The sequence below is a fragment of the Tasmannia lanceolata genome, unplaced genomic scaffold (genome assembly GCF_043159265.1).
Source record: "Tasmannia lanceolata isolate RefF3 unplaced genomic scaffold, GAP_Taslan_0.1 ptg000003l, whole genome shotgun sequence".
NCBI lineage: Eukaryota > Viridiplantae > Streptophyta > Magnoliopsida > Canellales > Winteraceae > Tasmannia > Tasmannia lanceolata.
The window spans coordinates 7,802,046-7,946,224 of NW_027518680.1; the positions used below are offsets into that span (position 1 = coordinate 7,802,046).

Sequence of the window (144,179 nt, forward strand, 5' to 3'; positions counted from 1 at the left end):
TCTATATCTACTCTTTCTTTGTAAAAAGTTTGGAAATCCCCTTTTAAATTTGCACGAGATTCTGACCCACCTTCCCATGATTTCTCGCCACCTAGCTGTTACAGATAGAGCTGGGAGAACAGATTCCCAGAATTAGATTTTTCTTAATGACGAAAACTTTTAATGGGTGTATAAAGGCTTCAAACAGTTGGGGTATTATGGGTATTTGATGGGTGTCATGACTGTAATGGGGCCCACTTAGATGAGATGTCAAATCCCCATGTCACTAGCTGTAGAGAAATTTAATGCACTTTCTTCTCAAAGAAAAAGTTAGAGACAGTTGGCATGCATGATAATACTTTCTTTAATATAAAATAGTTACTTTCTAGTAGAAGTAGAAGTTAAAGGCTGTGGGTTACACTATATTCACTCATGAATTATGAAATACCCTCGTTTCTTTTATACTTTCGGTTCTTCGGTTAAACCGAAATAATTTTGCACGAAAACCGAAACCGAACCCGAAACCAAAATTTTATAAGGAAGGTAACTGAAACCGAACCGCTACACTTGGTAACCGAACCGAATTCAGTTTGATCGGTTATTTCGGTTTTAACCGATTAATGCACACCCCTACCGGTAATAGTGCAATGCAAGTAAAGTGTAAATTAGTCTGCCCCCAAGTGTAAATTCCTGGCTCTGCCCGGTGTGGATCACACAGAAATTATTTGATCCAACAGCAGCTGCTTAGAAAGTGAGCTCCTGCTGAGTACATGTTCACAAGGCCTTTCATCACAAAATTCTCGCGGATCACATACTGCTTTTTTTTCCCTTTTTCCTGTCGCGCGTCATTAGATCCTAGAAAACACTTTTAAAACCGGATCGCGTTTACAAAATAAAGAAGATGGTGAGAGTGACCGATGATTTGGTCAATTTGAAACTGATGTTTGGCTTTTGTGAAGATTCGTCACGCGCTTACTCCATATAAAATCTCTAACTTTAGGTAGTATTTTAGGGTAATTTCAGTATAAAAAACAAGCCATATGCATTTTATCGAATCATTCCCTTTTTTTATTATTATTCTGTCCTTGAGCTCTGGGAAGTCTATAATCACCCTCTTCTATTTCTTATCTAACCCTTACGACCCTATATATGGCGCTCACCCTCACCCTCTTCCATTTTTTTCCATTTTTGGATTCCTATACTGATTCTCCCTTGAACGGAATGAGAAAAAATAAAATAAAAAATTTAAATAGAAAATCTAATATAAAAAAATTCATTTTGACCGGGGCAGAATCAGAATACCACCTCTTGGGATTGGAATCGGTTTCCATTGTCTGATTCCAGCGATCCAAACCCAGAGAAAAATAACAATTAATGATTCGATTTCACAAGGCATAATCCAAGATATCATTAGAAGTGTACTAACATTTATCTTGTTTTATATTAGAAGTGTACTAGCTAGCATTGGAATCCATGCATAATACCAAGTTGTATTGTAAAGAATAACAGAGAAGTATGATTTCCAAGGTTTATGAGTCTTTTCATTTTTAGAAAATCTCTGTAACCAGAGGGCTGGCTACTAACATTTCTCTTGTTACAATATTATTAAAGAAGGATGAATCCCAATTAAGATGATAGTCTCTATCTGCATAGAAATCTCTTAAACCAGTAGGATGACTTCTTTGGGTATCTCTTCAAACCATCTTTATAATCCACATAATTAATTCCAAATCGAACTGTGTAACCATCAGCCCATTCAAAGTTATCCAACAGAGACCAGGCAAAATATCCCTTCACATTCACACCGTCCCTGCCACCATCCCAACATTAATCAATCATATCAGTTTATAAAACAAAGCAACTAAAATCAATAAAGTTTAGTATATATTATAGAAAAATTTTATGGAAAAAAATACAATGAAAATGGGAAAAAAAGTTATTGTAAAATAATTTCTATGGAAAAAATTTTCCAATAAAAAACTTCCATGACAACAAAGCCAATGAGTGAAGTAATACCATCTTATAGATAAGTATTGACCTCTGGTGGGTCGTCTCCTGCTTCTTATCTTCTTGCTCAGGGATATATTTTTTGGTAAAAAAATATATTAATATACTGGTATTTTTGGAACTAAAAAGTTAGTAATGTGTGGTTTGTAGTCGCATAATATAATGGTATTTTTGCAATTAAAAAGTCAAGTAATTTATCTCTAAGATCTAACCAAATGCTTGTTTTTATCAAGAGTTTGCTCTATACTAAGTAGGGTTGCAACTTGACCCGACCCGACCCGAAAATAACATGGGTCGGGTTTAGAAATCATGGGTCTTGGGTAGGGTCGGGTTTTAAATTGGAAAACCAGACTTGATCTTGGGTAGGGCCGGGTTTAAAGGAAAAAACTTGAAATCCGATCCGACTCATATGGGTGCACCATCGCTTCCTTAAATATCTCTTGAATAACATAGAAAATTATTTTCCAATATCTTGATACAATTGTTTTGATTGAGGTGGTCATGTCTCTTATGTGAAAATATAGTGTCTTCTTAAAGTTATACACTTGATGACATAAATTTAGAAATTTTTGGTGTGAAGATTTGTTTTTTTTGTACAATCTTTAAAATTAGTCACCATCCTACGCTAAAAAATGAAAACCCGACCCAACCCGAGAGACTATCTTGGGTAGTGTCGGGTTTAGGAATCTCGGGTTTTCCTGTAAAAAGTTAGACCCGACCCGACCCGAGATAATTCTCGGGTAAGGTAGGGTTTTGGAAAACCCGACCCGCCCGACCCGAGTTGCACCCCTAATGCTAAGGATCACATGGTCACTATTAGACTTAAGGCAATGAATTGGACCAATGGTAGTCCATTAGACTGGGGATTGGCAACTCAGCTTGTATAGTATACCCCATAGTAGCCGGAAACTTCTTGAGTGGGTGGGAAATTCGTTTCCCCTAGACTTCGTTTCTGAAACATGATAATAATAAAAATAAAAAGGAAAACTTTTCCAAAATACATGGGAAACGCAAGGGAAACATATGAGAAACTTATGTGAAACATGCATGAAATGTGTGAGAAACGTATGGAAAACTCGTAGAAAATGTACTAAAACATGTGTGAAATTTACGAAAATTGTTTTGGAAAAAAAACACACCCAAAAAATTGTGGAATAGATACTAAAAAGGAAAACAATAGCATATATTGTAATAAAAATAAAAATATTCAAATAGAAACAGTAAATTAACAAATTTTAAATCTACAAAACCAAGTGTTTCTAATGTGTTTCGTAAAGTGTTTCCCAATGCATTTCTCATAGGATTTTCTACATTTATTCGTTTCTTGTTTCCCTTCTATTTTTTCCCTGTGTTTCCAGTTTCCGTTTCCGTTTCACATTTCACTTCCCAAATTCGTTTCCTACGCTGGTATCTATGGTAAACCTTACTAATTGGGGTTGTTTTCAACCTAAGCAGATGATAGTAAGCCTATCCAAGGATAAAATAAACATGGGCATGCTATCCCAATGTGAACAACACATGCAGATTGCAAAATTAAGTGCATGACCTTAAACACTCACTTGATGGCTCTTTGAACAAACGTAAGATGGCGATGGTAGAAGTCGATTCTCATGTCATCCTGTAGGGCTTGCTCAAGTGTTAAGCTGCTGTTGTTGAGCTCATCTATTCCTGCAAAACTAAGAAAAATTTATCAGGATAGCATCTAATAACAATTCCTAAGGCCCTATTAGTATAAGATTATGACAATTGACAACCAATTGTGTGTCATACAATTATTGGACTCAAATTTAAGGCCATAATCGTTTCAGATTATGACAACCAATTGCCAGCCCTAAACCTATCATTGGACTCAATTTTAAATGTAATTTTGTATCCAATAATAGGTTTTGGACTTGCAATCGGCAGTCAAAATCTGAAATAAGGGTGTCAATTTTGGCTCGGGCTCGGAAGCTCGCTCGAGCTCGGCTCGAATCCTTAGCGAGCCGAGCCGAGCCGGCTCGCCAGGCTCGTTAAGCTTAACGAGCCGAGCCCGATTTAGGCCAGGCTCGGCTTGGCTCGGCTGGTTAAGGTTCGTTAAGAATTTAATATATATATATATATATATATATATATATATATATATATATATTATATATTAATATATACACTAAAAGGGTTGTCCATGGAGTGAAAGGGGGAGGCAAAATATGTCACTTCATTTTTGGAACCCCATTTGTTACTTGGACCACCCCCCATAGTGTAAAAAAAGTAGTCAAATTACACTAGATAGGGCTGTCCAGGGAAGATGAGGGGTGTGAACTTAATATAACCCGAGCTCGGTAAGGCTCGCGAGCCTGGCCGAGCCTAACCGAGCCGAGCCGAGCCCGAGCCTGGTTCGAGCCCGAGCCGAGCTTTTGAGCTTAACGAGCCGAGCCGAGCCTGGCCAAGCTCGGCTCGGCTCGGCTCGGCTCGTTTACAACCCTAATCTGAAATGAACTGACCATAAATGTACATGTTCGTTTAAGATTACGAGAACCGATTGTGAGTCTCAAACTGATTATTGGACTCATTTTGGGTCCAAAAATTGGCATTGGAGCCATAATCGGTTGTCAAAATCTTAAGGCCCTGTTCGTTTAAGATTATGGCAACCAATTGTAAGTGCCAAAGCTATTATTAGTTGGACTCAAAATTACGCATAAATTTGAGTCAAATAATTCGTGTCGCATTGACAAACGGTTTTCATAATCTTAAACGAACAAGGTATAAACAAATGAGGCCTAAGGCCGTGTTTGTTTTAGACTTTTAGAATTGATTCAGAGCCAAAACTGATTAGGACTCAAAATTGAACGCAATAAAAGCTGTTCTTACCGTTCTCAGTAATGTAAATGACAGGGTTATTGTATCTTCTCTTTACATAAAGTAATAAATCTCGTATTCCTCGTGGGTAGACGTGGAGCCAAGTAGAAGCAGCCTACAGTTTAATTTCGAATGCATCACATACATTACCAAAAAAAAAAAAAAAAAAAGCCTAGGCACACATGATTTCAATGTCTCTACATATAATATAGGAGTACCTGAGGCCCAATAGGAATTCCATTTCGCTCACCTGTTACAGATATAAAAAAACCCACTTTAGATGTCTTCCAATTTAAAATTTTTCATCTAAACACTTTAGAAAACAACCCATTATAAACGTGGATATAAAGAGTATAAATTAATTGACAAAAGGGTCTATTTGAATTTACCTGAGAGACTAGTACGGGAATCTGTGAAGTAGCTCATGCTAATTGCATTAGAGTGGGGAACATTAGCTGCGTAATTTGCAGTGTAGTAATTCATTCCAATAAAATCATACGACCCTTTAACCATATCAGATTGCTCTTTCGAGAATTTTGGGAGCCGATTTCCCACGTCAGACCTCATGGATAATGGATATTCACCTCGGATTATAGGGTTCAGAAACCTAAATAAACCATGAACAAGTAGTATTAAGAAACAATTAAGCTAATAATGTGAATTAGAGAACATATTTTCTGATGACTCACCATCCAAGCATGAAGTCGATCGCTCGTCCAGCAGCGTCATCGTTCGATTTCGATCCAGAAAAGGGTACCATCCAGTGACAAACAAGGGTTATCCCAATAATTCCCTTTTGCGATGCCTGCAACGACGACCGTTGGTTAATGAGATCATCTAAAACTGCTAGAGAAATTAAAATGCAGCTTTTAATTTAAAGAAAATGAAGTAATTTCAATATAAGATCCAAAAAGACCTCTCAATTTTGTACATACTGAATGCAGTGGATTGTCTCTATTTGTCAACAGAAATATCCACTAGGGGTGTCAACGGATCCACTTTGGATCAGGATCCATCTCTTGGTCCCAAACCATCCAAATCCTTTATTGGTTGGATTGGATCGGATCAAGAGTGTTCTTCGGATACTACTAGTCAGCCCCGCCCCCTCCCTGTCTTGGTGGTCACAATCCATTTCGAATTGGACTATCCACTGGAGTGTCATAGTAGGTATTACTTACATTGTACGCAGTAAACATTCCCAAAAGATGGTGCGGGTGAGCACAAGCGCAAGCATGGGGTTCTAAAAAATGCATATGGCTTTCTTTTTAACTAAAATAACCCTAAAGTGATTTTAGAGTTCAAAAACAGGAAAAAATCGGATTTAGGACTGTCTCAGGGGTTTTTGTTAGTTGTCTGGATCCGATAGAAAAGAATTTTGAATCCTATGATAGAGATCAAAACTGACTCCATGTAGTGTCTAGATCCTATCCGTTTAAGTTCAGAATTAGATGGTCCATCAGACCATTTGGGTCCGTTCACACCCCTACCTAACACCATCTCTCTGTTGGGACCCAGGTAGAACTCACTGTTAAAAGCTGTTAAAAGCTAGCCATTAAGGGGATCGAGGTTGCGCAACCCCTTATAAGCCCATCCACATCTCTATTGTTGGATTTGTGATATTATCACTTGGATTTAACTTCTTTGTGAATGGCATTCTTGGAATGTGTTTGATATAAAAGACTTTATTCTAAACAGTGTGGAATTAGGACTTTGTAGACAAAAGTCCTAATTCCACACTCTATAGAAGAAAGTCCCGACTAAGGATAAACCCCTCTTTAGTTTAAGGGTTTTCTTCTTCTTCTCTCGGAAGAGCATGGATCAAAGGTGTGATTGGGTTTCTATCATGGTGTTTTCGGGGTTGTGAAGACTCAACTCAACTCAACTTAACAAAGCCTTTGTCCCAAACTAGTTGGGGTGGGCTAAATAAATACTTTAGAAAAATTCAAGAAGAAGGTGAAAGAAATCTACCCGGCTTTAATCCTGGCTTTAGTTGGGTTCTTCTATGTAGATCATTTTCTTCTATTCTATCATATCCAAGGTCATGTTTTCTATTATGTTCCTAGCTATCAAGTCTTTCCTCATTGTTTGTGAAGACACTGTGAAGAAAATATTGGGTTTTTACTTTGGTTGCAAGAAGAGAGTGTTGATGGGGTTTTACCATTATTGGAGAGATAAGGGTAATTTTTTTTAACCCTGTTTGCAATTTCTCATTATTCATAGTGAATTTCTACTTGCCGGATTGCCCGTGGAGCAGGCCAAGTTCCGAACCACGTAAATCTCTTTGTGTCTCTTGTTTACTTATTTTCATCTATATTTCACTATATACTTGAATTGTGGCACACTCGTTTGGGCTAATTCTTGGGGTTAACAGTGGCTATTTGTTATTGTTTGTTGTGAGTGGTTACTGGTAATCGGATTTCTAGCAGCGGGTTCTTGCCGCAACATCTTTACTTTTCCGACGTGGGATTTCTCCTTTAGCCGTGAACCCCCAATACTCTCTTTAGGAAGCCATCTTATGTGAGCTCAAATTGTAATTTGAGAGTCATTTCGGCTTTTCACAAATTGGCATACCAAGGGGGTGGAATAATCATTACTCACCTGGAACTTCTCTTTGTAGTGTTTTACAGCAGCCGCGTGAGCAAGAATCATGTTATGGCCCACAATATAGGGCTCAGTCCCGGAATTTCCTGCTGTGCAATTTCCGGGCATCCACGAGGAACACCGGCCAGGCGCAAAAGTGCCGAGTGCATAACCAGTAACACTGAAACTCCATGGCTCGTTTAAGGTGATCCAGTGCTTCACCCTATCACCAAATTCTCTAAAACAAAGCTCTACGTAATCAGCAAAATCCGCCCTGTGAAACAATAATGATTTCATATAAGCTAAACTACCTTAGGCTTAAACTTTCTTTAGTACAGCTCTTATTTGGTAAAAGGAGGATAGAGAAGGCTAATTATACTAACACGATTTTGGAGCTTAAGAAACCACCGTAGTCATCTTCAAGACCTTGAGGAACATCCCAGTGAAAAAGAGTTACAAAGGGCTGTATACCTGCTCAGAGAGAGAAATGAATTCAATAATTGAGTGGTGGATATGAGATAGAGTGAGAGATTCGTTGAATTCTGACCGTTGGATATGAGGTCATTGATCAGACTATTGTAGTATCTGATGCCTTCCTGATTGACTCCCCCATGTATATTTCCATCTGAGATTTAAAGCAGTTTATGAAATTTAAGATATAAAGAGCCACAGTATAAGAATATAAACAAAATCATTCAAAATAGCAAATATTTGTTTTATTTTCTCTTACATGGTAATATTCTGGACCAAGAGATGGAGAATCTGTATGCATCCAGGCCCATATTTTTCATAATTTTCACATCTTCCTGCAAATTTTCATTATCAAGAAAATGTCCAAGAAATACACAAACCCTAAAAGCTTATAAGTACCCTTTGGTGTGCAACAATCAATTACTCCAAAAGCTAAAGCTCTTTGGTTTTATTTAATCATTTATACTTAAATACTCCCCTCACATGTGGCTAGGGACGGAGCTAGGAATTTACACTTGGGGGGCCGGACTAATTTGCACTTTGACTGCATTGGTCATTGGTCATTGGGGGCCGCTTACTATTACCGGCGTTTGTAAATGTGTTTCCACAAAATCCTTTTTGTTGTAGTATATAAAAGGGATTTTGCAAGTCATCGGCTCGGGGGGGAGGGAGGGGTTGCACCCCCACACTATACGTGGCACCCCCACACTATACGTGGCTTCACCCCTGCGTGTGGCTCCTCTTTCTTAGGTTGGTCTTGCGTGGACTTTAAATATTAAGGGCATGCTCGTTTGAGATTGTGGCAGCCTATGTTGTGATTACTGGATTCAAATTACATTAATTTTGAGTCCAGTAATCACATGCAATAGGCTGCCACAATCTTAAACAAACAGGTCCTAACTGTGATACCAAGTGAAACAATCAGTTACTCCGAAAGCTTAAGTTGTTAGATTTTATACCAAGTTTTGGAGTAATTGATTGTTTCACATTTGGCACTTTGGGTTCGAGAATCCAAGGATGTGATGAAAATGAAATGCCAAAGGCTGACCTTGTAACGATGATATGAATCTACTGCTACATCTCCATTGCTTCTATCCTTTATCTTTCCTGCTCCACGTACCACAAAACAAAAAGATCAATCTAAACCAAATTTCATTGCGTGAAAATCAAAGTATATAATATATATATATATATAGATAAATTATTAATTTATTCAACACAAAGTTTTATCTACTTAAAATATGCCCCCATATGAAGATTTTCTAAAGGGTCACCTCTAACTAATTAAATGGATAAGATAAAATCTGCTAAAAAGTGAGCATCTGTGGCTGTTGTATCCCTGCAAAAATAAGCCCCAAAATGGCTTTCCGCAATTTTTTTTGGTAAATCCCAGTTAATTTTATGGAGAAGTACGTGATAGGGCCTATTGACGTTGCAGCCAAAATGAAAAGTTTAGATTACCCTATGAAGTAGGCTCTACTTTCCGCAAAATATAGGACTATACACGCACACTACATATAAAATCTCGAATTTTACGACCCTTTTGTTAGAGTAATTAGGTCAAGCAAGAGGTTGCTTGAAGCATTACACCCAAGGTATCTAATTTGGAATACCAAGTTTGTTGCCTCCAGCCCCTATATATATTAGATACACTAGGGTTTTAATAGGTTAGTGGGCTCTAGCCCAAATAGGCCCACTACACCGGTCCATTATCTTATTGGACTTATATTAGAACATACATGGGTTATATTATATACCCAACAATCTCCTCATATGTTCTACATATAGCACAATTCAATAGATAGATAGTGTAATGTTCAAAATAAAATATTGAATCATTCACATCACCGTATGGTCTATATCATAAAAGATCTGTAATCCAACTGAAAACACGAATCCTTTTATGACAAACCAAGAGTTTTAGATATACAACAAGCTAAACTCAACCAAAAGGTAGTTTCACATATAAGTGAACCCCACTGATCTTAGAGGAATTCATTCATGGGGTATGATTCTCATCAAGATCCAAAATAAAGTTTCGCAAACAAGTGAACTCTATACATACTAAAATGAAAGCATAGTCTCCATGACTTTAGAAGATTTACTCATCAAGTAAGTCATCTTCATCAAAGTCCAAATTAAGACAAGCTCCTCATTTTTCGCCAATCCCTGTGAATTACTAAATATGGATTGCATGAAAATGAATCCAACCAATAGTGTAAACATGAAAGTATCTAGTTCTACCTAAAGAAGAACTTAGTGCAATTCCATAATTCACGAAAGTATATAGTTCTACCTGAGGAAAAACTTAGTACAATTCCTTAATTCACGAAAGTATCTAGTTCTACCTGAAGAAGAACTTAGTACAATTCCATAATTCACGAAAGTATCTAGTTCTACCTGAAGAAGAACTTAGTAAAATTCCATAATTCACGAAAGTATCTAGTTCTACTTGAAGAAGAACTTAGTACAATTCCAAAATGGCTGAAAAAGTATCAGTATCACTCTCACCATAAGCATCATTGTCAAGTTTCAATAAAGAACAAGACCAAATAGTTTCTTTTGCAAAGAACCATTTCATGCTTCTTTTTAGAATGTTACAGTCATCTTATCCATATTTGAGTTAAGCTGTATCATCAAGTTTGGAATGTACAACCTTTCCCAAAAAAGACATGTCATCAAATGTGGAATGACACACAACAACTGTAAACATCGGCGAAATATATCAAGTGCTTATCTTGGCCAAAAGGGAGATTCGAAGATTCAAAATAACATGGATGTAGGTTAAGTCCTGTCTATATAAACTTTAACCCCATCTCCCCCACAGTTTTGAATATTCGATCTTTGGTCAGCCCCTATATGAGAGCATCAGCCATATTATCCTTCGATTTCGTATCAATCAAAGTGATAATCCCGTGTTCAATGAGATAATTCAGCATGACATGTTTCAGCCTAAGATGTCTCATCTTACTATTAAAGAGTGAGTTCTTCACAAACGTAATTGTAGCTTGATTATCACAGAATACACTTAAGGAACTAATCCTTAACTGGGTCAGTGGAATGTCCATAATCATAATCAAAATATTTATCTCCTCTGCGTTCATTTGCAACTGAAGCTAGAGCATAAAGTTCCAATTCGACTTCCACACGACAGCAGTAGATTTACTGTCCCCTGATTCTGATCCCCATGATTCATCAGAATATTCTTCCACGAGAAGTGGATGGCCACCATAGTTTTGAGCATACTCTTGAGTACACGAAAGGTATCTCATCAGCCTCATAAAGGCATCTCTATGCTCATGGCCAGGATTGCTAGTAAAACGACTCAGCATGCCAACTATAAAGGCTATGTCTGGCCTAGTGCAACACAAACCATACATGAGACTACCAATCAGTTTAGAATAATCTAACTGACTCACTCTGTCTCTTTCTTAGAGAGCAGAGTTAAAATGGTGTCTCAATCGGTTTGCACTCACTGCATCTTCAAAAGGAAAGTAGTTTTTCATATAATGCGCTAGGCCAAGGGTGATTCCTTGCCTTTCAAAAACTTACTTTCATACCAAGAATGATGTTAACAACACCCAGGTCTTTTCATGTCGAATTCTGTATCCAAGGTTAGTTCACATTACTCATCACAAAGAGAGATTGGAAACAAGAATCAACATCGACATAAAAGTAAATAATCATGACCTTATTCGACACAAAACAATAAGAAAGACATTTATCCGAGTAATTTGTCAGAAACCCAAAGCTCTTTACAAATTTGTCAAATTATGATGTCACAATATATGTGCTTGATTAAGACCATAACAAACTTTGTATAATCACATACAAACTTTGGGTTATATTATATACCCAACACCTTTCTACCAGTTTTCATTTTTCAGACATGTCAAAAAACAGTTCCATTTTTCAGACATGTCCACTTGTACCTACTAGAAATGCAAGCTACCCTGTGATCTCTACAAACTTTGGATCATCTAAGGTTCCTCATAAATCTTGCCCCCTGAACGCTTCTGACCATGTGATAGCTGCTGGTCCTCCTGTTCCTGAGATTTCCAACTCTCCTCTGAGTTGTTCTCCTTTCATCCCCCCTCAGAAATACAGCTCTCCCTCATCTAGAGACATCAATGGTGGGCTCCCTGCAACCCATGAAGGAAAACATGCGTTGGGAGAGGCAATTTGGTACCCAGTATATCTCATTCTCATTGTCCATGGAAATCGCTATTTTCCGACTAGGCAACTCCCCCTGTTGACACAAAGCTCAAGCTTATCAATCCATGTGTTGAAGAAAAAGAAAACCTGAAACTTTTCTTCAGAGATGAAGTTATCTTAGAAGCCGAGGACAAATGGGCTAACTACATGGTAGGGTATTTTTTTGGGTAAGAGTCCCTATTTCTTGTCCCTAGCTTGTCTCGTAGATGGAAGCTGAAAGGAGAGTTACAAATGTTCACTTTGGAAAATGGCTTTTTCCTATTCAAATTCACCGGTGCTGAAGATTGTGCCCGTGTGCTAGAAGATACGGGTCATAGCTTCGGAGGAAAACCTCTCATTCTTCAACGATGGAATTCAGAAACCTCATTGATCCGAGAAGCATCGCATTTCTGAAATCCCAATTTGGGTTCGTCTGCCTGGGCTCCATCTAAAGTTTTGGACCCACCACACTGCTGAAGCTTCGAGACTCAACTTGGCCCGGATTTGCATCCAAATCAAGGCTTGTCAAAACCTTCCTGAATCCATTAAACTCAAAACTTCTAAAGGAGAAGAAATGCAGCAAATAGTCTACGAATGGAAGCCGAGAGTTTGCTCCCATTGCAACGATTTTAGTCACCCTCCGGAGAAGTGCATACACCTTACAATTCCAGCGCGCAGCTGACTAGGTTAAGAAAATGTGGAGACTGCCAGACTGGTCAAAAAAATCCTACTATGCTTTATTTGCAAATGGAAGACACTTTCAAAACCGGATTTGGTTTGGAAAATAAGATCGAAGATATAAACAATTCCACGGATGAAATCAATTTGCATGTGTCATACAACGTGGGATTTGTCTTTATCAGCCGAATGAAATCCTGCTTTGTCACTAAAATACCCGTAGTAGATTTTTTTACTCATAAAATACCAAAAATGCCCTTACAAGTGGAAAATCGAAAATGACCTTCTAAAAAGACCAAAATACCGATGACATTCAATGATATGTTTTGAATCAAGGGTGTGGAAGTATCTTTTATATAGATACTAGAATTCTTGGCTCATGCTATACATGGGTGTACAAAAATGGCCCCACCCCATCATGGCGATTGTGAGACCTACCTCATCAAAACATGGCGGGCCCTTCACATATCACTCAATGTCAAAGGCGTAGACATCAAAAATTTCCCTACATTATATTTTCCAAAATTGCCCTTCGACTCTTTTAAGTGGGCCCTACTCCTATAAAAGAGACATAAAATGTAAGTGGTCCCACTTGGGCCCAAATAGGAGGCCCATTAAGAGGCAGCCCAAGGCCCCCCCTTCAAGTACAATACATCACCTCTAAACCTACAAAAATAGTGGGACCCACAACCACTTACACCATTATGTAAAGTGATTGGAGGTAGTTATTGCATGATGGAGTATACAAATGCATCTTCCTCTATTTTATAGGGGATAGCCAAAAAAAAGAGTGAATAAAAATAGAAAGAAGAGAAGAGGTAGAAGAAGAGAAGAGGTAAGAAGAAAAAACAAAAAAAATAGGAAGAAGACAAAGAAGATTGAAAACCGGAAAAGATCGATAGAGGAAGTTAATCAGGAGAAGAAGAAAAGCTCTCCATCCAACAAAAGCAATCGTGTACTTGAAGAACTCTTCCACGAAAAAAGTCACCACACAAAGGCCACTCTTCGAAGGAAATACACACCTCCTCACGGCCAATAAAGCACAAAGCCCGGAGTAAAGTTCATATATCTTCAAATATTGAGGAACGAGAAATACGCCGTCTTCACCGCAGTGATCGTGTCTTCACTACTTGAATGTTAATAAGTGGATTATAAATAGTTATACCACATTTCATTAATTATACGTTTTTTTTTTGTAATTCATCTCCAATTTTTGTGACATTGAATTCCCGAAATTTGTGTCGACAATATTTTGGTCATTTTACAATGTAAGATTTTGCACATTCACATACAAGTACATTCTTGTCCTTTATGAAAAAAGAATCTAAATTGGTTATTTTGGTCAAAAAATGATGGCATAACCTTACTTGCAAAATTCACTCCAATGTGATGACCCTATTTGTAAAATGTCATTTCGCAAATAAAGCAAAGTAGAAGATTTCTTTTGAGAGAGACCTGGGTATTTGTGAGTGAAAGTATCCCATATGCTAGGGCCTCTGCCCCCTTCCTTTGCTGCTCCTTCATACTGAAATTCCCATAGAAAGTATTAATGAAGCAACCCATTTCCTTATTCAACTCAAAATTTCTAAAACAGTTCAAGAACAATTAGAGAGAGAGAGAGAGAGAGAGAGATGAACCTGATAAGCAGCAGAAGCGGTCCCAAAAATGAAACCGGCCGGAAAGCTGGTCCGGTTTATCAGAACCGGGTTGTGAGGGTCCGTCTCAGCTCTACAAAGCGCCAACATACCCAACACAAAGAGCATAGACCAATCAAGAGCCATTGGAACCAATGTATGGGTTCCGATCAACTCCGGTCTTCTATGTCTCCCTATATATAGCCTACAAAATTCGAGAATGTGATTTCAGCATGATCCAATCGCTTCATTTGATGGGACCCATTATAGAGATGATTTGGGATGTTTGATTACCCTACATCACCATAAATTGTTTCAGATCTCAAGGATAATGTTGCTACTTCGACGTAAGAGCATCTTCTAACATTGACCACATGGAAAAATGCAAGGGCATTTTGAAAGATAGGGAGGCCACTTGCGTAGGACCTCGTTTCGTGCGTTTTTCTTGACCAAAATCTTATAAATATTATGACAGTTTGGTCAAAGTAATTAACTTCTAGGATGGGTTACTTGAAAGCTTAATAATATGATAAAAAGGACAAGGTTTATGGATTTTTATTCATAACTTGGATAAGATAAGTGGGTTGGACATGAATGGGCCGGGTACTTATTAAGGAAGGTGTTATATGGTACAATTTGGTTGGTGTTAGAATTTGGCAACTAAATTATATAAGGCAGATTAGGATATTTCCATGTTTATCTCACCCTAAATTGATCATTACCCTTCATGTTTATCCCATGACTTAGTGTTCTATATAAAAACTCATTAGGGTTCTTTGAAAATTATTCAAGATTAGTGAATTCTTATTTTCTTTTGCATTGGCAAATTGCACTGGGGCGTCATTTGTATGGTATTTTTCCAAAATTTTCATAATTTCGACCGAAATTTTGTAATGAATAAAATTAAGTCTCCAAACACCATGGCAGCAAAAATTAAGTCTCCAAGCCTGTGTCCCAGAATCAAAGAAAATGTTGAAGGGATTGTAATGATGAAGTTAGGAACCATTGGCAAGAGGTAAATCTACGAAGGAGCCGGAGAGCTAAGAAGCTGAGTCAGAAGATGATAGATGCCCATGGATATTAAGAGTTCCTGAGATTCTTTGTGCCTCCGTTTTCCACTTCTAAGATTATGTCTTGTGGTTGTTCTCTTGGTTTGTTTCCCTATTCTTGTGATAGGGTTTGTTTTTGTAAGCTGATTGTCTCATCTCTTGTCTTTCAAATAAACCGGTAGGGGTCCATGCCTAACCCCAGCTTACCTATCCAAAAAAAATAAAATTGTAATGAATAAAATATTGTTTTTTACTGTGTACCGGATTTCGGCCGAAATTTTGTGATGTAAATTCATGATACTAGAGAAGGTCAAGCTTAGACTTTCTCGGAATAAGAAATTTTGATGGAGACTTATGGTGACCAGCCACACAATGCATGTGAATGACCTACCAAATATTTTTCTTTCATCTCATTAATTTAGAAATATTAAATAGAAGAATCAAAATAGTCAGAAGTCGGAACACGTTAACAATAGGAAAAGCCTTGTGAAAGTGAAGGGAGTGTGGGGAGCATGAAAAGCTCCTAAAAAACAGGAAAACTTAAATCCAGTTTTAGTTGGTTTTTACTTTTCGAGGAATGCTAAACTGAAGGACGGCCTTGCAAAAACTGGCCTCAAGGGCGCCCCATTGATCTACGTGACCTCATTATAATTATTATTTATAAATGCGATGAGGTGATATGGATCAATGGGAGGAGCCACTGCCACTAGTTTTTAAAAGGGCACCTTCAGTTTAGCATTTCTCCAATTTTTTCTCCCTGCTCCTCACACAATTCGGCCAACTAATATCTCGTAGTTGCCAACATGGCCTCGTTAATTGTTTATATGGTGAACGTGCGTGCAGCTCATTTAGTAGGGCCCAATTAATATTAGGGTTTATGGTCTAATAAGCGAGAGGGAAGGTACAATTAATACTCTTTTGACTTTTATATATTGTTATAAATGCACCTTGTGATGTTACAGCCAATGGGGGGGCGCCCTTAGTTTTGCATTCCGCAATAATCAATAGAGGGTGGTGATAAATAGACACCCTATAATGATAAATCGACCCCTCTTGACGGTGCTTCAACCCTTTACGAGGAATACAAATTTTGTAGTACTGTTTCCCGCATGAGCCGCTGCTATTCGGCACCGGTTCCGGCTTGAGCGGTCCGATCCGGTCCAGGCCTAGGTAACTGTTCGGACCAGTTCAGCCCCATTTTGAATAAATTTTTTAAGGGGCAATGGTGATTCTGTGGGGTTTTACAGCATTCTGAATCCAATGGTGACAATTTCAGAGGTATTTGAGCCTTGGTTGATATTGTTTTAGTGTCTGAGGGCACTTTATACATGCGTATGAACTTTGATTCTTTGTGAAAAGTACTTTAGATTGCTTCTGCAAAGGGCGGTTCTAGGGGTTTTTAACCATTCTAGATCTTATAGTGATGGTTTTAGAGGCATTTAAGCCTAGGTTGATACTGTTTTAGTATCTGGGAGCACTTTCGACATGCATTTGGGTTTTGATTCTTTCTGAAAACCCTTTTGGGATTACTTCCGCAAAGGGCATTTCCAGGGTTTTCCACCATTCTGGATCCAATCGTGATGATTTCAAAGGCAGCCTCAATTTATACAGTTTTAGCATTTAAGGTCACTTTCTACATGCGTTTGGGTTTTGATTCTTTGTTAAAATTCTTTGGGATTGCTTCCGCAAAGGGCAGTTATGGGGGTTTTCCACTACTCCGGATCCAATAGTGATAGGTTCAGAGACATTTTAGCCTCAGTTGATACTATTTAAGTATTTGAGGGCACTTTTTATGTGAGGAAATTGGTCAATAACTTTTGTAATAAACCTATTCTGATCGTCGATGGTAATTACTCGATCATAGATCTAAGGGCTCCTAATAATTCGGTCATTAATCTAAACATCTAACCATTAATATGATGGTTACAAAATGGTTCGATCACAACATAATCTTCTGCTCTTGATTTAATCAATCCGTTAAACCTGATCAAACTACCACAACAAGCTATCTAGCCCTTGATTGAGCTAAGGTGTATTCGAAAATTTCCCATATAGATGACTTCAAGTGGACCCCACATTTATGTTAGGGAAATGATATCACCCCCCCTAAACGGATAAAATCCTCCCCCCCCCCCCCCCCCCCCCCCCCCGCCTCTTAACGGTTTCAGTGAGAATGGTTCACTGCCTTAGGAGATGATACCAAAACCCATATTCCTAACAAAAATTCACATTAGAGAAAAGGAACAAAAGAAAATTAGGGAAACAACAAAAATAACCTTGGACGATAAAAACCAACATAGGATCAGCGAAGAAACCCTAATTGAGTATTAAAAAAAAAACATAAGATGAACGCTTTCCTATTTTTGTAACAAAACTTCACATTAGAGAAAAGGAACAAAAGGAAAACAGGGAAACAACAAAAGAAAATTTTTATGATAAAAACCACATTAGGAAATTGAAAAAGAAAAGAAAACAGAGAAGCCAAAACCAATTTCTCTATTAAAAATTCAAATTAGAGTAAAAAGGAAAAGAAAGGGAGCAAAAAAAAAAACTTTTCAGTCTCTACAATTATAAAAAAAAAAAAGTAACAGATATGGTAAAAAATGGAAAGAGGAAAAGAACTAATACCTTAGTTTGAATGCAAGAGAGAGTGCGAGAGACCGTGCGAGCGCAAGAGTGTGCAGTTTTCAGAGAAGAAAACCTAATTCAGAAAAAAAAACTAATATATTGTTTTATTTTACTGAACTAGAATTCTTCTCTAATCTTATGTTGGTTTTTCTTTAATCATAGAAAGTTATATTTTTTGGATTCCTGTTTTTCTTTTTCTCCTTTTCTCTAATGTGAATTTTTATTAAGAAAATAGGTTTGGTTTCATATGATATTGGTTTTGTTTTTCACTGAGTTAGGGGTTCTTCACTGATATTATGTCAGTTTTTTTTATATAACATATCCTCTCATGAAATTCCCCTCCCATCATTATATTTTGCAGCGCCCCTAGAAAGAAAAAAAGAATGAGTTTTTTTGTGGGAAATTATTAATAATTCTGATTGTTCTTTTGTTAGAGTAACCCAATTAATATCTTATTTATAATGTTCTAATCATCTTTTTATCTTATATGATTTTATCAGGTTCTTTAAAACCCAATTCGAAGCTTATTGAACCCTTGTAAACATGAGTCCTTCTGAGATGAAACCAATCGACTGCAAAAGACGTCGAAAGAATGTATTTTCAAATAGAGTTAAAGGGATGAAGAAGAAGATCTTTGAGCTTACGACTCTCTGCGATATAGATGCAGTCATGGTGTCTGTCAGTTCAGATGTAGATCATATTGAAACTTGGCCTACCAACTGATCAGAGGTCGACCGCATATATAAATGATACAAGGACAAGGAAGAAAGTGCGAAAAATAGTGAAGATACTGCGAGCTTGTGCAAGAAAAAGATGAAGAATCTGCATCATAAGCTTGATAGGAAGCGAATTGAGCTCTATCCTACATGGGATGACCGTTTGGACAAATTTTCACAGGACTCTCTTAAAGAACTGGCGGGTATACTAAATATGAAGATTGAGATGGTGAAAAAGAGATCTGAGATACTTAAATCTAGTAAATAGAGCTTGTTGAATAGTAAGGAAAAGGAAGTTGGGCTTGTAGTTGAAGAAGAGTGCAATGAATCTCCCATTCTCCTCCCTCTATCTAATCATGTGGCATTGGATGATTGCATTTGCAATCCATATCCTTCTTATTTTGACATGTTTATTCCTAAAGAGGTGACATCTGACTATTGGGTGAATAATGGAAACCACTCCTCAGATTGCTCAGGCACATACTTAGGGACTGGGACTCTGGAGAGCGTGGTGTCAATGCTTGAATGCTTCTCTGATTTTACACCTTCATGTGATAACAGTGATTTTGAGGACCCCGTTTCTTTAGGCATTTGTTTTGTGGAGCCAGACTGCTGTCAAAATAATGGAAACTTCTCATCAAGTTGTTCGAGCACATATTTAGCAACTGGGACACCGGAGAGCTTGGTGTCAACGGGTGGATGTGTCTCTGGTTTTACACCTTCAGGCTATAGCACTGATTATGAGGACTATTGGACGAATAATGGGAACTCTTCATCAAGTTACTCAAGCACATATTTAGGGACAGGGACTGGAGAGAGCTTGGTGTTAACAGGTGAATGCTTCTCTTGTTTTACACCTTCAGATGGTAGTGATTTTGAGTACTATTGGCCAAGTAATGGAAACTCTTCGTCAAGTTATAGCTCAAAAACACCTGTGGCCTCACATTTTTGGGGGATCCAAAGCATTCATTTGGAAGTCCCTTCCACAGATAGGGAGTGTACAAAAAATCAGCCCTGTATGATCATCCTAACTTAATCAAAGGTGGAGGGGAAAATGGACATACAGTGTGTGTCCATTGTTTCTGACCATTTTTTCCCTCCACAAATGGCAGGGTTAGGATAATCCTAGAGGATTGATTTTTGGTACACCCTATCCGTGGAAGGGCCTTCCGAATGAATGCTTTGGATCCCCCAAAAAATGTGGGGCCACATGTGTTTTTGAGCTATAACTCGGATAAGCTTATTTGAGCTATAGCTCAGGAACAGTTTCCTCATTTAATTTATAATTAGATATTTTAAAAACCATGTTCAATTGCTTTGGGCATGGCATTTCAGGATAAATGAGCATAACCCATTGATAACTAAGGCCCTGTGCATTTCAGATTGTGACAACCGATGGTGAGGGTGGGTCAAGAATCAGTTGGGGCCCTCACCATGGGTTGTCACAATTTGAAATTAATGAAGAGGGCCTAAGTCATTTATTATGGTCTCCATAAGAGAAGTTAAGCCATTGATTTATGTAAGAGTTGATTTTACAGATGGGGGTTCTTTTGGTATGTTGCCAATGTGTGGGTAAACACTTATATATTTTAGTGGGTAAACACTTATATATTTGCCACTAAAAAAACAATGTGGGTAGTCCGCGGGATTAACAGTCTTCTTGAAAAAAATGTCCACACTTCTGAGCGGCTGATCTAGAGAATGTAACATTTGGATTGCCAGACTTAGGAATGGGAATTTACATTATATTCTGATTCCTATTCCGATTCTTCCTTCAATGGATAGAGAAAAAAATTAAAATAAAATATTTAATTCAAAATTTTTTTAATAAAAATTCATTCCGACCGAGGCAAAATCAGAATACCAGATATTCCGGCATTTTCCACCTCTAAGTCCACCCCAGCATCAATTCAACCCGCATGATCGGATTATCCGATTCTTTTTTTTTTTAAACAAACATCAGAATCAATGAGAATTGGAATCAGAACCCAATTCCATTGCCTGATTCCAGCAATCCAAGAGAACAAGAACAATGATTGGATTTCACAAAGCAATATATCTTGGAAGTGTATTAACATTTCTCTTGTTTTATCTTAGTAAGTGTACTAGCATTGGAAAGCCATGCATAATAACAAGTTTTATTGTAAAGTATAGCGGAGAAATTCGATTTCCAAAGTTTATTAGAGTCTCTTGGTTTCAAAATCTCTGAAACCATATGGCTGTCTCTACTAGAATTTCTCTTGTTACAATATTATTGAAGAAGGATGATTCCAAATGAAGATGATAGTCTCTATCTTCTTAGAAATCTCTTAAACCAGTAAGCTGATTTCTTTGGGTGTCTCTTCAAACCATCTTTATAATCCACATAATTAATTCCAAATCGAATTGTGTAACCAAATAGCCATTCAAAGTCATCCAACAGAGACCACGCAAAGTATCCCTTCACATTCACACCGTCCCTGCCAACATCCCACCATTCAATCATATCAGTCATAAAACAAAGCAACTAAGATCACTAACCTTTAGTATATATTATAGAAAACTTTTACAGGAAAAAAATCAAAGGAAAACGGGAAATTTTGTCATTGTAACATAATTTCTATGGAAAAAAATTTCCAATAAAAACTTCCATGAAAAAAAGCCCAACGAGGGAAGGAACACCTTAGTATAGACAAGCAGTGACCTCTCGAGGAAAAAAAAGTTAAAAAAGAGTTTCTACTAGAGTAACTTATCTACTCCATCTACTAAAGAACAGTGGGCCCACATTGTTTGGATGATCCAAAGCATTCATTTGATAGGTCCAGACATAGATAGGGTGTGCCCAAAAAATCAGCCCCATAGAATCATCCTTTCGATTTGTGGAGGTTAAAAATGTGTGAAAGTTTATACCGGTCCATTTTTAACTTCCACAAATCAAAAGGGTTGGGATGATCCTATGAGCTGATTATTTGGGCGCGCCCTATCTATGTTAGAGCCCATTGAATGAATGGTTTGCATCACCCAAATAATGTATGCCCCCACTGTATTTTTGGCCAGTGGAGTAGATAACTTATCTACTCCATGGATCAGACACTCTTCTCTCTTTGTATTGTCGGATTTGTCGCAATTAAAAAGTTAGTAATGAATTGGAACAATGGTAGTCCATTAGACCCGGGATTGGCTACTCTGTTTGTAAAGTATACACTACTAATTGGGATTGTTTTTACTTGAACAGAGGATAGTAAGCCTATCCAAGGAAAAAATAAACCCGGGCGTGCTATCCCCGATGTGAACAGCCCCCATTAGATTTCAAAATTAAGTGCGTGCCTTTAAGCACTCACTTGATGGCTCTTTGAACAAATGTAAGATGGCGATGGTGGTAGTCGATTCTCATGTCGTCCTGTAGGGCTTGCTCGAGTGTTAAGTTGCCGTTGTTGAACTCATTAATCCCTGCCAAACTAAGAAAAATAGTCAGGATAGCATCTAATAAGAATTCCCAAGGCCCTATTCGTTTAAGCCCTGTTTGTTTAAGATTATGAAAACCGAATGTGAGTGCCAAACCAATTATTTTGAGAATTGATTCAGAGCCAAAACTGATTATTGGACGAGATTTTTCATATGATGGTGGTGGCCATATAAAGTATAAAGCTGGCATTTGTCAAAAGTATGGCACGCTCAACACCATAGGATGATCCAAACCATCCATTTGTTGGGCCACAACGAAAATAGGTATTGGCCCAAAAATCATTTCCTTAGGATGATCCTAACCCTCCAATCTCATCTATAGAGGACTGCACATTATGGAAACTTCTATAGATCAGAGGGTTAGGATCAAACTATGGAAATGGTTTTTGGGGTTCAACCTATTTACATTGTGGCCCAACAAATGGGCGGTTTGGATCATCTTATACTTTTTGAGAAATACAGGTTTATACGGCCCCATACCATATAAAATCTCCAATATTGAACGCAATAAAAGCTGTTCTTACCGTTCTCAGTAATGTAAATGACAGGGTTATTGTAACTTCTCTTTACGTAAAGCAATAAATCTCGAATTCCTCGCGGGTAGACGTGTAGCCCAGTAGAAGGAGCCTACAGTTTAATTTCAAATGCATCACATATCCAAAATATATATATATATATATATATATATATATATATATATATATATATATATATAGGCTAACGGTCATATTTTTTAAAAGTAAGATGTACCTGGGGCCCAATGGGAATTCCATTTCGCTCACCTGTTACAGAAAAAAAAAAAAAAACCGTCTTTAATAAATTATAAATTTTAAAGACTCACCTTCAAATTATAAATTTTTCATCAAAACATCTTTAATAAAAACAACCCAAGAATGCTCTAAACGTAGATATAAATAGTATAAATTAATTGAAAAAACGGTCTATTTGAATTTACCAGAGAGCAAGGGAATCTGTGAAGTAGCTTATGTTGATCGCATTAGATTGGGGAATATTAGCTGCGTATTTTGCAGTGTAGTAATTCACTCCGATGAAATCGTATGACCCTTTCACCATATCAGATTGCTCTTTGGAGAATTTTGGGAGCCGATTTCCGACGTGAGACTTCATGGATAATGGATATTCACCTTGGATTAGAGGGTTCAAGTACCTAAACAAACCATGAACAAGCAATATTAAGAAACAACTAAGCTAATATTGTAGATTAGAGAACATATTTTCTAATGACTCACGATCCAAGCATGAAGTCGATTGCTCGTCCCGCAGCATCATCATTGGATTTGGATCCAGAAAATGGTACCATCCAATGAGAAACTAAGGTTATCCCAATAATCCCCTTTTGAGATGCCTGCAATGACAGTTCATCCCAACCGTTGGATAATTATATCATCTTAAATTGCTCAATAAAATGGAGCTTTTCATTTAAAGAAAATTAAGTATTTTCAATATGAGATCCATAACGACTTCTCAATTTTGGACGTACTGAATACAGTGGATCATTTCTATTTGTCAACAGATATATCCACTAGGGGTGTCAACAGATAATTACATTTACACCCGCTCTAGTTTCTGACACATCCACTTCCACCCCTATAGTTTAAAACGTGACAAATACACCCTTGTAGTTTCAATTTGTTTAAGGTAGGCCCCCTCAGCTGAAGGTTCGTCCATAGATTGAAGGGTTAGGATGATCCGATGGAGCTGATTTTTTGGGCACACCCTATCTATGTCAGGACCCATGAAATGAATGCTTTGGATCATCCAAACAATGTGGGCCACATTATTTGGATGATTTTTTGGTAGTGTTTTGATTCGGGTAGGGGGCCCACATTATTTGGATGATCCAAAGCGTTCATTTGATGGGTCCTGACATAGATATGGTGTGCCCAAAAAATCAGCTCCATCGGATCATCCTAACCCTTCAATCTATGGTTGAACCTTCAGCTGAGGGGGCAAACCTTAAACAAATTGAAACTACAGGGGTGTATTTGTCACGTTTTAAACTATAGGAGTGGAAGTGGATGGGTCAGAAACTAGAGGGGGTGTAAATGTAATTATCCCAAAGTTAAAAGTGAAAACCCACACACCCACTGTTACTGTATGTGAGTGTAATTTCTGCTTCTATGAGTTGAGTTGATTCAAGTGTTTGATTCAGCATTGTTTGATTATAGCATTGTTTGATTCAAGTGTGATGTGAGTGTAATTACATCATTGTTTGATTCAAGTGTAATGTGAGTGTAATTTCTGCTTCTATGAGTTGAGCTGCCTTGCCAAACAAGAATTTTCCTTAAAAATTTGCGTCAACGTGAAAAAACCCGACCCGACCCGAACCGACCCGAGATTTATCATGGGTAGGCCCAGGTTTGGGAATCGTGGGTTTTCCGAAAAAAAACCCGACCCGACCCGACCCGAGATATTTCTCGGGTAGGGTTGGGTTCTCCAAAACCCGACCCGCCCGACCCGAGTTGCAGCCCTAGTAAGTAGGTTGTGTGCCAAAATTCATTTCCATAGCATAATTACAACCCTCCAACCAATAAATGTTTTCTAAATATCCGTTCATCTATAGACTGCAGGGCTAGGATCATCGCATAGAAATGTTTTTTTTGGGAACACCCTATTTACGATGTGGCCCCATCAATTGGACAGTTTGGATCATCATATGGTGTAAGTTGTACAATACTGTTTTTTTTAATAGAGAGTGTAAGAAATAAGTTTTTGGTTTACAGGCTTTGTCATTGTACGAGCGTTTTTACTAGTGACCAGAGTAGCTTTATTCATATAAAATGACAAAAACCACCCTTACCGAAATGGCCAAAATGACCTTGTCTCATTTGAAAATGACCAAAATATTACTATTTTATAAAAACTAACCAAAATACCACAATCTAAAAGAGAATGACCAAAATACCCTAATCACGTGGGAAATAATCAAAAAGCCAATGTCTCACCTAAAATAACAAAAAAATGTCTGCGAGATACTTATCGGCAGGTCTTCTCGACATTAGAGTATCTAAATAAACCATTAAAGGAGTTTCAGATCCAACCATGTCTACCAGAAATACCCATCTAAAGGAAAGTAGAATTAACAAGAGTTCAAGTGAATGATATGTTTTGAATCAAGGGTGTGGAAATATCTTTTATATGCATTCTTGGCTCATGCTATACATGGGTGCACAAAAATGGCCCCACCCCATCATGGCGATTGTGAGACCTACCTCATCAAAACATGGCGGGCCTTTGACATTGACATATCACTCAATGTCAAAGGCGTAGACATCAAAAATTTCTCTACAATAAATTATCCAAAATTGCCCTTCAACTCTTTTAAGTGGGCCCTACTCATATAAAAGAGACATAAAATGTAAGTGGTCCCACTTGGGCCCAAATGGGAGGCCCATTAAAAGGCAGCCCAAGGCCCCCACTTCAAGTACAATACATCACCTCTAAACCTACAAAAAGAAAGTTAGTGGGACCCACAACCACTTACACCATTATGTAAAGTGAGTGGAGGTGGTTGTTGCATGATGGATTATACAAATGCATCTTCCTCTATTTTCTAGGGGATAGCTAAAAAAAAAAGCAAATAAAAATAGAAAGAAGATAAGAGGTGGAAGAAGAAAAAAGGCAAGAAGCAAATAAAAAAAAAAAACAGGAAGAAGGTAGAGGAGAAAGAAAACCGGTAAAGATCAATAGAGAAAGTTAATCAGGAGAAGAAGAAAAACTCTCCATCCAACCAAAGCAATTATGTACTTGAAGAACTCTTCCGGAGATCAAGCCACCACACAAGACCCTCCATCAGAGGAAATACACACATCTTCACGTACAGCCGATAAAGCTCAGAGTCCGTTGTAAGATAGAAAACCAGGAAAGATCTAGAGAGAAAGCTAATGAAGAGAAGAAGAAAAGCTCTCCTTCCAACAAACGCAATCGTGTACTTGAAGAACTCTTCCACGAAAAAAGTCACCACACAAAGGCCCATCTTCGAAGGAAATATACACATCTTCACAGCCGATAAAGCACGAAGCTCGGAGTAAAGTTCACATATCTTCAAACATCGAGGAACAAGAAATACGCCGTGAAGGCCCTCGTCTTCACCGCAGTGATCGTGAGTTCACTACTTGAATGTTAATAAGTGGATTATAGATAGTTATACCACATTTCATTAATTATACGTTTTTTTTTATTTCATCTCCAATTTTTGTGATATTGAATTCCCGAAATTTGTGTCGACAGTATTTTGGTCATTTTACAAGGTAAGATTTTGCACATTCACATATAAGCATATTTTCGTCCATTACGAAAAGAAAAAAAAAAAAAAAATCTAAATTGGTTCTTTTGGTAAAAAACTGATGGCATAACCTTACTTGCAAAATTCACTCCAATGTGATGACCCTATTTGTAAAGTGGCATGTAGCATATAAAGCAAAGTAGAAGATTTCTTTTGAGAGAGAGACCAGGGTATTTGTGAGTGAAAGTATCCCATATGCTAGGGCCTCTGCCCCCTTCCTTTTGCTGCTCCTTCATACTGAAATTCCCATAGAAATTATTAATGAAACAACCCATTTCCTTTTCCCAGTCAAAATTTCTAAAACAGTTCAAGAACAATGAGAGAGAGAGAGAGAGAGAGAGAGAGAAGAACCTGATAAGCAGCAGAAGCGGTCCCAAAAATGAAACAGGCCAGAAAGCTGGTCCAGTTTATCGGAACCGGGTTGTTAGGGTCCGTCTCAGCTCTACAAAGAGCCACATACCCAAAACAATGAGAATAGACCAATCAAGAGCCATTGCAACCAATGTGGGGGTTCCGATCAACTCCGGTCTTCTATGTCTCCCTATATATAGCCTATAAAATTCAAGAATGTGATTTCAGCATGATCCAATCCCTTAATTTGGTGGGACCCATTATAGAGATGATTTGGGATGTTTGATTACCCTACGTCACCATAAATAAAATTCGAGAATGTGATTTCAGCATGATCCAATCGCTTCATTTGATGGGACCCATTATAGAGATGATTTGGGATGTTTGATTACCCTACATCACCATAAATTGTATCAGATCTCAAGGATAATGTTGCTACTCCAACGTAAGAGCATCTTCTAACATTGACCACATGGAAAAATGCAAGGGCATTTTGAAAGATGGAAGCCACTTTCCTCAAATTAAATATAGGGAAATGATATCTCACCCCCCCCCCCCCCCCCCCCCTTCTCTCTTCTGACAGATAGAATCCCCCAGTTAACGTTATTCGTTGAGTTTTAAAAGCAAAGGAAAATGTAAAAAGGGGTGAATTTATCCTCAAGCAGTGAACCATTCTCACTCAAACCGTTAAAGGGAGGGGCGGATTTTATCCGTTTAGGAGTGGTGATATCATTTCCCTAATATAAATGTGGGATCCACTTGAAGTCATCTATATGGAAAATTTTCAAATATACCTTAGCTCAATCAAGGGCCAGATAGCTTTTTGTGGTAGTTTGATCATTAAATCAAGAGCCAAAGATTATGTTGTGATCGAACCCTTTTGTAACCATAATATTAAGGGTTAGATGTTTAGATCAATGACCGAATTATTAGGAGCCCTTAGATCTATGATCGAGTAATTACCATCGACGATCCGAATAGGTTTATTACAAAAGTTATTGTGTAATTTCCTTATGTAAAAAGTGCCCTCAAATACTTAAATAGTATCAACCGGGGCTAAAATGTCTCTGAACCTATCACTATTAGATCCAGAATAGTGGAAAACCCCCATAACTGCCCTTTGCGGAAGCAATCCCAAAGAGTTTTAACAAAGAATCAAAACCCAAACGCATGTAGAAAGTGCCCTTAAATGCTAAAATTGTATAAATTGAGGCTGCCTTTGAAATCGTCACGATTGGATCCAGAATGGTGGAAAACCCTGGAAATGCCCTTTGCGGAAGTAATCCCAAAAGGGTTTTCAGAAAGAATCAAAACCCAAATGCATGTCGAAAGTGCTCCTAGATACTAAAACAGTATCAACCCAGGCTTAAATGCCTTTGAAACCATTTCCCTATATTTAAACTTAACGAATAACGTTAATCAAAGGTGGAGGGGAAAATGGACAGACAGTGCGTGTCCATGTTTCTGCCCATTTTTTCCCTCCACAAATGGTAGGATTAGGATAATCCTAGAGAGCAGATTTTTGGTACACACCCTATCCGTGGAAGGGCCTTCCGAATGAATGCTTTAGATCCCCTAGAAGATGTGGGGCCACATGTGTTTTTGAGCTATAACTCATATAAGCTTATTTGAGCTATAGCTCAGAAACACTTTCCTCAAATTAAATATAGGGAAATGATATCCCCTCCCCCCCCGACGGATAAAATCCCCCCGTTAACGTTATGCGTTAAGTTTTAAAAGCAAAGGAAAATGTAAAAAGGGGTGAACACTTTCCTCATTTAATTTATAATTAGATATGTTAAAAACTAGGGCTGCAACTCGAGCCGGGTTTGACCCGACCCCCATCGACCCGACCCGAAAATAGCCTGGGTTGGGTTCAGGTTTCATGGGTTTCGGGTCGAGCCGGGTTGAGCATTCAAAAGCCCGCATGAATCTCGGGTCGAGCCGGGTTTGAAGGGGCCCGACCCGACCCAACCCGAGTTACAAAAGTTATAGTATGTACATTTTTTTTCTATTGTTAGTTAAAAGTTAAAAGTGAAAAACCACGCACCCACTGTTACTGTATGTGAGTGTAATTTCTCCTTCTATGAGTTGAGTTGATTCAAGCGTTTGATTCAGCATTGTTTGATTGTAATTACAACATTGTCTAATTACAGCATTGTTTGATTCAAGTGTGATGTGAGTGTAATTACATCATTGTTTGATTCAAGTGTAATGTGAGTGTAATTTCTCCTTTTATGAGTTGAGTTGCCTTGCCAAACAAGAATTTTCTTTAAAAAATTACGTCAACGTGAAAAAACCCGACCCGACCCGAGATTTATCATGGGTAGGGCCGGGTTTGGGAATCGTGGGTTTTCCGGAAAAAAACCCGACCCGACCCGACCCGAGATATTTCTCGGGTAGGGTTGGGTTCTCCAAAACCCGACCCGCCCGACCCGAGTTGCAGCCCTATTAAAAACCATGTTCAATTGGCATTTCAGGATAAATGATCATAACCCATTGATAACTAAGGCCCTGTGCATTTCAGATTGTGACAACCGATGGTGAGGGTGGGTCAAGAATTGGTTGGGGCCCTCACCATGGGTTGTCACAATCTGAAATTAATGAAGAGGGCCTAAGTCATTTATTATGGTCTCCATAAGAGAAATTAAACCATTGATTCATGTAAGAATTGATTTTACAGATGGGGATTCTTTTGGCATGTTGCCAATGTGTGGGTAAACAATTATATATTTGCCACTAAAAAAACTATGTGGATAGTCCGCGGGACTAACAGTACTTCTGAGCGGTTGATCTAGAGAATGTAACATTTGGATTGCCAGAGTTAGGAATGGGAATTTACATTATATTCTGATTCCTATTCCGATTCTTCCTTCAATGGATAGAGAAAAAAAATTAAAATAAAATATTTAATTCAAAAAAATTCTAATAAAAATTCATTCCGACCGGGGCAAAATCAGAATACCAGATATTCCGGCATTTTCCACCTCTAAGTCCGCTCCGGCATCAATTCAACCCCCATGATCGGATGATCCGATTCCTTTTTTTTTCAAACAACCATCAGAATCAATGAGAATTGGAACCAGAACCCGATTCCATTGCCTGATTCCAGCAATCCAACCCAAGAGAACAAGAACAATGACTGGATTTCACAAACCAATATATCTTGGAAGTGAATTAACATTTCTCTTGTTTCACCTTTGTAAGTGTACTAGCATTGGAAAGCCATGCATAATAACAAGTTTTATTGTAAAGTATAGCAGAGAAATTCGATTTCCAAAGTTTATTAGAGTCTTGGTTTCAAGATCTCTGAAACCATATGGCTGTCTCTACTAGAATTTCTCTTGTTACAATATTATTGAAGAAGGATGATTCCCAATGAAGATGATAGTCTCTATCTTCTTAGAAATCTCTTAAACCAGTAGGCTGATTTCTTTGGGTGTCTCTCTTCAAACCATCTTTATAATCCACATAATTAATTCCAAATCGAACTGTGAAACCATCAGCCCATTCAAAGTTATCCAACAGAGACCACGCAAAGTATCCCTTCACATTCACACCGTCCCTGCCAACATCCCACCATTCAATCATATCAGTCATAAAACAAAGCAACTATCATCACTAACGTTTAGTATATATTATAGAAAACTTTTACAGGAAAAAAAATCCAACGAAAACGGGGAAATTTTTCCATTGTAACATAATTTCTATGGACAAAAATTTCCAATAAAAACTTATCTATTCCAGAGAGTAGATAACTTATCTACTCCATTTTGCCAAAGAACAGTGGGCCCACATTGTTTGGATGATCCAAAGCATTCATTTGATAGGTCCAAACATTTGAAGGTTAAAAATGCGTGAAAGTTTATACCGGTCCACTTTTAACCTTCACAAATCGAAAGGGTTGGGATGATCCTATGGAGCTGAATGTTTGGGCGCACCCTATCTATGTTAGAGCCCATCGAATGAATGGTTTGCATCACCCAAATAATGTGGGCCCCCACTGTATTTTTGGCCGGTGGAGTAGATAACTTATCTGCTCCATGGATTAGACACTGTTTTCTCTTTGTATTTTTGCAATTAAAAAGTTAGTAATGAATTGGAACAATGGTAGTCCATTAGACCCAGGATTGGCTACGCTGTTTGTAAAGTATACCCTACTAATTGGGATTGTTTTTTATTTGAACAGAGGATACTAAGCCTATCCGAGGATAAAATAAACCCGGGCGTGCTATCCCCGATGTGAACAGCCCCCAATAGATTTCAAAATTAAGTGTGTGCCTTTAAGCACTCACTTGATGGCTCTTTGAACAAATGTAAGATGGCGATGGTAGTAGTCGATTCTCATGTCGTCCTGTAGGGCTTGCTCGAGTGTTAAGTTGCCGTTGTTGAACTCATCTATCCCTGCCAAACTAAGAAAAATTATCAGGATAGCATCTAATAAGAATTCCCAAGGCCCTATTCGTTTAAGCCCTGTTTGTTTAAGATTATGAAAACTGATTGTGGGTGCCAAACCAATTATTTTGAGAATTAACTCAGAGCCAAAACAGATTATTGGACTCAAATTGAGACTTCATATGATGGTGGTGGCCATATAAAGTTTTAAAGCTCGCATTTGTCAAAAAGTATGGCACGCTCAACACCATAGGATGATCCAAACCGTCGATTTGTTGGGCCACAACGAAAATAGGTATTGACCCAAAAATCATTTCCTTAGGTTGATCCTAACACTCCAATCTGATCTATAGAGGGACTGCACATTATGGAAACTTCTATAGATCGGAGGGTTAGGATCATACTATGGAAATGGTTTTTGGGGTACAACCTATTTACATTGTGGCCCGACAAATGGGCAGTTTGGATCATCCTACACTTTTTGAAAAATACAGGTTTATACGGCCCCATATCATATAAAATCTCCAATTGAACGCAATAAAAGCTGTTCTTACCGTTCTCAGTAATGTAAATGACAGGGTTCTTGTATCTTCTCTTTACGTAAAGCAATAAATCTCGAATTCCTCGCGGGTAGACGTATAGCCAAGGAGAAGCAGCCTACAGTTTACTTTCAAATGCATCACATATACAAAAAAATATAAAAAAAAATAGGCACACATGATTGCAATATCTGTACAGAAAAGTATAGGCTAACGGTCATATTTTTTAAAAGTAAGATGTACCTGGGGCCCAATGGGAACTCCATTTCGCTCACCTGTTACAGATAAAAAAAAACTCACTTTAGAAGTCTTCAATTAATTATTAATTTTTCATCAAAACATCTTTTATAAAAACAACCCATATATAGCTGCATGCATGTTTTTTTCTTCAGCTTACCCAAGAATGTTCTAAGGGCCAGTTTGGATACCTCATGCATTTTGGATTTGAGTTTTGGATACAAAAAACATCAATCATCTTCATGATCATGTTGTAAGAGAGAGAGAAAGAGAGAGGAAAGGAGGGAGAGATGTCTCGCTGCTGCCGGAGCAATGTCGAGGAGGAGCGATGGTGAAGGAAGTTGCCACAAATATTGATTTCCAAATAACGTCTCGCAGAAAAGATTTGAAATCGGAATTTTTTGCACTGTAGTGGCTGATTTGGAAATTTAAGGATCTGATCGAGTTAAAAATATAAACTAAATCCAAATCTAAATCTTGTTGGTATCCAAACAGGCCCTAAACGTAGATATAAATAGTTTAAATTAATTGAAAAAAGGGTCTATTTGAATTTACCAGAGAGACTAGCAAGGGAATCTGTGAAGTAGCTTATGTTGATTGCATTAGATTGGGGAATATTAGTTGCATAATTAGCAGTGTAGTAATTCATTCCGATGAAATCGTATGACCCTTTCACCATATCAGATTGCTCTTTGGAGAATTTTGGGAGCCGATTTCCCACGTGAGACCTCATGGATAATGGATATTCACCTCGGATTAGAGGGTTCAAAAACCTAAACAAACCATGAACAAAGCAATATTAAGAAACAACTAAGCTAATATTGTAGATTAGAGAACATATTTTCTCATGACTCACGATCCAAGCATGAAGTCGATTGCTCGTCCCGCAGCATCATCATTGGATTTGGATCCAGAAAATGGTACCATCCAATGAGAAACTAAGGTTATCCCAATAATCCCCTTTTGAGATGCCTGCAATGACAGTTCATCCCAACCGTTGGATAATTATATCATCTTAAATTGCTCAATAAAATGGAGCTTTTCATTTAAAGAAAATTAAGTATTTTCAATACGAGATCCAAAATGACTTCTCAATTTTGTACATACTGAATACCGTGCATCATTTCTATTTGTGAACAGATATATCCCCTAGGGGTGTCAACGGATCCACTTTGGATCGGATCCATCTATGTCTTAGTCACAATCCATTCAAATCCTTTATTGGTCAGATCGGATCCAGAGTGTTTTCGGATACTACTACTTCCCGTGTCCCAGTGGTAACCATCCATTTCCAATTGGACCATGCACTGGAGTGTCATAATAGGTATTACTGACATTGTACACAGTAACTATTCTCAAAGGAGGGTGCAGGTGAGCACAAGCACGAGCAGAGGGGGTTATCGATGTAGTGTCAACGGTTAGATACGGAATAGAAGAGGGTGATTTGAGACATCGAGAGCTGAATGAGAAAAGACTAAAAATAGGGATCATTCGAAAAATACTTATGGCTTGTTTTTTACTAAAATAACCCTAAATTAATATTTAAAGTTATAAAAAACTAAAAGGTATTTTAGTAAAATAGTTTAATAAAATCAGATTTAGGATGATACCGTTGGATTTTGATTTTTAAAATCACGTTTTAGAGTCAAAATAAAGTTTGAAAAAGTTTTTTAAAATGTTTCGACAAGAGAGAAAACGAATGGGTACTCTTAGGTTTTTCGAATTGATTTGTGACATTTGCTCTCAAGAGTCATGAATGGGAGTACAATGTCCAAATGACACTTCATGAAGGTTCATGACCATTCAAGAAGTGAAAAGACACAATCAAAGGGACATGAGTTTGAACTTTTGAAATGATGTTTCCAAAGGGTGTTTCTACTTAAAATGACACAAGTTCTCTATAAACAGAGAGGGAAAAGGCCCAGATTAGATATACTCAAGGTTGAGAAAATCATGGAATTTTTAGTCTCTTGATTCTCTGTTGTAGTTACCCTTACAAAGTGTTTTTCCGGTTGTGTTTTAGAAAATCTGTCAAGTGTTTGTTATTCTAGAGAAACAAACACTTGGGTCTCACATACTTGTCAAATCTAAGGGTGATTCTTGGTTTGGTGCCGTTAGTGCAAAACGTCATAAAAAAAATTTTGATTTGGATCCAGGCTTCATTGTATCTTAGAGGCAAATTCGTGGACCCCCTTGCACAGATTTAGTGAGGGGTGAATATCGTCTTAAGGACAGCGACTACGCGCCTTGAAGCATCTCATTCTTTTTCTTCTTCTGATATCCACGAATGAAGGAATTTCTCTAACAGATACAACGAGTTTTTATTAGTTATCTGGATCCGAAGGAACAGAATTTCGGATCCTATGATAGGGATCCAAAGAGACACCATGGAGTGTATAGATCCTATCCATTCAAGTTCAGATTCAGATGGTCCAACAGACCATTTGGGTCCATTGACACCCCTACCTAACATCTCTCTGTTGGGAGTTGGGTAAAACTCCTAGCGGTTAAGCTGAGGTTGCCCAAGCCCTTATAAGCCCATCCACATCGTTTTACTTTTCCAATGTGAGATCTTTGCCTTAGCGTGAACCACCAATACTCTCTTTAGGGGAAGCTATCTTATGTGAGCTTAAATTGTAATTTGAGAGTGATTTCAGCTTCTCGCAAATTGGTATAGATACCAAGGGCGTGGAATCCTTACTCACCTGATACTTCTCTTTGTAGCGTTTTACAGCAGCCGCGTGAGCAAGAAGCATGTTATGGCCCACGGTATAGGGCTCAGTCCCTGAATTTCCTGCTGTGCAATTTGCTGGCATCCATGAAGAACACCGGCCGGGTGCGAAAGTGCCGAGTGCATAACCACCAATGCTGAAACTCCACGGCTCATTTAATGTGATCCAGTGCTTCACCCGATCGCCAAATTCTCTAAAGCAGAGCTCTGTGTAATCAGCAAAATCTTCCCTGTAAAACAATAAAATTTCATATCAACAAAACTAAGCTAGCTAGACTTGACTTTCTTTAATAAAGCTCTTATTGTTGGAAATTGTAAATCAAAATCAATGCTTATGGTTTGAGGTACTCTAAACTGAAGGGTGCCCTCGTAGAAATGGGGAAAGGGCACCCCCATTGGCTGCAAGGAGCAGATGTGCATTTATAATCGCTGAAAGTCAAAAGTTCATTAATTGCATAACCGCCCCTTGGAGCCAATGGGGGGGCCTTTCACCCCATTTTTGCAAGGGCACCCACCAGTTTAGAAAGTCTTTGCAGTCTTCTAGGATTTATTATGTGCAAAAAATGTAGGAGTCCTTTTATGTTTTCTACAGTCCTATGGGGATTTCGAATGATGTTGCTTAGGACTCATGGGGATTACAACACTCATTTAGTAAAAAGAAGTTAGGAAAAGCTTATTATACTAACACTATTTTGGGGCTTAGGAAACCACCGTAGTCATCTTCTAGGCCTTGAGGAGCATCCCAGTGAAAAAGAGTTACAAAGGGCTGTATACCTGCTCAGAGAGCAAAAACTCTATTCAATACTAATGAGTGGTGGATATGAGATATAGATAGAGAGATCTTTGAATTATGACCGTTGGATACGAGCTCATTGATGAGGTTGTTGTAGTATCTGATGCCTTCTTGGTTGACTCCCCCATGTAGATTTCCATCTGAGATTTGAAGGAGTTTAAGAAATTTAAGATGTAAAGAGCCACCTTAAATAAGAATTTAAACAAAATCATTCAAATTTGGTAATATTTGTTTTATTTTCTCTTACGAGGTAGTATTCTGGACCAAGAGAAGGAGAATCTGTATGCATCAAGGCCCATAGTTTTCATAATTTTCACATCTTCCTGCAACTTTTCATAATCAACAAATTGTCCAAAAAATACACTAAAAGCTAAAAGTCTTATTTGGCACTTGGGTTCGAGAATTCAAGGGGATGTACAAATTTAGGGGTTAAGAAAAGGCCAAGGCTGACCTTATAATGATGATATGAATCTACTGCTACATCTCCGTTGGTTCTGTCCTTTATCTTGCCTGTTCGACCACCCAAGAAAAGCCCAATCTACTTTTATAAGAACCAAATGTATTGAGTGAAAGTATATATAAAGTATTAATAGGCCCCAAACAAGGATTTTCTAAGGGCCACCTGATGAATAACACAAAATTAATAAGGCAAAAGGAGCTATACTTAAGGCAAAAATAAGAAATCTTACCTTTCTACTAGGGCTGCAACTCAAGCCGGGTTTTACCCGACCCGCATCGACCCGACCCGAAAATAGCTTGGGTCGGGTTCAGGTTTCATGGGTTTCGGGTCGAGCCGGGTTTGAAGGGGCCCGACCCGACCCGACCCGAGTTACATAAGTTATAGTATGTACATTTTTTTCTATTGTTAGTTAAAAGTTAAAGGGATAATTACATTTACACCCCCTCTAGTTTCTGACACATCCACTTCCACCCCTATAGTTTAAAACGTGACAAATACACCCTTGTAGTTTCAATTTGTTTAAGGTAGGTCCCCTCAGCTGAAGGTTCGTCCATAGATTGAAGGGTTAGGATGATCCGATAGAGCTGATTTTTTGGGTACACCCTATCTATGTCAGGACCCATCAAATGAACGCTTTGGATCATCCAAACAATGTGGGCCCACATTATTTGGATGATTTTTTGGTAGTGTTTGGATTCGGGTAGGGGCCCACATTATTTGGATGATCCAAAGAGTTCATTTGATGGGTCCTGACATAGATATGGTGTGCCCAAAAAATCAGCTCCATCGGATCATCCTAACCCTTCAATCTATGGACGAACCTTCAGCTGAGGGGGCAAACCTTAAACAAATTGAAACTACATGGGTGTATTTGTCACGTTTTAAACTATAGGAGTAGAAGTGGATGTGTCAGAAACTAGAGGGGGTGTAAATGTAATTATCCAAAAGTTAAAAGTGAAAACCCACTGTTACTATATGTGAGTGTAATTTCTGCTTTTATGAGTTGAGTTGATTCAAGTGTTTGATTCAGCATTGTTTGATTGTAATTACAACATTGTTTGATTACAGCATTGTTTGATTCAAGTGTGATGTCAGTGTAATTACATCATTGTTTGATTCAAGTGTAATGTGAGTGTAATTTCTACTTCTATGAGTTGAGTTGCCTTGCCAAACAAGAATTTTCCTTAAAAATTTGCGTCAACGTGAAAAACCCTGACCCAACCCGAACCGACCCGAGATTTATCATGGGTAGGGCCGGGTTTGGGAATCGTGGGTTTTCCGAAAAAAAACCCGACCCGACCCGACCCGAGATATTTCTCGAGTAGGGTTGGATTCTCCAAAACCCGACCCGCCCGACCCGAGTTGCAGCCCTACTTTCTACTATCTTCTCTTTCTCACGAGTCTCTCAATCTTACCTTGGTCTATAGAGAAATGAGAAAAGAAGAGATAAAATGGAAGAGATCTGAGGGGGAAATCTAAGTTGATGTTGCAACAAGCCCATAGAGGAACATCAGTGAGGTGCAATATTTTTTAAAAAGTAGAGTGGAGCCCAATAAATGAACAGTTTGGATTATCCTATGAAGTAGGCCCCACTTTACTTTTTTGTGATACAACCCCACTATCTATGAAGTTAAGAGGGTGGAGCCAGATTCATAGAGGGTCCATATTTAACAACATCACATTGAAAGGGATATAGTGTTTTTAGACTTGGTCAGGAAGGCATCAAATTTATTGATATTTTTTTCCATGGAATTTTTTTTTAAATTATGCCATAAAAGATGAATTTTCCAGCATTTTAAACTCATTCCTAAGGAAATTACTTTCCAAAATCTAAAAATTTCCTTGTTTTCAAGAAAATTCCAAAACTACTAGACTGGGGATTTGTTTCCCGTGAAATATTTATTTTCCTTAGAATTCTTGTATACCTCAACTCATGCATATCATGGGCGGGACCCACAATTTTATACCTCCTGTATGACTCAACGAATAAGGTGGGGCCACCATTTTACGCATCAATGTTTGATAGGATGGGGGCGGGGCCCACCATTTTTAAAGAACGAAATGCCATCAACAGTAGGCGTTACAAAGTTTCAAACTTACAACTTACAACCGCGCATGTAACCCTGATTTTCCGCTGACGCCTGCAGGCCGGACTTTCGCCCTCTGACATGTAACCCTCTTTCTTGTCGTTTGGACACGTGTTGTAAAACTATGGTAGGGAGATGATAAATTCGCAGCCCTTTTAGGATAACTCGCACCACTGATAAAGTGAATTGAGGAGCCAAATCAAGTAAGAGTGGAGCGAATTATCCTAAGGGATGCGAATGCATCATCACCCTAAAGTTAAACTAGCTTTTTCTAGTTCACTTGCACGAAAAGAGAACTGAGATTCGCACACACTCCCGACCCGCATCGACCCGACCCGAAAATAGCTTGGGTTGGGTTCATGTTTCTTGGGTTTTGGGTCGAGCCGGGTTTGAAGGGGCGTGATCCGACTCGACCAGAGTTACTTAGGTTATAGTATTTTTATTTTTTTTCCTAAAACTTTGTTGTAGTATTTGAGTCAAAAATTGATGGCATAACCTTATTTGCAAAATTCACTCAGATATGATGACTTTTATTGTAAATTGTAGAACTAGAAGACTGTTTTTGCAAATAAAGCAAAGTAGAAGACTTCTGTGAGAGAGAGAGAGAGAGAGAGAGAGAGACCTGGGTATGTGTGAGTGAAAGTATCCCAAATACTAGGGCCTCTGCCACCTTCCTTTGCTGCTCCTTCGTACTGCAATTCCCATAGAAATTATTAATGAAACAAATTTCTAAACGATTCAAGAACAATGAGTGATACAGAGAGAGTCGAACCTGATAAGCAGCAGAAGCAGTCCCGAAAATAAAACCGGCAGGAAAGCCGGTCCGGTTAATCGGAGCCAGGTTTTGAGGGCCCGGCTCTGCTCTAACAAGCATCAACAGACCCAAAACAACGACAAGAAACCACTCAAGCTCCATTGCAATCTATGTATGGATTCCGATAAACTCTGTGCTTCTATGTCTCCCTATATATATATAGCCTGTAAAATTCGAGAATCTGATTTCAGCATGATCCAATCCTTTAATTTGGTGGGACCCATTATATATTATACATAGAGAGAGTTGATTTGGAGCGTTTGATTACCTAGTGAAGGATGGCAGATTTGGCTATAAATCAGATGTCAAGGTTAATGTCGGTAATTCAACTTCAGAGCATCTTCTCACATCGACCGTGTGTAAAAAATGCAAGGGCATTTTGAAAGATAGGAATAGGAAGGCCACTTGTTACGTGCGGTGGGGGGCAGGACCACGTTTTGTCCGTTTTTTCTTGTCCACGTCTCATAAATATTACTGGTTTGGTCAAATCAATTAACTTCTTGGATGGATGGCTTGAAATTAAGCTTGAAATAAGATAGATTGGACAAGGTTTGTGGATTTTTAATCGCAACTAGGATAAGATATATGGACTTTTATTCATCAACTCGTTTTCATTGATGTTTTCAAAGATTACTCCTGAGAAACGTATGGAAGCAAACTTCCAATAGTTTGAGGAAAGTTTTTGTAGTTTAGCCCACTTGAATTTTGGCTGTAATTTTGTGTGCGAAGTTACTAATTGCACCTAAAATGTAAGTGGGTTAAACATGGATGGGGTACTTATTAAGGAAGGTGTTATATGGTATATTAGTTGGTGTTAGAATTTGGCAACGATCAAAGAAAAACTCAAGTACTAAAGAGATGGGTTAGAAGTACCTTTTACCATGGCCGCTGCGTTGAAGCTTGAAATCAGACGAAGCCTTTGTACTTTTTCGAGCACAATGACAACTCGAAAACGCCCCTTGATCTTCACCTCCCCATACCCATCACTAGGCTTATGGGAAACCTCTCCTTTGATATGTTTTCTCAAGAAAGAAAAGGAACACTTAATGGTGAGAGGAAGAGGGACCAAGAGTCTAGATTTATGGGCTATGAAGCTCCCATAATACTTCTAAAAATAGCAAATCCGTTTGGCTTCTTCGGGCCAATATTAGCAAGACTTGTAGTGCATATTCTTAGCCCAAAAACATTCCCAAACTTAGGTGATTAGTTTCCAAAGGTTTGAGTTGCCATAATGTAAGGCCATATACAAGGTTTAGCAAGTTTCCAATATAGAAACTTCTAACAGTCTCCCACTTGACCTACATGAGCTTTAAACCATTTCATGTAACCCAAATGACATTTAACAATCACCATAACTTTCTTTACATTCCATTCAATAAGTCATACCAACAACGGATCATGTAATCATTGGATTATATTATCCAATAACCTCCCCATGGTCACGAAGTTAGCAAACTTACCAACATGAATATGGTCCACTTTATATCATTACCGACATTCTGCTTTCATAATATACATTCAATGTGCACAATATAAATAATGAAAAAGCAGATAACTTTATTTATCAGGATCAAAATCTCAAACGTGATCACATTATAATGTCTATAAATTTTATGCAGACTCCCACCAACCAACGTAATCGGCCTTACCCACCAACCTTATGCGCACTTTATGGTCATTGATGACCTCAAATGGTAAACCTTTCGTTATTGGATCTGCTAACATAAGTGCGGTACTTATGTACTCAATAGACATTAACTGATCCTAAATTATCTTCCTCACGACAATATGTCAACACATTGACTTCTTACTTTATTTGTCGTTCTTAGAAAAGTAAAACCGCAACGGAATTATCTCAACACATTCTCAGTAACTTGTTAATTATCAACAAGGTAACACCTTGAGACAAAATTCCGCAACTTCAAGGCATAGCTTAAGGCCTTGTAATATACCATGAATTACAAACCCAAGGTGGAAGCAACTAATGGTGTTTATCTTACATTCTTCCACGATTCAAGAATTTCTGCCAAAATATCCTTAAGCAGAACTTTAGGTGTCCGACAATTACAAAGTCGGAATCAAATCAACCAATTTCGTTAGGGTCATCGGATCAACTGTATGCGAGCCTTCAGTTTCTTACACACAACACGCAACCTTCTTGGCAGCTTCTTAATGATCTATACATATGATCACATTAGTACCTTCTACGTTGGCCTACCACATAAGTTATGTAGAGACATGTGCAATGCAAACTCAAGCATTTATGAGATTCCCAAATGCGGAACTATATATAATTCTCTTTTATTTGCTCATGTCTGATCCTGGGACCTACAATCTTGACCGAATATATCATTATTGACCACAAGAGGGACCACTAGTGGGGCACTTATCCATGTTGATAATTTAAGGACCTTCTCATTATAGGCTTTATGAGATAATATCAGTAATCCTTAAATCCTAATTAGGTGAACATAGACTAAAATGTTCCACGTAGATCTTTTATACCAAGTTTCCTTCCAAGACGTAGTCAACATGGCACTAAAGTAATTCATCACCATTGGGCAGAAGAATTACCCAGGCCTAGAGCTTGCGCTTGCTTGGTCTCAATGGAACATGCACAAAATGATACTACTAAAGAGTAGTATACCATCAACCCAAAAATACCAAAATGATGGTATCATTCCCACTGTCCCTAAGATATATTCATGTATCCATGACATCTTTATTGAACCCAAATCTTATGTCTAATATTTAAAACTTTAAGTACCACTACCTAGACACCTAGTGCAACTCCAGTATAAAAGGAGCCACAAAAAAGAAATATGACTATACATAAAGAATCTTTTTTTAAAACTGGAGAGAAAGTCCATTTATTTTATATCCCTTTCTTCTAATTACAGTCTTTTGCAATCAGCCTTACTTTATGCATCTCAATGTCATCTTTAAAGTCAAATATTGATCTTAAAATATCCGCCTATAGCCAATTGGCTTGACTCCACTGGCAACTCATTGAGTTTCCAAATTTGGTTCATTTCTATTAAGAGCAGCTCTTCCTTCATGGCATCAAACCACTGAGCCCACTGATTACCCATTATGGCTGGATGGAAAGAGACGGGATCAAGACACTCCCACTAAGGTTGTCATTATTTCAAGCTCGGCATATCTAATCTCTAGGATACATGTATTATCTGTAGGACAAGAAAACCAAAAACCCTTAAATCTCTTACGATAACCACTTAATCAACAACTACTTATATAGGGTCCAACTTTCCTAGTTTGGAGATTATAGGCTTTAGCCTCGGCTAATAAATTCTCATATGTGCAAATACCTTAATATCGGTTTCCTATTGACCCATAATTCATAAGGGATTTCAAATGTAACCTTACTAGGAATCCGAGTTGGGATTTGCACCGCCTCCTTTAAGCATCTCCCCATAGGAACTAAAGCAAAATTGATTCGCACAACATACTCATCATCATGTCCATAAGAGTACTATTTCGCTTTTCAGGAACACTGTTATCTTGCAAATATAAGGCCAAAACCCCAAGACCACAGCTTTTGGCCTTCATTTAAAGAGATAAACAATATCTGACAAATTAAACTATAAGAGTCAGAGATTAATAATCTCTTTTTCTAGCCTTCAGGGTGAGAAAAGGTCTACTGATCTTATAATAAATAATCTGTAGTGGACCGATACTCTAAGTGACACCTTTAGGCTCTTACCATTATATGTTTTCCTTAAATGTACTACATACAAGCACTGCAATCAGTAAAATCAAATGAATTTAGAACTTTCCTTTCAACCAATCTATTAAACATATATATTGCCCAATGTTTAAGCCACTGACTGGATAAGCTCTTATTCACTTGATTTGCTGGTTTCCAACTTTACTGACTATCTTATTCTCATGCAATGTAATTCGAGTCTGATAATAGGAAGAAACCAATCCGAATCTTTATGGATTGCCTTTGAAAAAGAACCACTTATATACTGAATGAGAATAAAAAATTAGGAAGAACCCGCCATGCTTCCAAACGTTGATTCATAGCTAAAAGAATCAAGTTTCCTAAAATAAAGTTTCTGAAACTAATGAACTCGTATTCAGAAATTAACTGAAAACAATAACGGCCTTAATCCGTACTTTATTCTCATTCCCTAATGTATTGGTCCAATTTTTTTCTATTTAGAATCTACTCATAAGAATCCTTACATGAAACATAAATATGTATAGCAAGATCTGAATCTATCTATGAATTTGTTTCTAGGAGAGAAAAATAGGGTCCCATCACATTTTCTAGCCATCACAAATTAAGGTATTGTTACTTGATGTGTCATCCTTCTACCATAAGGGTGACACTAAATACCAAGTCTTACTCTCTAACTAATTGACCATGTTGGGTCATTATATCTTCCAGACTCAATATGTTGCTTTTGAAATGACCTCATAGTGAGCATTATCAAGGGTGTAAATTTTATGACTTCAAAGTATGCTCATAAAGACCTCTTTGGTCAACTCACTTTAGGGTTTTCCAATCTTATCTTAAGGGTACTCACAAGTGTCTTGAACAACCATCTGAAAAAATCCATCGGCTACATTCATAACCTCCTCTGTATTCCGAGTCAGAACAAGTATCTCGGATTGCAGACAAAAATGGAGTTCTTAGACAACACTATTAGTGCACTCCCACTATTCACAAGTTTCTTCCATTTGTGAATTTTAGTGTGTATGTCTTCCAGCAATGTATAGTTTATCTATGTAGCATAGAATTGTATCGATCCGTTCTATCACTCTGGTATTATCCTACCAATGTACTTTAATACAATCAGGTATCCAAATCAAACACCTTTAGGGTTTAATGTCATGGACTTAATTTTCTAACAAGCTAACTTTCAACACCTATTATTTCATGATTTGTTAGATCTTTACAAGATCACTCAAAATATCCTTATGTGATCCTGTCGAGACACCCGTCGTGTCATCATGGCCCTTCCGTTGGGCCGAACCACGACACATAGTGGGCTCTCACAACGAGACAAGTGAAAAATGAACAACTTAGCACTAGGAATTCCATCACCGTTGGACAGAATAGAATTCCAAGCCTAATTATTCATTTGCAACTTCCTTATACCACCCAAACTATCCGGACAAGCATTCTTGGTTGGGTTAAACCTTTTCATGCTTGGGTAGTAGCCAGTTGAACATGATCTCATAAAATAGATTGTAATACACACACACACAATAATTTAAGGAGATTGCATCATTAAAGTTGGTCATAGAAGATAAAATCTAATGAAGTATTTATCTTAGAAAATACAACATCTCAATCACATGCATAGAGGCTACAAACCTGAGATTTCACAATCACACACAAAATTACATATGAGCATTGATCTTCCATTGGGCCGATCAAGCCCTTATGCGATTTTAAGATTGCAAACTCTTAGTATGTACTTACATATGTAAGCCTCTCAATTTGTGCCTCATGATCAATAGGGATTCTTTGAAAACTTTGTTGTGTGAATCCAAAGAATCATTTTCATATAGGCACAAAACCTTTTATGTGAATAAAGAGCATGTAGAAACCATAGTTGGGTCCACAAAGAAAATAAAATAGATACAAGTGCAACAAGGTGTTCAACCACCGCCAACTAATAATGCAGCTTATAAGATTTCAATATTGAACAGAAACACTGGTGTTCAACTAATAATGGTGTTCAACCACCGTTATTACTGCATTAACAAGGCCCCTTTAATTCATGTTGAACAAAAACACCGTACGCATTAATCGTGCTATGAAATTATGACTTTGCCCTCCTCCGTCTCAAAATTACCATTAGAGGACACTTTCTTTAAAAAATACCATTTAATACCAAGAAGTTTCAAAATTACGGTTGAAACAAGTGATCGTCTTCCCCGAGATAACGTTTCTAAAACCAGTAACTTTTCTGAAATTTAAAGAAATGCCATTGAACTTTGATGACTTGGTTCTCTCTCTCCGACCGTCGGATCTTTATGAAACTTTAGGAGAATCTTCTTCGGTCGGAGGGGAACACAACAGCATGGCCAACTGCCAGAAAACTTTGCCGTTTGCCGGCATCAAGCAGTTTTCCCGCAACTTGCCAAAAAGGGTATTTCCACTAAAACTTGGAGTTTTCTTCGAATTAGAATGCCGCAACATTAGCTCTAATACCAAATGTTATTCTAAACATTAACTCAAGTATCGAGATGGGTTAGAAGTACCTTTCACCCTGGCCGGTGCGTTGAAGCTTGAAATCAGACAAAGCCTTTGTACTTTTCCGAGCACAGTGACGACTCGAAAACGCCCCTTTAGCTTCTCCTCCTCATCTCCATCACTAGGCTTATGGGAAACCTTTCCTTTGATATGTTTTCTCAAGATAGAGAAGGAACACTTAATGGTGAGAGGAAGATGGACCAAGAGTCTAGATTTATAGGCTATGAAGGTCCCATAATACTTCTAAAAATAGCAAATCCGTTTGGCTTCTTCGGGCCAATATTAGCAAGACTTGTAGTGCATATTCTTAGCCCAAAAACATTCCCAAGCTTAGGTGATTAGTTTCCAAAGATATTAGTTGCCATATAATGTAAGACCATATACAAGGTTTAGCAAGTTTTCAATATAGAAACTTCTAATAATGTATTCATATTGCAAGCATTTCATATAGAGATCTTTATTTGGTGATCCTAACAAGATATTAAGGGTCATTAAAAATAAGGGAAATGATATATTCTCCCCCTTTTCTTCAGGGGGCCACCCCTCTCTAGTGTATTTATGACTACTTTTGAAGAGGTCAACCTCAGGATTTAATGGGATAAGAAAGTTGGGTGGTTTAGGGAAAGACTCGCATAGCATCGTGAGAAATAGACTTAACATGACCAGCTGTGCAATGCATGTGCCGGAAGCTGACCTTTACAATGATTTCCAATCATGGTGGGGACTGCGGAGGGGGCGAGGATATTCTTATTTTATTCACATGGGACGTGTACTTTGAACCTTTAAAAAAATATTCGAATATTTACTGGGCCGGTTGTGAGAAATGGGAAGGAGATGAAAAAAACGCCTTCAAGGGTGCCCCCATTGGATCAACTTCACATCATTACATTTATTATTTTGGAAGTGAGATACTGGTCTCTATTTCTTCCTTGGGCCGCCCCCTCTAAGTGTATTTATGACTACTTTATCTAAAGGGAGTGACACCCGGAAGAAAAGAGGCTTACTAATCATTTCCCTTATCATTCCTTTTACTTTTCATATTTCATTGCCATTATAAATGCGAGCTTTTATACGAGTATTTTTCAAAAAGTAATATATGGGCCCATACCATAGGATGATCCAAACCGTCCATTTGACGGACCACAACGTATATAGGTTGTGGCCCCAAAACCATTTCCATAGGATGATCTCAACCGTCCGATCTTTAGAGGCTTTCTTAATATGCAATTCCTCTATAGATCAGAGGGCTAAGATCATCCTATGGAAATGGTTTTTGGGCTACAACCTATTTACATTGTGGCCCATTAGATGGACGCTTAGGATCATCCTATTGTGCGGCCCGTATATTACTTTTTGAAAAATACTGGACTATAAGCAATGAGGTGACATGGATCAATGAGAGGAGCCATTGCTGCTAGTTTTTGTAAGGGCACCCTTCAGTTTAGCATTCCTCCTACTTTAGTTTAGCATTCCTCCTACTCTGTCTTCGTATCCCTCTTTCTCGGTCTTTCTCACACAATTGGACCCACCAATATTCCATAGTTGCCTCGTTGATTATTTATATGATGAACGTTCATGCCCAAACAAATGAACGTGGTGCCCAAATCATTTTCCCATCCCTTAAAGAATTAGTCCACAGCACGAAAAAATATCGTGGGTGCACATCATGGCATCTCTCAAAACGCAAACAAGTATAGCGATTGATGGACAATCACTAGTGGGCCCAGAATTCTACTCTCACAATTAAATGATTCTAATTCTTTTCATATAGGGTTTATGGTCTAATTAAAAGAGACACAACATTTATGCTTGTGGGCCCCCACTAGGTGGAGCGGATCTCCCTCCGGCCTGTACTATTCTTATGAAATCTATATATTATAAGGAGGAAGGGCTGTTTCACTGTCCACGATTTTAGAAATGAAAGTGTTACCGGATCAGAATTAGAAAGATTTGACCGTTGGACCATTACGGTGGTAATTTATGCAACTTAGTAGTTATTTTATAGATATTTTTATTTATGTTTTTGCTAGCCCTGAGAAAGCCCTGTATGAAAGTCTTACATAGGGGTGTTCATTATTCAGTTTTAACCGAATAACTGAACCGAACCGAATTGGTTTGGTCGGTTCTGTTCGGTCTTTTTCCTTTTCGGTTCGGTTTCGGTTAATTTTTTTTGGAAATTCGGTTATTCGGGTTCCAGTTCAGTTATCTCCAAAAAAATTCGGTTAACCGAATAACCGAAATTATAGATAAAAAGCATTTTTTTCCAAAAAAAAAAAGTGCTATATGGGCGCACTCCGTAGGATGATCAAAACTGCCCATTTGATTGATCAGAACTTAACTAGGTTGTGCTCAAAAAATCATTTCGATGGGATGATCCTAGCCATCCGATCCAAACCGAGATTTTGCTTTTTTTCCTTTTTTTCTCCCACTATTCGGTTATTATAGGTTCAATTTTTAGAAATTTCGGTTCGGTTTCGATTATCGAAGTTTGATAATCGAAATTATTTTGATTACCAAATTTCGGTCTATTCGGTTCGGTTGTAACCAAACGAACACCCCTACATTTGCTCGATTTGAACGTACAATTAGAAAGGCGGTCTCCTTTTTGTTTCTACAGCTTTATCTGCATTAGTAAGCTGGCCGGTGTTTCCTGAGACCATTGGCAATAATAGAAAAAAAAAAGTGATATATAGCGAATGTACAATTAGTTAGAAGTTAGATAATATATATTAGTCTTTCAACTTTTTGTCTTTAGTTTAGAATTTTCTAATAACAGTTAAAATTCCCACGGAAGCAAATAAAAAGTTTGAATGGATGAGGGCAGTTGAAAATTGCCAAAAGAAAAACGGGTTGGAAATATCCACACAGCTAAGCTCTTGGAAAAAAATTTCTTTCCACTATTTAGAAGGAATTGATATGGTAATTTCAAGGGATATTATCATAAAAGTAGAGAGAGTTCTAGTCGATGAGAGTGAACACTCTCTCCATGGGAGAGTGGTTGGTGAGAAGTGAAAGCCACTTTTGAGATAGTGTTAGGCCCTATCTATGAGTCTGTCCAAGCTTTTTGATGGCTCCTCTTTCTCTAAAGAAACAATGCTATACTGTCAAATTATCAATGGCTTTTTTCTTTATGGTCTGTTCGCACGTGAGAGCAGCCATCGCTGAAGGCATTTCACAGATGATCTGTTTGCACGTGAGAGCAGCCACATCATGAATGAAGACAAAATCTGCCGAAAAGTGTGCGTGTGGCTGCTCTCACATGCAACAGCCCATCCGCTAAATGCCTTCCGCGATGGACGCTAGCAATTCCCTTCCTACGTTATTTACACATGAAAAAAGATAACTTGAATCAAGCCTACTCAATTTTTACTTAGAAAGGCCTTCAATTTATGATGACATTCCTCTAAATTAACCACAAACATATCATTTCCCTCTAAATTGATGGAAAGAACTAAATTCCCCGAAGGGTTTTTTTTGCCAGAAATGTTTTTCTTGCAATCCAAATAAGGCATGAAGAAAAAAGTCATTGATAATTTGACATCATAGCACTGTTTCTTTGGGGAAAGAGGAACCATTAAAAGCTTGGACTGACCCGTAGATAGGGCCTAACACTATCTCAAAAGTGGCTCCCACTTCTCACAACCACTCTCTATTCCCAATTTCCCATGGAGAGAGTGCTCACTCTCATCTACTGGAACTCTTTGTACATGGCAATTGGATAAGCTCACCAAAAGATGAGACCCTACCTCTATAGAGTGGATACAGCATTTGCAGATTTGATTCTAAAACATCAAACTACACTATTCCCAAATTGAGACCGCCACAAATAGTGTTATATCCATTAAGGTTGGTTTGACCATCAGATTTTATATTCCCAAATGACCTTATCTCATTTAAAAATGACCAAAATATTACTATTTTACAAAAAATAACCAGAATACCACAATCTGATAGAGAATGACCAAAACACCCTAATCACGTGGAAAATAATCAAAATGCCAATGTCTTACCTAAAATAACCAAAAAATGTCTGCAAGATACTTAACGGCAGGTCTTCTCAACATTAGAGTATCTAAATAAACCATTAAAGGAGTTTCAGATCCAAACCATGTCTACCAGAAATACCCATCTCATACGAATCCGGAAGAGAAGTAAGAAGCAAAAGGGCCTTATCTTCTTCCTTCAACTTTTCATCAAACTTGTGGAGTTGATCCACAAGCCCATTGAACACCGTAATGTGTTCTAGAAGATCTCCACCTTCCTGTATCTTCAGCCCGTACAATTGCCGCTTCAGATACAACCAGTTGGCTAAGCTTTTTGACATATATAGATTTTCCAATTTCTCCCATAATTTAGGCGCATCTTCCTCTTCTATAACGTTAAACATAACGCTATCAGCCAGACATAGTCGAATCGTGCTAACCGCCTTCGACTCTATGTCTTCCCACTCAGCATTCGTCATCTTTGCCGGCTTCCAATCATTTCCCTTCAATGCCTTAGCCAAGCCCTGTTGAACTAGGATGTCCTTCACCCTCATCTGCCATAGGGTGAAACTACCATTTCCGTCAAATCTGTCGATGTTAAATTGAGTAGAACTTGATTTTACCGTCATCTAAGATCACTTCGCACTTCTCGGTGTAGCGCTCCACGTCGAACAAGAATCTTTCTTGGACAATCTTTCTACTCCTAAAGATCGCTGTAACCACGATCCAATTACAACACCCACGATCACTCCACCCGGCCTCGACGATCACTCCACCTGAGCTCCGATACCACTTGTTGAGGAAATCCGCCGGGCAATCCGATCCGATCGTGCACAAATTTGACAGAAAAGTAAAATAAACAAACAAGCCACAAGATGAACACCAAGATTTTACATGGTTCGGCCAATCCTACTCCAGGGGCGTGAAACAGGATCTTCCACTATGAGAAAAACAATATACAAGGATTACAATGGATTTAACCCAAAACCTAAAAGTCACAACCCTTTCCTTGCTTCACAAACCCAAGATCGTACCCAAGCGTAACCCAAGAGAAACCCACAAGAGAAATCCGAAGGGGAACCCAAGAATAGACCCAAGAAGAATACGTGCTTCTTTCTCTCTTTCTCTCTCTTCCCTTCTCTTTCTTTGTCTCCCTCTCTTCCTTGGTCAAGAGGTAGACGACACACCTCCAACCCAAGACTCTGGCCGCTGTCCACAAGAGAAACGCCACTATCTCTTTTTGCAGTCGTTTTTTTTTCTCATGCCTTAGGTTTTTAGAAAACCTAAAATCCCAATTTAGAGGCTTTCTTATTTTTGCCTCTGCCTTTCCCACCACACCACACAACGGTGGTGGGAAATAAGGCAACTTTCCCAACAAGGGGTATTTGTTAGTTGTCTGGGCCGATAGAAAAGAATTTTGAATCTATGATAGAGATCCAAATTGACTCCATGTAGTGTCTAGATCCTATCCGTTTAAGTTCAGAATTAGATGGTCTGTCAGACCATTTGGCTCCATTGACATCCCTACCTAACACCATCTCTCTGTTAAGTGGATCGAGGTAAAGCTGAATTGACGTAAAAACCGTTAAACACTCCTTAAAGTCTGCCACAGACCCTCCTTTAAAGATGAGCGAATTATCATACAGGGGGTGCGAATTTATCATCACCCTTTATTTAGTGCAAAATATTACCAACTTATTACATTACTACAAAGAGTGGTACCAATAAAAATGAAGGGGAAAAAAAAAAAACCAAAATCATCCTGATTAGTTTGAACGTATAATTGTCTGCCCTACAGTTAAAACGCACACGAGTATGGTGATTGATGGGCAATCCCTTAAATGAGTCTATTTTTCTTTTCATATTAGGGTTTATGGTCTAATAAGCGAGAAGGAAGGTACAATTAATACTCTTTAACTTTTATATATTGTAAATGCACCTTGTGATGTTACAGCCAATGGGGGCGCCCTTTCAACAGTTTTCTAGAAGGGCACCCTTAGTTATTCATTCCGCAATAATCAATAGAGGGCGGTGATAAATAGACCCCTTTTGAAGGTGCTTCAACGCTTTACGATGAATACAACCTTTGTAGTATTGTTTCCCCCATGAGCCGCTGCTATTCGGCACCGGTTCCGGCTTGAGCGTTTCGATCCGGTCCAGGCCAAGGTAACTGTTGGGACCAATTCAATCCCATTTTGAATAAGTTTTTAAGGGCAATGGTGATTATGGGGGTTTTACAGCATTATGAATCCAATGGTGACAATTTTAGAGGTATTTGAGCCTTGGTTGATATTGTTTTAGTGTCCGAGGGCACTTTATACATGGTATGAATTTTGATTCTTTGTGAAAAGTACTTTAAATTGCTTCTGCAAAGGGCGGTTCTAGGGGTTTTTAACCATTCTAGATCCGATGGTGATGGTTTTAGAGGCATTTAAGCCTGGGTTGATACTGTTTTAGTATCTGGGAGCACTTTCGACATGCATTTGGGATTTTGGGTTTTGATTCTTTCTGAAAACCCTTTTGGGATTACTTCCGCAAAGGGCATTTCCAGGGTTTTCCACCATTCTGGATCCAATCGTGGTGATTTCAAAGGCAGCCTCAATTTATACAGTTTTAGCATTTAAGGGCACTTTCTACATGCATTTGGGTTTTGATTCTTTGTTAAAAGTTTTTGGGATTGCTTCCGCAAAGGGCAATTATGGGAGTTTTCCACTATTCTAGATCCAATATTGATAGGTTCAAAGACATTTTAGCCTCGGTTGATACTATTTTAGTATTTGAGGGCACTTTTTATATAAGGAAATTAGACAATAACTTTTGTAATAAACCTATTCTGATCGTTGATGGTAATTACTCGATCATAGATCTAAGGGCTCCTAATAACTCGGTCATTGATCTAAACATCTAACCATTAATATGATGGTTACAAAAGGGTTCGATCACAACATAATCTTCGGCTCTTGATTTAATCAATCCGCTAAACCTGATCAAACTACCACAACAAGCTATCTGGCCCTTGATTGAGCTAAGGTGTATTCGAAAATTTCCCATATAGATGACTTCAAGTGGATCCCACATTTATATTAGGGAAATGATATCCCCCCCCCCGCGCCCTAAACGGATAAAATCCCCCCTCCCTTTAATGGTTTCAGTGAGAATGGTTCACTGCTTGAGGATAAATTCACCCCCTTTAACGTTTTCCTTTGCTTTTAAAACTTAACGAATAACGTTAACGGGGGCATTTTATCCGTCAGAAGAAAGAGAGGAGGGGGGATATCATTTCCCTATATTTGATTTGAGGAAAGTGTTCCTGAGCTATAGCTCAGATAAGCTTATATGAGCTATAGCTCAAAAACACATGTGGCCTCACATTTTTTGGGGCATCCAAAGCATTCATTTGGAAGGCCCTTCCATAGATAGGGTGTGTACCAAATAATCAGCCTGTATGATCATCCTAACTTAATAAAAGGTAGAGGGGAAAATGGACAGATAGTGTATGTCCATGTTTCTGCCCTTTTTTTCCCTCCACAAATGGCAGGGTTAGGATAATCCTAGAGGGCTGATTTTTGGAGCACACCCTATCTGTGGAAGGGCCTTCCGAATGAATGCTTTGGATCCCCCCAAAAAATGTGGGCCGCATGTGTTTTTGAGCTATAGCTCAGATAAGCTTATCTGAGCTAGGAACACTTTCCTCATTTAATTTATAGTTAGATATTTTAAAAACCATGTTCAATTGCTTTGGGCATGGCATTTCAGGATAAATGATCATAACCCATTGATAACTAAGGCCCTGTGCATTTCAGATTGTGACAACCGATGGTGAGCGTGGGTCAAGAATCGGATGGGGCCCTCACCATGGGTTGTCACAATCTGAAATTAATGAAGAGGGCCTAAGTCATTTATTATGGTTTCCATAAGAGAAGTTAAGCCATTGATTTATGTAATAATTGATTTTGCAAATGGGGGTTCTTTTGGCATGTTTTTTTTTTTGATTGGCAAGCTGAGGTTAGGCATGACCCCCACTAGGCATATTAAAAATGGAGAAAAGAGTTACAGGGGGGGCCCGCAAGGACAACACAAACACTTAAGAAGTAACAACAGAGGAAAACAAAGAGCTAGCCTGAGGGGAAAGTTACAGACGAAGGTATTGAGTTCCTTTTCCATCTTCATCAATAATGTTGGTAAGCTTATAATTGGATCCCGAACTGTGCAAATTCCAACCTTTTATAGGGCATTTTCTCTTTGAGAGGTAATCAGCCGCTGAGTTTGCCTCCCTCCAGATGTGGGAAATCTTGTGATGAGGAAAAGCAGACAGTGTTGTTTTAATTCTTCTGATTCTCATAACCTATCTCCAAGGGATCGCCGAGGAATCGTTTAGGATATCAACCGCAAACTTGGAATCAGATTCCACCCAAATATTTCTTGCATTAAGGTTAGAAGCCAGATGAATACCTTTTTCAATTGCATAAAGTTCAAGCTCGAAAATTTCTTCTTTGTCCACATTTTGAGAGAAAAGAGAAATGCATTTACCTGAGTTATCACGAATCAACCCGTCGATTCCGCCTCCATCATCATCAAGAGAGGCATCCACATTAATTTTCAGTTCATCATGAGAGGGAGGGGCCCAAGAACATCATTTTTGACTCAGTTCATCAAGAGAGGGAGAGTTCAATCTATACCCGAATAAGGAGGCTATTCTTTGGTTTTCTGTAGTATCTGTATCAGTAATATTGATAGAATTTATTTTGAGTTTGGCTTCAAGGAGAATTTCTTTCATGATGAGAGATTTGTGCTTTCTTATACCATCAAAGATTCGAGAGTTTCTTTCTCTCCAAATTTTGGAAATGGCATTGGAAAAACAGAATTTAAGCACAATTGAGGACTGGTTGTTCCCACAAGTGTTATTTTTTAGCCAATTGGCTTCTTCTATCAGGGAATTTTTCAGGTTTCTATGGTGCCCAGCTCTCCATAATACTTGTCTCCATATCCAAGCTGAATACCCGCATTTAAAGAACAAATGTTTAACTGATTCAGGGACTGAATTACATAGAACACATGAGGAATCAGATTGGGGGCCTCTACAGAACATTCAATCTTTGGTGCTCATCTTGTTAAGAAGGGCCTTCCACGATGTGACAGCATATTTAGGAACATGACCTTTGAACCACACAATATCAGTCCAAAGATGTTTTGGGTTGTGGACTCGAATAGAGTTCCAGGCACTTTTGGTGCTAAAAGATCCATCAGTAGAGGGGGTCCAGATTGGATAGTTTTTATTATCCTCATTTGTGATTGCAAGCTGGAGTAACTTGAATTCTTCTTTAAGGGAATCTTTATGCATAGAGGGGATCCATCCGTCTCTTCTGAGGATTTGGGAGAGGGAATTTGCAGAGGCTAGGGACGATGCAGTACGAGATCTCAGAAACAGGGAAGAGCTGATACCTTTGGGGTGCCAAGGTTGGTTCCAAAGGTCAATCTCATCCTCTTTACCGACATTCTAGCAAACGAAAGATCTTGAAAGATCCCGAGCCTTTATCATGCCACTAACACCCCACGAAGGCTTGGCTGGCATTTTCATGGTCCAGATGTTTTTTGTCTTAAGATATTTGTTGTTAAACCATTTGGCCCAGAGTGAATCTTCTTGGTTGATAGTATTCCAGAACAATTTCATTTGGAGAGCTTTGTTTACGTCGAAAAGTTTACGGATACCCATCCCTCCTTTGGCCTTTGGTCTGCCAAAATCCTCCCGGCCTGTAGAATGGTATTTGATTTGGCCAGTATCGTGACTCCATATAAAAGCTCTGCAGATTTTTTCAATCTCTTCCATGACTCCTTTCGGTAAGTTAAATGCTAAAGACCAGAAAATTTGGAAAGAATTAATTACAGATTTTATGAGCTCCACTCTTCCCGCTTGATTGAGAAATTTTGTGCTCCACCCTGAAATTCTTCTTCTGATTTTAGATATGAACGACGAGCAGTCTTGGATTCTCATATTTGAGGTGAACAAAGGGATCCCCAAATATCTTATTGGAAAATCCCCTTCTTGCATTTTGAGGGTGTCTGTAATTCTTCTTTTCACTCTAGAACTTGTTCCAAAGAAGAACACTTCACTTTTGTCAAGATTAGCTTCCAAACCTGAAATCTTAGAGAAGGATTTTAGACAGTTTAGAATACCCTTAGCTATAGCTAGGTCCCCATTAAGAAAGAACATGAGATCATCTGCAAAGAGTAAATGGGTGATGGAAATATCTTTGAAATGGAAGGGAGTAGAAATTTTTCTTTAGAAAGAGCCTTTTCAACAAAGATGGAAAGCATTTCCATAGCTATGGTAAAAAGCAAGGGGGATAATGGATCCCCTTGCCTTAAACCATTAGCGGAAGTGAAATGCCCTTGGGGAGTGCCATTAATCAAGACCGAAAAGGAGGGTTTCTCGATACAAGCTCTGATCCATTGGATCCAAATAGTATTAAATCCCTGGTCAGACATGAAGGAGAGAAGAGATTCCCTGTTAATGTTATCGAAAGCTTTGGCTAAATCAACTTTGAGACACATAGAAGATTGGGAGGAATCAAGATGGAATTTATGAAGGATATCATGGGTTAAGAGAATGTTTTCATGAATACTTCTACCTTTTATGAAAGCTGGTTGGGCAGGATTAATGAGACAATGGATTTTGGATCTAAGTCTATCAGCAAGGATTTTGGTTTTTATTGTGTATGAGAAGTTGCAGAGGGAAATCGGACGAAATTTACAAGGCGAGGATGCATCAGGGCCTTTGGGAATGAGAGAGATGAAAGTGTCATTTACCTCCGAGAGAAGCTATCCGATGTGTGGGTTCTTTTGGCATGTTGCCAATGTGTCATTTACCTCCGAGAGAAGCATGCCGAATGAGAGAGATGAAAGCATCAGGTTCTTTTGGCATGTTGCCAATATGTGGGTAAAACATTTATATATTTGCCACTAAAAAACAATGTGGGTAGTCCGCGGGATTAACAGTCTCGATAAAACGTCCACACAGTACTTCTGAGCGGTTGATCTAGAGAATGTAACATTTGGATTGCCAGAGTTAGGAATGGGAATTTACATTATATTCTGATTCCTATTCCGATTCTTCCTTCAATGGATAGAGAAAAAAATTAAAATAAAATATTTAATTAAAAAAATTCTAATAAAAATTTATTCTGACCGGGGCAAAATCAGAATACCAGATATTCCGGCATTTTCCACCTCTAAGTCCGCCCCGGCATCAATTCAACGCCCATGATCGGATGATCCGATTCTTTTTTTTTTAAACAACCATCAGAATCAATGAGAATTGGAATCAGAACCCGATTCCATTGCCTGATTCCAGCAATCCAACCCAAGAGAACAAGAACAATGATTGGATTTCACAAACCAATATATCTTGGAAGTGTATTAACATTTCTCTTGTTTTATCTTAGCAAGTGTACTAGCATTGGAAAGCCATGCATTATAACAAGTTTTATTGTAAAGTATAGCGGAGAAATTCGATTTCCAAAGTTATGAGAGTCTCTTGGTTTCAAAATCTCTGAAACCATATGGCTGTCTCTACTAGAATTTCTCTTGTTACAATATTATTGAAGAAGGATGATTCCCAATGAAGATGATAGTCTCTATCTTTTTAGAAATCTCTTAAACCAGTAGGCTGATTTCTTTGGGTGTCTCTTCAAACCATCTTTATAATCCACATAATTAATTCCAAATCGAACTGTGAAACCATCAGCCCATTCAAAGTTATCCAACAGAGACCAGGCAAAGTATCCCTTCACATTCACACCGTCCCTGCCAACATCCCACCATTCAATCATATCAGTCATAAAACAAAGCAACTAAGATCACTAACGTTTAGTATATATTATAGAAAACTTTTACAGGAAAAAAATCCAACGAAAACGGGAAATTTTTTCATTGTAACATAATTTCTATGGAAAAAAATTTCCAATAAAAACTTCCACGAAAAAAAGCCAACGAGGGGAGGAACACCTTATTATAGACAAGCAGTGACCTCTCGTGTAAAAAAAAGTTAAAAAAGAGTTTCTACTAGAGTAGATAACATCTACTCCATCGACCAAAGAACAGTGGGCCCACAATGTTTGGATGATCCAAAGCATTCATTTGATAAGTCCAGATATGGATTGGGTGTGCCCAAAAAATCAGCCCCATAGGATCATCCTTTCGATTTGTGGAGGTTAAAAATTAAGTGCATGCCTTTAAGCACTCAATATGAGCTGATTATTTGATGGCTCTTTGAACAGCCATCCCCAATAGATTTCAAAATTAAGTGCATGCCTTTAAGGACTCACTTGATGGCTCTTTGAACAAATGTAAGATGGCGATGGTGGTAGTCGATTCTCATGTCGTCCTGTAGGGCTTGCTCGAGTGTCAAGTTGCCATTGTTGAACTCATCTATCCCTGCCAAACTAAGAAAAATTATCAGGATAGCATCTAAAAAGAATTCCCAAGGCCCTATTCGTTTAAGCCCTGTTTGTTTAAGATTATGAAAACCGATTGTGAGTGCCAAACCAATTATTTTGAGAATTGATTCAGAGCCAAAACTGATTATTGGACTCAAATTGAGATTTCATATGATGGTGGTGGCCATATAAAGTATAAAGCTCGCATTTGTCAAAAAGTATGGCACGCTCAACACCATAGGATGATCCAAACCGTCCATTTGTTGGGCCACAACGAAAATAGATATTGACCCAAAAATCTTTTCCTTAGGATGATCCTAACCCTCCAATCCGATCTATAGAGGGACTGCACATTATGGAAACTTCTATAGATCGGAGGGTTAGGATCGTACTATGGAAATGGTTTTTGTGGTACAATCTATTTACATTGTGGCCCAACAAATGGGCGGTTTGGATCATCCTATACTTTTTGAGAAATACAGGTTTATACGGCTCCATATCATATAAAATCTCCAATATTGAACGCAATAAAAGCTGTTCTTACCGTTTTCAGTAATGTAAATGACAGGGTTCTTGTATCTTCTCTTTACGTAAAGCAATAAATCCCGAATTCCTCGCGGGTAGACGTATAGCCAAGTAGAAGCAGCCTACAGTTTACTTTCAAATGCATCACATACCCGAAAAATATAGGCTAACGGTCATATTTTTTAAAAGTAAGATGTACCTGGGGCCCAATGGGAACTCCATTTCGCTCACCTGTTACAGATATAAAAAAAACTCACTTTAGAAGTCTTCAATTAATTATTAATTTTTCATCAAAACATCTTTAATAAAAACAACCCATATATAGCTGCATGCATGTTTTTTTATTCTGCTTACCCAAGAATGCTAAATAGTATAAATTAAAGCCACGTTTGGATACCAGCAAGATTTAGATTTGGATTTAGTTGATATTTTGAACACCAAAGAGCCACCATAAATGGAATACAAAAAGTCACCAAGAAATGTCCACTCTTTTGTCCTTTTGTGCATGACTTTTGGAGACCAAGGAATATGAAAAGCCACCTTAAAGCCTTAGCCCAATTATTGAATATTTAAAACTTAGATTTTCAAAAAATCCAACATGAACTAGATCAGATCCTTAGGATTTCCGAATCAGTTACAACAGTGCAAAAAATTCCGATTTTCAAATCTTTTCTGCGACACATTATTTGGAAATCAACGTTTGTGGCAACTTCCGTCACCATCGCTGCTCCGGCAGCAGCGAGACATCCCTCCCTCCCTCACTCTCTTTCTTTCTGTCTCTCTTAAAACATGATCATGAAGATGATTGATGTGTTTTGTATGCAAAACTCAAATTCAAATCAAAATACAAATGCATGTGTATCCAAACGGGCCCTAATTGAAAAAAGGATTTACCAGAGAGACTAGCAAGGGAATCTGTGAAGTAGCTTATGTTGATTGCATTAGATTGGGGAATATTAGTTGCATAATTAGCAGTGTAGTAATTCATTCCGATGAAATCGTATGACCCTTTCACCATATCAGATTGCTCTTTGGAGAATTTTGGGAGCCGATTTCCCACGTGAGACCTCATGGATAATGGATATTCACCTCGGATTAGAGGGTTCAAGAACCTAAACAAACAATGAACAAGCAATATTAAGAAACAACTAAGCTAATATTGTAGATTAGAGAACATATTTTCTCATGACTCACCATCCAAGCATGAAGTCGATTGCTCGTCCCGCAGCATCATCATTGGATTTGGATCCAGAAAATGGTACCATCCAATGAGAATTTAAGGTTATCCCAATAATCCCTTTTAGATCATCTTAAATTGCTCAGTAAAATGGAGCTTTTCATTTAAAGAAACTTAAGTATTTTCAATATGTGATCCAAAATGACTTCTCAATTTTGTACATACTGAATACCGTGGATCATTTCTATTTGTCAACAGATATATCCACTAGGGGTGTCAACGGATCCACTTTGGATCGGATCCATCTATGTCTTAGTCACAATCCATTCAAATCCTTTATTGGTCAGATCGGATCCAGAGTGTTTTCGGATATTACTACTTCCCGTGTCCCAGTGGTAACCATCCATTTCCAATTGGACCATCCACTGGAGTGTCATAATAGGTATTACTGACATTGGACACAGTAAACATTCTCAAAGGAGGGTGCAGGTGAGCACAAGCACGAGCAGAGAGGGTTATCGATGTAGGGTCAACGGTTAGATACGGAATAGAAGACGGTGATTTGAGACATCAAGAGCTGAATGAGAAAATACCAAAAATAGGGATCATTCGAAAAATGCTATGGCTTATTTTTTACTAAAATAACCCTAAATTAGTATTTAAAGTTATAAAAAACTAGGAAGGTATTTCAGTAAAATAGTATAATAAAATCAGATTTAGGACGATACTGTTGGATTTTGATTTTCAAAATCACGTTTTAGAGTCAAAGTAAAGTTTGAAAAGGTTTTTCAAAATGTTTTGACAAGAGAGAAAACGAATGGGTGTTTCTCTTAGGTTTTTCGAATTGATTTGTTACATTTGCTTTCAAGAGTCATGAATGGAAAGTTCAATGTCCAAAGGACACTTCTTAAAGCTTCATGACCATTCAAGAAGCGAAAAGACACAATCAAAGGGACATGAGTTTGAACTTTTGAAAGGATGTTTCCAAATGGTGTTTCTACTAGAAATGACACAAGTTCTCTATAAATAGAGACGAAAAACGCCCAGATTAGATATACTCAATGTTGAGAAAATCATGGAATTTTTAGTCTCTTGATTCTCTCTTGTAGTTACCCCTACAAAGTGTTTTTCCACTTGTGTTATAGAAAATATGTCAAGTGTTTGTTATTCTAGAGAAACAAACACTTGGGTCTCATATACTTGTCAAATCTAAGAGAGATTCTTGGTTTGGTGCCGTTAGTGCAAAACATCATAAAAAAAATTGATTTGCTTCATTGTATCTTGGAGGCGAATTCATGGACCCCCTTGCACAGATTTGGTGGGGGGGGGGGGGGGCAAATATCTTCTTAAGGAAAGCGACTACGCGCCTTGAAGCATCTCATTCTTTTTCTTCTTCTCATATCCACGAATGAAGGAATTTCTCTAACAGATACAATGGGTTTTTGTTAGTTGTCTGGATCCGAAAGAAAAGAATTTCAGATCCTATGATAGGGATCCAATGTGACTCTGTAGACACCCCATTTTGACCTGACCCGTGTTCGTGGTGTTTGTGCGAAGCCTTGTCAAATCCGTGAATTAGGACCTCAAATTACACCCTAAGGTAGCTTAAGGTCCCCCGTAGGTCTCCATAAAATTTCGTCGAAATCCGAGCGTGTTCGCTTAGTGAACGAGCCAGGGTAGTGAGCGTAGTACGAATCTGAAAGGGGGGTGAAATTATCCTGCGAAGGGCGCCCCTAGGCCGAATAGGACAAAAGTGGCGGGCGCGCCCTATCATTTTCTGCGTGCCTTATCACTTAAGGGTGCCAATATCAATTGCCTTTCATTTGTATATATTAAAAAAATGAAAAAAATGGAGGAGGATTTTCATTTTCGTAGAAAAAATAGAGAGAGAGAGAGAAGGAGAGATCACCGGTCATCTTCTCTGGCAATCCTCTCCAATCTCCGGCCAATTCTTTAGCTTCACTACACCTTTGCAACCGGTCATCGTCATCAATCATCTCTCCACCGGATTCTCCCGTTTTCATCTTTTTCTCCATTGAAAACCCTAACTTAGCTTTGCAAACCCTAACTCCGGTAAGGTCTCGTCGGAATCCGGCTAGGGCTTCCATTTTTTTCTTTCATTTCGCTCTGTCTAGCTTCACTCCCTCAGATCCAAGTTTTTAGGTTTTCGAGCTTTGATCTTTTTCTCTGGCAAGTCTCCGGCATTTGCTCTGGCCGGTCTTTGATCTATTCTAAACCTTGTTTTCTCCCCTGCTGTTTACCAAATTCGTTGATTCTCTTGATTCCTAAAATCCTTCAAATCCTAACCGAGTCTACCTTTCTTCCGATCAAATTTTCCGATCATTGCCGGCCAAGATCCATCATCTCCGGTCAATTTCTGGCTAGCTATAGATTTCATTGTTAATGGACAAGATTTGAGCATTCCACTTGATTCTGATCAAGAAGACATCATTCAAAAGCGGATCTACATATTGAGTAATTTCAGGTTCCCTAAAGAAAAGGTAGTTCAGCTCAAATTCCATTTGATTAGGTAAGTTTCTTTGTATGAGTAATTCATCTGGATCTATATCTGTTTGCCTGTTAGCCTCATGTTTGGGAATTTTTTATCTATATATGCATAAATTTTTACTTTGATACTATCTTTTTATATGAGAATTTTCGAAAAGGAGATCATAATTCTGTTACAAAGAGGTTTTAATACAAGGTATTTTTTAATTCGATTCACTGATGCTGTAGGTTTACAAATTGATTTTTGCCTCTTTGTGCTTTGTGGTTGCTAGTTGATTAAGCAATACCATATGCTTGTAAAGTGGATTTCAAGGATTCTGAGATTTTCTACAAATCGATTTGGGGTGATGCTCAATGCTTATAAGTTGGTTTCAGCTTGGATGCCTTGATTGCCTTATATTCGGTTCATTTTTCTTGGTATTTTGATCTAATGAAAGACAAGATGAATTAGTATAACTCTGAAAGCATAGTTGATGTTTGGCACCTGTTCTAGAAGACTTTGATGCCTCTTCAATGCTATTCATTGAAATTTGAGATGAAGTATGAGTTACCTGTGATTATCCTCTTAATATCTCAATTGGCCTGTTTTGTTTCTGATTGAATTTTTAAGATTTATGATATCTTTCAATTGTTATGTTAGAAATGAAAGATAAGAGGGTTTGAGGATCTAATGTGGATGCCAAAATAATGATAATATCCATGGGTATTTTGAGTTTATTTCTGTTCTATGAGCAATATCAACTGATTATTATCACAATAGCTTGGCAGTTTCTAGTTTGGTTACCCACAAGAATTCAAGACTTGAGATAGGTCATGGGTTTTTGGTAGGAGCAGAGCTAGCAATGTGCCCCCTTTTTGTTTGAGGACTTGTTGGAAATGCATCTGGAGCTTGGACCTTTATTTCTAAAATGATAGGGCTATGATAGCGCTAGCCGGAACCTCCCCTTTTGGAAACAAGCTATGTCTCGAAAGAAAAGCCTATCCTTAGGAGACTTGCTCAGTCTAAGTAGCGATCCCCTCCTCTGTATAGTAGACTTAGCCTTTTGAAGACCCTTAAACTTTAGGTTTCCTTTCTCATTGCAGGGACAATGATAGAGATACTTTGAGCCCTCCTTTGTATATAAGAGACTTGCCCAGTCTCATTAGAACCCTTGTTTACGTCATTTGTCTCAGAGGCAAGCCTTGTCTCATATAGAGAGTTTCCCCTTTAGGAGGCTTACCTAGCCTCATGTTAGAGTTGCCTCCTCTTTTAGAGCGAGTCTTTGACTCGGCAGTGTTATTAGGGAGTCTCTAACTCATTTGTCCCCCTCTTTGGTGTTTTTCTAGTTAGGAGTTTCTCCTTTAGAATTGTCATTCTTCTTAATTCGAGACTAACTCAGTCTTATTAGAGCTTTCCCTGCTTGGGATCTTAGATTGTTTTCTCTGTTCTTGGGGCATTTGCTTATATGTTGTGGTTTGGCTCTTTGAGACGCTAGTTGCTTATTTGGGGTTTTCCCTTTAGATTTAGGGCTTTGCCCTAGTTTGTGGTGTTACTTACGTGTTCCCTTTAAGATTGAAAATATTTCAAGGTCCAGAGCGTTGGAAAAGCTTTAAAATCCAAAAAACATTAGAAATTTAAAACATCAAAAACATTTGAAAAACCTTTAAAAAGCCTAAAGTGTTGAGTGTTTTAGAAGTAGTGATTAGGAGAGTTCGTTTTCGAACTACGTTGGCTTGATCCTCTTCCGAGGTACGTAGTGCTGCTTGGGATTTATATCCCAAGTCCAGCCAAACTTTTGTAAATAACATTTTTTTAAATCTTTTGAATAAGCAACCTTTAAAACCTTGTTTTCAAAAGATCTTCCTCTAGAGTTAGGAGTTTCTCCTAGATAGAGAGTTTCAGAGTTAGGAGTTTCTTTTGATAGGTTGTTTGTTTGTTTGTTGTGTGCTTGTTTTAGAGTTAGGGGTCTGTCCTAGAGTTATAGGAGCGCCTCCGTCCGGCAGTTGGCGATCCACATCGCCGACTGATGACTAGAGTAGAATGCGTTAGTCCACCCTTCGTTTTTCTTAGGAAACACAGCCTAGTTACACATAGGTTGTAGGAACGACCTGCATTAGCTTAGGGCTAATCTGCATTTAGTTATGGCATATAGGGTGTCTTAAAATCCACAATTCACTAGAATTTAAATAATCATACAAGAAACTTTAATAACTAGTCCGGTCTTTTAGATCGAGTCTAGGATAGAGGTCTAGATGTCTTAGGCATCCTAGCTTAGAATAGGCGCGAAGAACTACGTTGCCTTGATTCTCGTGGAGGCGGGGATACGTAGGCTTCTTTGGATGAATACCAGACCATCCGAGGACTCGGGCTAATCATTTAGAGTTTTAGGATTTGTTTAATTATTGTATGTTTTGATGTGTTTTCTTACTTTCTAGTACTGATCCTATACCTTTTAGCTATAGCTTACATATGTTTGCACATCAGAACTTAGACACCCATTAGGCATGTCACTCATAACCTAGCTATGCTTAGGTGACACATCTTTCATTTTATTTTATATATGCTTATTTTTTTATCCTCAGGAAATGCATGCTTAGGTAGACGACTCCTGAGGATTGTTCCCATTTCACATGATTTTTACCCAAACTTCTTTGGAGTTAATGAAAATGGCATAAAAGACCAAGTGCTTGCACTCGGACGAATTGGAGGTGCTCTCAGACCTTCTCCACTCGTAACTAGGCACGGACCCATATATATTTCTGGTTATCCATTGCACCGAGGATTTGATTTTAGGGTTCCATGGCATATCCATGGATGGCGACTCTGAGTTTATTTTAGGTATGTCTCGGTTTCGAACCTCAGTTCCGAATCAAGACATATCTCTTTCTTTTTATATCGCCATTCGTGCTATGCTATGAGGGTGGCATCCGTTTCGAGAGTTTCTTGGCAGATCTCTCTTTCACGTTTTGGATGATCCAGAGAGGGTGTTAGGGACCCGTTCCACCGCCGCCCTCGGATCGGGGTCCACAGACTCCATGGAGTGTATAGATCCTATCCATTCAAGTTCAGATTCAGATGGTCCAACAAACCATTTGGGTCCATTGACACCCCTACCTAACATCTCTCTGTTGGGACCTGGGTAAAACTCCTAGCGGTTAAGCTGAGGTTGCCCAAGCCCTTATATGCCCATCCACATCTTTTTACTTTTCCAATGTGGGATCTTTGCCTTAGCGTGAACCACCAATACTCTCTTTAGGGGAAGCTATCTTATGTGAGCTTAAATTATAATTTGAGAGTGATTTCAGCTTCTCGCAAATTGGTATAGATACCAAGGGGGTGGAATCCTTACTCACCTGATACTTCTCTTTGTAGCGTTTTACAGCAGCCGCGTGAGCAAGAAGCATGTTATGGCCCACGGTATAGGGCTCAGTCCCTGAATTTCCGGCTGTGCAATTTGCTGGCATCCATGAAGAACACCGGCCGGGTGCCAAATCGCCGACTGCATAACCAACAACGCTGAAACTCCACGGCTCATTTAATGTGATCCAGTGCTTCACCCGATCGCCAAATTCTCTAAAGCAGAGCGCTGTGTAATCAGCAAAATCTTCCCTGTAAAACAATAAAATTTCATATCAACAAAACTAAGCTAGACATGAATTTCTTTAATGGAGCTCTTATTGTTGGAAATTGTAAATCAAAATCAATGCTTATGGTTTGAGGTACTCTAAACTGAAGGGTGCCCTTGTAGAAATGGGGAAAGGGCACCCCCATCGGCTGCAAGGAGCAGATGTGCATTTATAATGGCTGAAAGTCAAAAGTGCTTTAAATGCATAACCGCCCCTCGGAGCCAATGGGGGCGCCCTTTCACCCCATTTCTGCAAGGGCACTCTCCAGTTTAGAATACCTCTTATGATTTTGTAGAAAGTCTTTGCGGTCTTGTAGGATTTTGCGGTCTCGTAGGATTTATTATTATGTGCGAAAAATGTAGGAGTCCTTTTATGTTTTCTACAGTCCTTAATGTCTAAGCCAGATAATCAAAGAGTCAATATGGGGATTTCGAATGATGTTGCTTAGGACTCATGGGGATTACAACATTTATTTAGTAAAAAGGAGTTAGGAAAAGCTTATTATACTGACACGATTTTGGGGCTTAGGAAACCACCGTAGTCATCTTCTAGGCCTTGAGGAGCATCCCAGTGAAAAAGAGTTACAAAGGGCTGTATACCTACTCAGAGAGAAAAAACTCTATTCAATAGTAATGAGCGGTGGATATGAGATATAGATAGAGAGATCTTTGAATTATGACCGTTGGATACGAGCTCATTGATGAGGTTGTTGTAGTATCTGATGCCTTCCTGGTTGACTCCCCCATGTAGATTTCCATCTGAGATTTAAAGCAGTTTAAGAAATTTAAGATACAAAGAGCCACCTTAAATAAGAATTTAAACAAAATCATTCAAATTTGGTAATATTTGTTTTATTTTCTCTTACGAGGTAGTATTCTGGACCAAGAGAAGGAGAATCTGTATGCATCCAGGCCCATAGTTTTCATAATTTTCACATCTTCCTGCAACTTTTCGTAATCAACAAATAGTCCAAAATATACTAAAAGCTAAAAGTCTTACTTGGCACTTTGGTTCGAGAATTCGAGGATGTACAAATTTAGGGGTTAAGAAAAGGCCAAGGCTGACCTTATAACGATGATATGAATCTACTGCTACATCTCCGTTGCTTCTGTCCTTTATCTAACCTGTTCCACCACCCAAGAAAAGCCCAATCTACTTTTATAAGAACCAAATGTATTGAGTGAAAGTATATATAAAATATTAATATGCCCCAAACAAGGATTTTCTAAAGGGCCACCTCAGATGAATAACACAAAATTAATTAGGCAAAAGGAGCTATACTTAAGGCAAAAATAACAAATCTTACCTTTCTACTATCTTCTCTTTCTCTAGTCTATAGAGAAATGAGAAAAGAATAGATAAAATGGAAGTGATCTGAGGGGGAAATCTAAGTTGTAGCCCACTAAATGAACGATGATTTACGTGGTTCGGCCAATTTGACGTTGTAGCCCAAAATCTAAAATTTTCCTTGTTTTCAAGAAAATTCCAAAACTACTAGACTGGGGATTTGTTTCCTGTGAAATATTTATTTTCCTTAGATTTCTTGTATACCTCATGCAAATCATGGGCGGGACCCACAATTTTATACCTCCAGATTTGATACGACGGGACCCCGACCTCATGTTTTGATTAGGGTGGGAACCACCATCTCAACCCAAACCCATGCATTTGGTGGGACCCAACATTTTACGGCTATTGTTATGATGGGTGGGGCCCAGCATTTGTACCCATGATTGGAGCCCACCAGTTTCACCTAAACCCATGGTGGGGCCACCATTTTCCAACTCATGTTTTGATTAGAGTAAGTTCCACCACCAACTACAAACAAACCACGAATAAGGTGGGGGCCACCATTTTACTCATCAATGTTTGATAGGATGGGGGCGGGGCCCACCATTTTTAAAGAACGAAATGCCATCAACAGTAGGCGTTACAAAGTTACAAACTTACAACTTACAACCGCGCATGTAACCCTGATTTTCAGCTGACGCCTGCAGGCCGGACTTTCGCCCTCTGACATGTAACCCTCTTTCTTGTCGTTTGCACACGTGTTGTAAAAAATGTTAGGGAGATGTTAAATTCGCACCCCTTGTAGGATAACTCGCACCACTGATAAAGTGAATTGAGGCGCCAAATCAAGTAAAAGTGGATTGAATTATCCCAAGGGATGCGAATGCATCATCACCCTAAAGTTAAACTAGCTTTTTCTAGTTCACTGGCACGAAAAGAGAACTGAGATTCGCACACACTCCGACCGTGATTCGGCAAAAATACGTTTAAAACACTTTTTAAATGTGTTTAAAACGTTTGCCTCAAAAAACAGAGGGAGTTTTATTCGTTGTAAATGAAAAAAACACAGCTCTTTACACACATTTAAGGAAGTTTCATGTAACAATGGGCGTGTAGATATCAAAACAAGCGGATGGGAACATAAGGTGTTGGAAATTTGTAGAGGGTACTGTTGATGATAGAAAACAGAAACTTGTTGCTTCAAGGCGTGATATCACTTTCCTTAAGACAAGATTCGCCCCCACTAGTAGTGTGCAAAGGGGATCCGCGAATTGCCTCCAAGATACAATTGGGTAGGGCGCATAGTGGCTCTTTATTGGCGCTTTTTTAGGCGCACTTTGCACTTCGCACGTACGCAACGTCGCGAGGAGCGATTGGAGCCTTTAATTTTTCCAGATTTGATCTGCACCGTTGGATCAAGATGAAGGTGGACCGGTCGGATGGGTGGGTCAAATGGTTCGCAGGCCCATCAAGCCGAATGGTTCAGTTGGGTTGGGCTTCGGTTCGGGCCTAACGGTGGGCCCGTTTCGGTTCGGGCCTAACGGTCGGCCCAACGGGCCCATGACTCCAACGGTCAAAGGGTGTGATCAAATGGGTTGTGTCCCTTTCCCCAACGGTCATGTGCCAAGGGGGTGCGATCCACACCATAGATGGTTGATCTAACGATGACTGGGTTGGAGAGAGGTTTTACTCAAGCCAACAGTCACATCTAGGATCGATCAGGACCGTTCAATATCAATGGGTGCGATCTAACGGTCAGATTTCAAACATTCTGGAAAGGTGCCCTGTAGAGGTGTTTTTCACACTGCAAAGACACCAGATGGTCTATAAAAAATGTGCAAACTTCAGTCATTTCAAATAGAAATCGAATTGGCAATTCTGACTGACTTTACACTCTCTTCTACACTCCTACAAAAATCCCCAAGTATTTCTACATACTGTTTTTTCTTTTGTTTACTGTTCTAGATACTGTTTTTCTGCAGAAACAGAATCTAGAGATTTCTCTAAGGCTTGAAATTTCGGAAGGGCATTTCGGATTTGATTCCGCTAGTGCTACGCGTCATCAAACATTAGTAGGGCTTCCCTACTAGGCTTCATTGTATCTTGGAGGCAATTCGCGGATCCCCTTTGCACACTACTAGTGGGGGCGAATCTTGTCTTAAGGAAAGTGATATCACGCCTTGAAGCAACAAGTTTCTGTTTTCTATCATCAACAGTACCCTCTACAAATTTCCAACATAAGGTTCCTTCCAAAAACTATAGAACCACAGATCCACAGCCATCAAACGCTTACGAAAATAAAACTAGGGGTTTTTTTCTTGCAAAAGAAATCTTTTACTATGCTTTATTTGCAAAAGGAAAACACTTACAAAATCGGATTTCGTTTGGAAAATAAAGAGCAAAGTGGAATTGTCCAACAATTTGGACAATTCCACATTTTCTTTGCATTTTTGTGGGGATCCAACTTAGGTCATGCCGTTGGACAAAAATACCCCTTGTAGATTTTTTTTGACTACTTCGTTTGGTTGCTAGTAAAAAATGAATTTATGTGGAAAAAGGCAGGTGACATCAGCATTACCTTGGAAGTCTCTAATGTAATTTTCTAGGGAGTAGTGATCCCTCTCTTCCTCTCTCTTCCCTCTATTTCCACTCATAATGACACCCTTGTCTAATAAATGCTTGTACTCTCCCCTGTTTTCTCCCTTTTTCCACAAAAATTCAATGGAATTTTTTTTTACTTGCAACCAAACGAATAAGGATACCAAACTGCCCTTACATGTGAAAAATGAAAATTACCTTATTAAAAGACCAAAATACCCATGCCATTCAATGATATTTTCTTAATCAAGGATAATGGCATTCTGCTCACGCTCTACATGGGTTGACAAAAATAGCCCCACCCCATTGTGGCGATCGTGGGAGACCTACCCATCAAAACATGGCGGGCCCACTTGATGCATCGGTTTGAATTGAGTTAGTGGGAACCACCACCCATCAAAACATATCACTCAGTGTCTCGGGTATTTTAGTCTTTCTACATGGTAAGATTTTGCATTTTCACATGTATGGACAATTGAATCCTTTTTATGTATAAAAAAAATCTAACATGGGTATTTGGGTCAAAAATTGATGGCATAAACTTTTTTGCAAAATTCACTCAAATACGATGACTTTTATTGTAAATTGTAGAACTAGAAGATTATTTTTGCAAATAAAGCAAAGTAGAAGACTTCTTTTGAGAGAGAGAGACCTGGGTATGTGTGAGTGAAAGTATCCCAAATACTAGGGCTTCTGCCACCTTCCTTTGCTGCTCCTTCATACTGCAATTCCCATAGAGATTATTAATGAAACAAATTTCTAAACGATTCAAGAACAATGAGTGATACAGAGAGAGTCGAACCTGATAAGCAGCAGAAGCAGTCCCGAAAATAAAACCGGCAGGAAAGCCGGTCCGGTTAATCGGAGCCAGGTTTTGAGGGCCCGGCTCTGCTCTAACAAGCATCAACAGACCCAAAACAACGACAGGAAACCACTCAAGCTCCATTGCAATCTATGTATGGGTCCCGATAAACTCTGCGCTTCTATGTCTCCCTATATATATATATATATATATATAGCCTGTAAAATTCGAGAATCTGATTTCAGCATGATCCAATCCTTTAATTTGGTGGGATCCATTATATATTATACATAGAAAGAGTTGATTTGGAGCGTTTGATTACCTAGTGAAGGATGGCAGATTTGGCTATAAATCAGATGTCAAGGTTAATGTCGGTAATTCAACTTAAGAGCATCTTCTCACATCGACCGTATGTAAAAAATGCAAGGGCATTTTGAAAGATAGGAATAGGAAGGCCACTTGTTACGTGCGGTGGGCAGGACCACGTTGTCCGTTTTTTCTTGTCCACATCACATAAATATTTACAGGTTTGGTTAAATCAAATAACTTCTTGAATGGATGGCTTGAAATTAAGCTTGAAATAAGATAGATTGGACAAGGTGTGTGGATTTTTAATCGTAAACTCGCTTTCATTGATGTTTTCAAAGATTACTCCTGAGAAACGTATGGAAGCAAACTTCCAATAGTTTGAGGAAAGTTTTTGTAGTTTAGCCCACTTGAATTTTGGCTGTAATTTTGTGTGCGAAGTCACTAATTGCACCTAAAATGTAAGTGGGTTAGACATGGATGGGGTACTTATTAAGGAAGGTGTCATATGGTATATTAGTTGGTTTTAGAATTTGGCAACGATCCGAAATTATCTTAACCCTCCAATTTGTATCCTTGAAATACACACGGATAGAAAATCAAATGACAACAACCATTCTCCCCTTAAAAATCTACTAATCCCACGGGAGATATTCTATGTGTGGACTAATGAATGGCTTGCCATCACATAGGTGAGCCCAGAAGTATTTTTGCACTTATGTATGTTATTCTAAACATTAACTTAGTGATCCCTTTGGATCTTAGGCATTCAAATCAAAGAAAAACTCAAGTATTAACGAGATGGGTTAGAAGTACCTTTCACCATGGCCGCTGCGTTGAAGCTTGAAATCAGACGAAGCCTTTGTACTTTTCCGAGCACAATGACGACTCGAAAATGCCCCTTGATCTTCTCCTCCTCATCCCCATCACTAGGCTTATGGGAAACCTCTCATTTGATATGTTTTTTCAAGAAAGAGAAGGAACACTTAATGGTGAGAGGAAGAGGGACCAAGAGTCTAGATTTATAGGCTATGAAGCTCTCATAATACTTCTAAAAATAGCAATCCGTTTGGCTTCTTCGGGCCAATATTAGCTAGACTTGTAGTGCATATTTTTAGCCCAAAAACATTCCCAAACTTAGGTGATTAGTTTCCAAAGGTATGAGTTGCCATAATGTAAGGCCATATACAAGGTTTAGCAAGTTTCCAATATAGAAACTTCCAACAGTCTCCCACTTGGCCTGAATGAGCTTTAAACTCTTTCATGTCACCCAAATGACATTTAACAATCACCATAACTTTCTTTACATTCCGTTCAATAAGTCATACCAACAACGGATCATGTAATCATTGGATTATATTATCCAATAACCTCCCCATGGCCACGAAGTTAGCAAACTTACTAACATGAATATGGTCCACTTTATATCATTACCGACATTCTGCTTTCATTATATCCATTCAATGTGCACAATATAAATATTGAAAAAGCAGATAACTTTATTTATCAGGATCAAAATCTCAAACGTGATCACATTACAATGTCTATAAACTTTACGCAGAATCCCACCAATCAACATAATCGGCCTTACCCACCAACCTTATGCGCACTTTATGGTCATTGATGACCTCAAATGGTAAGCCTTTCTTTATTTGATCTGCTAACATAAGTGTCGTACTTATGTACTCAATAGACATTAACTGATCCTGAATTATCTTCCTCACGACAATATGTCAACACATTGACTTCTTACTTTATTTGTCGTTCTTTAGAAAAGTAAAACCGCAACGGAATTATCTCAGCACATTCTCAGTAATTTGTTAATTATCAACAAGGTAACACCTTGAGACAAAATTTCGCAACTTCAAGGCACAGCTTAAGGCCTTGTAATATACGATGAATTACAAACCCAAGGTGGAAGCAACTAATGGTGTTTATCTTACGTTCTCCCACGATTTAAGAATTTCTGCCAAAATATCCTTAAGCAGAACTTTAGGTGTCCGACAATTACAAAGTCAGAATTAAATCAACCAATTTCCTTAGGGTCATCGGATCTACTGTATGCGAGCCTTCAGTTTCTTACACACAACACACAACCTTCTTGGCAGCTTCTTAATGATCCATTCATATGATCACATTAGTACCTTCTAAGCTGGCCCACCACATAAGTTATGTAGAGACAGGTGCAAACTCATAGGGTTCTTTGAAAAACACTTTGTAGGGTAACTACAAGAAAGAATCAAGAGACTAGAGTGTTTTATATATAAAAACTCATAGGGTTCTCTGAAAATTATTCAAGATTAGTAAAATCTTATTATTATTATTATTTTCCAATGACAAATTGCAAGGGGAGGACATTCCCCTATCTCTTATCCCTCCTCTCCAAGAAATTGTAAAAAGGGATTCCTCTGGAATTCCCTATAAAAGGAAGTAATTCTTCATTTTTTATACACTTATGTATTCATATTGCAAGCATTTCATATAGAGATCTTTATTCGGTGATCCAAACAAGATATTATGGGGTCATTAAAAATAAGGTGTTAAAGTATAAAAGATTAAATACTGCCTTTCTCCAACAGCTTAAGCTACTGGAGAAGTTGGTAAGTTAACATGGTATCAGAGCAAATGCCTGAGTTCAAACCTCCTTGATAGTAAAATCCACATGCAATGGCTTAACCCAAAAGTGGGGCCACATGTGCCACGTGTAGGCCAACCCTAGAAAGTGGGGCCACACGTGAGGGGGAGTGTTAAAGTATAAAAGATTAAATACTGCCTTTCTCCAACAGCTTAAGCTACTGGAGAAGTTGGTAAGTTAACATAAGGGAAATGATATATTCTCCCCCTTTTCTTCACGGGCCCAACCCTCTCTAGTGTATTTGTGACTACTTTTGAAGAGGTCAACCTCTGGTTTTAATGGGATAAGAAAGTTGGGTGGTTTAGCGAAAGACTCTCGCATAGCATCGTGAGAAATAGACTTAACATGACCAGCTGTGCAATGCATGTGCTGGAAACTGACCTTTACAATGATTTCCACATCATGGTTGGGGAGGGGGCGAGGATATTCTTATTTCACATAGGACGTGTTTGGAAACCTTAAAAAAAATATTCGAATAAACATGTAGATTGAGGGGTGCATGAAAAGCTCCTAATAAACATGAAAACTAAAATCAAATTTTAGTAGGCTTTTAATTTTTGAGGAATGCTAAACTGAAGGATGCCCTTGCAAAAAACGCCTTCATGGATGATTCAACCGTCCGATCTATAGAGGCTTCCTTAATATGCAATTCCTCTATAGATCAGAGGGCTAAGATAGGATCATCCTATTGTGCGGCCTGTATAGTACTTTTTGAAAAATACTAGACTATAAGCAATGAGGTGACATGGATCAATGAGAGGAGCCATTGCTGCTAGTTTTTGTAAGGGCACCCTTCAGTTTAGCATTCCTCCTACTTTGTCTTCGTATCCCTCTTTCTCGGTCTTTCGCACACAATTGGACCCACCAATATTCCATAGTTGCCTCGTTGATTATTTATATGATGAACGTTCATGCCCAAACAAATGAAACTATTCCCAAATTGAGACTGCCACAAATAGTGCTATATCCATTAAGGTTGGTTTGACCATCAGATTTTATATTCCCAAATTACCTTATCTCATTTAAAATGACCAAAATATTACTATTTTATAAAAAATAACCAAAATACCACAATCTGATAGAGAATGACCAAAATACCCTAATCACGTGGAAAATAATCAAAATGCCAATGTCTCACCTAAAATAACAAAAAAATGTCTGCGAGATACTTCTCGGCAGGTCTTCTCAACATTAGAGTATCTAAATAAACCATTGAAGGAGTTTCAGATCCAAACCATGTCTACCAGAAATACCCATCTAAAGGAAAGTAGAATTAACAACAGTTCAAGTGAATGCAAGTAGAATACCTGTGAAGGAATTCAAGCAAAAACATTAGAAGAAAACAGATCCTGAACTCAGCAGGCCTACAGAGACCAATGCATCTGATGGCTGGAAGAACCATACTCCTTGGACTGTGATGGGTCCATATATTGCCTGTTACCCTGATGAGCTAACTCGAGCTGACCGGAGAACTGATAAATGACGGATTCAGACACTTGGCCGTGACCTAACTCACGCGGGAGTTCATTTGAGCTGCTGCTAGCTTCATGGCTCTTGAAACTCCACACATTGCTCACAAAATTATTAGTGACATTGCCATGAGAAGTTGGTTGAGATATATGAGCACCTTCGTTGCTCGAGAAGCTACTAACTGCAATACCCGAAGCTCCATTTCGTGGGCCCCATGGCTGAGTTGATGACAGAAGAGAGAGAGCACAACCAGAGTCGAAGACTCCTGCAAAACATTCGCCTGTTGGTATTTCTGAACCAGGAAAGACTGTGCCACCCACTGAATTGTGCACATATGGGTGCGCCCCATGAGTGAGAACATTGGCAGAAGGCGCATCTACACTGCTCTTCCATGGAAGTGCAAGATAGTTTCCAGTGGCTGAGACTTGATTGTTGGGTACCCAATCACCAGCTCTTACCTGTTGAAGTATAAATGATAAAATAACACCACCTCTAACAGCTTAAGCTTTTGTAGTAATTGGTTGTTTCACATGGTATCAGAGCTATTGCCTCACGGCTGGTCCTTGGTTCAAAACCTAACTATTCCTTGGTATTAAAAACCCACGTGTACGGCCAACCCAAAAGAGAGGCCAAACGCGAGGGGGAGTGTTGAAGTATAAATGATTAAATAACATTAACTCTTAACAGCTTAAGCTTTTGGAGTAATTGGTTGTTTCACATTACCGTTGGCCATACATCTCGCCCTGGCAATCTTTGGTACGAAATGTCCATCAGATAGCCACCAACTCTGCCTTTGTCGTCTGTCAATATCAGTGTTACAAAATTAAAACAAGATGATCACAAAAAAGAAGCAGGAAAATCTGCGAATCACTTTAAAATTCATGGGTTCATGGATGAAGTCACATGCCTTTTTCGAAAGTAAAGGGAAATAAATGTTTTTTTTTTTAAGAAAAAAAGGGAGATAAATGCTGCCTGATGTTTTCTGACCATGAAAAGAAGATAATGGTCGCCCATAACGTGATGACAAGGACCCAGGAGGTGGCTTTCTTCGGCGCTCATTGTGACCAGCCAGACGTCTACGACAACTGCGTTTTCCTTGGTCAAATTCAGACAGCTGCTGGAATCTGTGCAGAAACTACCCAACCAGTCATTAATTAAAATGACCATGAAAACCAGACAGCCAACTTTTCTGAGTAACAAAAGTATAAGAAAAAATACAGAAACACGGACGTGTTCGATGCTTAATTTCATTTTTTTTATTCATGTATTTTGCCTCTTTCAAAAGTATATATAGGTTTTCATCACTTCATTCAGAAGAAGTTTAAGCAGGGGTTCGATCATCAAAATGATGTTTCATGTAGCATTCATTTCACTTTATAGGGACGAGGCCTCCTGTTAAGTATAAAAGTTTAAATAACGCCTTCTCCAACGGCTTAAGCTTTTGGAGTAATTGGTTGTTTCACATGATATCAGAGCAAATGCCCTGGATTCAAACCTCCTTGATATTAAAATCCATGTGTAATGGCCAACCTAAAAGAGGGGTCACATGTGCCACATGTAGGCCAAAGAATGGCCACACATGAGGGAGATTGTTAAAGCATAAAAGATTAAATAACGCCTTCTCCAACGGCTTAAGCTTTTGGAATAATTGGTTGTTTCACACATCCCACCACATGTAAACAGCAAGCATGCCAAACTACTAAAATAATACAGCAACTACAAACAAAGATTATGGACCGAAAATAGCCACCACCTCCTCCTCTGCCCCTTCCTTTGCCAGCCTATCCACTTACTCATTACATGACCACATCATATGGCGAAAAACCAGACAAACAATTGAGCAAAGATAACGCATTTCCAAAATAATATCTCTCAATTTAACGATGAGCCGACGAGGTGCCTTACCAAGACAGAATCCTGATGCACGACAATACCTAAACGAGGGAAAATCCTACACTCCTAATGGGATAATGGGTTCTAGGAAAGTTTAGGGCTAACTCTTAAGAGGCTAAACACACCTACGGGTTAACTAAGGTTGATTTTAGGCACAACTAATTGACGGACAGCAGCAATATCGAGGCTTAAATTTGCAATAAATAATAAGAAAGAACACAATTAGCATCAAATAAACCTTAAACAAATTAGTCGACGGTTAAAGGGTCCTTTGGGTAACTAGTTAAGAGTAAAATTAGCCCAAAATGGGGTTTTAAACGTACGACCAAGTAGAATAATTAAAACAGTATCAAAACCTATGAACTAAACCATATTTTGATGAGAAATCAGCAATAATCCAATGAAAAACAATAATAAATTTCTGCAGCAACAAAACAGGGTCAAATCGGTCCAATTTAGGCCAAAAGGGTATTTTGGTAATTTGGACAGAACTGTAATTTCAGGATTTAGGGCTGGTGGTTCGTAGGGTATGATCTAAAAGATGAAAAGAAAACCAATTTCAGGCCTAGGGTTCAGTTTTGATAGCCGTTGCACTATCAATTTCCAAGAAAACATGTTCTAGGGTTGAAAAGGGTGCGAATTTCAATTGGCTGGAAAACGGGTTTAAGGCTATGGATCTTGGATGCTTTGGCTGAGGTTTAGACCCAAATAAAGTCCTTCAAAGTCTCAAGTTGAGATCTTGAAGATTTAAGAAGCTATTTGGAACTTAGGATTTTCAACTCTAGGTTTAAAGAATCACAAAAGATTGAAAGATTTGATGTCTTACCTTGTTTGGGGATGATTTGAGGGTAGAGAAGAAGAAAGGAGAGTGAGAAAGATTGGCTCCAAGTCACCAAGAGGAGAAGAGAAGGAGGAGTCCAAGCCACAACAGCTCTCACAAAAAAACGAGAATTCTATTCAATATTCAAAAGTCCCTTACATCGCTTTCATAAGATGTATTTATACCAAAAGAAACCCTAGAAGATAAATTAAAACCTAATCAAATAAATTCAACCATTCATCTAATCCAAAGTAAACTAAATAACGATAAGAACTTACCTAAAATAGTAATCCTATAATAGACCTATATAACTTCCTAAAGCTCAAATCACATCCAAACCATGTGATATTGGAGTCATTAGATAAGTAATTGAAAAACCTTTCTAATAATACCAAAAACACACCAAACTGATGAGATTTGATGGCTAAAAAGTAGGCTACAAATAAAATGACGAAAATAGAGATAAATAATAAAAAAAAGACCCCATGTCTGTGGCCCATGCTAGAGTCTCCACCATCAGTCTCGTTCACATCTGCGCTTGTAAACTTTGAATTCACGCCCATTGTTGATGTCCCCATCCATTGTTGATATCCCCATCAAATCCCCTCAATGATTAATGGCATGGACAAGGATCTCATGAACCATCTCAATCTCTAAAAAATGGATAATAGCATGCATTCATTATTATCTCAGAATATACCCCCAATACACTTTATCATTGTCAAATCTCTATTCAATGTGCTTTACAAGTTTTTATTGTATATCTCCAAAATAAACACGAATAAAATCATCAATGATGTATTTCATTTCATTTTTTATTTTCTCTAATAACAGAAATCATAATTATTATGCAGGATTTTTTGTTCATACACTATTTTGTTTTTTGAATGATTTTGTTCATACACAATCTTCGGTCATTTTGTACATATTCGAAGAGAGAAGATTGCTTAGCTGCAGATGGGAGATCTGGAGATGCCAGGTGGGCACGTCTTCACGGTTCCTACTTTTACATGTTGAAAACCATTCAAAACATGGGAATTTTTTTGCATTTAAAGATGCGTCTGTGTGTTTGAGGTGCATCAGCAGACCGTGGGTCTGCATTAGGGGTGTAAACGGATCGAATTCGAATCGGATATGGCTATATCCGAATTCGATTACAGTATACACTATCCGAATTCGATTACAGTATACACTATCCGAATTCGGATTCGGATTCGAATTTGACGGATATTTAATATCTATTACCGAATTCGTATCCGTCGGATATTGTTCAAATTCGGATATTATCCGTATCCGTTTATCCGGTAAATTCGAACATTTTATTGCAGCACTGTTATCTTTCTTCTCCTTCTTACCCCTCGAATAAATTTTCCAAATCCTAAAACCAGACATCTACCTTCTCTTCACAAAATTAACTCTCAAACCCTAAAATATATGAGATCCTCTTCTTCCTTTTAAAGCAAAGGCAGAGAGTGAGAGGTGGTGGGGATGGATGATGGTGTTGGTAGTGGTCTTTGGGTTTTTTCTTTCTTTTTTTATGTATATGATGGAATGGGTTTGGGCTATTTTGAACAGGGGAAGTGGGAGTGTTGATTGTGGAAGATGAAGAGAAATGGGGATGGAGATGGGGATTGGGTTAGAGATGGAGGTGACTGGCGGTGATGGAGGTGGTTATGAGAAGGTGGAGAAGCGCAGCAATGGATTTTGGTGGGGTTGGAGGCACCAAGGAATGCCGAAGATGGTGTCTCAGCCTTCTCCTTTCTCCTCTCTCCTCTCTCTTGCTTCTCCTTGCAAACCTTAGAAGTCCCCTCTTTTAATTGCATTTTGGGTTTTTATATAACCCTTAGTTGGAAAATTGATTTGAGCCGTCCATTTACCATCAATGACTATGGCCTTTTTACTCTAGAATTCTCTAGAAACTATGACATCTTCTTTCAATCACCATCATCCATTTGTCTCTTTCATCCTACAACCCACATTTGTTACTTCATAAAGAAGCCATGTCAAACTCCAAGAATGCCCTTAAAATGAGAGATTACTTCATTTCCTACGCAAAACACTTTTTGCTTTCTTTTTTTTTCTAAATAGAAAATTCACTTTTCTTTTAGAAACAAAAGATAGTTTGTCATTACTAAAAATAAATATTAATGATATTATTAATAATAAATAAAAGGATTTACTCCTCAATTTCGGATGTTAAACGGATCGGATATTCCGTTTACCAGATTCGCATCCGCTAAGAGCCGGATATCTCATAAACGGATTCGGATAATAACCGCTTGAAACGGATCCAGATAATATTCGCTTTAAACGGATTCGGATGCGGACGGTAATCGAATTTTCGAATATCCATTTACACCTCTAGATTGCATATAGCATTTCTCTTTGAAGAAAGAGGAATGCTAGCGTCAAGCGGTTGTTTAGCCACTTGATCGTACTCGGATCCGCATTGGATAGAAAGGCGGCAAGCTGGCATTGTTGGTCAATCTAAAATGAGGCGAATTTAACTACAGTTAAAGATAACCCCATAGTACTCTCTTTGTAAAGAAATTAGAGACGTAATGCCGTGACTTTCCTATAGGATACGTGCAGGCTGGCTGGCTGGCTCTCTCCCTCTCTAACCTCCTACTCCCATCAAAAGCACAGCGTAAAGACTAGAAAGAAAAGGGAAGATTAAGGAGGATGGTCTTTCCCCTTCTCTTGATCTCCTCTTATTTGAGGTCCAAATGCCGGATTCTTCTAGATTACACAGTTACAAAAAAAAATCCTTGCAATCTAAATAGCAGAATAGGCCTAAGTAGAAAAATAAATAAACTATGAAGCAAAAAAAAAAAATAGAATTTAAGCCTTAGGGCCTAAGTAGAAAAAGAACTAAATTATGAAGCAAAAAATAAATAAAAAATCTAAGCCTTATCGAAAGGGAACTGTGTGTTACGAACCTAAATCGTTTCGTAACGGAATTGATCTTCTTAGAGGGAAGATTGGCCTCTTGATCCACTTTGAGGGAAGGATCAATCCTCCTTTGTGCAAAAAGACACAATTTCTAAGATAGATTTCTTCATTCCTTGATTTCCATTACAGTAGCATGTGCTTATATAAAGCACTCCAAGATAAACATAGAAAGATCTTATGATAAGAATAAAAGTAACTAAATAAAGATTATACTAATCTAAATTAGTATTCTAATCTATCAAGCTACTAAATATATCACATCTAGTAAGATCTGATATTATTCTCTAAAATAATAAAGTAATTTATTCCATTCTAAATGGGACCCATTTAAGCATGTATCACTGTGTAATCTAGAAGAATCTCTCTTGCTGATGTAGCAATGAAAGAGAAACTTGTCAAGGGGAATTGGGAAAGACCCTGTTCTTCATGTCAACTCTGTGATTCAGTTAGGCAACATTTGGATACCTCATGTTTTTGTACTTGGATTTGGATTTGAGTTTTGGATACAAAATACATCAACAAACAATTCAAAGCAATTTCAAGGAAAACGAGAAAGGATTTTGCCCGTACTCAAGTTGCAACAGCAAATAATGAAAAGAGGGAGTAAAAATCGAAGTAATTTCAGGAAAACAATTGACATGTGTTAGAAGTAAATCCACTTAATTATACTACCTCTTCTTCTAGATTCTGTCTTTCTTCTCCTCCCTGTCGGTCGATTTTGTATTTTTCCAGATTTCGTTCTTGGTATCTTTACCCGACTAAGAAGAACGTCCATTTATTGGTTTTGCCGGATTTTGCTTATTTTTGGACACAATATATTTACCATCAATAGAAAAGTTTACCTGCATTTAAGATGATTTTCCAAAGAGATAGACGATTATTATGGGGTTATTTTAACTGTAGTTAAAGTCGTGTGATTTTAGATTGACAATCAATGCCAACTTGGCTCCTTTCTATCCAGTGGGGACCCGAGTATGGTGAAGCAGCTAAACAACCGCGTGATGCTAGCATTCCTCTTGAAGAAATAAAGAATAAAATTTGTTCTTGGGGGTTTGTCTATAATTCCATCATTTTCCGAATCAGTTGTTTTCCCCGGGTATACTTTATTTACTGATTGCTAAACAAGTGATCTTTCATTTAAAACGTATTTCATCTTCGACATTTTGGATGCTTTGATTATGTTTGCATTCAAAACTTATCAGGAGAAAGTGTTGGGAAAGTCACATGAAGCTGTTCCAAGGAGTGAAGAGACAAAAATAGTGTATCTCATTCTCATGCCACTACTTGACATCATAGTTCTCTCTAATAAACTCAAATTTCACGAAATTCATTTTTAACAATCCCCATGTGAACATCCAAATGACAGCCCAACAACTATGAAGATCCCCACACATCACCTTTTCAGCTTCTTGTTCAGTTCCGAGCTCATCTTAGAAATGGACATCTTCTGTTGTTTTCACTTTTTAAAGGGCCAGTACACAGTAAATCCGAAAACCGATCAAGAACCTGTACAAGATTCAAGGGATATAGCTAAGTTTCCAATTGTTTTATAAAATCGCAAGGCCCCAAACCCGACCACCTGACGCTCCAAAGTATGGCAATCTGAAATTTTTAATGCACCCAAGACCACAACCAAAACAAGAAGCCAAGAAGAGAGACGAGCTCAAGATTAAATTGAGAACTTGTTTTTCATTCACTTAGAAGGATTATAGACATAAAGCAAGAGAAAGGATGACTTCAGTTACCTTAACGCTGTATCTACATATATGCGAATTAAGTTAAATTTATATGGGACAAAAGTTTAACCAGAGGAAACAACATTTGCATTCCAATACCTGAACACTACAGAGGACTAAAAGCATGATGTCACGGAGTGACAATTGGCTAACTTGATTCCTTTTATAGTCCTGATTGAGGCTGAGACAGCCCCAGAGAAGTGAAGAACCTTATAAAACTCTAAAAAGGTGTAGAAGTCTCATTGAAAGGTCTGGGTGTGTGTAGATATGTATGTAAATATTTGTAGATGTTCGACATTTTTCTTGTAGAAGGTTCTCAGTTGTTCATAGACATATATGATTGCCAAGTAGCAAGATCCAGCCCATTGGTATAAGAAGAGGTAGACTGTAAATAGCTGAGGCCTCCCCATTTGCAAATCACATATGAATCTCAGAACTTGAAAGCAATCTTGAGTTCAATACAAGTCTTCTTCCTATTTCACTCTTGTGTGCTTCCTTTGTGGGAGTTGTAGGTTGACTCAAGGCTGACATTAGAGCATTGCACGTGTGTCGCACAGAGGCAAGGCTAAAGATCAACAGACCCATGATAGTTAAATATTAACAGACCAATGATAGTTGGTATCAGAGCCAGGTTTACTACATTCATAAGCAGTGGGAAAGATTAACAAACCCATGATAGTTAAAGATTAACAGACCCATGATAGTTGGTATCAGAGCCAAGCTAACTACGTTCATATGCAGTGTGTTTTTTCATTCATAGGCGAGGGTAGCACGATTGCAACTTTGAAAGTCCTTATGGAGCACACCGGAGGCAAGGGAGGTGTACCTCCAAAGGCAAGGAAGGACAAGTCCTAAGAGCTGAAAAGGGATCGGTCCATGGACTTGGTTTCTGCTGGAGGAACATGTCGGCAAGTTGGAGACAGACCCATGATAGTTGGTATCAGAGCCAGGCTAACTACATTCATAAGCAGTGGGTTGTTTCATTCATAGGCGAGGGTAGCACGATCGCAACTTTGAAAGTCCTTATGGAGCACGCCGGAGGCAAGGGAGGTGTTCCTCCGAAGTCAAGGAAGGACAAGTCCTAAGAGCTGAAAAGGGATCGGTCCATGGACTTGGTTTTTGCTGGAGGAACATGTTGGCAAGTTGGAAATTGTCGTAGGGCACCTAGACACCACGATGGATTCCATGGATGATGACATCCATGAGCTTGCGAAAGCAAATGCGGGTCTTGTAGACGACATGCAGAGTGCATTCAGCATCTTCAAGGACGAGACCAGGAAAGAAATGGAGGAAGTAATGGGCAGTGTCAAGGAGGTGATATCGACCTCTTAGAGGAGGTAAGGACCAAGGTGGTCATCGTTGAGAAGGCAGTGGCCAATGGCGATGGGGTCACTACAGAGGTGAAGAGGGTTCAGATTCTCAAATCAAACATCGATGGCGTGTGTGATGCTATTGAGTTTGAGGCAATTAGGGAACCAAAATCAGTGTGGTGCAAACTATAGTGAGAAACCTACTTGTGGGATGTCGATCAGATACAAAGATCTTAGACAAACACTTACATAAATCAAATCAACTTGGTCTAACCAAACGTTGTAGATGGAAAAAATTAACGATCTAAAAAGTTCAATTAAAGATGAATACCTTTCAGTAATGTCAATTGATGTTAAGTAGTAAATCGAACACTATAAGAAGTTTCGTCCTGATCTACTAGATCGGTTAGAGAGGAACACTATTATTACGTGCCTAATTGGCCGTAACACAAATAAACAAAATAGAAAATAGAAATGAGGGGGAGAGAGGTTGATTCGAGGCAACCGGACCTCCTAACGGCTCGATTCGAGAGGAGCCATGACTCTCCTAGAACAAAGTCTCCTTTGTGCTGTAAAATTCTTCTTCTCCTCTTTTCATTGAATTGCTACTACAAAAATACAAGCAAGAGGGAGTGCCACATCACAAGCACACTCACCCACTAACAAGACACATCATAAGTAACTAGCTCCCACTACCCTAAACACATTAGCCACAACTAATGGCCATTACACTAAAACACATACCCACTGCTATGCACTAACAAACCCCACATACAACATAAGAAAATACACATAACAATAAACATTGAAAATCAAGAATATTGTAACAATAAGAGAAAAAAAAGTGTTTTTGAAGAAAACTAATCTTGGTCTGGCAGTCAAACCCTGCTTGGTTAATCCACCTAGCTCAATCCATGGCACAGTTTCATCCTTAAATGTGTTGGACCCTTGTCTCGCTCTTGCAGCAGTTATTTTTCTCTCTGCAGAACTTTCTTCTTAGCTCTCTTAGTCATTATATCTTCTGTTCTTGGTGTCTCAAGTGTGCCTTTGCATTCTCCACCAAGGCTTTATATAGGCCTCTGGATGTTGAGCTAAGTTGGCAAGCATACAACCTGAAATGGCACACCAACTCCTGTGCACCCAAGGGGAGTGGACCACCAACTCCGAGGACCACAGAACTCGGGTTCCACAAGATTTTGTGCAACCAAGGGGGGACAGAACCACCACATGGACCATGTACACCTCATGCTTTGGTCTGGTGGCTCTTCGGGCCCATGGCCAATTCGAAAAATGAAAAGAGTAAGGGTTGGTCGATGCGACTTGTAGAGATGCGTGTGATGCTCTTGCACCCATGCCAAGCAGACATGCACACACATGCAGCTTGGTGCTACGCATCGAGCTTTGAGCCAAGTCAAGCTAATCCATTTGAGTTGGCAATGCATAGAGACGAGCGAAGGGATCCTCTAAATCTCCAATATGGACCTGTTGAGTTTCTAATGTGGGATTGACCCCAAAATGTGTAAAACCCAAAACAAGATTTGGGCCAAGTCATGCCAACCCAAGCCATTTGAGTTGGCAATGCACAAAGAAGAGAGAAGGGATCCTTTATATCTCCAAAAAAAAGACTTGTTGAGTTTCTACGGTGGATTGAACCCAAAGTGTGTAAAAACCAAAGCTCTTAAATAAGGAATATTACAACAAAAACCTTAGTCTTTTAAAACTTCAAAGAAAGGAAAGGGTAAAAAGGGAAGACATTTCCCTATAAAATAGTTTCTTTTAGTGTTGCAACATTTTCAACGGCAAGTAGGCTCAAATCCAGATCAAATACTAGAGTTATTTGAGTTTAAAAAGCTCACGCATAGGCTAACTTTGTTGTTTTAATCACTTGATCAAGATATTCAAGTATTTGAATCGTTCTGTTTGAATACTCCAAGTATTTTGTCGCCAACATATTGAATTTTTTGAATACTTGTGAGTTTGGTGTGATATTACTGTTGCACGCTTTACTTGGACTGCATTAAGTTTGTTGATGACTTGAATTTAAAGCTAACACGTGTGAAGACTCTACTTCATACTTGACCAAATTTCTGAATGTTAATCTGATTTGGAATTGTTAATGCTGATTTTAAACTAAACTATAAACACCTTGAGCTCCAAAGTTCTCCATAAAGAACCTGTGAACCCCGGGTTTGCATTAGCATCCTAGTGGGCATACCCAATAATCCAGCACATTTTGTTCTTCCATAAAGTATCACAATGTTATTTCCCTAAATACGCTTTCGAGTAGTGCCATAACAATGGAAAATGCCCACTACCATTTTCCCAATGCTTGTCAGGGGAGAACCATTTCAACATATAAGGATCAGTGCAGCATTCTAGAAGCAAAAATTCATTGAGTCATAAATAACGCAATGACTGAAACTATGCAACAGATTTATGCAAGAGATAAAGGCTAAACCATGTGTATGAAGGCCCTTTATGACACAATAACTGAAACTTTGAGACAGATTTCTTCAAGAGTTAAAAGCTAGACCATGTGTATGAAGATCGATTGGGAATACATCAGTACAATAAATGTTCTTGGAAGCTTTATAAAAAACACCACATTCCCTAACAAACACAAATTGAATAAGACAGCCGAGATTAAGATGTTACCTCACTAATCGAAATCCAATCCAAGGAAAAGAACCACAGCCCTTTTCTTTCTGATCCACGTAAATCCAAAAGGGTTCAGATTGCAGCCTTACACAGGCCTGTGATTTGGCACAGAAGACCGGCCACAAGACAAAATAGAACAATTTCTCATTTTCTTGGGAAATTTCTTTACTGGGATTCAGCTAATGATTTCAATAGAATCCGATAGCAATGAATTTTTATTATTATGAATCATGTCTGGCAAAACAGTTGAAAAAAACACTCATTTGACTTGTTTTAGACTCCTTATATAATCATTTATTTTAACATTTACATGTCTTAGGTAAATCTTTTTTCATTTGAAGCATGCCAAATCCAGAACATCGAAAGCCCTATAGCCAACTGCAATTCAAGAACAAATTAAATCACTGTACCAAAGAGCAAATAAACATGTCTGGCAAAACAGTTGCAAAACAAATGCATAGTCTTTTTAGACCCCCCTTGTAATCCTTTATTTTAACATTTAGGGATGGTTTTAGTAAACCATTTTCATCTGACGCACACTAAATTCAGAACATCAAAGGCCCAATAACCAACTCCAATTCAAGAACAAACCTCAGAACCTAAGAGCAAAAATAAAGGAAAAAAAATAGAAATAAGTAAAGTTCCAACAGGAAAATATCTCCCCGTGGCTTATAGCCTTCCACATAGAATCAACCACACACTAGTTCCCAGACATGTCAAATCAACAACATGAATCAAATTAAGAAACATAAGCAAAATTCAGACATCAAAACCTAATCACTAATTACTCCAGAATAAACAAAACAGAAATTAGATTCCTCAGAACCAACCCTTGTAAGTAAAACTCTGAACACAAAATCAAAACACCAACAAATCAAGACCGAACAATGAACTCAAATTCGTTAAGATAAGCAAACTTCTAAACAGAATAAAAAAGACCAAATGAACAAATAAAGCTAAATCTCCAAACCAACAGATAACCAAATATCTAAAAAGCCTATCCACAAAACCAAACTCTGAAACATAAAAAAAGCAAGAAACAGATGCAAATTACCCCCATAAACAAATAAAAAGCAAAACCCAACTGACCTACTACATTGCTGACAAAACCTCTGCTCTTGACCAGCAACAACCACTTTAGGAGACTTTGAGTGCATAGCACAAACCTTATGCCTACAGTAATAAGCCTTTGCACCAGTCAAATCCACCTTACAACCCTCAACTTGGCATCTTGGAGGTTGACCTTGCACCACATTTCTCCCCTTTTTAGGCCCCTCCAAAGCCAAAGTTGAAGAAGAACAAGACGCAGCTGATTTTGTGTTAGAAACCCCAACACCCACATCTTCAAAATAAATCTTTTTCCCAAATTTCAAGCCATTTAGAGAGTCAGTAGAACCACAAGCCCCTGAAACTTCCAAAGAGCTAGAATCCATCTCCATTTTAGCTGTTTATTTTCCATTCATGGTGGGGCATAAGAGAGGTGGGTTTTTTAGGAGAGAGCATTTAAAGGTCTGTTGGGGAAAAAAGAGACGTGGGTTGTGCTGGTTACAGCTCTATGGTTAATAGTACTCTGAGTGGAATTCAAGAAAGAGAAAGAGAGACGACATATTAGTACTTTGTCTGGCAGAGCTTTTAGTTGCTTTTAGTATGGGGCAATGAGCTCAAGCCTCAAGCATCTTGAAAAGGCAAGATTTTTAACTGAAAATGGCTCTGTTGTGGTAAAAAAAAAAACATGGGAAATCTACAAAGCCCGTGTGAAATATCTTGGCAGAAATAGATAGATTTTGTAGAAGGTTGAGTAGATTTGGTGGAAGGTGATTTCCAGAACTACTGAACTACTGTTTTAGTAGAATCACTAATAATGGGTCCTGTCTTGTTTGTTGGCGGTAAGTCGGTAAGTGGTACTAGGCCTGGGTATAGGAATTACTAGGAATTGAATGAGAAGGTCCCTGTTGTTTGTAAAATATATTACAGGAGAAATGATATCAGCACAAACATGTTTTAATAATTGCACTGAAAAATATATTTGGAGTTGACAGTAGCTCCTCCACCCCTTAAAATATCCTAACAATATCCATTAGCGAGGGGAGCGGGATATCACTGCCCAAAATTTAGTATCATTCGGATAATTCATTGCCAATTAATAAGGACTATCAGTCGAATAATATATGGCAATTATCATTTGGAAAAATTATTTGTTAACGAGTACTATCACTCAATAGTATGCCGATCAAACGTTCGTAGGAAAGAAAAAAATGGCTTCATCTTCCACTCCTTTCCCAGTGAAACACGATTTCGATGGCAACCGGACAGACTTCGTAACGTTCAACCAACTCATATAAGGGTGTCAATTTTAGCTCGGGCTCGGAAGCTCGCTCGAGCTCGGCTCAAAAAAAGCTCGGCTCGAATCCTTAACGAGCCGAGCCGAGCCCGAGTTAGGCCAGGCTCGGCTCGGCTCGTTAAGAATTTAATATATTTAAATATATATATTATATATTAATATATAAACTAAAAGGGATGTCCAGGGAGTGAAAGGGGGAGGCAAAATATGTCACTTCTTTTTTGGAACCCCATTTGTTACTTGGACCACCCCCGTAGTGTAAAAAGAGTAGTAAAAAAACACTAGTTATGGCTGTCCAGAGAAGATGAGGGGTGTGAAATTAATATAATTCGAGCTCGATAAGGCTCGCGAGCAGCTCGATAAGGCTCGCGAGCCGCTAGCGAGCCTGACTGAGCCGAGCCGAGCCCGGTTCGATCCCGAGCCTTGCTTTTGAGCTTAACGTTTACACCCCTAAACTCATAGATGTGTGTGTGTGTGTGTTATATAATGGTTGCGCATATTTTTCTATGAGAAGGTAGAAGTACAAAGTCCTGTGCTACCATACGCGCCTTATATCGCTCCAAAGTCCCATCAAATATTAAACTTGATCATATAGACTCACTTGCTATTTCATTACCTGCTTCCCACGAGGCAAGGATACCCATTCACAAGTTCTATTTTGCTCGGGAGCATGGAGCTCCTCCAAGATTGCTGACTACTCCCTTCTACAGATGAGGAAGGCATGGAGAGAGTCTAAACATGGAAGCAAAGGTTATTTACATTTTCATCTTTAGTCTGTCTTTTACTTAAAACAACTCCATTTTTAGCTTTTTTGTTGTATTTTCTTGAAAAAATAGTCATTTTAGGGAAAGGGATAACAATGTTGGGAAAGAGGGTGGAAATAATTTCCATTCTAAAATCATGACATTTGTCTAAAAGTATCTCAATAATTCTCACATTAAAAAAAGAGGGTTGCTACCAAAAAAAAAAGCTCGGGATATTCTATCGGGACACATGCATTTAAAACAACAAAGTGGGGCGCGTATCTCCAGTAATGCTAAAAATAGGGGTGCAACTTGGGTTGGGTTGGGTTGGCATTTTCTTGGCTTGGCTTGGGTTAGTTAGGGTTGGGAAAAGCCAACCCGATTCAATTTCCGGTTGGGTTAGGGTTGCGGCCTTGGCAACCTGACCCGACCTGAACCCGGCTCCGGACTCTAATTTTTTCATGATTTTCTTATGATTATTTTTTTTTTCTTTTATTTTACTGTTTGGCTCTAGATGAACCCGACCCAACCCGATGGAGTTCTCAATATTATTTGGCATGGCTTGTGGTGTCTAGTCGAACCAATGGACCTGATCACAAAGACAAGGCAAAAAACAGGCCTAGAGAGTGTCTGTCAAGAACGAGCTAACATCCCTGTCCTTAGCGAAAAGGCATTGTGCTTTTGGAGTTACTTTAAGGGTTCATTTGGAATCTTGGACTGCTGGAATCAGACACTAGAATCGGCATCCTATTCCAATTACACCCATTTCCACCCGAAATTTAAAACCTCATTTATGGCCTACTCTTACACTATTATGGGATGGCCCAAGGAAGAAAAAGAAGAAATATGGTGAAATTTAAAAAGAAAAATAATTAACATTCACACTGTTAAAAGGGAAATGATATCCACACTGCAATGTTTTGATATTTCCACGGAAGCTTCTTACGTTTTAATATTTAAAGGGCCGTCATAGGGTTACAAGCCCTTTAAATGCTAAAAGACAAAGATGAAGTTGCTGCTAGTGATTCTCTATCAAATATGAAGCCAGAATCTTTCCAACTCTTTCCCAACAAAGAGAAGTGCAATAAAAGCATTCCTTCTCTGCATAAAAGGGCTGATATTGCCACTACTAAATTATGATTTCACCCATGTATGTTTGTCTTATCTGGTAAAATAAATGTGAGAAAATAATGTCCATGGGTGTCACTACCATTTTGAGTTTTAAGTGAGGGGCTGATATTGCCACTCCTAAATTAACTGGAAGTGTGACAAGTGTCTAAACATTTATATGGGTGTCACTACCATTTTTGAGTTTTAAGTGCCTGACTCCATTTGGTCAGGGACATAAAGGGAAAAGTAAGAAGCTCATCATAACATTTGTCCGGATCTACGTACAAACAGTCTTATATAGATACGGTCCCGCACACGCGCATGATTCTGCTCATTGTCCGTAGGAATTGAAATGACTGAAATACCCTCAATCTTTTTCTACAATGACAAATGTTGCAATGTTGTTTTTCTATGTTTGAGAAAACGATATGGTGACTCTAACTCACTGAGCCGACTCGGTAGTTAATTGATTATTGATCTACTTGATCCGATGACCCGCGTGTACTATATAACAGAGCGTTGTGGCCCCCACACCTTTTTTGTTTTTATTGAAGGAGAGCTTACAAAGGATAATGACATGAGAGAAATGGTATCTCCACTCTTTTTTTGTCTTTTCCTAAAAGTATTTTACGTTCATGAGAATAGAAATAGGAGTAGGAATGATGTCATTTTCAGGAAAAGACAAACAAAAGAGTGTGGAAACCGAAATTTTGGAAATTTGCAAAATTTCGGCCAGAATTTTGGAGAAAGCCGAAATTTCGATAAAATGGTTTTTCTTCTATTTCCTTACTGAATTTCGGCCAAAATTTATCGAAATCTAGGCCTAAAAATCCAAATTTCTTATCACCTTACCAGATTTCAGCCGAAATTTAGGCATTTCGCCAGAAATTTTGGTTTCAGTCAACACCGAAATATGTACCGAAATTTAAAACCATGGTGGTAATATAATTTCAAACAACATAAGAGATTTTAGTTGGTTAAATGATGTGGTTATTTGTGCTTATTTGCAATTAATTTTCTTAATTTATCACGGTAGAAATAAAAAGAGAAAAAGACATAATAACAGCTTTAAATGGTTAAATGATGTGGTAGATTCAAATTTTCATGATATTTTCACCTTTATTTAAAGGAAGCTAATATTTACGAGGCGCCTTGTTTTAGTATCATGTGCCCCCTTTCTATACTTTAGGTTCTCTTCTTTCAATGGCATACAACCGTGGTTTTAAATTTCGACCGAAATCCGAAATTTTGGACCGAAACGAAATGGTACCGAAACCGGAATTCCCGAAATTTATCAAATTTTGATCGAAATTTCTGGGATTTTGTCAAAATTTATATTAAAATAATTATGTTTTATTCCGTCAAACAATTTCGAACGAAATTAACGAAATTTTGCCCTGAACTTCTGTAATTTCGATCGAAATTTCATCCCAAAAATCAGTGATTTCGTGTGCCAATACCAGATTTCACCAGAAATTTCAGAATTTCGGCTGAAATTTTGGTTTCGGATAAGTCCGAAATTTTAGCCGAAACCGAAATTTAAAACCATGCATACAACTCATTTAGAATTATACAAACAAATGCAAAAATCAGAAATAAAAGAGAGGGATATGCTCTCGCCTCTGTCCATATCACAAAGGTGAGATCCTCAAGAACCAAGACTGTTAAAACTGAACTTTAATGGTTCTAATTTGAGGAATCCCAGAACAGTAGGAGCAGGCAGCTTGCTAAGAAATGACAGGGGAGCGGCGACCTAGGCATTTTCAGGCCCCATTGCAATAGCAAATTCCAATGAGGCTGAGGTGAGAGCCGTGCTCAAAGGTATTAGGCTCACAAACACACATCCCCTCAACAGAGTGATCGTGGAAGGGGGCTATAAATGTGATTAGGTAGCTGAAGAAAAGTCTCTCTCCGCATTGGAAGTTTGTGCATTTTAGGGATCAAGTGGAGGCTTCTTCCATATCTTTTTAGCATGTTGAATGTTAATGAATATAGATGCCGATAGGCTAGCAAGATGCCAAGATCGGAGGTTGATAGGAAGCGTCTTGAGCTGTTTGATTAACCCCACCCACCCAAACCCCACCCTGGCAGGGATTTCTAGTGTTTCTTCTTCTATCTTTCTTCTTTTTGCTTGTTGTTCTAACCATCTTGGTGAGGGCGTGGGCCCCCCTTGTTTCTTTCTCTTCTCTTTAATGGAATTCTTTACCATTAAAAAAAAGTAACATATATAGGCTACTAATATTTGCACTACCATGTTTCCATAACAAGACAAATTCACCTTGTCTTTTTCATTTTTAGTTGGTTGCTGAGAGCTTTTTTGGGAAGCAAATGACTACAAAGCCTTCATGTGTTATATGGTCGTACACTCATGGATAACAATGTCCAACACAAGTCAGCAAGAGCTTTAATATTAATATGCTCAATAAAGGCATGTTCCAGAGATGGCTAGAAGACAGTTTAGGTTGCAAGGATTTGCTTTTACATTTTATCTCTTTCTGTTCCTAAGATTAAAGTTTTTCTATTGAAGAATCAACCAAGGCACCTTATTCATTATTCAATTTTCTTTCTATGGACTTCCAGAGGGAAAATATTATTTTTACAAAGTTGGGACCTCACACAACACTTGACATAGCTGACGCTTTGTCTCCTATCACATCATTCCATATGAGTAATTAACATTGGTGTGTTCCATTACTTTCTGTAGAAAAATTCAGCACATTGTACTGCAAGATTCAAAATAAAGAACCATACTCTTGGCTTCCAGACCAAGATCCTTGAGAATTGCTTGAGCCAAGCAAGCTCAACTACACTAGTGGTGATTTCCATTACTTTTTTGGACCTGGAAATTTCAGCAGATTGCACTCTGAAATTCACAGTACAGAACCACAACCTTGATTTCTTTATTAAAAGCCTTTAGGACTTGCTTAAACCAAGCAAGCTACTAAACTAGGAGCCCAGCCCGCGTTCCATTACTTCTTTTTCACATAATATTTTCAGTATTACAAGTTTAACTAGGCAGAACCATACCTATGGGTTTTTCAAAATCAGAATACTCTAAACTTGCTTGAAGCAAGCAAGCTCATTTACATTCAGTAGTCTAGACCTATATTCAGCTTCATCACTTGATCTAGAAATAGATTTCTTCATATGCACCGAAATCTCTTTCAGGAAATATAAACAACAATGACAGGGTACGACTGTCAAGTAATTCACCGCTTTCTCTTCAAACTACAAAACCCCAGAATCACATTAATCTCCATCGCTTATTGTCCCATAGGTTTTGGGGATTAGTTGCAGAAATCTTCAACTGAAGGTGACACCATCGCTGCCACTCTTGTTTCCGGACCTCCAAGTACATAATACAACCAACTGCAGCTACAGTGCTACCAACACACTGGCAAGACCAGTTCTAACTAAACCATTTTGTAATAGAAATTCTATGTTTGTATATCACATACACTAAATAAGATAATGTATAATATTTAGTAAATATTAATAAATTTTCTAACTATAATTTATATATTTTAGTAAACATCGCACACACAGGTATATAGACACGTAGAGATACAGGGCCAACAAACTTTGTCAAACATTCAAGCCCATGCACCATAAGACTCATTCACACTTAAATGTGAGGACAGAGACACCAAGGTAGCGAAGTCATCAGCCAAACAGCAAACATTATGGGTCTGCCTCTGATGATAAACAGCTAATGGAGTACCAAAACCAAAAGTGTGTTCCTCGCCGAATCCACCTTGGCAATCATTATAACATCAGTAACCAAGAAGTCTCGTGTATGCTAGGACCACCAGAATTTATAGATGCTTGCTTTATCATCTAGAATCATGCACCCAGTGAAAAATATAACTAAAATATATTTTTTTGAATGGCAATATAATTGATTATGATATCAGATAGATGCCTCCATCCAAGTCAGCGGCGAGAGAAATGGACTATTCTAAAGGTCACAGGATGTGGCTTAACTTTTGATGAGCTCCTACTGTTTTAGGTCATTGTTCATAAATTATAAGTTGGGTTACTTTCAACAAGGTTTTAAATTTCGGCTTCGGTCGTGATGGAAACAGAAACATTTCGGTTTCAGTTGGAAATTTCAGTGGAAATCATGTAAAATTTAACAACATGTGACATGCGCGGTCATGCATGTCTGAGAATTCAGTACATACCACATTTCACACGTAACTCATATAGGGGTGTGTGCACGTGCGTGTGTGTGGAAAAAAGGTAGCAAATCTTCATATGTACAGAAGTATGTCGAGAGCATTGCAATACTCAACCATTATAAGGCCAGATATCATTTATATTTATGCAGTGAATCAAGTGTGTCAGTTTATGCATGATTTATGCATGATCCAAGGCTACAGTTACGGGCTCCAAAAAGAATCACGAGATAGGCAAGAATACTTAAGTGTGTGTATCCAATATGATTTGGGAATTGAGTGTCAAAAGTGCAATAATCTGATATGTAATGGGGAAGAAAAAAGAGAGGAACCAAGGGGAGAGACCAATCTGGCCATAGAGTTTAGATTGCATCATGATGCTCTTTACAACCCTAATCAATCACTTATATATGGGAGCAAACAAACAAATTTACAGATCTGCCATTAACGACATATACACCATCCTAATACGTATATCTATGTGTTATTATTAACATTCCCCATGTACATCTTATCAGTCAAACACAAATGATGATCACTTGAGAATCCTTTGGCGAAGATGTTTGCCACTTGATCTTTGATTGGGGGCAAAAAGAGGAGTGATCTCACCACTCACCACTCTTTTTCTGATGAAAAGAAAATCAAACTTCGCATGTTTCATACTAACTAGAGTGTCATGGAATCCAGTGGTTTGTCCCTTATAAGTATTCTTGCATATCTCGTGATTCTTTTTGGAGCTAAGTGTTATTGCCTTGGATCATGCATCAACTGACACACTTGATTCATTGCATAAATGATATGTGGCCTTGTAAAGGTCAAGTACCAGAGTGCTCCCGACATACTTCTATACATATGAAGATTTGCTATCTTTTCTCCATCTTTGGTGCTAGCCTTTTTGTTGTAGACAGTGTTGCAATAGACTTGCAATTGATCATATCAAATATACTTCGAAGATCCATGGCATACTTCTTATCAGTTAGTACCATTGTTGTGGCTGATTGGGGACACCCTTGCTGCATATATGTGTAGTTGCCTTGATCACGACCACATCCACATCAATGACCGGATTAATCAGCAGCATAAAGTGACTCAAAAGAATCTTCTGATGAAGATAGTGTTGTGGGAGGCTTCGCGGAGCCCTTTATAGAAGATATAAGTCCTTCATGCTGGAGGAGGAACACAAGCAATTCGGCAAACGTGGGTAGAGCCACTTACATGGTTTCAAGGTGTTGATCATGAAGTAATCATCTACCAAAGCAACGTATGAGTCGAAGACCTTATCTTGATCATCTAGAGGCCTCTGAACAGCAGCAAATTGGTTAAATAGACTCTTGAATTTGTTGAGAAACTTAAGAGATGAAAAAGATGCCCTTGTAACAGTTCTAAAGCTCCATCAAGAGTTGAATGATATGAGAATTGGGATGTTGCAAGTAAAAAACGTGAAGTGGTGTCCAAAGTTCTCGAGAAGAGAATATGTCGGGTAGTTGAGCAAGTACTTCTGGTGTGAGCGTGGAGTTCAACCATGCAATGATGAGTTGATCCTTGGTGCATGTTTTGGATAATTTTCCCATAATCTAGCTTTCTCCTCTCCTACGGTAGAATCACCTCCCCCTCTTTCAGGGCAATAAAAGGACCACTCAAGTGTTCAATTATTCCTTGAGCACATGCAATATGTGTGATTTGCCCCTTCCATAGAAGAAAGTTATCATTGGATAACTTGATACTTTGATAGTGACGGGTTGAACAAGGGATGGGAAGGGTGAAAAGGTATTGGAAGAGGAAGTCATACAGATTGAGATGAATCAGATTAGGCATTCCAATGGATGACGAGCTAGGATTGTAGTGTTAGGGTTCAAAGAGATGGGATGGAATGATTAGGGTTTTGCAGAGAAGGGATGGGAGGATTGGGGTTTCAAATAGGTGGGATTGGAGATTAGGTTTCAAATAGGTGGGATGGTAGGTTTAGGTTTTTGTATAGATGGGATGGGAGAGGACTAGGGTTTTAAATAGATAGGATGGTAGGGTTAGGCTTTCGAATAGGATCTGAGGTAGGATTAGGGCTTCGAATAAGTTGGAGGCAATAGAGTAAGGGTAAAGAGAGACAAGTGATTTAGGAAGAGGAGAGACTATAGTCATCATGGAGTTTAGATTATATTATGATGCTCTTTACAACCCTAATCACTCACTTATAAATGGCAGCAAATAAATTATATTACAAATCTCCCATTGATGACATATAAAGCATAAAAAAAACGTATATGTAAGTGTTATTACTAACATGGAGAAGGTCAACTGAAAGTTCAAATGTTCAATCATGGAGAAGGTCAACTGAAAGTTCAAATGTTCAATCTCAGACTAAAAATTTTGAAAAATAGTCAACCTCAAGGTCTGGAATAAACAAAACTTCAAGGATTGAACTGAAGAAGTGATAGGAAGCAAGGAAGCAAGATGCTCTGTCACCACTAGTTCTTACATGGACACACGGCAGAATGCCAAGTGCTGAAGAGTGCACTGAGATGCAACATTTGGAAATCCAAACACTTAGTCATGTACCAAACATGTAAACCAAGAATACACGCAAAGATTCCCTCTTATTAATTTCAACAAAGCAACGAGGAAAGAAGTTCAGAACCTCTCAAATGTTCAACCAAGCCACAATCATGTACAATCAATACTCTAGGATTTACCAACAATACACACAAAGATTGCCTCTTACTAAGTTTGACAAAGCAACAAGGAAAGAAATTCAGAACCTCTCAAATGTTCAAACAAGCCCCAATCATGTATAATATGTACTCTAGTAGTTATTGTGGAAACCAAATTATGAAGCTAAACCAAGAGGTGAAAATTATGCTGACATAACCACAGGTCAGACTTACTAAAAAAGGGGAAAAACATGGATTCCTAAATTGATAACATTGAAGGATGCCAAACAATAGAAACATAATAGATGCATGGCAAGTAGTACAAGACTAAAGAAAGAATGGGTTCTCATGCGTATATATAAAGCATAGTTGCCGGAAACTCCTTGGGCGGGTGGGAAACTCGTTTCCCCTAAAACATGGGAAACGTGTTTCGGAAACGTTTCTGAAATATGATAAAAAATCGGAGAAATGTTTCCGAAATGCATAGGAACATATGAGAAACTTATGTAAATCATGTGTGAAACGCACGATAAACGTATGCAACACTCGTAGAAAACGCATGTGAACCGTGTAGGAAACATATGTGGAACTTATGAAAAATATTTTGGAAAAAACACATCAAAAATTGTGGAATAGATATTAAAAAAGAAAACAATAGCATATATTGTAAGAAAAATAAAAACAAGAAAATTCAAATAGAAATTTGAAATTAAAAAAATTTAAATCTACAAAACCACATATTTCGTGTTTTCATTGTGTTTCATGTGTGTTTTTTCTATCGTTTCCGAAACCCTTCTAATGTGTTTCAAGACGTTTCTCGTATGATTTTCCATTGTTTTCTCGTTTCCCCTAATATTTTTTTCAAGCGTTTCACATTTCGTTTCCCACCCTGGTAACTATGATATAAAGTACTAAGTATAGATGCATCTTTGCAAAGGTGGTAAAAATTTTATTTTATTTTTGGAAAAATAACAAGATGTTAATAAAGAATAGGGAAAAATACAGTTACAACCCTGTAGTTTCAAGCTCATCAACTACTTTCAAGCTCATCAACTACACCCTCTGACTTTTCAATACGGTGGTCCGTCAGTTGACGGTCCGTCCACAAATCGAATGGGTTAGGATGATCCTATGGAGCTGATTTTTTGGGCACACCCTATCCATGTCAGGGCCCATCAAATGAATGATTTGGATCATCCAAACAATGTGGGCCCACTGTGTTTTTGGTCAGCGGACTAGAGAAGGTTCTCCAGTCGACCAACTAGAGACCAGATCTTAATTAGCATTGGAAGTGTTTCAAAAGAGGGGGTTTACCTTATACACATTGAAAAGTCAGGGGGTGTAGTAGTTGATGAGTTTGAAACTATAGGGTTCTAGTTAAATGTGTTAAAAAGTTGAGGGCGTGTAGAATCAAGAACACTGGAATAGCTGAGATAGAATCAAGAACAAACAAAATAGCCAAAATTCAAAGAGAGACAAATCTTCCAATATAAAGGACCTCGCTTGCAACCTCCTCCCTTGTTTTCTAGAATCTCAAGTGCAATATTGGAGGGCCATTTTGTGCTTCGATACCATAGCATTGACATGAGAATCACTTTCAACCCATACCACACAAGAAAGCTCCAACAAGATGAACGAATTAAGAGTGCATGAACATCCGCCTCATTTGAGTCAATATCCCAATTGGATTGGGATAAGCTTTAAAACCCTCTCCAAATTCAGTTCTAAAGACTCCGTCAATGCCAGCAGGATCCATATTCCCTTAAGAGATGCAGTCAAAATTAAGCTGAGATAATTAGAAGGGGGTTGAGAGCACCTAGCGATAATTTTACCTCTACCCAAGTAAAGCCAAAATAATTCCCTTCCAATTTGGGAAAAGATTGCACGCCAACAAACCCCAAAAACTCTTTCCTCCCAAAGTCCTAATGAATGATGGAAAGATAGGTCCCACACATAAAAACAGTATAGATATAATTGCATCTTTCGATGTGAAATCAATTCCTAACAAAGCGTAAAGCATCACTAACATTTCCTTTAATATAAGAAAAAATATGTAGGATGAGGTAGATAGTTTCAGTTTGGTCAATTCACATCCAGAATTGCATGTAGAAAAGGTGGGAGAGAGAAAATTTCACATTGAAAACAGACTTGAGAAATTTGACACACTTTCCCTCACAGTACACTATCATAGACATAATGCAGATGCCATAAACAAGGCTCCTTCAAAGCACCTTTGCCCCCATTACCTTAGCCGAAAGAAGAAAGGGTATATGACAAGGTAACTGAGCTCTAATCTAAGGAAGCTGGATCTTTTTGAAACCCAGAAAGCAGGGAAGTTACCCAATTTAGTGCTGTATGTGGATCACTAGCATACATTCATATATGAAATAGTCAGTGATGATCCTAAGTCATTTTATGTTCAAAATTGTCAGACCAATGATCCTAAGTCATTTTATGTTCAAGAATATCAGACCACTGTTTCTGGTCTCTAAAATGGCATTGTCGTAATTCAATTATGGGGAAAAAAATCAAACGTTATACCCTAATAAAGAATTAACATCACCACCAAGACAAACAATGAAATGAACAAAAAAGTAAAAGAGGCTTTCGGTTACTCATTCCACATCGTATATATAATAGGAGAAAAGTAGTGAAATCATCCAATAGTTTCTTTATGGCTACAGGGAAAACTAGAAAGCATTACAAAATGTCTATAACCACTTGGGCAAAATCATTCATGAAAAAGGAAAAAACAAAAACAAAAAACAATAGGAAGAAACAGTGAACTGACAAGGCCTTACAGACCACATGAATTAATCTGTAGAGACGCGAGAAGAGCCCATTAGAGGCACCTGTCCCAAATCTCACTTGCAATCAACACCGGCCTCGGCAGCCCGCCGAGGCTTGCTTTTGCGCCTGCTCCCGTTCTGTCGAAATCCGTTGTTCTGTTGAAATCCATTTGACTTGCTTGACTCACCGTTTTCCTCTTTGACTGAATCGACATTCTCTTTTATCGGTGGATTCCTCTTCCTCTTTCTTCCATTCTCAGCCGCTGCTGTAACTTTCATCTCTTTGTTTGAAATATCAGCTTTAGCATTGTCAGCGCCTTCCTCTTCAATTTTTTCGGCCTCTTCTTCATCGACCTCGTCCTTCAAAGGTTTCTGTGGCCGACCTCTTCTCTTATAGGCAGGAAGTGATTCTTCAGCGCCACTTCCAGGTTCATCGTGACTGGCAACAGCAGTCAACTTCTTCCCCTTTCCTCTACCCCTACCCATAACCCCAGATCTCTCAAAAGATATACTCAAACAATCAAAGAAGAAAGCTGCAAAAAGACAAACGTATGGGTCCTAAAACATCAACTAAAATTAAACAAGCAGTTTCTGAGAAACAATATGAAAATAAATAGAGCAGTGCTAGGGAGACCGAGAGTACAACCAAGCAGGGGACCAAGCAAACGGGTTCTTGCCACAATATCACAAGTGCGTAGTCATCCCTTAGGTTTAGGAAATTCAACAAAAAGTAAAAACTAAAATAAAAAATTGCAGACATGACACATTCTCATTGCTAGGCTCTCCCATCGGGCGTACTCTCGGTCTCCATATCATTTTCCAATTATTATTTTTCAAATTAACTAAAAAAATAAAAGGACAGAAAGTTACATATCTACAACAAAAACTGAATGGTGAAAAAACTGCCTAATACTATAGAAGAAAAACAATAAAGGTCAATTAGAATCATATAAAAATGAGGATAAGATCCCACTATATCATATTTGAGAAATTATGTCTGCTGAAACCCAGTAAAGAAAATTCTACAAAAGCCAGGAAAAACCTTGTTTATATCACCAAAAATAATAAATACTCACGTTAACTTCATTTTCAGCACCTAAAGAAAGAAATTAAAAAATAAAATGAAGCCCAGAGTAAGAGATTCAATAGAAACTAAGAGTTAGAGCAGATAATTTCTAGCTTCAAAAGACCTACAAAGTACAAACTAAAGGAAAATCCAATTCCCAAACAATAAAAGCCCATTTGATTAATAAAAAAATGGGGGGCTAGAAGAACTACCCCAAAGAAAAAGTGAAAACTAAGACCAGACTCTTAAACATCAGATTTTAAAGAGAACGAAATCTCCTCAATCTCATTAAAAAGGACACACAACCAACCAGAAAAATTACATCTTTATCACCAAAAGATAAGAAAGATCCATGCAAACTAACTCTCAGCAAATTAAAAAGAAAAAAAAGAAATAAAATAAGAACTAACAATCAGACCCTAAACTATTAGCTTAAACAAACCCTACGATCTCCTACATAATCCATTAAAGAAAAATCATCTCTAACTCTACAAACCTAAATATTCCCCCAAAAAAAATCACATTACAAGAATAAAAACACATGCAGACTTCACCTTCAACAGAAGGGGAGAAATAAACAGGTTAAAAAAAGATAAAAACCAGGAAGTACAGACAATCAGACCCTAAACAGCACTAAAATCTCATACAAGAGCAGATTTAAAAAAAAAAAACCACAACCAAAAAACCCCAAAACTCTCATCAAACATTGAGAAGAGATTAAACAAATGAAATATTAAGGAGTGAGAAATAAAACTGACCTCGGATGAAAATACACCTCCATCCAACTGCCACTGAAAACCCATATCATGAATTTGATGAGAAAAGAAGGGAATGGAAAAACCAAAAGGAGTGTTTCTATGGTTTTAACAGTCACGGTAGAATCAGAGATTCAATGGTGAAAATGGTGATTTTGGGAAAAAACAACAAAAACCCAGATCAGAGACGAAAGGGAAAGGGGAAATTTTCAGTAGGAAGAGAAAGATTCGAGGGGATGAGCCTCGTCCATTTGAGCTTTCAAATAGCAAGACAAAGAACGAGATATCTGTTGACGCGGCTTTGTGGAATAAAATACACACTCACTCGGAAGACTTTTATTATGCCTGGTCTTTAACAGTAGAGTGGGAAATCCACCGTATTTATACACGTAAACTCTGTGTATAAACTAGGGCTGCACAAAAAACCGGCCAAACCAATAAACCGAACCGGGCCTTTCGGTTGGTTTGGTTCCGTTTTCCTAGGCATTGGTTCAGTCACGGTTAAAGACTTTTACCAAATGATCCCGGTTGACGGTTTTTTAATTTTAATCCAAAAATGAACCGAACCGATGGAAAACTGTAGACACCCCATTTTGGCCACCCCCTATAGACGCACATTTTTTGCGTAAAATCAGAGATTCGATGGTGAAAATGGTGATTTTGGGAAAAAACAACAAAAAACCCATATCAGAGACGAAAGGGAAAGGGGAAATTTTCAGTCGGAAGAGAAAGATTCGAGGGGATGAGCCTCGGCCATTTGAGCTTTCAAATAGCAAGACAAAGAACGAGATATCTGTTGACGCGGCTTTGTGGAATAAAATACACACTCACTCGGAAGACTTTTATTATGCCTAGTCTTTAACAGTAGAGTAGGAAATCCACAGTATTTATACACATAAACTCTGTGTATAAACTAGGGCTGCAAAAAAAACCAGCCAAACTGATAAACCGAACTGGGCCTTTCGGTTGGTTTGGTTCGGTTTTCCCAAGCATTGGTTCGGTCACGGTTAAAGACTTTTACCAAACGATCCCAGTTAACAGTTAATAGAGGGCATTTTTACCATTTTGGGTAGTCTAGGAGTAATTATGTCGTTGTAGTCATCCTAAGGGCATCAATCTTCAATATAAATACAACATAAAGCCTCATTTGAACCAAAAACCATATAAACCGTGAACCGAACCGGTCAAGATCGGTTCGATTTGGTTCAGTTATACCCCCATCGGTTTGGTTACGGTTTGGATTTTCTCCAAGCCAATAGGATCGATTATCGGTTCGATTCGCCTATCGATTTGGTTCAAAAAACCACCCTGAACCAAACCGTGTGCAGCCCTGGTATAAACAACCTTATCTACTAATAGTTCATGTCCCATCATTTGGGTGGGCCATAGCCTGAAAAAGTACAGCAGAAGGCCTTTCAGAGAAATAATCCATTGAAGGAACGGCTAAGATCATTTGATCAGTACTGTTTCCGCTGATCAAAGAGGCAGCCCATAGCTCATCAGGTATAAGGACAGTATACATTGAGTTTAGGTGTATATTTATTAACATGACACTTCGTTTTCTAATCTCATAAATCTAAAAAGCTCACGAGAATATTCACATTTATATATGCCCAGTGGAGGGCAATTTGATTATTGTAAGTTGGGATTTGCTAGGTAATTGTGCACAAAGCCTTTTCGCGGCTCACTTTTGCAGGAAACAACCACGTCAGATGAGTTAAAACTAATAAGACCAAGGGAGATAATTTTTTTGGACCCCCGCAGGATAATACGCACCCCTTTTAAAGTGAATTGTGGGTAGACTTTAACGCTTTTTGACGTCATAAATCACTTTACAAGGGGTGCGATTTATATTCTACAGGGGTGCGAAAATATTACCATTGGATAGCTAGGTAATATTTCCCTTTTATGGGCGCTGATATTCCCCCCCTTGACGGCTGGCTAACGTTAAACGTTACGATTCACGTATATGTATCTTTCCCACCATTTGACCGGTCTCTCTCTCTCCAGTCTCCACACACACAAAACAGGAACAGTTGGTGGGCCCAACAGAAACCGTTGGTGGAATCGTGGGCCCATCTTTGAACAATGTAGGTCCGCCCATACCACACCATAGATAATTCAAACCGTCCATATGATGGGCCATAAACGTAAATAGGTTGCGTCCTAAAATATCATTTCCATAGGCTGATCCTAGCCCTCCGATCTAAATAGAAACTACATCTTATGCAACTTCTATAGATTGTAGGGTTGTGATCATCCTATGGAAATGATTTTTGGGGCACAACCTATTTACATTGTGGCCCATCAATGAATGGTTTGGATCATTCTATGGAGTTGGTTGTAATGTAACATTAAGGCCCGTCCACAACATAGGACGATCCAAGCCGTCCATGGTTTGGGTAATCCTATGGAGTTGGTCGTACAGTAACATTAAGGCCCAATTGTGGGCCCCACCGATATTTTTTCAAATTGAAGCATACTGTCCACAACATAGGATGATCCAAGCCGTCCATGGTTTGGATCATCCTATGGTGTGGTTCGTACAGTAACATTAAGGCCCAATTTAGGCCCCACACATATTTTTGAAAATGAAGTGTACCGTCAAGACCATAGGATGATCCGAGCCGTCCATATGATGGGCCATAACGTAAATGGGTTGTGCCCCCAAAAGGGTTGGCCCATCAAATGAATGGTTTGGATCATCCTGTGGTCGTACAGTAACATTAAGGCCCGTCCACAACATAGGATGATCCAAGCCGTCCATGGTTTGGATGATCCTATGGAGTTGGTCGTACACTAACATTAAGGCCCAATCGTAGGCCCCACCGATATTTTCAAATTGAAGCGTACCGTCCACAACATAGGATGATCCAAGCCGTCCATGGTTTGGATCATCCTATGGTGTCGTTCGTACCAATTTAGGCCCCACCCATATTTTTGAAAATGAAGTGTACCGTCCAGACCATAGGATGATCCGAGCCGTCCATATGATGGGCCACAATGTAAATAGGTTGTGCCCCAAAAATCATTTCCGTAGGATGATCACAACCCTACAATCTATAGAGGTTGCATAAGATGTAGTTCCTATTTAGATCGGAGGGCTAGGATCAGCCTATGGAAATAATATTTTGGGAGGCAACCTATTTACGTTTATGGCCCATTAAATGGACGGTTTGGATTATCCTATGATGTGGTAGGGGTGGGGCCTACGTTGTTCAAAGATGGGCCCACCATTCCACCAACGGTTTGGGCCCACCAACTGTTCGTGTTGTGTGTGTGGAGAGAGAGAGAGAGAGCGCGAGAGACCGGTCAAATGATGGGAAAACGTTAACCAGCCGTCAAGGGGGGGAATATCAGCGCCCAGAAATATTCATTATACACAAAAAATCTATGAAACCCTAGATAGAAAGCTGCGGAAGAAATCACGCACCGGGTCCTGGCTACAAGTAAGACCGACCCTCTTATTCTATCCTTTTTAAACTTATTTTTTGAGATTTCTGACGATTTTTACAGCTATATGGAAAATTGAGGGTTTCTGGATACAAAATCTAGGGTTTTTTTTTTTCCATTCAAAAAAAAAAAATCTAGGGTTTTTTTTATATATACTCTAGGTAGCTCATGTGAAGCATAGAATAATTTTTTCTATTTAGAGAATCATTTGTATATACACATGCTTAGTAAGATTTTTTGAATAACGATTAATAGTTTAAATTAGGGTTTATGTTGGTTGGTGTTTATATTAATCAGGTGCATGCTTTCTTCAGCACTTCTATTGGGCTTTTCATAGATTTTATGTATATGATTGTTGTAGTTGTTTTCGCGTAAGGCAGGTAACTTGTGGTATAAATATTGGACAGTATGCAATGTTGGATGAGAGTAAGTTCACATTGCAACTTGAATTGTGGGCTCTTCGAATTCCTCGTGAACTCTGCAAACGTGTTGGCGGCATATTACATGGGTACTCCATTTCATGCTTTTTTGTTGTAGTTTAGTTTGGTGCTAAGATTTTTATGCGTGTGCTGTGCTAATTCATCATCTCTGATAAGCAATGACTGGTAGATCATTCATTTATTTCATTTTATCTACCATAATGGAGTCGCCCTTAGCTTAACAAAATATATTTATGAATGCGTGATACTGTATAGAGATCCCATTGCTTTACAAAAACAATTTGATGAAAGATCTTGGGTTTTAAGGTTGGCTGAGACACGTAGGCAACATAGTCTAGATCATCCAATAACTGCAGACAACTCTTGGTTACCAGAGTCACTTGATTCTAGATTCATCTTCTATTGCCTATAGAGTCCTACTAAGTGCCAAAGCGGGAAGGAGATCTAACATCTCACTGAGAATTCTTTTTCTTTTTTCTTTTTTTTTATAAAGTTTGGATGCAAAAGGAAGCCAACTTGTACAGGTGTATTAGCAAAATTCTGTGGACACCAACTTTTAATGAGAGGCAGAAGGTACAAGTTTTTAGGGTCCAAAAGCAGGGTAGAAAAAGTCATCACAGTTTTTTTTTTTTGATAAATTCTCTTTGCGGATTATAATTAGTGGTGTATGGTTAAAACCATGCGGGAATTCCATGTGAACTTCTTTAATGCAATTGTCATGAAGAAGGTGCGCTTTATATCAAGCTGTTGTCATCTTTCTGTTACGAGAATGCATGTGTTTGGGACATCCCACTGACTAAAAAAACGAGGTTTAGGTAAGAGGAAAAACGAAGCATGGGTGGTTTCCACCCATCCAAAATTGATGTATGATCAATTAAAATATTGGAACTTATGAAGTTTGAGTTCCAACTTCCCATTTCTTTGAAAGAGTGAATATTTTTTTTTTGAATGAGTGAATATGTACGAAATAATATTGGCAAGGGGCACAATATCCCTTTTTAAATTTGCTATGACAACTCAAGAGTTACACGTTGCATATGTACAAAAGAAAGCAAGTTGAAGAAGCCCTTTAGACCTTCTAAGCTTGAGAAAATCATCTGATAACTGAGCTCATAATTCACTCTATTCACTGCTTTTAGCATGCCTTCTAGGCCTATTCAACATTTACTCATACTGCACTTGTTTGGTCAGCGATGTAGTTTACAGCTTTATATTCTTACATGTGCCTTTACTGTCATTATGCCACAAGATTTTGCAGGGATTTTTATGTTTTTATTTATTTTTTGTTTTGTTTTTGGAGTTGTACTTGGTTGATATTTCTTTTGATCTGCTGTAAGAATTTGTTTTCATTTTAACGGTTTTTGAAGGTTGAACATTGGAGATAGTGAGAAAAGGTGACAGCTTTTTTTTTCTTGAGACCTTGTCCTTATTTAAGGCGCGAGTAAATATGTAGTTTAATTCTTCTTCTTCTTCTTCTTATTATTATTATTATTTTGTAGGACATCTTATGTGCTATGATACTCAGATATAGGTACAAACATAGACATGGGGTCATAGATACTAATCATAATTTTCCAAATGTAGGACATAGATGGGGTACGGGAGCCAACTAGATGTAACTTAGACGATGAAATTTATAAGAAGGGATTTGGTAGCGTCCATCACAGAAGGCATTTTGCAGATGGGCTGTTGCATGTGAGAGCAGCCACACAAGCTCACTTTTCAGCAGATTTTGTCTTCATTCACGAGGTGGCTGCTCTCACATGCAACAGCCCATCCGTGAAATGCCTTCTGCAATGGACGCTAGCAAATCCCTTATTATAAATGTAAAATAGTATTTGGAAGACTCATATACTCAAAGTTATAATTGCAAATATAAGACACCAAAAAGCAAAACACATGATAGTTAATTTGAATAGAGATGCATATGTTTAAAACAAGAGTTACTAGTCAAACGAAAGCATCCATGAACTATCCGGGTATCGTGTCGTGTCAGGCACGGGACATTGGACCTCTAGTAGTGTCCTAGTGTCATAACTTATGTGAGCTGAGAATGTGTATTGTGGTGCTAGTGCAGTATTTTTCGATTGTTCTAATCCTAATCCAGTGTTGCAAGGGTCCATAAGTGATGTGAGTTTTTTACTTGAGGATGCTTGAATTAGTTGACTAATAATACACTGAGCAGATCATACTGTATGGAAAAATTTGTCGGTTCTTTGGTATACAGTTCATCATTTACCATTTGATTCTGATCTCGCTTTCTGCTTTAATGAAGTTTTCATGTCCACAAGTAGTTCGTTTTGATCCTCCTTATGATTTTATCCTTTTACCCTTCTTCAAGTTACAACCATTTTCTTAATGGCTTTTATTTTGCAGATATTTGCTAGATAAGCCTCGTATCAAACCTATCACCGAAGATCCATCATGTGAAAGAAGCCGTTATATGATATTATCCGAAAGGATTCAAAATCCTGGTAAGAATGATAATTTCTGAAAATGCTCAGTGTACCGACTGTTGGTGAAACAAATAGAAAAAAATCTGTTTTTTTTTTCTTTCTAAAAATGACTAAAATGCCCATCTTTGAGGGTTTTGCTTCCCAACTCTGACCTTACCTCTCATTTTTTGCTATTTTTAAACTATATTGCTATCTGCCTTTGAGTATGCTGAGGTTTTATTCAGCCATTTCGGTATTAGCGACTAATAGGATTTGGATTTTTCTCCTTTGGAAAAGACAAGAGAGGTTGATTGTGGAACAACAAAGGTTTCTATTCAATCAAATCTTCTTTTAGACCTCTTATTGAGTTTAGGGTCCACCTCTCCTTTTGCTCTTGTGTGGGGTGCCACGGTCCCTCCTTGGATTGATGTTTTCTCTTGGACAGCAGTGCTGGAACCTGTCTTAAAGAAATCGTTTGCAATTCTATTTCATTCAGAAAAGAGCTTTTGTTGCTTGAGACTTGAGATAGTAGCTACCAACTAGACATTGTGATTACAAATGGTGATTCCCACATCTAGTCATTGTTTTCCTGTTTTGAAATGCTTGTGACTTTGAAATATGAAGATCAAGTCCGAGTATCGTCTCATTCTACACTCTGCTTTCAGCTATCTCCGTGTTCTTGTATTTCTAATAATGGACTTCTTGTTGAAACAGATTTGTCTGACATTCCAGATGAAACACTTGATTCATTAAAGAAATTATGCAAGATTGAAACAGTCCCGTATTCACTAACCCTTGGATATTCTTATTGGAGTGCAGGTTTGTTCAATCCTTTTTGAAAGCATATGTCTGATGGTTGTTCTCCCATATCAATTTGTTCTTTAGATATAAGTTAATCTGAGCATATATTACATAGTCTTGTCTATGCTTGCTGGCATAAATCATGATGTTTCTATATTTTTAACGAGGTTGCTATTTTATTTCTAGACCATATTCTGAAGCAAATACTGCCCCCTGGTGTGGAAGTACCTTCTTCTTTTGAAACAATAGTTAAGTATTCTTTGTATTTTTTTTTATTTTTATTTTACTTTTAATGTCTTCTTTCTAGAAGACTGGAGCATTCTTTGACCTACACTTTTTGCTGTTCCACTATGTGTGCCACACATTTATTCACTTTTTTTTTCTATACTTACTGATTGTATGTTTCCGGTTTTTGACTGTTTAGGATTTTACAAAATATTGAACTTCATTAACAAATGTTTCTTATTCATGTTCAGGTCATGTTGCTCATCTGAATATAACTGGTGAACTCCTTTCCTACAAGGATGTCATTGCAAGGGTTATTTATGACGTAGGTTTGAAGTTATTTCAAGTCTTTATGTTCCAAGGTTTTAAATTTTGGCCGAAATACCGAAATTTTGATCCCACACCGAAAGTACATTAATTCAGTGTCGGTCCGGATTTCGGCCTAAATTCATTTTTGATAATTTCCAATTTTCCTTTTTTTTTGCTTTGTCGACCACGTTGGATGCAGATTTATGGCTTTGACATGGTTAGGTGATGGGGAAAGATGAATTGAGATCACATTGTTTGAACTTCAAAGAAATTCTCTCCCTTGTGCTGTTGACAACTTAATGCATAACAATGTTTTTTGTGCTAAGAAACGCTACTCTATCTTATGCTAAGAAAATCTCTCCTTTATGCTGTTTTTAACTTAAAAGCATAAGAGTTTTTTTTAATGCCAAGAAAGGTCACTCTATCTTCCTGTTATCGCCGTTTAGGACCCCTTTGATACTACATAAACTAAGACTTTTCAAAGTTGATGCATCCTAGCATATGCTCTCTCACTCGACTGGTGCACGCATCTTATTTTTTTTACATACTTTGTTTTTTTTAATACCAAGCAGAAAACTTACCATTCAAAAAAAAAAAAAAAAAAAAAAACACAAGCAGAAAACTTGTACAAATTCAAGAAAACCTTGGAAATTACATTTTTGGGGCATCAGTCGCAAAAAACATAGAGGAGCTTGTGATGGCTCCGTTCTCAAACTTGCCCATCTTCATATTGGTTTCTCAGTGTGGAAGGTTATAGCTTATAAGAGTCCTTACACAAAACGAAATATCTTCTATCATTAAACTTCAAAGATGGCTGTCACACTAAATTGTACAAATTGAAAAAAACCTTGGAAATTGCATTTTTAGGGCATCAATCCCCCAAAACATAGAAGAGCTAGTGGTGGCCCCCTTCTCAAACTTGTCCATCTTCATATTATGGTTTTAAATTTTGGCCGAAACAAAATTTACATGAAGTCATTTCTTTACAAGATTTCGTTCATTTTTAGCCTTTTTTACAAAATTTCCACCGAAATTTTAAATAGATCCACGGAAATGTTAAAAAAAGTCCACCGAAATGTTATAATTCCCACCAAAATTTATGAAATGTTCACTGAAATAGCCAAATTTCCACTGAAATTGCCGAAATTTACATCGAAATTTTAGACATTTCGGTCAAAATTAAAAAAAAAATTGAAATCATAACCATATTTTTACATGATTTCGGCTGAAATTTCTGCCCGAAACTGAAACGTTTCGATTTCGGTGGGTGACCGAAACCGACACTGAAACTGAAATTTAAAACCTTGCTTCATATTACCTTCTCGATGTGGAAGGTTATACCTTATAAGAGTCCTCTAAGGACCTGCACAAATCGAAATATCTTCTATCATTAAACTCCAAAGATGGAAGTAAAATAATTTCACTGAAAATCTACTGTCTGTCTTTCTGATCCAAACCCGTATTTCCTCATCCTACCATTTGATATATGTAGAATTTAGTCTAGCCAAGAAGGAAGCAACCACACAAATTTCCTAACCGAAGAAAGATCTTCTAAAATGCACCTTCCAATCAACTTTCCCATTTTGGTGAGACAAGGAACTCCCACACTAATCTCTTTATCTGGACCAGTGTGTGTGTGTGTGAGTGAGAGAGAGAGAGAGAGAGAGAGAGAGAGAGAGAGAGAGAGAGAGAGAGAGAGAGAGAGAGAGAGAGAGAGAGAGAGAGGGGTGTGTTCATCACATAATCAAGTGTAATCAATTCGAATTGCACCAAATGTCATGCCCTAATCTGAGTCTCTTGCCATTAGCTACTCTGAATTTGGCACTAACCTTGAAGGCTGGAACAAACTCTCCAAATTAATAACGTTGCTCCAAGTAGTAGTGCCCTGAAACCTGTACTTAACATATTTAGCGATCGCTCTGAAACAAATGCACCGTCTATATGAATCTATCATCCCAAAGTTTGAGGCTATTAGCGCAAATAGACATTTATACCCAGCACGCATTGTCCATCACTTTCCTAACAAAAAGCTTTGGTGAACGAGTTGCCTTGTGAACACACATAGTGAATTTGCAGTCCTACTCAATATGTTAGAATGCAATACAGTGAAATTGATCAAATCACCAATTCACTTGCTCTCTCTCTCTCTCTCTCTCTCTCTCTCTCTCTCTCTAACATACCCAGCCACGCATAAAAAAATAATGCTCTATTGAAACTTAACATAAGACCCCTTGACGGACTTGCTTGCTCTCCAGCCAATTTCCCTATACCGATGGTTGCATAAATGCATTGGCATGCATGGTCTGGGCTAATAAGAATCATGGCTGAAACTGTTAGTAATAAATGTTGGAAAAGAAGAGCAGTCTTCGCCATTTTTCTGCAGCATGCAAGGTCATGCTTAGTTTCACTTTCGGGATATCGGTTTTGAATTTCTCTTTTTTTTTCCAGGTTCTTTTGTGCTTTATATGCCTGGGCATCATATCTTTTGGAATCTTTTATCTTTGGCCATCATTTTGTATTGAGAGTTTCTTCGAATTTGAATGTTCAACATCTTTTTTCTGCGGTTTAATTGCCCTTTTGTCTTTCTTAAAATGAACTAAGAAGGCAATTTATATCCAGGACTTATTTAGGGCTAAATATATGTTGTGTGTTTCTTCTTGTGAGCAATCCAGTTCAGGGAACTTCTTTATGTGGTTCTTTTTTCTAAGAATGCATTTTTGGTGCAGAAAAATCAGCCAAGAATCAGAACCGTAGCGAATAAAGTTGGAACCATTACAAATGAGTTCCGAGTGCCAAAATTTGAGATTCTAGCTGGGAAAGATGATATGGTCACTGAAGTCAAGCAGTATGGAGCCACATTCAAGCTTGATTATGGTTTGGTCTACTGGAACTCAAGACTTGAACATGAACACATACGCCTGGTTTCCCATTTTCTGGCAGGAGAGACCATTTGTGATATGTTTGCTGGTGTTGGTCCTTTTGCAATCCCAGCTGCACAAAAAGGGTGTGTTATATATGCAAATGATTTGAACCCAGATAGTGTTCGTTACTTGAGGATTAATTCTGAAATTAACAAGGTGGAGGATCGTGTTTGTGCGTACAATATGGATGCTAGAGCCTTCATGTACCACTTGATGGAAGTGCCTATTTCCATTTCTGAGACAGAGCCAGAATTCGAGCTTTCTGACTTCAAAACTTGTGCAAAATCCAACTCGCCAGCTAGTGGAGAAGTTAATTCTGGAGTTGGAAAGTCTTCAACTGGTAATTCATCTTTCTAAATGTGTGTTTTTTTCCTGGAAACTGTGTAATAATGGTGGTATGCCTCTCTCTCTCTCTCTCTCTCTCTCTCTCTCTCTCTCTCTCTCTCTCTCTCAACGGGGTACCTTGCATTTTCTTTGCAGAAGATATGGATGTGAATGGTGTTAGTACAACTGCAAAAAGTAGGAGAAAGGGTTGCATTAACAAGAGAATGAAAGGCTTTAAATTATCCAATACTAAGACCTGGGAGCATGTTGATCATGTGATTATGAATCTACCTGCTTCTGCTTTGAAATTTCTTGGTAGGTATTTAATCTTCTTCAGTTCCATTATGCTACGTTTCCTCTTGCAATGTTGTATAATTGACCCAATACTTTTAGGAAAATAATATTCCCACACTTTTGATTCAATAATGGCACTACATCGTTTACACTTTTCTAATTAATTTTTAAAGGTTGTTACAATTCCCAAAATGCTCTCAACGTCAAATTTAAAAAGTGTAAAGTGTGACTGCCATTGTTGAAACAACGGAGTGGGGATTTCATTTCCCTACCTATAACTTGATAAATCTTCTCTATCTATATCTTTGGATTCATTTTTATTAGGAACCATTTCATTGCCATTTCCTAAGAAAATGTGAGCTTGTATGAATTGATTTATGTGCAAGCAGCTTACAACACACACACATGCATGCATGTATACACATGTCTGTGCATGCTCCCCCCTGTCGCCGCTGCCGCGGTGAGCGTCTCTTTGTAACTGTGCATGTGCGTACGTGTGTGTTGATGTTTGTGTGTGTGAGAGCATGTGCATGGTTGTGTGTATGTGTGGTTGTTTCAGACCTTCCAAAGGAGAAAGGAGAAGAAAAAAGAACACTACAAATCCCTGGAAAGCCTCTTTTGTTACTTCAATGCTTCTTTTCTTTCCTTGTGTGTGTGTGTGTGGGTGGGTGGGGGGGGGGGGGGGGGGGGGTGAGATTTGCTAGGGACATTCGCGGAATGGCATTTCACGGGTGGCTGTTGCATGAGAGAGCAGCTACCTCGGATGAATTAAATGGATAAGAAAAAAAATCTGCTGAAAAGTAAGCTTGTGTGGACCATTCAAAAAATATTAATTTAAGCCCGTGTGGCTGCTCTCTCATGCAAACAACCAGCCGTGAAATGCCTTTCTGCGAAAGTCCCTGGCAAATCTGTATATATAGGCTGCAGATATTCCCACTAGCTTGTTTTGATAATGAGACGAACTCACCTTGTCCTATGTCCTCCCAATTGGCCAGAGTGTGTAGCATTCCCACTCTTCCTAGGGTCTGCGTGTTCGATTGGATTGCTTTCTTTACAGCATAAGCGTAAGATGCTTATTATTGACCACTGCGCTTTGTGTGGAGTCAAGAGAGTTGGTGGATCATATATTTCTTCATTGCACGATAGTCAGAGACGTGTGGGGCCACATCCAAAGGAGATTTGGGTCGGCCTGAGTCCTCCCTTCTTGAGATCTTCTCGAGTGCTGTTTTTTGCCCCATGGCGGAGAAAAGGGTAGATTTTATGGACTATGGCCCTTTTGGCCACTATTTGGGTTATTTGGAAGGAAAGGAATGCTCAGGTCTTTAGAACCTTAATGAAAGGCTCGCATTTTATCTGTTTGATGGTGATTTCTTTGATCATATCCTGGGTGGAGATCCTCCCCTGTTTCAGGTTTATCTCTAGCTATGAACTCAGGTGTGGTTGGAGATAGATCTTTGTTAGTAGGGAGCAGGTAGAGATTCTTTCCCCTAGGTGTGGGACCCTCCGAGAAGCTTAACTTTGATGGGTCAAGTTTGGGTAACCAAGGGCTTGCTGGAGTAGGTGGAGTTCTCAGGGTGAGAGCGGTTTGACCTGGTAGGCCTTCTTTGGCCCCATTGGGATCATAGATTCCAATGAAGCGGAAGTGAGAGTGATTTTACAGTGCATCAGGTCGCTGAGAGCAGAGACCTGGGCGGATTGATCGTAGAGGGAGATTCCCTCAATGTTATCGGGTGGTTGGATGGGAGTCGTGGTCACCCTCATCCTTGGAGATTTGCGCATACAATTGACGAGAAGCAGGACCCAGTGGTGGGTTTCCTGATTACATTCCAGCACGTTAGGAGATCGACTATCAGTGATGCGGATATATTAGCTTGAGTGGGAGTCGGCAGGGATAGCTTGATGATTTTTTATTTTCTCTCTCTTGAAGGGCTTTGTATCTTGGTGTTCTCTATTCTTGTCTCTATTCTCTTTCTTTCTTTTGCACGGACCATCTCGGTCGCAGGGTGTTTTACTCTTTCCTCAATGAAATTATCTATCATTAAAAAACAAGCTATTACAATTCCCAAAAAGCTCTCAGCAGCCAATTGCAAAAGAAAATACAAGGTGAGTTTATCTCATTGTCAAAACATGGTAGTGCAAATATTAGCAGCCTATATGTGTGTGTGTGTGTGTGTGTAGTATTTCTTCTCCTCCCTAGAGTTGCACTCTTCTTGCGTGCCCCATCCAACATGCATTTCATAGTGTCGTGCCGTGGCTACAGGTGCCGCCATACAGAAAGAAAAAAGAACCAAGTTTCAGAAGGTCCTTTGCAACTATTAGTCGAGTTAGGTGAGTTAGGTTGATTAATCGACAACAAGAAGGTGGCGGCCGCAACCGAAGCTATTTGGTTCGAGTTAGGCAATTTTGTACATCTAAATTTCAGAAGGATAAGCCCAAAAACCTATAGAATGCAAATGACACATGGAAGGAAAAGACATTTCTCTGAAGAAAGAAATTGGGTTTCCAATGCTTCTCCATGACCAATGAGTTGTGCCAACGTCGGGTTGCTTTTAAGCTGAACATATTTGGCGAATGATTTGCCAGTCCGCAGCCAAAGGCTTCTAAATCGTGAACTCACAAAATTTAATGACGAGATTTGTGCAGATGTACTTATCAATATGTATGTAGGTTAAAGACTGTAGAAGTTAACACTTATTGGATGTCAATTTGTAGGTAGTAGCTTTCTTATTCAAGATGAGTTATTTTGAGGAATGGATAAAATTAAATGTGGTTGACATTTTTTCCTGTCATATTTGCTTTTCACATTTTAATTGTGAGGTTCAATTTAATACTTCTGATAGTTGCTTGATAAATTATTGTAACAGATGTTTTTAAGGGCCTTCTCCAAAGAAAATACTGGAGGGTACCTTTGCCTCGTATTCATTGCTATTGCTTTATGAGATCAAATGAAACAAAAGAATCAATAATTGCTGTAAGTTTCCTTCTTCACTTGATTGGCAGACATATTTCTTCTCTCTCTGTGCACATTTATATATATTTTTTTCATCTTTTTAAGCTTCTAGATCTCTGTTGTGTAACCTGCTTTCTAATTGAACTGAAGTGTTTGCTTTCTCAATTTAATATTTTTCTTCATAATTTTCTATTAATCCGTGAACACTTTTTTAAGTTTCTAATTTACTTTTCCCCCTTATTTTAGTTTTACAATGGGTTGCTGGTGTTTTATTTCGTAGTCTTCAAACAGCTCTTAAAATATGGCAGGTGCTGTACGAGTATTTAGATAGGGATAATTTGGTTCAGGTTTTACCTTTGGTGACGTGAGGCTACTCTACCTAAGTTTCATGGATTAGATCTCCTTTTATGTGTAAGGTTAATGAATTCCATCTAATGGATCTACGCCTATTGTTGCATGATCTGAGAAGAAAATGCCAGTTTTGGAACACAGCTCAGTGAATTGTGCTTTATAGCCTTAAGGTGTTGGAGTCAGACAATAGTTTAGACTTTAGACCATAGTTTTAAAACTCCCCCGCGTCATCGTGGACTCCTTCGAGTCGACTTCCTTTTATCTTGGCCGTGTTCCACGTTTTGCCCTACAAGGTCAATAAAAACTCCTTTTACTCTCCCGAATTATGACTGCGTCAACCGAGTACTCAGGCGCATCAATTGAGTACTTGACCGCGTCATGCCGAGTCGACTAGGATTTCTTCCGCCTTTGTTCCGCCGTATCTGCATTTTTAAACACTGGTTTAGACTGCTTGGAATTTCAGCATTTGTCAAAATATCGATAGATAGAATCAGCACTCTTCTAACTGGTATTAATCTTTTTGAATCCTTTTTATAATTTTAAAGAAACATATTTTCTTCTGATGCTGTTAAGCATTTTTTAACCATTTTCCAACTTTATGCAGGAGGCTGAGGCTATTTTGAATGCCAAGATACAAGACCCAACTTTTCATAGGGTCAGGGATGTTGCTCCAAACAAGGTACTGACTCGTCCGAGTTTTTCTCGTATTTTTGTTGGATCTAAAGCATTTTCATTCTTTGTTAATTTTATTGATTTACTATGGGGTGCCAATACCAGCACCCATGATTTTTTTAGGAGTGCCCCATTTGCTAGTCATTATTGAATCTGGGTGCCGATACCAGCACCCAGATTCTGGATCCCAGAATCTGACTAATGCTGCCGTTGGAATTCTGAGCCCACTTCGCCAAAACATAAATCAACATTTTTCTTATACTGTCGGTTGCCTAAACTCGAACTATCCATCTGCTATCTATTTTTCCACTGGACACACTCATCAATTATCTTGTGGCCCGGCCATCCGTTCCTCTTGTTTTCCTCATCATCCTCTAGATTGGCCGTAATGTGCCACCACTGGGCCAGATACAATCCAGATTGAGCCATTCTTCAACAAAATCCCTGCCTTGACTTTCGCCACCAGGGCAAGCTCTGGATACGATCCAACAGCGAGCAGCAGTTGTATTCTTCAAGGCCAATCAAAATCACTCTTCTAGTTCTTTCCCTCGTGTTGGCATCTTTATCAATGGAAAAACCTTTTGAAGCCCCCTGCTAAATGGGACCCTGCCCTAGCTCGAACCTCATGCAAAGGTCCAATGGCCGTGGTGTGTGTGTGTGTGTGTGTGTGTGTGTGGTGGGGGGTATGTTTAGCGGGGTGCAATGATCCTGTCAAGACCAGATAGAAAAAGTTACGGCCATAGTTGTCAACCCGAGACTTGACTTGTGACTCGATTTCTTAATTTTATGACTCGACTCGTGACTCGTAAGAGTTTTTGACAAGAACAAAAATTTAGTTAAAAAAATATAATTATATATCAAAAGATAAAGCATGTAAAAAATATAACCCAATAGCACATAGATAAAGAACTAAGCCAAAATAATAAATAACTATATGCTTGTAACTTGCATGCACAAAAACAATTAAGTTTATGTTGGAACTTAATAATGGGTGACCTGCATAACATTAATCTTTTCTTGTCACAGGTGATGTTTTGTTTAAGCTTTAGACTGCCGGAAGAAACCTGTTTTAAAGAGGATGATGGCACTACTAACACATTCGAGTCTGCAGAAAAACACGTAGGCACTGTTCCTGCCCCAAGTTAGAAGAACCTTTCATGAACTGCTGAACCCAGATGGTTTTAATTTAATGTGTTTCATTCTTGTAGTTCTCCTTCTGACACCTAGAGTCAAGAACTATGAGAAAAATCAATCTTTTTTGGATCTGAATCTTGAGTTGCCCATACACATGGCATGGTTTGATATCTCTGCTCAAGCTGTGGGATCAAATTCTGAGTGTATTACTATTACCTATTTATCTGTCATAATCTTCTGATAGTATTCTGATTTTATCACTGCATTCTTATGGGTGATTCCCTTCTGAAATTGTTCATGTTGTGATTCAAAAGTTACAATTTCACCTTTGATTTCATGTTCTTCCAGGTACAAATTGTGGGCTACAGTGGGACTGGTCAACTTCTTGTGTTCCATTTAGTGCTTTTCTAATAGAAAACACTACTAAACTTTGCACCCATTACCCAAACCCTAAAGCTGAAATCACATTGCGTTTAGTAAGTTATACGGAGTGTTGGGTGCATTTTGGAAAACTTGAGCAGGCAAATATGCAGTGAGTCAATTTGTTTTAGATCCAAACCTCCCTGCCGCTACCGATTTCGGGTCTCTTAGTTGCTTCTTCCCGAATCTCCCTCTGTAAACAAATAAAAGGAGGAAGACAGACAATAGCTGTTGGAAATGCAGCGATTCCTAGGGAAAGATAAATAAAAGGGCTGGAAATGTGGAAAAGGGGGTGCAGAATTGAAACAGGGGCGTAACTTATGGAAATTTTATTTATGGCATTGTTTTTTTTTCCGTCTGATGACATAGGTTATCCCCAGCCTAATTTTTAGGGACGGGACTATTCCCTACGGATCACCCCTAGACCACGCGCATCAGGTAAGCCCGGGGGATTCAAACTCACGTGAGCATACCCATGACTTCAAGCCAAAGACCCACCGGGTTTGGCACCATCTGTTTTCCACCCAAGAGATGCTATTCTGATTCCAGCAAAATCCGAATTGGGGTGCCGATTCCAATTCTCGGTTCTGGAAATATAAATGTAATTTCTATATGACAAAACTTAATGAAGGGATGAACATCTATGTTTCCTGATAAAGTTCCATTCTGCCACACTTTTAATACCGTTTCTTTTTCTTCATACAGAGACCATTTATTTTTCTTCGTACAGTACCTTTTGAAAAGCACGGGACTATATAAAATTTCTAAGGATCAATAACCAATGGGGGACAAAAATTAGGTGAAATTATCAAGGGGACTCATGCTTTTCAGAAATTATCAACGGGGGACAAAATATGTCTTGTCATTAAAAGTTGGACGAAAATGCCCTTTTCTTAAGCAACATGTTTTGCTTTTCCACTTTTCCCTCTTCTCTCTTCTTTCCCTCTTTTTTTTCACTTTTTCATTTTCAACTTTGTTTTTTTCTACATTACCAGTCATCTTCTTCATCATTTAGCCACCATTGGAGGTGGAAAAACTCAAAAACTTGAAACGTGAGTTCATTCTCATCTATTTTTCAATATTTAGGTTTTATTTTTCATTTGTTTTAGGGTTTTGCATTTCTCCTTCTCCTTTTCAATGGAGGATGAGGAAGATGAATTATACGGTAGAAAGAAAAAAACGCGAAAATGAACGAGTGAAAAAAAACAGGAAGTAAAAACGCGTTCATAGGGGACTTGATAAGCCCATTTGGAATTTGGTAACCCCATTTTGATACTGGATAACCCCAACCCCAGAGACTTGAAAACCCCCTTCCAAAACCCCAGTACCCTTGGGCAATTTTAAGGGACTTGATAAGCCCATTCGTAAATTGCTAACCCCATTTTGATACTAGATAACCCCAATCCCAAATACTTGAAAACCCCCTTCCAAAACTCTAGTACCCTCGACCAATTTTCAGGGACTTGATAAGCCCATTCTGAAATTGATAACCCCATTTTGATACCTGATAACCCCAACCTAGAGACTTGAAAACCCCCTTCCAAAACTCCAGTACCCTCGGCCAATTTTCAAGGACTTGATAAGCCCATTCAGAAATTGGTAACCCCATTTTTATGCTAAATAACCCCAATCCCAGAGACTTGAAAACCCCCTTCCAAAACTCTAGTACGCTTGACCAATTTTTAGGGACTTGATCACCCCATTCGGAAATTGGTGACCTCATTTTTTATACTAGATAACTCCAATCCTAGAAACTTGAAAACCCTCTTCCAAAACTTTAGTACCCTCTGCAAATTTTCAAGCACTTGATAAGCCCATTTTGATACTAGATAACCACAATCCCAAATACTTGAAAACCCCCTTCCAAAACTCTAGTACCCTCGGCCAATTTTCAGGAACTTGATAAGCCAATTCTGAAATTGGTAACCCCATTTTGATACCTGATAACCCCAATCGTAGAGACTTGAAAACCCCCTTCCAAAGTCAAAACGTGTTGTATATGCCAAAGGGTATTTTCGTCCAGCTTTTACTGACAAGACCTCTTTTGTCCCCCGTTGATAATTTTTGAAAAGCACGGGTCTTCTTGATAATTTTGCCTAATGTTTGTCCCCCATTGGTAATTGGTCCAAATTTCTAACAAAGAATGAAAGAACATAAAGCAAAGGAAGAAAAAGAAGCCACTAAAGAAAGTTCAATTTCCTTCTTACTTTCAGGAGTTTTATTTGGCTATGAACGCAACATGAGTAGCTTCCTTTATATTGGAAATTATCAATCTTCCTATGGCTCTAAGAAGAAAAGGTAAGTTTACTAAAGAAGACATGCACAGAGAAAAGTAAAAGAAACAAAAGCATATACATGTAGATTCCAAGTGGAAAGCTACTACAGAGATTCCCTTCATTCCTCTTCAGATGCAAAAGCTTACTCTTTCGACGTAGGGAGCTTTCTACTCTTAAATGATCTACACATAAGTTCCTTCTATTCTAATCAACAATATCTATGACTCAGAGATTCCAAAGTATATGGGTAACAATTGCTCTACCTTGCCAACATAATCTGTGGCCCCAAATGGGCATTTAAAAGTTCAGCAAAAAGAAAAGAAGAAAGAAGAAAGATCTTCAGTACCCATTTAATGTGCAAAAATTATATCTTGTCAAGGACTTCAGGGCATGTTCGGTAACCATGAAGTTTTTTCCTTCTAAAACAGTTTTCCAGGACTTTTCTAAACCATTTTTTCTGGTAAAAACTGTATCAGGGAAAACTTTCTAAAGATTTTTGGCTGGTAAAGTTTTAGCTTCTCAATTAACTACCAAAGCTTGGAAAATTAAAAACCATTTTGAAAGATTTTTTATTTTTTTCAAGAAAAGTTTTTCATGGTTGCCAAATATGCCCTAAATGACCTTGCTGAACATTGTATTAGAACATCATTGTCTGATAAACATGGTCTTAGGCCCTATTTGGATTGCAAGGAAAACATTCCTCAAGGAATTTTTTTAACAGGATTTTTTTTTTTCATTTCCACAATTTAGAGGGAAATGATATATGGTTGTGGGTTATTTCGAGGGACACCATTCTCTGTAGAGATAAAGCTTGAACAGAGGTGGCTCAACTAAAGTTACCTTTTTTTTTTATGTGTAATCAAAGAATGAAAAAGCAAGAAATTCTGGAAAGTTTTTTCTTTTCCTAACCTTTCCAGAAAATTCCTGCATTCCAAACAGGGCCTTGGTGACTAAAAAGATTCTGGTACGTCCGAATCTGTTTCCAATGTGATTGGAACTCAATGCAGACTGATTTTGCCCTCGTGGTACCTCATAATTAAGTGTGAAATTCATTTGGAGTGCTGAAATCACAAGGCTAAAGTGGTAATTGTACCATTATGTGGACAGCTTGAGATCCAAATTAAGAGCTCTACTTAGTAGAATTACATTTTTGCCACTCTAACTTCCAAGACTTCCAGTGAATTGCAGTTGTCCCTTTGTCATAAATACAGGAGCAAGGCTAGTCATTTTCACATTAACCATCATCTCACCTTTTGGAAGGAGAATAACTGAAAAGATAAAACAATAGAAAATTAGATATCAACATTACCTTCTCATCTAAGACATCTCATATTCAAGAAGACTAAACAAAACCCACCACCACCCTAGATGTTTATAAATCACACCCTCTATGCATGAAAAAATTCCCCCTCTCTTCTGCCTCTCCTCCTATCTCTATCTCTCTCTCCTTTTCAATTCAAAACCCAAGAAAAAGAAAGAAAGAAAACAAGAACCATCAAAGATCTTGAAGACATGGCAATAAGAAGAGAATTCAGACACCCCCATCTTGTTTTTTTTGTCATGATGGCTTTGGTCTTGCATGGGGATTGCATTGGAGTGAACTTGGGGAAGATGGCTACACAGCAACTCCCTTCAAATATGATTGTAGAAATGCTGAGAGAGAATGGGTTTACAAAAGTGAAATTATTTGATGCTGATTTGGATAGTATGAGTCCTTTGGCTGGGAAAAATATTGAGGTGATGGTTGCCATACCAAACAACATGTTGCAGAGTATAAGTGAGGATCCTGGTGTGGCTGATGATTGGGTTCAAGAAAATGTTACAAGACATACCTTTCCTGGAGGAGTAAACATCAAGTCGAGTAAACAATTCCTTATTCTCCTCATCTTTCCTAATCATATACTGTGATGTTTATTTCATTTTCTTTTTTGTTCACTTCGTACTTTCTGAATTGACCTTATTATGGTTTCTTACATTTGAGTTTTTCTGGTTATTTTGTTATGAATTGAGTTTCTTCTTTTTCATGCATTGGGTTTCTTTTCTTTCTCTTTTATGAATTGTCTTATTTCTATTGTTGCTGGAAATGATATGGTTATGGCTTATTTAGAGAGATATCATTCTCTGTACATAAACCTTGAAAGTTGCTGTTTTTCATGTGTAATCAAAGAATGGAAAAATGAGAAATTTTGGGAAAAAAAGAATTCTTTTTTCACATTGTTCTTTTCTTAAATGTCCTTATTATGGATTCTTACATTTGGGTTCTTGTTCGTGGGTTTATTGGTTACTTCGTTATGAATTAAGTTTCTTCTTCTTTTTCATGAATTGGGTTTCTTTTTCTTTTATTTTTGATTTACATGTTCTTTTGTTAATTGAGTCTTATATCTTTTGTTGCTGGGAATTGGGTTATTTCTTGAATTTGAATAGGGTCTTGTTAATCTGCTTTCTATTAGAATTAGGATTTAGGTATCATGATGCAACGGGTTTTTGTGTTCTGTGTTTTTCTTCCCTTTCCAAACGGCAGATAGAAAAGAAAAGAAAATTGATTCGTTTCGTTTGAGTTAGAGTCCTTGTTTTATTTTATTATTTTTGAAGTGATTTTTCATTTTTCGGGTTCTTCTTGTTTTGGTTTTGAATTGGGTTCAAAACGGTTTCACTTTCACTCTTCCTTTTCTTCTTCATGGCCTTTCTGAATCCAGTTCCCTTCCTGTTCTTTTCTTGAACTGGGTTCCTTTTCTATTCTTCTTGTTTGTTGGGATTTATGTTTTATAGTTTTCTTTTCTTTTTGTTTCTTTATGTTTTTCCCACCTCTCCCTTTTCTATTGTTCTTGTTTGTTGGGATTTATGTTTTATAGTTTTCTTTTCTTTTTGTTTCTTTATGTTTTTCCCACCTCTCCCACCTCTTTATCTGCAATTGGGTGTCCTTTTTTTTGGTGTATTTCCTTTATTAGCCTCTCTCTCTCTCTCTCTCTCTCTCTCTCACACACACACACACACACACACACACACTTTTGTTTGCATTTTCCTAAAAGTTGGATGCATTTCTACCCCTTCTTCTTGTTTTTCCTGGAAATGATTTCAATTTCAGGAAAAAACAAACAAAAGCAGGTGAAAATACCATATACAGACACATATCTATAAAAAAAAGTCTCATTTCAAAAAAAAAATCTATAAAAAAAAGTCCTTTTCTTAGTTTTTCAGTGTTTTTTTCTTTGAACTTCTGTAAATTTCAATTACAATTGAAGGAAGACCCTGAATCTGCAAGTCCCTTTCATCTTCTTGTCTGCATCAGTTTCCTAATTGTAGGTTTTTCAAATCATGGTGAAAACAGAATCAATTAGTCTTACTTATTGAGTAGGTACCACCAATCAATTTGCAGATATGTTGCAGTGGGCAATGAACCTTTCCTACAGACCTACAATGGCACCTTCTTGAATTGCACAATGCCAGCCCTTCAAAATGTCCAGAATGCCCTCAACAAGGCTGGGCATGGAACAAAGATCAAAGTCACCATACCCTTCAACGCCGATATCTATAATTCTCCTGGAGTAAACCCCCTCCCATCAGCTGGGGACTTCCGAGAGGAGATTCGCGATCTCACAATTCAAATCATCCAATTTCTCTCAGAAAATGATGCTCCATTCACTGTGAACATATACCCATTCCTCAGCCTCTATGGCAACGAATATTTCCCCGTTGACTATGCGTTCTTTGATGGTACTGATAACCCCATCAAGGATGGGGATGCTATCTACACAAACGTCTTTGATGCAAATCTTGACACTCTCATTTGGGCCTTGACAAAAGCTGGCTATCCAGACATGCCCATCATAATAGGAGAGATTGGGTGGCCTACTGATGGAGACAAAAATGCCAACAGCAATAACGCGAAAAGATTCAACCAAGGATTGGTTCGCCATGTTTTGAGCGGCAAAGGAACACCTGTCAGAAAAGGGAAGATAGATGTGTATCTCTTTAGTCTGATAGATGAGAATGCCAAGAGCATTGCACCAGGAAGCTTTGAGAGGCACTGGGGAATCTTTGAGTTTGATGGGAAACCCAAGTATGAATTAGATCTATCTGGTCATGAAGAGAACAAAACTCTACAAGGTGCAGAAGGTGTAGAGTACCTACCTAGAAGGTGGTGTGTTCTCGACCCGGATGCAATTGATCTTACAGAGTTGCGTGATAGTGTCACATATGCTTGCACATTCTCTGATTGCACTGCCTTAGGATATGGGTCTTCTTGTAACCACTTGGGTGTTCATGGGAATGCTTCATATGCTTTCAACATGTATTATCAAGTGGGGTACCAGAAGACTGGTGACTGTGTTTTCTCTGGTCTGGCAATGGTGACTGATCAGGACCCAACAGATGCAATTTGCCGATTTCCTGTTATGATTGCATATAGTTCATCGGTGGTACTGCATAGAGAGATGGATAAGTTATTGGCAGTTGTAATTGGGGGGCTTACTGGGTTCTTGTTTCTCATACATTGGTAATAATTCAACTTACTGTAATTGAAGAGATGTTTCTGGTTAGCATATTGATATATGTGCCTTTGATATTGTCGGTTGGATAGTCAATTCAATATTGAAATGAAGGCTGTGTGTATTACTCCATTGATTGTTGTGTCTAGAGTCTTTGTTTCAATATGGTCTACCTTTTTAAGTGTTGAAGTACAAATTACAATGTTGCCAGATTCATGTAATCAAAATTCAATATGGACAGCCTTTTTGGATTATCTGTGTTTCAGGTGTAAATAGGTATTCCTAGACACTTCAAGATGGGTTCCATCTCCATAGCCAACACTTGAGATTCAAGTGTAATCCAGTTTCCATGACCTGCCTGGGCAACATATTACAGAGAACATCTATTGAAAAATAACAGTCAAGATATTATATTAATAACATAACGTACAAAGGCTAGCCGACCCCAACTAGTTTGGGACAAAGGCTTAGTTGAGTTGAGTTGGGTTGAGAAAGTACAAAGGCCAAGGCGAGTTGACCACAATATGATAGCTATAATAATGTCATTACACAAACTACAGCTAGTCTGAACCATAGAAGCGGAAATGAATTTTCGGTGCGAAGCAACAGTCAATTTACACCACTCACCAAGGTATCCCACTAAATCATTGTCGTGAAAATAATTTAGAAAAAAATGAAATTGACTTGAACAGAACAATCAGAGTATTCATTCAAAAAATATATTCTAAGTAAAGAAACCCAAACCTCAAATTGAAGCAGAAATAAACACAAAATGGGGAATGAAAATAACTAGAACGAGGCACCTGTAGAGCAAGAAAAATTAAATGGCAGACCAAGAAACACTTCCAACTTTGATATTCGTATCCCCCCCTTTCTTATCCATACAAAGCTTACATAACACAGATTTCTCTCATTCGAACCCAAGTAATAACTATGGATATCACTTTCCTATAGGACTCATTCTGTATCCTAAGAGTGCTGTGCTTCAATTTGTAGACAGGGAAACAATCTTGTACAGTGTAAGTTTGGTCAGATGACTTACTGAATCAGTGGTTTCTGGAGAGTATCAAGGCCCGTGAACAACTCTTGTTTCTGGGGACGGTGGCAGCATTGAGATGTTTGACACCCCACACTTTGATTGGTTCTTAGAGCTGATGAAATAGAATGGCAGATTAATGAACAAATCTATGGTTTCTGTGATCAATATCTGGTTGTGAAGTTGTACTACGTCGCAGACGAGGATGACTAGGACTCTTAGGAGAGATGATTGTAGAGGTAGTGAAGTAAAAGTTGTCTGTCAAGGACAGAGACACTCCATTCGTTTCATTCCTCAATCACAAGATCTTTCTTGATGGCAACTCCCTGACCATCATTTATTGAGAAAAGGAGGTTTTCTTCACCTAATCTCATTGTTAATATCCATAGAGGAGACAATGAGGTCCAGTTTTCTATTGGATTAGCCTATATATGGTAACTTATGCTTTAAATGCACCTTGGATTGTACATATCACATATTCACATATTTTACAGATGCTGAAATATGAATTTAGCTTGGGCTCTTTGGCTCAGTTAAAATTTACAAGATTTATGAAGGTCCTTGCCTTTAAAAATAATAACAAGTCATACATATGCTTTGAGGAAAACTGGATTGCCTCAACTTTGTTACTGTTCGGCTTATAGAAAGAAATATAACATATATTATTATTTGCATGAGCTTGACATATAGTATATATGATATATCATTTGTTTATTCCAGTATCCTGGCAGCAATTCTTTTATACCCAGCCTGGCGCTCCAGGGAAAGATTCAGGGTAGTCCCATCTACTCAACACTCACAACTGTGGATTTTATTTTTTTTGAATGGTACTACTGTGGAAGTTTTAACACCCCGCAATCGATTGTGTTACTCACAATCTGTAGTATTTTCAATAGATCACCATTTATTATCGGAAAATAGTGAACATTGGGACCATACAGGGCATATGTGGGAAATCATCTTTCGGTATATGCATTACATATGTTGCCCAAGTTTTCTTGTTCTCTTTGCTCTCATTAGCTCTTACAGGGGTTTTATGAAACTCGATTGCACTGCCAGTGAGAATCAATAAGTTTAGCATCAGATTCCTGAACAAAGAGGCTTGTTATGAAGTTATGAGATTCATCTCTTGCGCGATTTCTCCATTAATGGCACAAGATGAGTCCCTTCTCTATCGACTAGCCTTTCATCTGTGGGCAAGCTCGGTCCTTCTCCATTAATGGCACAAGATGAGTCCCTTCTCTATCGACTAGCCTTTCCTCTGTGGGCAAGCTCGGTCCATAAATGTTCTGCGTCCAGATTCGATGCTGTTTTACTGTTGTAATTACATCTATCAGCAACTCAACTCAACTCAACAAAGCCTAATTCAACTCAGCTCAACAAAGCCTTTGTCCCAAACTAGTTGGAGTCGGCTAAATAAATCCTTTAGAAAAATTTCATGAAATTTTTACTGTTGTAATTACATCTATCAGCAACAGTTAAAAAAATTCGAAATTGTTAATGGTTATGCAATTTCTACCGTGTTTAATTGGCGGTTGCTTCTTTAATCTAAATAAAAAGTTATTAAACTGATGTTAACAACTTCCAACTTCATCGGTTCAGCTAACTGCCAGTGTGGCTTATATAACAAGAATTCATGAAGCTCATGAAGGTCTATCTCTCTCGGTCATCCTGTCAAACAATCTTCAAATTGGGTTGTTTATACTACTTCTAAAAACAGTTAGAAAGTGGAGAGAGCATGAGAAATTCCTAAACACAGTTAAAAATGATATGCTACTTCAAATTGGGTTTGGTTCTTCATGCTTCCCTCACTCTCATGTCTCATCCCCAAGTCTCTCCCTCTTCACCTGTCTCTCACAACTGGACCCACTAATATTCCATGGGATATTTTTTCACGGTTGGCGAACATGCCTGCAATGTTAATCAGATCAACTCCCTATTAACAAAGGCAATGCTCTACTGATCAGCTTCTTCATTTGAATGTGATTGATAATAGATTTTTAGACAAATTTGTTGCAAATATATCAATCTCATTTCCTTATATAATAATTGATCAAGTTTTAAATCTTCGTTAAGTCTTACGCGGAACATTTATCCCAACACCATGATTCAAGAGCAAAGCCAGCCTAATCACAGCGAGGAATAACGGCTTTTTAACACTTAAAAAATTCTCATGAAATTCTAATTATAAGTTAGATTAACAATAAAAATTAGAGGGCACATTAAACATATAATTCAGCAGCCAAATACATCTCCTAAAATCAAACTTCTTTTTCTCTGCTGGCCCCAGGACTCAAATCCTCATGCAGGTCAGTTGCAGTTCTCCAATGCCTGCTTTGCCCTCCCAAATCCTAACATCACCTGAAAATCAGCACTACAAAGAAAAATGTAATTTTCCAACAAACTAAATAATAACAGGAAAAACAGATCAAAACCAGAAAAATGGTCTAATTGGAACCATTCAAACAATGATGTGTACCTGCCACATGGATGGGTGGACCCTCGATCTGGACGGTTCGTTAGGTACAATGGATTGCCAATGGGGCCAAAAAATTGTTCCAGCCCGAAGACCATACCCATCTTATACTAGAACTTAAAACAGCAAAGGACTTTTCTGATTAACAACTATTTGCAGGTAATCTAGAGGATCTTTTGGTTCTTTTATCGGTATGAGTTTTCCAGGATGATCCATCTACAACAGGCCACACCTGATAAACAGTCCAGATCAAGAGTTCCACAAGCCATTTGCCAAATATACATCACTCACATCACACCATTACTCCCAAAACCATGAAGCAAAGAGACTTAGATCTACCTGAACAAGGACACACTTGATTCAACAATAAAATAAGCATATACTTAAGGCCATCGTTCATGTCTAAAGGCGTAATATGGGTAGCTGCTAACTCCTGTAGGTGCTCTGTAAGGCAGTCCAGCTGGGTCTCTCTCTACATCAACCTGTCCATAAGAATTTTGGGGTTGTAGAGGGTACTGAGGACCAGCAGTTGGGTAAGAGATGGATGGGTATGCTACTAAGGACTGGGGAGCTGGGTCTCTCTGTACAGGGACCTGTGCATAAGAATTTTGAGGTTGTAGAGGGTACTGAGGACCTGGGTATGCTACTGAGGCCTGGGGAGCTGGGTCTCTCTTTACAGGGACCTCTGCATAAGAATTTTGGGGTTGTAGAGGGTACTGAGGACCTGGGTATGCTACTGAGGCCTGGGGAGCTGGGTCTCTCTTTACATGGACCTCTGCATAAGAATTTTGGGGTTGTAGAGGGTACTGAGGACCTGGGTATGCTACTGAGGCCTGGGGAGCTAGGTCTCTCTTTACAGGGGCCTGTGCATAAGAAATTTGGGGTTGTTGAGGGTATTGAGGACTAGCAGTTGGGTAAGGGTTGTTTGGGTATGCTACTAAGGCCTGGGGATATGTAGAGTAGCCGACAGGGGTTGTGGTAACATGTGCCTTTCCATAATCGGCTGGAAGGGGTGTGGCTATTGGAACCATTGTTTGCTGCTGCTGTGGTTGTACCACTTTCGTCTTGTGTGAATCCGCAAGCCTTACAGTAATGGTCCTCCCCTGCAGCCAACCGAACCTAATAATGATCAAGTGGCAAAAGAATCTGCTGAATAAAAGGATATGGTTTTGCTTTCATGATACAAAGGGCAGTGCTTATTAAAGTCATTTGAACCTTCAACGATTTAGGCAAGGTTTCATTAACACAAAGCAGAGCAAAAAAATGCACAAGTGAGATAGCCTACTTACACCCAGGACCCTGTTTGGATCATTAATAGCCTTATTTGCTGCCTCCACCGTCTTGTACGTGACAAAGCCAAAACCACTGCATTTTTTTTTTCAAGTGATGAGAACAGGGCCAGAAAACAAAACCACTGCATATTGCATTGAGAAGCACGAATAAAAATAAAAATCAATGGCTAATTGTCTTAAATTTGAGATGGGGCTGCACATCAAGAGTTATATTATGTGTAAGGTTTAGGGGGTTGGCGTGGGAGACAAGATTAGGTTCTGAAATACTCTATGGTCAGGTGAGGGTATATTGGTCATTTCACCAATATTACCCTAATCATGTACTTGTATTTATATATATCATATTGGTGAGAAGGGGATTATCTCTCACACTCTTCCTTCATTGTCTTCCTTTAGTTAACATGGTATCAGAGCCCTAGAGTTACCATGCCTAGGGACCACCCTTGCAAGCCGCCGCCCTCCTCCTCCACTCTATAGTGTTGCTGCCCCTCCTTCCTTCAGCCCTACAGTGCCGCCGCCCCCCTTCTTCCACTCCTATAGTGCCGCCGCCCCCTTCTCCATTCCTATATTGTCATCGCCCCCTCTTCATCCCCAACCCACAGTACCCCACCATCCTACCCCTATCCCAATAGCTGCCGCCCCCTTCTCCAATCCTATATTCCGGCACCCCTGTTTTATTTCCCCATGCCCAGATTCCCACTCTAAACCTAACCCATTATTTCCCACCCCTCCTCAAAAACACAACAGCTCACCTCTCCTATTGCCGATGCCCCTTCTCTACCTCTAACCCTAGCCGCACTTCTCATCACCCATCGCCCCTTCCAAAACCCCATTTTTAAATTTCTCCTTGCTTTCGATCATATTTTTCATGATCAAAACTCTTCTTTTTCTCTTTTGAACTTGTAGTGATCAGCTCCAGACCGATCTTGTTGCTGAATGAGGGTGTGTTGGGCCGCGTTCTTATCGCCCTTGCGATTTTTCTTCGTTGTCGGTGTTGGGTGTCGTATCTTTGTCGTTGTTGGTTGAGGTTTGATCGCTTGTCGTTAGCACTTTCATGGCCGTGCCTCCTCATGCATCCTCTAGTTCCTCTTCGATGGAGGTCCCTATGGTCCAGATGACATCCATCAAGCTTGATGGATCTAATTACCCATCATGGCATAGTGCGGTTGAGACTTTTCTCTGGGCCATGGGTAAATATGTTACATTACTTCCCACGCCTCCTCCACAACACAAACACTCACCTCTCCTATTGTCGCTGCCCCTTCTCCACCTCTAACCCTAGCCGCACTTCTCATCACCCCATCGACCCTTCCAAAACCCTATTTTGGATTTCTCCTTGCTTTCGATAATATGTTTTATGATCTAAACTCTTCTTTTTTTTCTTTTGAACTTGTGGTCGGCTCCTGACCGATGTTGTTACTGATTTACTCATCGTCGATGGTGGTTGCATGTGTGCTCGGCTTCTTTCTATGTTCCGGAGCAGCGTGATGGTGTGTTGGGCCGCGTTCTTAATGCCCTTGTGATTTTTCTTCGTTGTCATTGTTGGGTGTTGTCTCTTTGTCGTTGTTGGTTGAGGTTTGATTGCTTGCCGTTGGTACTTTCATGGTTGCGTCTCCTCTTGCATCCTCTAGTTTCTCTTCAATGGAGGTCCCTTTGGTCCAGATGACATCATCAAGCTTGATGGATATAATTACCCATCGCGGCGTAGAGCGGTTGAGACTTTTCTCCGGGCTAAGGGTAAATCTGATTACGTTATAGAGGATTCTCTTAATGTTGATGACAAGTTGTATATCAAGTGGAGCCAGGAGGATGCACTCATTCAGACGCTTCTCTGGAATGCTTTGGAGCCCAAGATTAATGGCCCAATGATGTATCTCCATACTTCCAAGGCAGTTTGGAAGCGCGCCAAGACTCTTTACTTGGGTGTCAATAATCTTATGATGATATGTGATGTGTACTCGGAACTTCTTCATTTAAGGCGTGGTGATGTGTCGGTTTCCGAGCATTATTCTCAGGCCGTGAAACTATGTGATGATGTGATCCGGCCGTTGGATCTTGCTTTTCTACTTGATTCGCTGATTATTTATTTTATTTTATTCGAGGATATATGGTTAGTTTTAGTAGTATTTTGAGCCTAGATGTGGGGGATGTCCACAACATCTAGGTCCCACACCTTTCACCCATTTACCCACTTGTTTTGGTAGTTTTCCCATAAATAGACCCTTTTTGCCCTTGCACTTTAGTTGTTTATGTTTTACATAGGGAGGGTAGTTATGCCTTTTCATTATAATTTAAGTCACGTAAGTTTTTTTTTTTTAAATGGCAGAATAATATTATAAAAGAAAAAAGGGAGTGGGCCAAATAGGACCACAGCAAAATACAAGAAACTCAATAAAAAAAACCGGAAAAAGCAATACAACTCTTACGGAGGAAGGAAATCAAACCACTCCAAAACCAAACGACTGCTCCCCCACCCCCCTTGCCAACGAATTTGCCTCCCCATTAGCCGACCGCCGCACATGATTAAACACTACAGCAGAGCCCGAGATTAGATCTTCTATTTCATCAAAAATAGAAGAAAATCTCCAAGGGGGCACCACCGCCCCTCTCAACCACCTACTCACGTTAAGTGAATCCCCCTCCACAATGGTACGATCCATACATTCTTTATCAAGTCTTTTAATGCCGTAATATACCGCCTTCACTTCGGCCTCTGACGCATCACAAATCCCAAGAGGGCCGGATTGGCTAGAAATGGGCCCACACTTATATCATATCTTATATAAGAGGGTGAAGTGAAGAAAGCAACCCTAATTTACAATTGGAATTCACGTTTCTTGCAAAGGAGGCAACCGCCCCTCTCTATAATGCTAATGGGCGTCTCTCTCTCTCTCTCTCTCTTGAAATCTCTTTGTCAAACAGCGTCCATCTCTTTCTCTATTTATAAGATCTATTTTTCAAACTCTCTCTTTCTCTCATAGTTCCTTCTATTCCCCACACTCTTATTCCCTTTTGACCTCCCCTCTTCTCTTTTCTTCGTTCCACCAACTCCTCCTCATTTGTCTTCCTCTTCTTCTTATTCTGTTTCTATTCTCTTCCTATCCTACTTATTCTTCTACCTGTTCTACATCTTTCCTTCTTGTTTTCCCCTCTTTTCCTCCTCAATTTCATATATTCTTTTGGGGTTGCTGCTGTCCCATGTACGGATTGTGCCGATGAGCTTCTCCGCCATTCTCTTGGGGCCTCATCTGTGCATATCTGAGGTGTAGGGACTGTTGTGCCATCATGTGAGATCTTTTCGTGTATTTTCAGCCTTATTTCTGTCTTTTAGTCTCCCATTCACCGTAGGACCGATCCCTCATTTATACCACTTGTTTAGGGTTATATTTCCTTCACATTAGCTTAGGTTTTGGGCCCTCGATATATTCTACACACATCCAGACACAATAGATTCTTACTTTGTATTCCTTCCATTTGGACACATTCCCAGAATTTGTGTGTCCTACTAGATGAACCTCTCACAAATTTAATCGCCTCACGAATTCTAGCAATTGAGACATTATACTCTTTCAAACCATCACAAACAATAAGATTTACAATATGCGCAACACATCAACACATCTCATTTGCATAAACTCTCCTCCTAATATGCTAGAAAATGAACTTAGTTCTTTATTTTGGACCTATTCGTTACTTTTCTCTATTAATGATGGATGCATGTGTTAGTTGCATTATGTAGAATCTCTCATTCGCGGTTATTTAAATCAGATTTGTTTTCTATTTTATTTTAAAAAAAAGATTTGTTTTCTATTTGGGATATGGCTAACTACTTTAATTGTAAGAACATTGCCCATTGAGCTACTAGAGTTTCGAAATTAACCGCGAACCCCCGGTTTGCACCATGTGAGCAGTTGGATGTGTATATGCCATTCACCACGGACGCTACAGTGCTAGCCAAGCGCCAAGAGGACTTGCAGGTGGTCCAGTACTTATGACCCAAGTTTCTTTTGATTCGTCAGCAGATCGTTGGGTTAGGCACTTTGCCCTTTCTTGATGAAGTGTTCTCCCGGGTAAAACACTTTATGCGGATTGTAGGGCCCAGTAATCCCATTGTCGATCGTACTGCCATTGTTGCTCATATAGGGGGGTGATCGTAGTAACCGTGGTGGCTGATTTGACTAACGTAGAGGGCAATGAGGTCGTGATGGTGGTTGCGACTCAAGGGAGGTAGTGGCCTTGGTGGTCGAGGGACTAGGTTCTGCACACACTGTCTTCTGGAGGGACATTCCGTTGATTACTGCTATGATTTACACCCAGAGCTACGTCCTTGTTCAGCTAATCATGCCTTCGCGAGTGTGCCTGAGGGATCCACACAGCCTTCTTTTGGTCCTGTAGAGCAGGATGATTCTATGCTTGTGTCTCACGCCAAGTATGATACTATGATGAGCTATTGTGCCTGAGAGACAAAGGCAAGCAACCGAATGCCACTTTAGCAAAAAAAAAGGTAGAAACCCCTCTTGCTTTCTTATTGCTACCTCTTCTAGATCCCGGCTCATTGATTTAGGATCCTCCAATCATATGACTGGTAAACCTAACAATCTTTCCTCTTTTCCGTCATATCCATCATCAAGCCATACTGTTTACTTTAACGGATGAAACTACATCCCTGTTTCAGGAGTTCGCGTAGTCTCTCCTCACTCGGGCCTTACTTCGTCTTATGTTCTTTGTGTTCCTAAGTTCTCTTTTAATTTACTCCCTGTTAGTCAGCTCACTAAATATCTAACTATGTTGTTTCCTTTTTCCCTTCTTATTGTGTCTTTCAAGAACTGAAAACTGGGAAGAAGATTGGTTCGGCTCATGAGATAGATGGCATGCGTTATCTTGATCAAGGCAGTGATGGTATCACTCTACGGAGTTCAATTGATACGTATCGGTGGCATTGTCAATTGGGCCACCCCTCTCCTGAAAAGCTCAAAAAGTCAGATTTGGTGTCTAGTCCAGTTCTGTCTTTTACTTGTGAGTCATGTAAGATAGGAAAGGGAGAATGGTTCTGGTGGATCACTGTCCTCTGTGCCTGAAAGATGGTGAGTCGGCTAGTCATCTCTTCATTCATTGCAGTTTTGCTAGAACCGTGTGGGGTTTGATCTTGGCGAGATTTGGTTTATGTTGGGTGTTTCCTTGTACTATTCTGGATGTGTTGTTGTGCTGGGAATTGGTGCCGTGGAAGAAAGGAGAATTTTGTGGAACATATGCCTGTTTATTACATTTTGGGAGATCTGGAAGGAGCGGAATGCCAGAGTTTTTGAGGGTGTCCACAAACTAGCTCATAGAGTTTATATCAGTATCATAGCTTCTGTTATTGCGTGGGCTAGGTTCTTACCCCCTTTCCAGTTTGTTTCAGCTTTTGATTTATGGGAAGGTTGGCGTGTTATATGTTCAGAAGGGTCTTCTAGTTCCAAGGTGGTGCAAAAGTGGATCCCGCCTCCTCCTGGCGGGCAAATTTAACTTTGACGAATCTAGTTTTGGCAACCCGAGGCCGGCGAGCATCGGCGGTTTGTGTCGCAATTCTAGTGGTATCTTTATGGGCTTTTTCTAGTCCTCTGGGTGTTTGTGATTCCAGTGAAGCAGAGGTTAGAGCGGTTTTTGAGGGCATCAAACATATAGATATGGGGTCTTTGGATATCTCTATTGTGGATGGCGACTCTTTGAATGTTATCAGATGGCTTCGGGGATAAGCGTTGCCGCCTTGGAGATTTTGGTCTATCTTTGATGAGATTCATGATATTGTTAGTGGCACTTCTATTTCCTTTGCTCATGTGCGCAGATCGGCAAATGGCGAGGCAGATGCCTTCGCTCGGGAGGGTGTTATCAAGGAGGGATTGGAGTTTTTTTATTTTCTGCCTCCTTGAGGCCCTTGTATTTTTCTTTATCCTTGTGTTTCTTTCTGGGTGACCTCCTTGGTCTTCCCTCTTCTTTTATATATATATTATGTTGGCCTTTTCAAAAAAAAAAAATAGGAAAACATCACTGGGTGTCTTTCCCTTCTAGAATGTTGTCAGACATGTTTCACGTCATTTTGAGTTAGTACATTCAGATGTGTGGGGTCCTGTAGAACATCTTGTTTGGATTTCGACTTGTTATTTCTAATAAAAGATCGTTCTGAAGTTTTTTATTGCATTCCGTACTTTTTATTCAGAAATTACTAATCAATTTAAGTGTTCGATTACAGGAAAAACATCCTGAAGGGAGAAATGGCAGACGGCAGACCAAAGGAAGATTCACGAAAGAGAAATGGTGTGGATTACAGGGATGTGCTGAAAAATGGTACGGTGGTAAATCAAGTCGATTGTGTTTGTGGCAAAAGAATCTCCAATCTGATTTACCGTGGATACTCAGTCAAGCAAGCTCTAGATGCGCTGGAGATAAGTGGAGATTGTTGCAAGAAGAAGGTCTACGACGAGGATCAATGGCATGACGTTTTCGATGAGCATCTCAGGCCGTGTCCATATTAAGCAGGGGTGCTCAAGCTTATGGAAGATTCTTACTTTCCCTTTGTCCCTGGAACGCACTACAGACGAGGGCTAAAGCGATTTGGATTCGGTTCTATGGGATTCCACTGCACGCATGGGCGTCGTCCACCGTCGAAACTCTGTTCGGGCTTTTCGAAACTGTGATGGAAATCAGAAAAGAAGGGAAAAACTCACAATGTATGGAGTACATGTCTGCGAAGGTTTTTACTTCTGAATGGAAATTTCTCTGTTCGTATGTTCGTTTGAAGGTGGAGAATCGTTGCTATTCAATCGGTGTGGTTGGGGAATATGATGATAAATTAGATATGGGAGCAATGCCAGTTAATACCAAGATAAATCATTATCCATTTGAGGAAGAAGAAGATAGGGGCGGAATGAAGGACACGACGGATAAGGAGGTGAATCTCTGGTCCAATGGTACTTGGACAATGGCAGGTGGATAGGAAAATAGAACAAAAGCATTCCCTTCTCTGTCCGGTAACACAAGGAGGAAGAAATGTGCTACACCGTCGATTGATTTGGGATCCCAATCGGACAGTGAATTGGATCGTTGAACGGATGAGAAATGGCAAAGGGATCGTAGCAGTCGATTCCGAGCATAGAGGGGATGATCATCATCCACCCGCTCATTTAAATTATGGGGAAAAGGCAGAATTGGCGGAAACATCGAGGGTGGTACACAACCGTCTGCTGGTAAGGACGCGTGGTGAAGATTGTATGGAAGAACCTGTTATTATGGCAGGGGTAGGGCAAAGTAGAGGGCCTGCTGTAGGGACACGTGTCGACAATCAAGCGATGGTAAATGAGGTGCCTTCCCTTCAAAGGAATGCCTAAGAGGGGGGGGGGGAGGCATACGCAAAGGCATGCGGATCGAACACATTTCCCGATCGTGTCACACGTCTCGAGGGTGGGATGCCTTCTAGCATAAGCAAGATAAATGAAGTGGGGACACATTTTAAAATTGCAAATGTTGTCCTGGACAGGAGGCAAATCACTAGAACCGCTATCACACATGCTGGGAAACATGGTATAAGATTTTTCACTGATGAGGATAGGTGGCAACCATCGGATAGAGAACACCCGCATGCACTACAGGGGGGAGCCATGCGGCCGTGGAACTAAAGACCGGGTAGAGAAGGTAATCCGAACCATAAATTGACGGTCTATAACCAGTTCCGAAGAAATCTTAAACTAAAGAGAACCAGACGCAATAAAAAAAAGGAGCCTTGTATTCGGTGGTAAAAACACCAGAAAATCTATCAAACAGAAGATCAGAACTTGTTTCAATAGGCTGTTTGAGGAGTTTTGGGCGGAATTCTCCAACATCATCGTCTCACCGGAGAGCCATAAAAACAGAAAATCTAATGACTCTCCCTCAAGAGGAGACCATTTCTGAAGCTGAAGAGAAAAATGTTGAAGGAGACAAATGAAATCCATTCCAACGAAGTGGAGTGGAACACTATAGAGGTGGAGGGGATGACGTATCCGGAGGTGCATTTTTTTTTTTTTTTTTGAATGGTAAGGATCCGGAGGTGCCTATTCCAAGCAAGGAGGAGTCGGGGAGGTGTAATCTGAGATGGAAGAAATTGGAGAACCAAACTTAAGTACTGCAGCCCAGTGAGATGTGTGAGGAGAACTCATAAACTGACTTACCATTCCTACAGCATATGAGATGTCAGGTCAAGTAACAGTCAAATAAATCAACTTTCCCACTAGTCTCCTGTATCGACTTGGATCTTCCAATAAATCTCCTTGTTCGGGAAGAAGTTTGACATTTGGATCCATAGGAACAGATGCTGGTTTTATTCCCATGGAGCCTGTCTCTTCTAGAATATCTAAAGTATACTTTTTCTATGATAGAGAAAGACCACGTTTAGAGTGAGCCACCTCAATTCCAAGAAAATACCTGAGAAGACCCAAGTCCTTTGTCGCAAATTCTTCCTGAAGAAACATCTTCAGCCTATGTATTCCGTCTTGATCATTTCTAGTAATAACAAGGTCATCTACATAAACAATTAGCAAAACATATCATGCACAGGAGTGATGGCTAAACACAGAATGATCAATCGAGCATTATTTCATACCAAACCGCATAATTGCACAACTGAAACGACCAAACCAAGCCCTTGGAGATTGCTTCAACCCATAGATTGCCTTCCTAAGGCGACACACTAATGAACCCATCTCCTTCTAAGCAACATACCCTCCATGTAAACTTCCACAGTTGGGTCACCATGAAGAAAGGCATTCTTCACGTCTAACTGATAAAGAGGCCAACCACGATTAACTGCAATGGAGATCAGCACTCTGACATAAGGGATTTTGGCTACTGGGAAAATGTCTCCTAATAGTCTACACCAAACGTTTGAGTATAACCCTTTGCAAAGAGCCTCACTTTGATGCGCTCAATCGTCCCATCAGGCTGATACTTAATTGCAAATACCCATCTACATCCAACTGTCTGCACACCACAAGGTAGTGGAACAAGTTGCTATGTACAATTTAAGTGAAGGGCATCCATTTCTACATCCATAGCAGCTCGCCAGCCAGGATGAGCCAGTGCCTCTGTAACAGATTTTGGAATAGAAATAGTAGAAACATTGGAAACAAATGAGCGAAATTTGGGTGAAAGATGATCATAAGAGACAAACTTTGAAATAGGATGAGCAGTCGTACGTGAACGGGTACGAGTAGCAATAGGAGAATCAGAGATGATAAGGGGATTACCTAAAGGATGGTCATCAGACAGAGAAGTAGGATTGGCTGGTTGAGGAGATGGAGGCAGAACTACCTGTCTTGGACTTTGGTTGTATACTAATGGCGCATGCACAGTAGAAACTTCCGGAGAATCTCTCATAGGTTCAGCTGATGAGGAAGAATCTTTCACAGGCTCGGCTAAAGGTGATTGAAGACTATTAGTAATAACATCCGGAGCGAGGAGAGGTAAAATTAAACTTGGCGGGTCATCGGTAGAAACCTGAGAGTCTAAAAAATCGTGAGTATCCTCAAAAAAGATACATATGCCGAAACAAATGTTTTTCGCAGCCTAGGACTATAACATTTGTATCCTTTCTGAGTCCGTGAATAACCCAAAAAGATACATTTTTCCGAACGAGGGTCTAATTTATCCAGTCTCGTGGCTAACTTGTGAACAAAGAAAGTACATCCAAACCAACGAGGTAATAAAGGAAAAGGATTACCCAGAGGATAAAGGACAGAGAATGGTGTCTCACCAGAAAGTACAGAGGATGGCAGTCGATTCCCTAAAAAACATGCCGTGAGTATGGCATCACCCCAATTGACCTTTGGAACTCTCATTTGGAACATGATAGTGCGAGTTATATCTAAAAGGTATCTGATCTTGCGCTCAGCAACCCCATTCTATTTGGAAGAATAAGCACAGGAAGACTGATGAATAATGCCTCGAGAGTCTAGAAATTGATTAAATCCACCACTAATGGAAAAATACTCCTTGGCCTTATCAGTGCGCGAATAAGAGATAGAGCATTTAAACTGATTATCAATTTCAAAATAAAAACTACGAACAACAGTAAACACATCAGAATGCTGCTTGAGGAGATATAACCATGTAGTGCGAGAAATCATCAACAAATATAACAAAATACCGATAACCATATAAAGCAGTTAGTGCATGACCTATACATCTGAATGAATAAGCTCAAAAGGTCTAGACGACCATCGACCACCACGCGAAGGAAAAGACACTTGATGGTCATTTCCCAACTCACAAGACTCACATGAAAAAGACTCAATAGACTTATTAAGAAAAGGAGATTTTCGTAATTTGTCTGCAGGAGGATGACCCAGATGACAATGTCACTGATAAGCGTCGACAGAGGTACGAAGAGCAGCGCTAGCAAGTACTAAATCAAGGTAATATAAGCCACCCATCTCACGGCCCCAACCAATCCTCGTCCCAGTCTTCAGATCCTAAAAAGTGCAATAAGCAAGAAAGAATGAAACAGAGCACATCAAAGTTTGTGTTAAGTGACGCACAGATAATAGATTAACTGGGAAGAAAGGAACATAAAGAACAGAAGATAATAAAAGACCATTAGAGATGGACACCACTCCAACCCCAGAGACAGGTGATGTAGTTCCATCTGCTAATGTAAGAGTACGAGGCGCAGTAGGTGGTGCTGACTGGAAAGAAGAAGTTGAAAATTACCAGTCATATGATGGGACGCCCTTGAATCAATGAGCCATGATTCAGAGGATGGACGAGAAAGGAAACAAGACAAGCTACCTGGCTGACCAAAGGTGGCAGCATGTTGCTTGCCTCTATCACGCATGCGGATAAGATCTTCATATTCAATACGACTGACTACCATCCGATCAGCCGCAGGCAAAGTGATAGGAGGTAAATGTGTAGGAGTAGCAAGAGCATAACCAGAGCCATCAGATGTAGCAACGGAAGCAGTAGGTGCGTCCTTCCGTAGGTCGTGAAGGACAGAGCTCTGGATGTAAGTCATAACAGTAATCAATGATGTGGCCCTCCAACCTACAGTGAGTACAGAATCGAGACCCACGTCCATGACCACTCCAAGAGTCCCTCCCACAGCCTCGTCCAGTAACATCCCGACCACGGCCACGACCCCAACCACCACGACCAGCACGGTCAGATCCCCAGCCACAGTCAGTACCATAAGAGGTAACAAGGGCAGAACTATCAAGAGTATTATTTGACGTCAGAAGAGCCCTCATATGCTGAAGTTGAGAAAATGTCTCCTAAAGTGATGGCCAGCTACCTGAACCTACAATCTGCTGGCGGAACTGTAGGAAATCTGGCCCTAAAGAATCCAAATATCGAACTACGCACATCTCCTCCTTGCGACACGCAAGCTCAACAGGATCGACAGTAAAGGGCATGGGTAAATCTAACTGCTGACAAAGAGCCTAATAAGAGTTAAAATGGTCTAAAAGAGACATCTCACAACGTTGGAATCCTAACCAATCAGAGAACAGAACAGGTCACACATTCGTGTGACATTATTAGCCCCAGAATACAAGGTTGAAGGCAAGGACCATATTAGGTCATCTGCCATTGTTTTTCGACATGTTCGCAAATCCGCTACTGAGGTTGCACATCGGCTTGCGAGAGAGGGAGTTGCTAAGGAAGCTCTCGCATTGTTCGACCATCTCCCTCCGTAACTTTTTGTCTATCTCTTTTTATTTTGTTGTTGTATCTTTCCATTTCGACTCTCTTCCATCTTTGTATTCAACCATCTCGATCTTGTTTTATTAATAAAATTGGCCACTATTCAACCATTTCAAAAATAATAATTGGCCATTATTCAAAAAAAGAAAAGAGAACGGCAGAATGAGAGCTTTCCTAACCAAGTTATGTATTTTCACGGAGGAACCATCAAGCATGTTTAGTGAAGCGGATTCAGAGAATGTAATAGCATAAGCTAAGAGGTTATAATCAGCTCCCTGGAAATGGTGAGATTCATCATGGTGGAAGTATTAGATTTTACTAGGTTGACATCTCATACTAAATGCATATTCCAAGATCATCAAACGACATGGCAGATGGAATTAGGGCTGCACAAAAAACCGGCCAAACCGATAAACCGAACCGAACCGGGCCTTTCAATTTGGTTTGGTTCGGTTTTTCTCGGCATTGGTTCGGTCACTGTTTAGAATTTTACTAGGCATTGGTTTGGTTTTTCTCGGCATTGGTTCAGTTCACGGTTTTAGAGTTTTAAACCGAAAATTAACTGAACCAAACCGAGAAATGAAGGAAAAGACGAACTGATTTTGTGTCATTGTCAAATCTAAGGTGAGTTATTTCATTTGCAAAGAGAAGAGGGGTGATTTAAACAAGGGAGGTGTGTCCATATCAATTCCCTGTATTCAAAAGTAAAGAATACATTCACCCGTTCCCCTTAGACTACGCCTTAGAAGTGTAAAAAGAATAGTCCTAAATACTTAGAGGGGCTGTCCAAGAGAAGAAAAAGGTTTTTTTTTTTTTGTTGTTGGGTGGGGGGGGGGGGATATATCATCCCCTTTATAAGGCCCTCGATTAGGGTTAGAGAGGGAGGGGTCTCTTCATTTTTTGTTTCGTGAGAGAGAGAGAGAGAGAGAGAGAGAGAGAGAGAGGAGAGAACGAGAGATAGAGGCGGGGAGGTAGAGAGAGCTTACGTAGAGAGCTTGCCGGTCTCGTTGCACACCGTTGATTGTTGATTTGGATAGATAAACCTTCTTTTTTTTTTGTATAGATAAACGTATTTAACGACTTGATTTGGATTTGTACCGGATAAACCGTGAACCGAACCGAACCTGCCAAAATTCGGCTCGGTTTGGTTCAGTTATACCCCCGATCGGTTTGGTTACGGTTTGGATTTTCTCCAAACCGATGTGATTGGGTCGGTTAAAAAAAACTCCCTAAACCGAACCAGTCCAAACAGTGTGCAGCCCTAGATGGAATAAATAGAGAAGGGGCAGATATATCTGGTCTTATCATTTTTTATTTTTTCTGAATGGTAGAAAATTTCATTAAAAGCAGCAAACCGAGATGATCAAATACAACCATCAAATGTATCTGGTCTTATCATTGGAAGAAACATGATTCTGTTGTAGGAGGGTTGATTTGGTTCCAACTTTGCCTTTGATATTGCTCAGGAAAAAAAGAACAGGAAAAAAGAAAGAGAAAAGAGTGCTATTTTGTACCGTGATTTCTCTGTTTCTCTGTCAACAGAAACATAGCCTCTTTCTATCTCACCATGCCTGCCGAAGAAATTGAGCAATGTCTCGCTTGAGATATCGGGTGACAAGCCCGCAATATAGAGCCTTCTCTGTGCTAGATCGGTGGTTAGAGAGACACTGTCTGGCCCATCACAGGCAAGCTTACAGATAACCTTTTGACCCTGAAAATGCAATCCAAGCAAGGATCATGCATAGCCATTGGGATGAGAACAGGATATTACAAAGGTACGAAAAATAATCACATTGAAAGACTTTACAAATAAATCCAAATTCGTGTACCACAACAACAGATTTTTGTAGATTTTTATAAAAGGCTAGTAGAGCCATAGTTAGCAAAACGTGATTCAACAATAAAACGGGACAGCAAAAATTCGAGTTTAATACGGTTTTGGTTCAAAAAAACGTACCCAAAAAAATGAAAACACAGAAAAATGCATTTAAAATTTTGCAAGTTACAAAATAATAGGGGCAAAGTTGGAAGTTGACCAAAAAAATGTGTTTAATACATTTAAAACGCCCTTTTTAAACGTGTTTAAAATGTTCTCCTAAAAAAACGGAGGTTTTTTTTTACTGTGAAAGTTTAAAACGGCTTTTCTGAAAAGAAAAATGCCATTTTTGCTAAGAAAGAGTAGAACCAGCGTCAGAAAAAATAGAAATACATAAATAGGACAAGAAACTCTACACAAAAATACCCAACATTGAAATAAAAAACACAAGCCGGCGGCATTTTTAGGCATGCATTATAGTTTACTACTTTCCAGTAAATCGGTGAAGATTAGAGATAAGTCTTGTCATTGGGATTCTCTCATATAACAGCAGGCATATAGCAGACTTTTCAGTCTTGGGAGCAACAATTTATTCTCATTAAAAAACAAAAACTGTGGTCTTTGAAGTAGGATTTACTACCATTTCAGCATTTCGTGGAAAAAAACAACACGGATTTTTAGTCCTAGCACAGGTATGCCAATCTTTCAAGAACTGAATATCAGAGTAAATTCCAATGAATGAAAGAGATGCGTTGGTCATTTTGGAAAAAAAACAATAATAAACCTAAAAATGATTTTCTTACATCAATTAACTTGATGGGTTCTCTCAGTGCCCTCTGAATTGATTCCAAATGTTGGAATGTA

General features: G+C 38.8%; 7 protein-coding genes and 2 pseudogenes across 14 annotated transcripts in view; 2 read left to right on the forward strand and 7 right to left on the reverse strand.

The window, feature by feature from the left end:
* Positions 1-1,620: 1,620 nt before the first annotated feature.
* LOC143860708 (beta-glucosidase 12-like) lies at positions 1,621-14,525 on the reverse strand. Its single transcript, XM_077371503.1, has 13 exons — positions 14,382-14,525; positions 14,200-14,269; positions 8,921-8,979; positions 8,132-8,207; positions 7,949-8,026; positions 7,785-7,872; positions 7,420-7,675; positions 5,511-5,626; positions 5,211-5,428; positions 5,040-5,071; positions 4,834-4,936; positions 3,546-3,654; positions 1,621-1,789 (listed from the first exon to the last, which is right to left on the reverse strand). The coding sequence occupies exons 1-13, from the start codon at positions 14,523-14,525 to the stop codon at positions 1,621-1,623; spliced, it is 1,518 nt and encodes a 505-aa protein (XP_077227618.1).
* Positions 14,526-20,965: 6,440 nt separating this feature from the next.
* On the reverse strand, positions 20,966-26,212 carry LOC143864643 (beta-glucosidase 12-like; annotated as a pseudogene). Its single transcript, XR_013241304.1, has 7 exons — positions 26,042-26,212; positions 23,466-23,581; positions 23,154-23,383; positions 22,966-22,997; positions 22,740-22,842; positions 22,092-22,200; positions 20,966-21,230 (listed from the first exon to the last, which is right to left on the reverse strand). The product of XR_013241304.1 is annotated as a beta-glucosidase 12-like (transcript).
* A 3,787-nt stretch (positions 26,213-29,999) lies between these two features.
* LOC143849931 (beta-glucosidase 12-like) lies at positions 30,000-45,573 on the reverse strand (annotated as a pseudogene). The gene is made up of 14 exons (XR_013235910.1): positions 45,172-45,573; positions 38,887-39,092; positions 38,737-38,806; positions 36,019-36,077; positions 35,815-35,890; positions 35,630-35,707; positions 35,461-35,548; positions 34,749-35,004; positions 32,900-33,015; positions 32,599-32,816; positions 32,050-32,081; positions 31,822-31,924; positions 31,168-31,276; positions 30,000-30,437 (listed from the first exon to the last, which is right to left on the reverse strand). The product of XR_013235910.1 is annotated as a beta-glucosidase 12-like (transcript).
* An 11,111-nt stretch (positions 45,574-56,684) lies between these two features.
* On the reverse strand, positions 56,685-66,338 carry LOC143849956 (beta-glucosidase 12-like). The gene is made up of 10 exons (XM_077359277.1): positions 66,263-66,338; positions 66,078-66,155; positions 65,909-65,996; positions 65,121-65,380; positions 59,301-59,415; positions 59,001-59,218; positions 58,306-58,337; positions 58,126-58,228; positions 57,471-57,579; positions 56,685-56,949 (listed from the first exon to the last, which is right to left on the reverse strand). Exons 1-10 carry the CDS (start codon positions 66,321-66,323, stop codon positions 56,781-56,783), a joined length of 1,233 nt encoding a protein of 410 aa, XP_077215392.1. The 5' UTR covers positions 66,324-66,338; the 3' UTR covers positions 56,685-56,780.
* Positions 66,339-74,143: 7,805 nt separating this feature from the next.
* Positions 74,144-87,488, reverse strand: LOC143849948 (squamosa promoter-binding-like protein 17). The gene is made up of 4 exons (XM_077359264.1): positions 86,957-87,488; positions 75,486-75,622; positions 75,222-75,298; positions 74,144-74,956 (listed from the first exon to the last, which is right to left on the reverse strand). Exons 1-4 carry the CDS (start codon positions 87,304-87,306, stop codon positions 74,393-74,395), a joined length of 1,128 nt encoding a protein of 375 aa, XP_077215379.1. The 5' UTR covers positions 87,307-87,488; the 3' UTR covers positions 74,144-74,392.
* A 12,007-nt stretch (positions 87,489-99,495) lies between these two features.
* Positions 99,496-101,836, reverse strand: LOC143860717 (uncharacterized). The gene is made up of 2 exons (XM_077371514.1): positions 101,498-101,836; positions 99,496-100,206 (listed from the first exon to the last, which is right to left on the reverse strand). Exon 2 carries the CDS (start codon positions 100,157-100,159, stop codon positions 99,749-99,751), a length of 411 nt encoding a protein of 136 aa, XP_077227629.1. The 5' UTR covers positions 100,160-100,206; positions 101,498-101,836; the 3' UTR covers positions 99,496-99,748.
* Positions 101,837-104,785: 2,949 nt separating this feature from the next.
* LOC143849973 (S-adenosyl-L-methionine-dependent methyltransferases superfamily protein) lies at positions 104,786-118,036 on the forward strand. Of its 3 annotated transcripts, none has more exons than XM_077359307.1 (11): positions 104,786-104,943; positions 105,328-105,455; positions 107,764-107,861; positions 108,537-108,641; positions 108,810-108,870; positions 109,098-109,173; positions 111,884-112,418; positions 112,562-112,717; positions 115,561-115,667; positions 116,602-116,676; positions 117,696-118,036. In XM_077359307.1, exons 2-11 carry the CDS (start codon positions 105,361-105,363, stop codon positions 117,813-117,815), a joined length of 1,428 nt encoding a protein of 475 aa, XP_077215422.1. In that variant the 5' UTR covers positions 104,786-104,943; positions 105,328-105,360; the 3' UTR covers positions 117,816-118,036. The 3 variants fall into 3 exon arrangements, with proteins under 3 accessions (XP_077215422.1, XP_077215413.1, XP_077215429.1); XM_077359298.1 differs by having other exon boundaries at positions 104,789-104,943; positions 112,559-112,717; XM_077359314.1 differs by lacking the exon at positions 105,328-105,455 and having other exon boundaries at positions 104,789-104,943; positions 112,559-112,717.
* Positions 118,037-121,761: 3,725 nt separating this feature from the next.
* LOC143849964 (glucan endo-1,3-beta-glucosidase 8-like) lies at positions 121,762-125,238 on the forward strand. The gene is made up of 2 exons (XM_077359288.1): positions 121,762-122,355; positions 123,876-125,238. The coding sequence occupies exons 1-2, from the start codon at positions 122,012-122,014 to the stop codon at positions 124,996-124,998; spliced, it is 1,467 nt and encodes a 488-aa protein (XP_077215403.1). The 5' UTR covers positions 121,762-122,011; the 3' UTR covers positions 124,999-125,238.
* A 2,892-nt stretch (positions 125,239-128,130) lies between these two features.
* The window catches only part of LOC143849987 (uncharacterized), a 22,436-nt gene continuing 6,387 nt past the window's right edge, over positions 128,131-144,179 (reverse strand). Inside the window, exons 3-8 of one of the 4 annotated variants that reach the window (XR_013235931.1) lie at positions 144,119-144,179; positions 143,014-143,210; positions 129,788-129,863; positions 128,838-129,601; positions 128,502-128,730; positions 128,131-128,383 (exon numbers count right to left, since the gene is read on the reverse strand). The exon at positions 144,119-144,179 is cut by the window's right edge and continues 83 nt beyond it. Coding sequence is in view for 2 of the 4 variants with exons in the window: in XM_077359331.1 (XP_077215446.1) it covers positions 128,882-129,601; positions 129,788-129,863; positions 143,014-143,210; positions 144,119-144,179 (1,054 nt within the window). In the remaining 2 variants the exon portion in view is untranslated. Of the gene's footprint in view, positions 128,397-128,501; positions 128,731-128,837; positions 129,602-129,787; positions 129,864-143,013; positions 143,211-144,118 lie in introns of all 4 variants that reach the window. The other 3 variants (XR_013235932.1, XM_077359331.1, XM_077359324.1) reach the window with 3 other exon arrangements.

Excerpts from the sequence above, each read along its gene's own strand:
- LOC143849973 (XM_077359298.1), top strand. The coding sequence starts at position 105,361 with ATGTTGGATGAGAGTAAGTTCACATTGCAACTTGAATTGTGGGCTCTT. Across the intron at positions 108,642-108,809 it reads ATATTCTTATTGGAGTGCAG|ACCATATTCTGAAGCAAATA; the intron begins GTTTGTTCAATC and ends TTTTATTTCTAG. Across the intron at positions 116,677-117,695 it reads GGGATGTTGCTCCAAACAAG|GTGATGTTTTGTTTAAGCTT; the intron begins GTACTGACTCGT and ends TTCTTGTCACAG.
- LOC143849956 (XM_077359277.1), bottom strand. The coding sequence starts at position 66,323 with ATGAAAACTATGGGCCTGGATGCATACAGATTCTCCTTCTCTTGGTCC. Across the intron at positions 66,156-66,262 it reads TTGGTCCAGAATACTACCTC|ATGGAAATCTACATGGGGGA; the intron begins GTAAGAGAAAAT and ends TTTAAATCTCAG. Across the intron at positions 58,338-59,000 it reads TTCCCTTGCTAGTCTCTCTG|GTGAGCGAAATGGAGTTCCC; the intron begins GTAAATCCTTTT and ends TATCTGTAACAG.
- LOC143849964 (XM_077359288.1), top strand. The coding sequence starts at position 122,012 with ATGGCAATAAGAAGAGAATTCAGACACCCCCATCTTGTTTTTTTTGTC. Across the intron at positions 122,356-123,875 it reads CCTGGAGGAGTAAACATCAA|ATATGTTGCAGTGGGCAATG; the intron begins GTCGAGTAAACA and ends ATCAATTTGCAG.
- LOC143860717 (XM_077371514.1), bottom strand. The coding sequence starts at position 100,159 with ATGGGTAGGGGTAGAGGAAAGGGGAAGAAGTTGACTGCTGTTGCCAGT.
- LOC143849948 (XM_077359264.1), bottom strand. The coding sequence starts at position 87,306 with ATGGAGATGGATTCTAGCTCTTTGGAAGTTTCAGGGGCTTGTGGTTCT. Across the intron at positions 75,623-86,956 it reads TTTTGTCAGCAATGTAGTAG|ATTCCAGCAGCTGTCTGAAT; the intron begins GTCAGTTGGGTT and ends GTTTCTGCACAG. Across the intron at positions 75,299-75,485 it reads ACCATTATCTTCTTTTCATG|ACGACAAAGGCAGAGTTGGT; the intron begins GTCAGAAAACAT and ends TGATATTGACAG.
- LOC143860708 (XM_077371503.1), bottom strand. The coding sequence starts at position 14,525 with ATGGCTCTTGATTGGTCTATGCTCTTTGTGTTGGGTATGTTGGCGCTT. Across the intron at positions 7,873-7,948 it reads CAATGACCTCATATCCAACG|GTATACAGCCCTTTGTAACT; the intron begins GTCAGAATTCAA and ends CTCTCTGAGCAG. Across the intron at positions 4,937-5,039 it reads GAATTCCTATTGGGCCTCAG|GCTGCTTCTACTTGGCTCCA; the intron begins GTACTCCTATAT and ends ATTAAACTGTAG.